The sequence below is a fragment of the Kogia breviceps genome, chromosome 3 (assembly GCF_026419965.1).
Source record: "Kogia breviceps isolate mKogBre1 chromosome 3, mKogBre1 haplotype 1, whole genome shotgun sequence".
In the NCBI taxonomy this organism is placed as follows: Eukaryota; Metazoa; Chordata; class Mammalia; order Artiodactyla; family Physeteridae; genus Kogia; species Kogia breviceps.
In genome coordinates this window covers 98444944-98566839 of record NC_081312.1, presented here as the reverse complement: position 1 = coordinate 98566839, position 121896 = coordinate 98444944, and the positions used below count along the sequence as shown (strand labels likewise).

Sequence of the window (121896 nt, the reverse complement as noted above, 5' to 3'; positions counted from 1 at the left end):
TAATTGTTGTTTAGGTCTGGGGATGGTTCTGAAGTTTATGAAGCATAATAGGTAATGCTTCTCCCTAGTATTACAAAATTAAAATGTAACTCTTTTGTAAGTCCAGAATATGTTGGTATTTTAATTGATTAGTTATTTTATATATTTTGCTTGTAGCAATAGCATTCATAAAATAGCAATAGGGAAAGCATACATCAATCCATTATTATTGAATGTCTTGATGCTTGTACTAAATCGATGTTGATGGTGTGAAGAATATATACATGGCTAATTCATGAGGACATCATAGTGGACAAATCTATTTGAATAGTTGAAGTATGCTTTTAAAACAGCCCTCATGGCTTATATGCAGTGTGGAATAAATGCCACTGTATAAAAGAATTGTACCTTAATTTAAAATTTTCTCTCAAATAAGCATTGTAATTAAGTATTACTCAGAAATTTGATACAAAATTAAATTTTAAGTTTTGATAGTAATTTAAACATTGGTGCAAATAATTTTGAAGAAGGGGCATAGAGGAAAATTTTTTGCAAGCTATTCTCATCCAGGAAGCAAAAGTCTGAGTCTTTTGGTAACCAAATCCAAGCATACATACATACATAAATCCTGTATGACATTGATTTTTAAGATTAATCTGTTGAAATACAAGTTTACCCACACTAATGTGGGTTCAATTTTTTTATATGAAAATTAGGACTTACATAAAGATTTATTAATTTGTGAAGATTAATTAATTTGTGAAGATATTTTATGAAAGAATTCCATAGTACTTATAAGTAATAATATAAGTATAAATAGTACTTATAAATAATAATATAATATAATCTTGTATGATGTAAAATATAATAATATAATATCTAATATACATATAAGCTGTGTTTACATATAACTTTATTAGAACATCTATTTATCCAATATTTTGCCTATGACCATCTTTTCAGCATAACTTAAACCACTATAGTCAATGGTAATTTTAATTTAAGCTACTGTAAGATGACTGTTAAATATGTATCATAAAGTTTGGGGCATTTACGAAGCATATTTGAAGGTGAGATTTACCTTACTTATTCTGTCTGGAATGTCCTTTCATTAGGATGAGTAGAAAAGATCGGTATGGAGTAACTGAAGGTATACCAGTCACATGATTTACTAGTAATTATTCATTCAGGAGTATTAATAATATCTTGCCAGAATTTTAAAAGACCCCTGGAGATTTGGAAGGGAAAAATTATAAGGAGGACACATAAACTATCATTTAAAATCCGTAGAGATAGTCTTTATTTGCCATATTTTCAATTCAAAAGCAAGAAACTTTTCTATTCCACTTCGACAGTGCTGAAGGCTTGAAAGTCTTTTGGCTTATTGTGCATATCCTGGTGTGCTGGCCAAGATAAGAAAAATCCAAGGTCTGGAATCCAGGAAAGTTCATTATGGAAGTCAGATGGTTACTGATTCATGAACCAAATGCTGTGCGTTTATCTGGGTTCCAGGATGAGTAGCCTGTTTTAAAAGGAGCAATCAAGAGCTTCTGCCATGAGCACGGAGGGCCGTCAAGCTCATAAAGTGAGGCCAACGGTATTTCTGGAACTTTGTGTAATCAAGACTTGATAACAAAGGTTAATTTTCACGAAATGAAATGGGTTGGATTCTCTGACATTAGAACTGAATTCAGAGAAATAATTGTGGGTATCTCGGCAGCTTTTAGGTGTGAGCTCAATTATGTCAGGGAAATCTGGTTTTGTTCCTGACCATGCCCCTCCTTGCTTTTCTCCTCCCTCTTTCAGTACTGAAGCTAATGACACACTTGATGTGTCATAGGTGAATGACAGTCTGTAAATGCCAAGGAGGTCAGAGAGTTAGATGGAAAGCAGCCCTCTTCAGGAGGTAACCTGGTAGGCTCAAGATTGCTATAGCAGAGCACAAAACAACCGTCAGCGGGGGAGATTAAAGAAGTTTCTGTAAGAGGGAAGCAGCTATCTCTTCTTCCCACTTTTCTTCCTCCCACCCTAGTTTTCCAGGATGTAGTCATTGGAGAGCTTACTAGAAATGCAGATGGTTTTAAAATTAGTGCCAAAGATCACCTATTTATGTTTTTAAAGCTCTCTTATGCATTGTGTTTTAGTTTTGACTGTGGCAACAGAAGAAGGTGTGAGAACAGCCTCAGGTCTTTCATTCCTGTGGCTGCCATATGAGTTGTAGGTGGAGGTGTCTTTCCTCAGGACCCCGTGGCCACATGTGGTTCTGCCACCTATCTGCTTTGGTATCTGAGCTGGCAGAGATTGACTGATGTTCTGGGATCCTCCATGGAATTATTGACCGACTTTGTTGGCTGGGTTCCCTGGGGCTACCAGGACCGGCAGGAAGCTCTGAAAATGAAGAGGGAAGTCGGTGGATATAAAATTCATAACTGAAGATTGTCTGAAGGAGATATCCCTGCTTGAAAGGGGATCGTTTTAAGTGTAAATTTTTGATTCTGTGTGTCTAATTCATCTTGTCTTTGTCGTCTTGTTGCCATTATCATCACATCATTATCAGGGAGCAGCTCCCAATGGCGCTTTCTTATCTGCTATGGCTGGTCCCCTGGGAATCCTTTGTCATCTGGGTGTCCCTTCTCAGCACTCACTGAAGCTCCTCCCAACCTTGGGTACCCTCCCTTCATGCAGACTAATTTCCTGATCTTTCCTTCCCTGACTACCACCCACATCTGCAATCTACCATACAGCTCAGTAAGTAGTTGCTCTCCAGTTAAGCGGTGTATGTTAGCTTTGTCCCCCAGTCTAGAACACAAGTTCCTTGACAGCCAGGGACAAAGAATAGAGGCGGTGAGGAGACTCACTTTTCCCCTTCTGTATTATTTGAGAATCTTTACATTGTGCATGTGTAACCTATTAAAATAATTTTTTTTTTTTTTCAGTACGCGGGCCTGTCACTGTTGTGGCCTCTCCCGTTGCAGAGCACAGGCTCCGGACGTGCAGGCTCAGTGGCCACGGCTCACGGGCCCAGCCGCTCCGCGGCATGTGGGATCCTCCCGGACCGGGGCACGAACCCACGTCCCCTGCATCGGCAGGCGGACTCTCAACCACTGCCCCACCAGGGAAGCCCTAAAATAATTTTAAAAGATGCATTTCCCTTCCGGGTTTCATATCTTATAAAACACGAGAAGCAAAACTAACAAAAAAATTCATATAGATTCAGCATGGTACCAAATAAATTCCTTCCAGATTTGATAAGTGCCTTTTGCTCTGAAGGGAAGATAAAAATAAATAATAGTGGTAATAGTTAAAAAACAAAACGTGTCTGGCTGAATGCTAATAATAGTGACTTTAGTTCATGTGGGGAGCTTCCAGATCAATATAAAAAAGATGTACTGCACATACAAACCCGTGTTATTTACTTAGCAGCTCTCAAATGGGAATAAGCAGACATCAGCTATCAAGTTTCTAGCCTGGAAAAATCCACAAAGGCCACTGAACGCAAGAAACCATGGGACATTGTGCAGACAGTTCATAAAAATAACTTGCCCAAACATTTTTGGAAACTGATGCAAGCTGTACTGTGGCTCTGTCTGCTTCCTTTGCTTTATCCAGTAACAACTGAAAAGAGGCCAGGACTATGAGAACTTGGATGCTACAGGAGATACTCAGTATTCACCACAGGGAAAGTACCAATCCTGTGTTACGTGAATACACACAACAAACTATAAGTCACTCTAATAACCAAAAAGAATGCATCAATCTATTCAGAAATATTTATTGAGCACCTAGTACATGCTGAGCACTCTAGGGAATTCAAACATATATCAGTTATTCCCTAGTTTTAAGAAGTTTGAAGTCTAGTAGTGAAATAATGCTTGTTCAGAACATATGTATTAGCATCATCTGAGAGGTTCAAGGTAATCATTCTGAGGATGGAGAGATCACTTTCAGTTGAGTGATCAGAGAAGGCTCTATTAGAGAGGTGGGCACTTGGAATGGATGTATGATTTTAAAAAAACTTTTTTATTAAAGTATAACCCACACAAAAGTGTATGTATCATAAAGACTACAGGCTAACTGAATTTTCACAAACTGAATACCTTAGCTATGTAACCAGCCCACTAGTTATATAATCAGATAGAATAGTGCAATACTCTAGAAGCTCCCTTTGTGCTCTCTTCCATCATTCTTGGGGGGGAGTAGGGTTTTGTTAGATGAATGTAGACAGAGAGAAAATTACTGGAGGAGGGATCAACATGCATAAAGGTATGGAAATTAAAAGGCAAGACCCATGTTTGAGGAATGGGCTGAAGAGTTATTTGCTTGGAGTGTCAGCTGGAGGACAGGGTTGGGTTCATGTTGTTGAGCCTTAAATGCCAAGTAAAGGAGTTACATTTTATTCATTAGCTGCTGAATGTTTTTGAGCACGGGAGGAATATTTTGTAAGATTTTTTGATGATGGTTAGTAGTTTATTGGTGACAGGAGAGGTGAGACTAGAGATCGGGTGACCGGTTGGAAAGCTTCTATAATATCCAGGTATGAGATAATTTTGGATCTGCAGTGGCATCTGAGGACAGAGGAACTAGCCATCCACAGATACTATGAAGAGCCAAAAAAACTGAATGGCAGTGGATCTTGAGGAAGGAGGAGGAGTCAAAGAAAATTTCCTTCCATGGAACTAATCAAGAGAAAATTTATTAATTTTCTCAAATAGTTCATTGTTACTTACTGTTTTGTTAAGGGTTAACAAGGTCTTTAAATACTGTCTCTCCAAAAGAGTTCTGAAAACTTTCTTACACTATTTGAATAAAACCTTGAGTTATTCTAAGGAAACTCCAAAGAAGCAACTGATCTTTCAGACAAAAAGAGTACTTTGCTAGTCGGAAATGTGGATTGTTTGCCTTTTCAAATTGGTAAATGCTAGAATAAACATTTTGCTGGGAAAAAACTGACTCCAAGGAAGACTTTTGAAGATGTCACTGTAACAACAAATTATTGGGTTGCTCACTTGCCTGTTTACCCAACCTTCCCTTAAATAATTCTCAATAATGCAGATTTCTGGGTAGGATGAATTAATTTCACTGTATGCTTTTACCAGTAATGTGTTTCTACAGGAAACAAATTTTTTTTTTGAAGAAAAGACTATTTTTTTCTTTTACAGCTTTTTATATCACTTTGGCCATTTTTAAATTAAAGTTCCCCCCCTCCATTTTCCATCTCTTTCCCTCCAAAGCAGTGGTTTATGGACTCCAGAAATAATTATTGAGCACCTGACATGTGCTTTGATTTTTCTGTAACATCTTCAAAGTCTGTTCTTAACTATTTGTATTTCTGTTTGTATTAGAAGCTGTTTTTTTTCTGTAGTTTCTGATGTGCGTGGTTGTTTGCAGAGATACTGGGATCTGTGTAGTAAAACATCAGCAGATGTAAGGGAAGTTGCTCTTGAAAGCCGGTGTGTGTGCAGGTGACCAGGAGTGCTTTCTGGGATCAGACGGAAGGAAGGGAACTCTACTTGGGAAAGAGCACGTGGGTGGGAAGAGGAAGGGAGTCCGGGAAGATGAGAGCTGGTGTAGGATGGACCCCATGCTCTCTCTAGACCTGAGGCTCCATCACCCGGGTAGGCGGGCGCCGATGGCCTGGAGCCTGCCTCTTGCGTCTCTCCAGACCGCTGGCCGCCCACCTCTGCCACTCCCCTATCAGAAGTTCCAAACTTTTTCTCCCGCAGGGAGAGGAAGGGTGTTATTAAGTTTGAAAGGGAAGTCCCTCCCCCTTCCAGGATTCCTATTGGTCTGGATCGGCCCCATCCCAGCCAGGTCGCAGGCGGATTGGCTGTGGGAGGGGAGCCGCGCCGCAGGCCCTGGGCCGACAGCCACCAGGGGCCGACAGCCGCCGGGGGCCCCCAGGTGGCAGGCAGGTGGGGCCGGGATAGCCAGCGCTGCCGCCTCCTCTGCGCGCTTGCAGCCCTCAGACTCTACGGTTCGCGCGCGGATCAGACGCGCCGCGCTCAGCGGGAGAGGGACTGCCAGGACTTGGCCATGAAGAGCCTCAAGTCCCGCCTGAGGAGGCAGGACGCGTCCAGCCCCGCGTCGTCCGGCGCCGCCGCCGCCGCCAGCGCGGTGAGTCCCCCGGCCCGTGGGCGCCCCGGACTCCCGGCGCTGCCCTCCCGCGAGCCGCGGAGTCCTCCTCTGCTCGGCTTTGCCTCAGAGCGTCCCGCTGGGTCGGCCCCGGCAACTCCTCCTCCCTCTTCTGGCCAGGGCTCCGCGTCGGCCCGGAGACCCTGGGGACCCTGCCCATCGCCGCCCCCGGGCCTCGACGGATCCCTTTCCTGCTCCTCATCCCGGGGTGTCCCAGTTCCTGGCCTTCGGGATTGGATCGCGCCCTCCTCCTCAATTCGGTTTTCGGGGTTGTCCCCCACCCCGGCCCTTCCCCGGCAACCCTAGTCCCTCCCTTCTCCCAGGCTGGCCCCCGCATCCCACGCGCGCTCTGACCCGGCGCGATTCCGCGGGGCCCAGGCGGGCACCCCTCTGTCCCCGGAGCTGCGGGCCGGGCGGGGGCTTGGAGCCCCGTAGTCCAGGTGGGCACGGCAGTGGACCTGGCGCCGCCCCGCCCGTACTCCGGACCTTCCGTGGGTGAGCGCTGCCGGGCTGGGCGGACGTCTTGTTCTGGACGCTGTCGCGAGGTCCCTGGGAAAGTTTGATTTCTGAGAGAGGCAGATGGAATCGGGCGTAGTTGTAAAGACAACGCCCCCAATAGGTGGTGACCCTGGAAGTGAAGGTGGTTGTCCTGTGGACCGTGTAAGTCTCACCTGTGGGACAGACCCGTGTAGACCTCCATTCGGCACAGATCTGCAGCCCGGCCTCAGTGTGCACGCTAATAAGTTCTCAGGGCCTCTCTTAAGTTGGCAGGAGAACAGAAATCTTGAGAAACAGCCTGACTGCAGATGTGGGATTTAGATAATTTGGCAAGTTAGAAGAGTTGGCCATATCACCAACATTCTATATTATTAGAATAAACGTTATTTTAAAAGTCTTGGAAGAGTCAGAAACGTAAACGAGATGTAATGCTCAAAATGCCTGGTTGCCCATTTGGAGTAATTAAAACGGACCTTAATAAGTTTACGTAGGTTTTACCCAATGATTATATGCTTTTTATAATACTAATTAATCTGCTTTGGCTTTTGAGTGAATTCAGAATTGTGCCTTTCTCCTCACCTGACTACTTCTAGGATGATTTTACTTGGACTTAAAGGAAATTTTGGCGAAACTTGGCTCTTTAATTCCCAACTGAAAAAAACAAACAAAAAAAAGGGATAGCTTCAGATCGCATGATATTTGATGATTTGATATTGTTTAGTAAAGCATGAAATTGTTTAATTAGCCCATAGAAGGAATGATTACTTTCACATTATTTTTTAAAATAATTGGCAGAAACGTCATTTAGTGATATCAGAGGTCGCTATAGGTAGTTGAGTTAAAGATTCAACTTCTTTGTAGTGCAGGTTGTTTTCAGCTTTAAAGATATACTTTTCTAGGATTATTCACAGTATTATACCCGTTTGGTTTGCACAAGGATTCACACCCCATTTCTAGGTTTGTACACCTTCATTTTAGCCTGTTTTCTCTTCTAGAAATGCAGAGTAGTTGTTATTGGTATTATCAGCATATGCCAGTTTGCACTTTATACATTTGGCACATGAAGTGCATCTCTGAGCTTAAATCTTCAGCATTTGTTACACTGAGCATTCTTAAAATAATGGCATAAAAATAAAAATAAATATATGGTATAAAAAAATAGAATCCACCTGCTTAGAAAAAGTGAACATCTCTCAGTATTAGTTAAATATTCAAATAAATTTTGTAAAATATTCAAATGAAAATAAATGAGTGTGATGACTAATAAAACCAAACCAAGCATTGATAGAGTACAACACGTGTACAAGGGAAATAGATTCCTTCTGCTTTTCAGTCTATAAACCATAATCTCTAATGTCCTGTTTGGTCACATGTGTATGTATCGTTATGACTGAGCATCTTTTTTTTTTTTTTTTTGCGGTACGCGGGCCTCTCACTGTTGCGGCCTCTCCCGTTGCGGAGCACAGGCTCCGGACGCGCAGGCTCAGCGGCCATGGCTCACGGGCCCAGCCGCTCCGCGGCATGTGGGATCTTCCCCGACCGGGGCACGAACCCGGGTCCCCTGCATCGGCAGGTGGACTCTCAACCACTGCGCCACCAGGGAAGCCCTCAGCATCTTTTAAAAAATCTTTTTGCCTTCAAAAATATTTAAATTTTATTTATTTGCGTTTGAATAGATAACATAGCACATGGTTTAATATTTAAAAGAAACAAAATTATTTACAGCAAAAAGCCCCTCTCCCACCTGTGTCCTTCAGTTTTTCTGCCTGCCCCCCACCGTTCCTCAGAGGCCAATGGTGTTATCAATTGCTTGCATATCCCTCCAGAGAGAGTTTAGCATATACAAGCAAATATTAATACAAGTATTCACCCTTTATAGAAATGGTAACACATTGTACCCGCTGTTCCATATATTTTTTTAAACTCCAGTATTTAGGCCCTTTCAGAGCATCCCCATTCGAATCTTTTGCTATAATAAAAAAATGCTATGATGCATAAACCTGTATATATTTCAAGTGTGTGTGTGTGTGTGTATATACTTGTAGGATCAGTTCCTAAAAGTGGGATTGGTGGGTTAAAGGATATGTACATATATAATTTTAAAGAATGTTAAATTTCCTCTGTGCATCATATACCCAATGTGTGAGCAATTATCACTTCCCATGCTTTACTTTAAAGTTCGCTCAGATTTTTAGGTTTTGCCAGCCTGATAGGTAAATACGGTATCTCAGGATAGTTTGAATTTGTATTTCTTTTATTATGGGTGAAGTTGAGTATCTTTTTATGTTTTTTTTTTTTTTTTTTTTTTTTGCGGTACATGGGCCTCTCACTGTTATGGCCTCTCCCGTTGCAGAGCATAGGCTCCCGACGCGCAGGCTCAGCGGCCATGGCTCACGGTCCCAGCCGCTCCGCGGCATGTGGGATCCTCCCAGACCGGGGCACGAACCCGTGTCCCCTGCATCGGCAGGCGGACTCTCAACCACTGCGCCACCAGGGAAGCCCTCTTTTTATGTTTTTAAAAGCTCCTTCCGTGTTCTTTTCTGTGAACAGTTTACCCTTTCTATTTTTCTATTTGGTTGTTGATTTCTTTCCTATTCATTTGTATGTACTTTTTATCAGGGAAATTAACCTTTTATTTTATTTTAAAAAATTAATTAATTTATTTTTGGCTGCATTGGGTCTTTGTTGCTGCACGCAGGCTTTCTCTAGTTGCGGTGAGCGGGGGCTACTCTTTGTTGCAGTGCGTGGGCTTCTCTTGTTGCAGAGTACAGGCTCTAGGCGCGCGGGCTTCAGTAGTTGTGGCGCATGGTCTCCAGAGTGCAGGCTCAGTAGTTGTGGCACAGGCTTAGTTGCTCTGCGGCATGTGGGATCTTCCTGGACCAGGGCTCGAACTCGTGTGCCCTGCATTGACAGGCAGATTCTTAACTACTGCACCACGAGGGAAGCCCTAGCCTTTTTAATATGAATGTTTTTTCTTAATTGGTTGTTTGTTGTATGACTTTGTTTATTGTGGCTTTTGCTATGCAGAGTGTAGTTATTTTTGTACAATTAAATTTATCAACCTTTTATTTTGTGACTTTTTAACTTTATGTTATATCTTGGCTTTCCACTCTGCAATATTAAGCAAAAAAAAAAAAAAAGAAAAGAAAAATCTCCCTGGTTTCGTCTAGTTTTTCGTTGTTTCATTTTTTTTTTTTTTTACATTTAACTGTCTAATCCATATAGAATTTATTCTGGTATAAGGTAAGAGGTATACATCTTGCTTTTTTCTCTTCCACTTTCCCCTCGTGGCTGCCTGTTTTGAATCTTAAAGCATTCATTTAATCATCAGGGAAATGATAACGATTTGTACAACTTTGAGAAAAAATTTTAAAATGTGTATTTCATAAATAGTTTTCTTCATGTATTTATTTAAGCTTATCTGGAGACACATTAGAAATAGACTGAGGTATGTAAATATTTTATGATATTATCATATGTGAAATATAGCATATTAACTAACATGCTAAATTATAATTATATGTTATATAAGGCATTTTAAATATTCTGAGTAGTACTGTGGTTATAAATATGTCAATGAGTTTAGAGTTCACTAAATGGGAGTGTGTTTATACACATATAAATAAATATAGTTCACAATTATAAGTTGTGCATAGAATACATTTGAGAGTCTTTACTAGCTAAATCTGGAGATAGCTGCAGCTTTTGATCATAAAATAAGACAATTTTTGTTGTTAGATTTATTTTTAATTTCTAAATTGGAGCTTCAGGTTTCTGAAAGGGATAATTAAATGACTGTAGGGACTTCCTTGGTGGCACAGTGGTTGAGAATCCTCCTGCCAATACAGGGGTCACCGGTTTGATCTCTGGTCTGGGAAAATCCCACATGCCGCAGAGCAACTAAGCCTGAGCGCCACAACTACTGAGCCTGTGCTCTAGAGCCTGCAAGCTGCAACTACTGAGCCTGCATACTGCACATACTGAAGCCTAGAGCCCGTGCTCTGTAACAAGAAAAGCCACTGCAATGAGAAGCTTGCACACCACAATGAAGAGTAGCCCCTACTCGCTACAACTAGAGAACACCCACATGCAGCAACGGCGACCCAAACGCAGCCAAAAAAAAAGTAAGAGTGGTAATTAAAAAAAAAAATGACTGTAAATGCTATTTCAGATCTAGTCAATTATATATACAGTCAGTTATGTGTACAGTTATATGTACAGTGAGAATAGGCTTGTTTCATTTTCACCTAGTTCAGATTAGGAAATTTGAGTAGTAATTAAACTGCAAAGCAGTATTGCAGGGAGACATTTTGGAAGGGGGTTCCACTTTAAATTGTACCTATACTGGTAATCTCTGACCTGGGAGCTTCTGCAGTGATTATTTTTGCTGCCCTTTCTTTAGGCTTCTGTTAAAATGGGGCAATAAATTTTATAAATCAGCAACCAAATAAGTTCTAAAGCATCTTCGTAATGTCTCAGTACCCTGAAAAAAAAATTTCGGTATTTCTAAAAGAATTTAGAGTTACAAATATAGCAACTGAAAAATCTTTAAAATCTTCTTTTGGTTCCCACAAAGAGTAGAAGTTTGAGATATTTAGAAAGCATAAAGGATTAAATATGACTTTGTTTTAGTTGTGATTTTGAGAATGAAGCATTTGTTTTCCACTCAGGGATATGGGCGTGTTTGAAAGGGTGTTATTGTTATTCTTATATTGATGATTTTGTGGTAATGTGAAAGTTAAGATCACAAATAGTTATGTTTAGTTTAAGCTCATGAAACTTAGTTGAGCAGTGTTTACTCATTTTCATTAAAGATGCCAACCTTTAATTAAAATGTTTACCTTAATTAAAGCTTTATTCAGACAGTTTCCTAGGGTTACCCCTGCGTTGTATTTCTTGTGGTTCTTGAAGGAAGATCACAATAAAGAAGCCCTCTTTTTATACTTCTGGATTTCAGCCCAGCAACAGTTTTGCCCAGGTCATCATGCTGACTTTAATTGCTGAACTTTATTATAATACCAGAGCAGAAGGGTTGAGTTGCTTTCGTATGTCTTTTAGTACATAATGAGTCCAAGAATTTAAATGATGAGTAGTTAAGCATTTTAATTACTTCTTTTAATAAGAATGGAGTAATTGTGCATTTATTTATTGTGCATCATACACATTTTTCAAATTTAAAATCATTAGTTTCATAATAAGGCAGTTGCCTTGTTTAGTTTGGGAAGCATTTATGGCACACATGAGCTAGGCTCAAGACTGAATTAATAATTGGTCATCTTTGAAGAAATGCATAATTCCAAGTTGGGAGCAGAAAATGTGCAAGATGAGCATGGCATCCTTTGTCACATTAGAAGACAAAGACATTATCAAAGATCAGGACTTGAGAGGGAGCCAACTTGAAGAGGCGACCAGTGATGGGGACTGTTTGATCATCAATAAGGATAATACGGCAGTGGTCTGAATTCTTTAATAAATCTTTGAGTTCATAGTAAAGAACTGACGTGTTCTTTTTTTTTTTTCGGTACGCGGGCCTCTCACTGTTGTGGCCTCTCCCGCTGCGGAGCACAGGCTCCGGACGCGCAGGCTCAGCAGCCATGGCTCACGGGCCCAGCTGCTCCACGGCATGTGGGATCTTCCCGGACCGGGGCCTGAACCCGGTCCTGCATCGGCAGGCGGACTCTCAAACACTGCGCCACCAGGGAAGCCTAATGTGTTTTTTTAAGATCCAGAAAATAAAGAGAAAGAATGAAACTTGGGCTTTTTCTCAGGGTAACCAAATACTCAATAAGGGGAAGTTTCTTTTTTATAAAAGGTATTTACCCCAGCTAATAGATGAAGAAGGGACGATAGAATTAGTATATCACAATTTTACAGCTCCCCATGAATTAATGGCTATAGAATCCAGGCAGTCATTTATGAGTAGCTACTAATGTCTCAAAAAAAAAAAGACAGTTGGACATAATTTATCTCCTGATGGAAATATTCATTTCTACTAAGTAATAGTCTTGCCAAAAAAGCCAAACCTGAATATGATAGGCCTCTAGAGTGAACCACCATTTTACAGAAAATACAGAGGACAGAGAAACATGGGGATGCAATGAGCAAAATTCTAATCGTGGGAAACTCTAGAACAAATGGCCTAGTTTTTTCAAAAATACATTATAAGAAGAAGAAAAAAATGGAGGAGAAATCTAGATATTAAGAGAGATTTAGGAGACATATTAACTAATCACAATGGTAGACTTCATTTGACCCTGATTAAATAATTGTAAAAATAAAAGTTTATAAGACAATTGAGGAAATGTAAACCCCAACTGGATTTGTGTTGATATTATGGAATTATTATTTTAAAGATTTAAGTGTGACAATGGTAGTAATGGGGTTATGTTTATTAAGAGGTTTGTCTTTCAGGGAAACATTTAAAAGTATGCTATTTACAGGTGAAATGATGTGAAGTCTGGAATTTGCTTCAAAATAATCTGTGGGTGGGTGGGAGAAGTAAGTGTGGGGTATAGTTGAAATAGGATTAGTTGTGAGTTAATAATTATTATAGCTGGTTGGGTAATGATACTACTGTATTTACTTTTGTGATATTATTTTGTATATGTTCTAAAGTTTCTATAATAGGAAAGATCAAGTCATGGCCTTCATGAATTTTAAGAGAGCTAGACATAAAATAACAATACTACAGTATGTTAAGAGCCATAATATATCAATAGGTGTGTATAAATTGCTGTGAGAGCACAGATGTGTAGGGTAGGGTCAGGGATAAAGGTAGAAAGGAGAAGCTTGAACCTGGGCCAGACAGACAGTTCGAAGGGCACTGCAGGCAAAAGAGAAGTGAGCATAATGGTGTGGAGCTGTGAAATGATATTGCCTATTGTGGGAGCATCTGGTTTGAAAAAAAACTTTGGTGTTCTGGTAAGGGATGGTGCAGATGAGTTATTGACAAGAATTTCAGTGAAAGTAAGGAGTTATAGCGTGACAGCTTTGGGGGATAGTCAAAGGAAGATTTTTCTTTCCTTTTTGTTTTTTACCTTGAATTAAAACTTTGAATTCCTTGACAAGTTTAAACTGTCATTTAGAGAGATCTCTGACTGGAGTTAGTAAAGTTTCATCTTCAGAAATTATCCTGTTAATAACTTAACAGGTTCATTTTCCCTCTTATCCCCTCCCCCCTAGAATTAGCTAAATTAGACAGCAAAATTTTGTTCTCATTAACCCTGTTTAACTTATGGTTGTAGACTTGGTGAAGAAATCTAGATCCCAGAATATTAGATTTAAACATGACTCACGTATTCTCTGTTTCATCTCTTATCATATGGAAACCTTTACTGTCCTGTTACAGATTATGCAAGCATTTGTCTAATCTCACATAAGGGATATAACAGATTGTTGAAAATTTCCACCTGCATGAGCTTATCTATGCAAGAGAAGTCAAATTGATTTCTGTAGGCAATTTGCCTAAAAATAGATCATTGAAATGTACTTCCTGAAATTATAAGCAGAATGATAGGCTAATACATGCATATTGCCTTTTCCTAAATCATAAAGCAATTAAAAGCTTTATATAGCTTTTGTATAGTTAGAAAGAGTAATAGCTCTTCCAGGTTTAAAAATATAGTACAAAAACACAAGAGTAAACTCACTTGTTTATAGTTATAAAAGCAGTTTTGTCTGTTGGACTTTTTTTTTATTCTCAGGAATCCTGAATATTATTGATGTGGACTAATTTTTTTCCACATAATATAGTCTCCAAAATGAAGTGTAAAACATGAACCCATACAGTTGAGTGACTAAAACTCTGACCAAGGATGGGATTTGATGAACTGTATTTATTTAATTGAATCAGACTGGCAAGTGCCCTTGAGAGAGTAGATTCCTGACTGAACCAATGAGGATAAGTGGCTATCTGTTGTTTTTAAAAATCTTTTTTTTCCCCCATAAAATCATACATGCTCATTGTAGAAAACAAAATATAGTTGAAGATAAAGAACAAAACAAGTCAATTGTAATTCTATTCACCAGATTATAGACCACAGGTTAGGCTATTTTTAAAGATTTCATAGTGCCTCTTTGTTATTTAGTCAGCATTTAATTACCTTAATGCCGCAGTAATGATATGTATGTCTTTTTGAATCATATTTGATTCTAAGAAACTTTGTACTTAAAATTACAAGTAATTTGAAATGACTTGAGCAGATACAAATGTCCCATTAGGAGAACTCAGTAAATGCTAGTGAATTTACTTAAAAAGAAATAACTTATAAGAAGTCCAAGTGCCAATAGCCAATATTTTTTGAGCATGTATGTCCCAGGCATTGTTCTAAGTGCTCTACATGAACTCACATAATCCTCACAGCAACTCTAAGAAGTGGGTACTATTGCCATCATTTTATAGATGGCACTTAAATAATTGACTTGCCCAAGGTTCTATCGCTAATAAGTGGAGAGCAAGGTGGCTTGACTCTGGAACCCGTATCCTTAACCACTGTGAACTGATATAATTTAAAATTTAAAGCTATGGGATTTGTACCTTAAGCCAAAGACCAAATAAATTGTGAGGTGGGGTGTTTGGGCAAAAGGAAGGCCTTTTATGGTAAGTCTCAAAACCAATTTGTGTTCCATCCAGCAGTGTATAAAATTGTTGCATTCCACACACCTTTCCAGTAATGGATGCTATTATTTAAAACATATTTATGAACCAAAAAATTTAATGCTTTAATCTGTGTTTTTAATTTCTAGGGAGTGTGATGATATTTTATGCTTATTGGCACTTTCACTTCTTGTTTTAAGAATTGTCTATTCATGTTATTTGACCCTTTTTTTGTTGATGCCTTGTTCATATTGATCTTTAAGAGCTTTATATCTTTATTTTTGCTATTTTTTGGCCTATTGTAGCTTTGAGAGAAGTGTGTCTTTCACTATAGTTGTGTTTTTCTCCTCTCACCTGTATATTTCAAACAGTTTTTGCTTTATGTACTTAATTTTGTGATAATTGATACATTAAGTTTCCTGGCTACTTTATATTCTTTTAAAGTGTAACTAGTGATTATAAAAATCTGTAATTTGTCCCATTATAACTTTTGTCTTGAATTCTACATTGTTTGATATTAATACTGTCATATTGTATCCCTTTTGCCTTTTGTTGTTGTGTATATTTGTATGTTCACCCAGTATATTATCCCATCATCCTTGGTTTTAGCATTAGATGGAGGATATATGGGTAAAGTAAGTCCTGAGAATCCAATAGAACTAAAAATTGTTGGCTTACTCTCTGGAGAGGGGTGTGTGTGTTTGTGTGTGTGTGTGCACGTGTATACATGTGTGTCTAAAAGGGTATATGCTTTTTGGGGTGGGGGGAAATGATATGTTTTTAATATTGACCTTACTGATATGTTGTCAAGGCTTGACATTACCTCTGTAGTAAAGTTTTCCCTTTCAGATGCACAAATATATTTTTAAAAATCTCATTGACTTTTGGTTAATTTTTTTCTTACCAGATTGTGGCATTATTAAAGGTGGGGGGGAAAGGACATAAAACAATCATACTTTCTCAACTAAAAAAGTGAATGGGGCTTCCCTGGTGGCGCAGTGGTTGAGAGTTCGCCTGCGGTGCAGGGGACACGGGTTCGTGCCCAGGTCCGGGAAGATCCCACATGCCGCGGAGCGGCTGGGCCCGTGAGCCATGGCCGCTGAGCCTGCGCGTCCAGAGCCTGTGCTCCGCAACGGGAGAGGCCACAACAGTGAGAGGCCCGCGTACCGCAAAAAAAAAAAAAAAAAAAAAAGAAAAGTGAATGTGTAATTTTTCTTCTAGCTGGTTTTTGTTATTCCATGGTTTTCTTATCCACAAGATACTTACCCTGTGCAGAGGTTGGGGTACCATGAAAATGAGTCTCCGGTGGGGAAGTCTTTGTGTGTGTGGTTCTAGTGAGGCTGGCATACTCTGATCTTTTCTGCTGTGTACATGAGGAATAGCCCATAAACACTTGCTGATTGACATGTGAGAGGTCTTTTTAATGGGACATCTACTTTATGATTTACCTCTTTTTTTTGACTGTTGGATTCTTTTAAAAAATTAACATTTTGTATTTTAAAAACACTATGAAATGTAAACAACATTCATGGCAATGGATAAATAGATAAATGTGGAAAATGGAGTGTTTTCTCAACCTTAGAAAAGGCACACTGTGGCCCAAAGACTGTCCGTTCATAGCTCTTGAAACTATGCCTGAAGCAGTGTGAAGGGGCAGGTTGGTGTGTTAGTGTTAAAGGGTCAAGGTCTGCAGTCTGGACGACTTGGACTTGAATCTTGCTGCTCCCAGTAACCAGCTTTATGACCTTGGGCAAGTTACTTAAATATATTTGTTTCCTTATTTGGGAAATGGGGTTAATAATTGCAGTTAGCTCAGTAAATGTTAGTTCTTACTATTACTCACAGAAAAAATCTCACCAGAGGTCATTCCATTTTTATCCTTTATAACCAGATAAATAGCAGTCTTTCCTGATCTTTTTCTTTCCAATTAACACATGCTCTCATAGGCTTTTAAAAAATTTATTTATTTTTTTCTTGGCTGTGTTGGGTCTTCATTGCTGCGAGTGGGCTTTTCTCTAAATGTGGCAAGCAGGGGCTACTCATCGTTGTGGTGTGTGGGCTTCGCGGGCTTTAGAGTGCAGGCTCAAGAGTTGTGGCACACGGGCTTAGTTGCTCCGCAGCATGTGGGATCTTCCCGGAGCAGGGCTCGAACCCGTGTCCCCTGCATGGGCAGGCGAATACTTAACCACTGCGCCACCAGGGAAGCCCTCTTATAGGCTTTTATATAACCTAGATCTTCAAAAGATCATCTGCCCTAGCCTTTTGCCCCAAGGGAGGTAAATGGTATCTCTATTTTTTTTATTTATTAAAAAAAAATTTCTTGAGGGCCTAGGCAAGCACTGGGGGATGAGAAGATGAGAAAGATAAAGAGGCTCAAAATACTGTATGGGAGCTCTATAAATGGATAATATAAAGTAATAACTGCTGTGATAGAGGAATGTACAAGGTGCTGATCCAATCTGGGGCAGAGGAGTTGGTGAAGGTCTTTTTGCAGGGGGAGCTGCCGCTGCAGCTTTTATTTTTTTTTTCTTTTTTAAATTGAGGTGAGATTCGTATAACATAAGAGTAATCATTTTAAAGTGAACAATTCAGTGGCATATCATATATTAACAGTATTGTGTAAGCACCATCTCTGTCTGGTTCCAAAACTTTTTTATTACTCCAGAAGAAAACCCTGTATGCCTTAAGCAGTTGCTTCCCAACTCCCCTGCCCCCTGGCAACCACCAGTCTGCAGGATGAGGCTCTTAATCTGAAACTTAAAAGAAGTGGGTAGGAGTGATCCAGGAAAGGAGGAAATTCCTTTCAGAGGGAACTGCTAGAGCAGAGGCATGGAGAGGAGAAATGTCAGAGTTGGGGGAAGGGGCAATTGGATTGTCAGCTTACCTTTTTGCCACCAAAATAATAGGCAAGGGGATTGAAGGGGAGGTAGGCAGGAGGGGAGGTTGGGGTTAAATCTTGGAATGGCTTAAAATATGCCACACTGTAAGTGTTGGACTTTGTCCTGTGTATGCCGAAGTGGCGAATTATATGATCAAAAGTGTTTTATTAGATGGATTACTGTGGTAGCTCTGTTCAGGATGGATTTGAGGTGGGCAGATTGTTTATGAGTGTGCTACCCTAGTATAGGCAAGGATTAGTGAGGGCCTGAATCATAACAATGCTTGAAGGGATGGAGAAGAAAGAGGCATACATTAGAGAAACATGGGTCACCTGAGACCCAGAGAAGTCGTGACTTGCCAGCCACACAGTCAACAGACAAAGTGGTCAGAGCCCTTGCCTGCTAGTCTTGAGCAAGTCCCACTAAGTCCCCTGCACCTGATGCAGTGTGGGGAAGGTACAGTCCCAGACTGTTGGTAATAACTCACAAGAAGGGCGAGGAGAACACTGTCTCCATCTTCCTATGGTAGCAACTTAGCCTTGTTTTAAAGTACACTGATTCATAGTCAATTTGGATGAATAGCTCAAAGTTCGATGATGTTGTTTGAAAAATACTTTTGAAAGCTTAACTTGCTATGCTAATGATCATTATAAGCACAGGTGAATAAGAACCCTCGATTTAGAGTGTTTTGCCACCTGAGGAAGACGTTATGTGTGCATTTGATAGAGTTGAAGCTATAGTTAGTGTTTTATATTTACAACTGTATGAGCTTCTCATTCTGTGGTATCATTCATAGCTATCAATATACTCTTTCCACTGGTTAATACAAATAGGCAGAATCTCACTTATTTTGCTGGGAACAAGTCTTTGGAATTCTGCTGAGGGACATTCTATTTACTTGTATATTTGCCATTGTATAAATTACAGTTACTGTGAGACTAAAAATTTCACTTCCACTCATATTTCTCAGACTTTTTTTTGGTCTTAAACTTTTATTGTCTGCCCTCATTTTCTTCTTTCGCTCCCAGGAATTGCTATCCAGTCCCCTTGAAGATCACCCCACCTTGGACCCAGTGTCAGCCTATTGGCAGGCCATTAGTAGTGTTTAGCCCATTAGTAGCTGAGATTTAGAAAGAGTTCTCTTCTTTGTCCAGAGGTGGGCAGTTCCTGAAGGCTAACAAACATTTATGGTCTATTACATTCTACTTTCATTCAACAGATATTGATTTAGCACCTTCTGTATGCCAGATTTGGTTCAGTTTGGTTTGGTTCCTTCCTTCCTTTCCCTCCCCTTTCCTTTTTATTTTTTTTTAGCTCGATTTATGCAGTGGGCATGGGGACTATCTCATACCAAATTCAGTTGTGGCCGAATCACTCTGAAATGCCTTGCCAGCCTGATCCCAGGGTTGTATCCTTAGTCTTAGTTTTCCATAATGAACCTTGGGTAGAATAGCCAGTCTATGAGCTAGGTTTTTCATTTGGCCCATTTACATCCTCTACTCTTTTTTATCTTTTTAATTAATTAATTAATTTTTATTTTTGGCTGCGTTGGGTCTTTGTTGCTGCGCGTGGGTTTTCTCTAGTTGTGGTGAGTGGGGGCTATTCTTTGTGGTGGTACCCAGGCTTCTCATGGCAGTGGCTTCTCTTGTTGAGGAGTACAGGCTCTAGGCATGTGGGCTTCAGTAGTTGTGGCACGTGGGCTCAGTAGTTGTGGTGCACAGGCTTAGTTGCTCCGCAACATGTGGGATCTTCCCAGACTAGGGCTCAAACCCGAGTCCGCTGCCTTGGCACGCAGATTCTTAACCACTGCGCCACCAGGGAAGTCCCGTCCTCTACTCTTTATAGCAAGAATCAACCTAGAGTTTTGTACTATAGAAATTGTCCCTGGTTTCAGAGTTCTTCGCTTCTGTTTCACACAGGCATTATGATTTGGTGCTAACCTTTGTTTCCACATTCATGCTTCGCCTTTTGGTGTAACTAGAAAATTGGCTCCAAAAGGTGACGATTTTGCAAAAAATGTCTTTTTTTTTTTTAAAGTAGGGGAAAGTTCAGCTCCTTTTTCAATTTGACTAATTTTTAAATTCATGTAATTTTATTTTCTTTACTAACATAACCTTACCCTTTATTTCTTTAACATGTTTAAATATTAGATTTTTTAGCATTTAGGATTAAAATGCTTTTAATTAGATTTTTTAGCATTTTAGGATTAAAAGGACGTTAAACTTTTCTAGCCCAGTGGCTAGATGACCTTTAAGCTTTTTGACTATATAATCCATAGTTAGAAATACATTTTCTATTGTGACAGAGATATGGTGGGTTTCCCACCTTAATCTCCAGGACTTTGAATTTGATGAGATACTGTGCCCATGGTTATGTTATATTACATGGTAAATGAGATTTTGCAGATGTAATTTAAGGTTACTAACCACTGGAATTCAAGTTAGACAAAAGGGAAATTATCCAGGTGGACCTATTCTAATCACATGAGAATTAAAAAACAAACTTTTCTCTGTGTTGTAGCAGAATTGGAAGGCAGAGAGATTTGAAGGACAGGAGGGACTTGGTATGTTGTTGCTGGCTTGAGGATGGATGGGGCCATGTGAGAAGGAATGAGAGAGGACTTGAGGAGCTGAGGGAGAGGCTCTGGGCTGACAGCCACGAAGGAAACAGGGACCTCAGACCTATAACTGCAGGGAATGGAATTCTACCAATAATCTGAATGAGCCTGGAAGCAAATTCTTCCCAGGTGAGAACCCAAGCCTGGCTGGCACCTTGATTTTGGCCTTGAGAGACCCTAAGCAAAGAACCCGGTCAACCCCACTTGGACTTCTGACCTGTGAACTCATAAATAAGTGTTTTTAAGCCTCTAAGTTTGTAGTAATTTTTACACGGCAGTAGAAAATGCAGGACTGTTTTTCCATAGTCTATACTGCTATATGAAGAAATTCTATGGAAGAAATGAAAATCTTATAAGTGAAAAAAATCAGAATAAAAAATATAGATACAACCTGATAATAGTCATGTAAAAATTCACATGGGAAAAGACCAGCGGGGGATATACAAAGATGATCATAGTTATCGATTCTGAAATTTTTATTTTCCATTTCTTTGTTATAATTGGGAATTATAACATATAAATTGGGAATTTATTACTGAGAACATGCAAGTTCATAGCCCTGAAAGGCTCTTACTGGCAAGTGTTACACGTGAAAAGCTTATGAGTGTTTTCCCTTGGTTTAATTATTAAATATATGTAATTAAGATAATTGGTAGAAAGAACATGTTGGTAATAAACTAAAACCCCTATGTTCCTTAACATTCACCACATCACTAATTTGCTGAGGAAATAGCTTTTGCTGTCTTGTGTAGAGAGGAACGCACAGGCCTGCACAGTTTTGGAAAAGAGTTTCTGTGTAGATGTCAAGACGTGGCCATTGGAAAGGTAGATTAAAATTGCTTATTATGGCTTTTAAAATAAAGATGTGAAAGGCCTTGTTCCAAATATTACTTGTTTTCAAGCCACTTGAAGTAATTTAGCCTTAATAAGGAGCTTTGTTGCAAAGGGTCGTACAAGTTAAACTCTACTAATCAGAGCTTTTTCTATGCACAATTGAGGAGATGGGACAGCAGTTTTCCTAATTGCTTAGATCTAATTGCGTTCCTGCTGTTGAAGTGTTTCGATAGTGTGGGAAAGGGTGAGTCACAAAAGAGGAAGGAACTCTACTTAGACCCTTGACAAACACTGCTGGGTGTGGTGGTGTGTTTGGGTGTACTTCTAAGACAAATGAAGTGTCTCGTTTTATGCAGTGAGGTCATCATGTAGGGTTTTTGTTGATTCTAACTTATAAGATAAACTTCCTGTGTCTGCTCTTCACTAGCATTGAAGAGGACCATAAGCAGGAAAAGAATAGTATTGCATCCTGAAGATGAAACCCTATCCTATAGTTATTTTTTGTATGAAAGTGCTTTATTAAAACTAACATTGTTAACCACAAGTTATACTATTGCTTTTCAGCATTCCTGGGTGATAACATGGATTCAGTTAAATAGCAGTAATTGGGAAAAGATGTTGAAAATGATAACATTTCCATTGAAAGTGTGAATACGCATGCTTAAAAATTATAAACCACTTTTAAACGCAAGGCCAACTTTATAAAGAACAGAGTTTTGGAGCTCCTGGAATGCCTCATTTTCCCAACCTTCATTATTTCAAAACTTAAGTGTTCCAATTGTATACGTGTGGGTGACTCTTTCTGCTGGGTTCCCCGGTTCCTTGTTTGGTACCATCAGACTAGCAGGTTAGGCAGGCCCTGTGGTTCTTTGACAGGTCACAGAGATGATGAGTAAGGTGTAAGTGCCAAGGTTTAGTACAGGACAGACCTTGGGGATGCGGAAATCAGGGTGCTGTTTCTGCTGTTAAGTGCAATTCCTGATGGACTGGAGGCAAGCAGGTGCTTGCCTCATGTTTTGGCTCATTGCCTGCCCCTTAGAGTGAGTCCTTCCTTAAATTTGGTGCCATAAGCACTTCACTCCTCTTACCCTGGTCCCAGCCCTGGTCATTGGTGCATCACTGGGTTAGCAAGTTATCCCATTTTCTTTTCTTTCCTCTGAAGGAGAGACTATTATTTTTTCACCCAGAGAATCCAGAAAGTGTCTTTAAATTGGTTCTTGTATCTGTGACCTCACTTGGCCAGAGCTATCACAGATTTGTACATGAATGTAAGTTAGAGAATATTTAGTTTATGCATCTGAGGCAGTTTGGTTTGTATATAGCATTTTATGAACATAAGTACTGTGAAAACAGTTTAGATCAATAAATAAATATTTCATGACTATGACTGCTAGGTTTTCAATATGCCCAGGGGATGTTCTGATTTGTTGTTTTCTTCCTTCTTTTATTGAGACTTTCTACTCCTGTCGTTTATTACGGAGGTTTTCTTGGAGTGTTTCACATTGGTAATCGGTGCTAGAGTCAAAGGTGGAATTGGGAGGTATACTGCCATTGCCTTGAAATGGGAAGAGAGGAGGATTGGACATGAACTGTAGTTTTGAGACAGAGTTTTATATTTGGAGGTTGGGAGAGAAACACCACCATTTCTTTTATTTCTATTATTTCTATTTTTATTTGTTATAAAAATAGAAATAATAGACCAATCTGGGGTTTATATATGTACCACACCAAATCCTAGAGCCAGTACTGTTAGTTTAGTTGAACTTCTGACAATTAACGTCTTTCATATTGACTTCAAAAATCTGGTAATATTTTTGGTTAAATTAGCAGGAATCTAAGGATTGTCAATGAAGTTTTAAATTTTTAATATGTAAACTGTTAAGAATTTTTGGTATACATCTTACATGTCCGCGAGTAAAGTTTGCATTTTAGAATCATTTGAACGGCCTTTTCAAGTAAAATTAGGTTATATTGGCAAGAATAAGACCAAGTTGTCTTTACCTTAATTCATTCCTCTGTAGCAGTGGTTCGCAACTACAGGTGATTTTTGTTCCCTGAGAGACATTTGGCAATATCTGGAGACCTTTTTGTTATTACAGCTTGGGGGCGTACTACTGGCATCTAGTAGGTAGATGCCAGGGATGCTGCTAAATGTCCTGCAATGCATAGGACACGCCCTCCACAACAAAGACTTACCGGGTGCAAAATTTGAATAGAGCGCAGGTTGAGAAACCATGCTTTATCGGATTTATAACAAAGTATAGTTTTTATCATCCTTTATATTTTCATTCCCCTCACCCCCACATCTTAGATGTACCAGCATTTTGAAATAGTGCTCTTGTCATGATATGTGGTAGATTGATTACAAAGTGGCCGCATTCTCTACCCTTCCCTCTATCCATAGTCTTTGTAATGTGACTTTGCCTATTTCCCTGCTTCTTGAATATAGGTTGTACATGTGCCCTGCTTTGGACAATAGAATATGTTGGAAATGATGTTGAGCCTAGGTCTCATAAGGCCTTTCATGCTTCTGTTCTCTCTTGTGAACAAGCCCACACTTTCCTGGCTAGACTGCTGGTTACCAGTTGCTCCTATTGTCCCAACAGACATCTAGCCAATCACCAGACACGGGAAAGAGGCCATTTTAGACCAGTCAGCCTCCAACCAGCTGGGCCATTTGACTATAGACACATGCATAGCCGAGATGACTCACTCTCACCCGGCACAGCAGAACTGCCCAGTTGACATGTAGACTCGTGAGCAATAATACATGGTAGCTATTTTAAATCTCTGTGTTTGGTTTTGCAGCAATAGAAAACTGATACATTGTGATATAGTAAGCTTTTTGGAGGAAATGGAGTCTGCTTTTTCCTCTAATTACTAATAATTCTAGGCAGAAGTCTTGTTAAAAAGCCTTGAGATGGGGTTGTATTTGCTGCCTTCATAATTCAAAGACAGGGAGGCCATGAAGATTGGAGTGAAGTGAGTGAAGGGGAGAAAGTGGAAGGAAATTTTATCAGTGATCTCTTGGGGGTCCGGATCATATATTAGTAAGGATTTTGGATTGTGTTTGGATCCCAATCTAAAGAGTCCAGTAGGCCAGTTTTTTGTTTGTTTGCCTTTTACAGAACATCCCACGATTTGGGTTTGCTTGACTTCTTCCTAATTATTACTTTCAGGTTAAATATTTATGGCAAGAATACAAACGACTAGAGGGTTTTAAGCAAAGGAGTGACATGATCTGACTTATGTTTTAAAAAGTATTCTGACTGCTGTGTGAAGAGTAGACTGTAGCTTACAAGTAGACAAGGGGGACAAGGGTAGAAGTGGGGAGGCCAATTAGTAGATTAATTTAATAGTCCAGGATGCAGAAACAAAAACAAAAACAAAACAAACCCCCTCCAAAACAGAACCATAATAGTTCTTCTTATTGCCATTAATTAATATAAATTAATTTTACTGTAGACCATTTAAAAACTTTCTTCTGCATTTTCCGTATACTCTCACTTGAGAAATAATGAAATTTTTAAGAATTGGCCTTTTAAAATAATAAACTCATGGATCTATTTAAACTCATCTTTCCCCCAAAACATTAAGGATAACTCCAGGAGAAAGGTGAACAGAGCATAACAAATTACAAAATGTTTGAGGCTGTGTTATATCTATATTACTGGAAAAGTCTAAGCAAATTATTTATTTGTAGGAGTGAACTTCTGAATGTGGCTTGGTTTCTGTTTAAGTACTGTGGCTGATCTTGTTCTTTTTTAAAAAAATTCTTACATTTTAAGTAAAAGGCTGTGGTTGAAGTACAAAAGATATTCTTTTAAAAATAACTAACCATCTTATATTAAAAAATTATATTGTATGCATACATACAAGTAAGTAGATTTAGCAAGTGTTTTTAAATATAGAAAAAATACTGTGCAAATTTAAAACTGAATAAAACTTATTAGAAAGAATGTAACATAAAGTTTAAGATTTTGACCTCAAGAGAACACAGTTATTTTTCTCTTTAATGTATATACTTTATATAAGACTTTGGATGAAATGTTCTGCTCTTCTTAATTTATTCACAATATGGAAGTGGTTCCCAAATAGGGTCCTGCTACATTCAAAAGGGACAGAAAATCTTCCAAGACACTCTCACATTCTGAGCCCTGATAGCCACCTATTCAAATTCATCTGTCAGCTCAGAGCAGTAATGATTTTAAAGCACCACAACTGTTCTAGAACCCAGATCTGCTCATCATTAAACATCCTTGAAACTCAGAAAAATAAGGTAATGGATATGAGCCATCCTCATACTTCTCACAATGCCTGAGAGTATCACTAGGCAGCATTTGAGAGCCAGTGAACTGAAACTCATATTACACACAGTGCCTAGCCCTGCCTTTAGCAAAGTCATGAGCTCTGTCACTGTCAGCCAAGAGGTTATAAGCATAAGCATTTATTAACTCCAATTAGAATAATCACTGCAATACAAATAACTACAGTCCTCTGTTAAGATGATAATAAAGAAATTGAATTTTAACTAAGCTCCATAATTTCTCAAATACAAAGTATTATTTGAAAGCTGTTGAATATGCCACCATTTTATTAAAATCAATACAAAATATCTTAATTCCAATTGTATAGTGAAATACAATTGTTAGAATAGTTTGCTATAATTTGACTATAAAATAATACTTAAAGCATACTAATTAATTTGAAAACTACTTATTCATGCCAAATTCAAATTATTCTTCATATACAGCTACTTAACTGATGTAAAATATGTGAAAAATTCAAAATTGCTTTTAAGAGTTATTAAATATTTCCAAAACATGAAAACTATAATTAAACTAATTAACCAATTTAGAAATCTTCCAGTTAATTTCCAAACCCCAAACCAAGGGTATATCCCATAAAGTTATCTTCCAGTACAATATTAATATTATAATCCCCAACATTAAATTCTAAAATCAATTCAAAGTACTCAAAATAACAAAAATAGCAAAAGTGAAACATTTGTTATTCATTCCTTTTTAAAATTTTCTCTGATTATAGAAAATTGTAAATCTTTAGAAATTATCATTTAGATTGTGACAAATCTCCATATTTACATATATGTGATATGTCAAGATATCCAGGATACATTATGTGAAAAAAGCAAGTTGGAGGACAGCCTATTAGTATAATCCTAGTTTGGTTAGTGGAGCTTTTTTTTTTTAATTGGAAAAGTATACACCGAATTCTTCATTAAACTCTTAAAAATAGTTTCCTGTGTTTAAGGGGTACAGGAATATGGGGTTCTCAAAGATATTCCTGGAGCACACTTTAAGGGATGGGTTTAGATTTAGAGTGGTGTCATTCTGCATGTTGAATAAACACATGCACCAGGTCATTTTGGTGCAGATCGCTTGCCTGCTACATTCTGGCTGAGCTGCCCTGTGGAGTATTTCAGGTGATAGAGGACAAAGGAAGACTACAGCCAGTAAAGGGACCCTACCTTCAAAGAGAGACTCCTCTTCTTTGTTTATTTCAGGACTTCTTTGAAGAAAGTTTCTGAAATTAAAAAGACTTGAAAACCACCATCTGAGATAGCTGTCCATATCAAGTAGAAGTTCTAGGACAGTTTGAAGGTATTCAGTAAATTAAATGTCACTACCTTAATGTATATTTGGAATTTTTAGTTTCTGAGAACATTTTCTCAATTATATTCATTTTAGCCAGTTTAATCTGAGCAGGACAGATGAAAAGTGTATTAGAAATGAAAATATTTCTACCATGATGGAGTATTTCAAACAATTTATAAATAGGTTGCCAAAATAAGTTTATCTGCTCTGTGGACAATAAAGTTCAGAAAAAATATCTATTTAAAATGGAACCAATCAGGTTTATAGTGCTTCATATTATTTCTATGTGATGCGATGTCCAATAATTTTAAAGTAACCTATTTGTTTTGATTATGTGCATTTTCTAATTGTATTACAATCGTCGTTTATGTACTAAAGTGAGGAAAAAACTTTATGGATATTGCTCTTTGTTAAATAATATTTTTACAATTTTTAGAAACATAAATATTAATTTTCCTTTTATGGGTTACTCCCGCCACCCCAAATGCCAGGAAAGAGGAGGGAGGCTTTTCCTTTTTATATTCCCTTCTCTATACTGTTGGCTCTTTCTAAAAACCATGGGTATGTATTCAATTCATAATCTAAAGAAGTACAATTCAGTCCTTAAGCAAAAGCTGCCTGTTTTCCTAACCCTCTTATACCTTAACCACAGCCTTATGCTTAAAATGAAGGAAATTTGGAGTTTAAGGTGGAAGCATGTCTATGGCTGATAGTGAGAGTGGAAGACATGGATGGACTAGAATTGAACAATGTATGTGGCCAAGCATTGGTGGGCAGCTCCTCTCAGTATTCTTCTTGAGGTTCCTGGAACAGAATTGATGCCAGGGCCACCCCTAGCTCCAGACTTTGTAGGGCTCAGCTCAACTGTGGTTTTCTGTAAGATTTTTCTTGCAGCTCTTTGTATATCTTTATGATAAATCCCATTTTTCTTAAGGCAACTGAATGGGTGTTTTATTTCTTGCAAGTAAAGAAGCTTGAATAGAACAATATTCATTGTAGAAAATTCAGAAAATATAAAGAATTCAAGTCTTCTTTAATCCCACATTCCATAGCTGTTAACTCTTTGGTTATTTCCTTCCATTATTTTTCTGAATGTTTATTCCTTAAAATTGTGACCTTACAACCTAGATTAATGTTTGCATGCCTTTTCAATGTACTGAGCTCTGTGATCTTATTTCTAGCTCAGAAGAAAATTAAAGCCAAGGTAAATGAGAATAATTGGGTATGTACTTTTAAAACCTGAATTTTTGGGGCTTCCCTGGTGGCGCAGTGGTTGAGAGCCTGCCTGCCGATGCAGGGGACGTGGGTTCGCGCCCCGGTCCGGGAAGATCCCACATGCCCCGGAGCGGAAAAAAAAAAAAACAAAAACACCTGAATTTTGGAGAGATTTAGTTTTATTATGAAAAGATCAGCAAAGAGTATGCTTCTAAACTAATGAGAAAATCAGTGCCATTCACAGTTTCTTAACACTTTCCTCTGTGTTGCTCATGTATTGTATGTCTTGTAAAAGTTTGAATTAAAAGTTTTGTTAGGGAAGACCCAATTTCCTGTGGTCAGGAAATACCTTTTGTCACTTTGATAAATTCACCTTACGCTGTTTAAGCAGAAACTCAATCTTGATTGGATTAGAAGAAGCTGAGGAACACTGAAAGTCCACTCAGGTATTAAATGTCATCTTATTATTGTATAATGAGAACTAAGTAGCTGACTATTGGGCTGGATACCTCCATCCAGTCTATCCCTCTAGGGAAGCAAGTTTATCAGAAGCTTGCCTGGTAAAGATAGCATCAGAAGAGTGGGAATGAGTCATACCATTCAAATGTTTAAAGCTATTGTATTTTGATGACTTGGTGTCCCTGTTATCTTCCTTGGATTGTTCCTGCGTGGTCAGTACCTGAATTCCTGAAAACCTTTCCTCTTAATGCACCTCTGCTCTCATTCCAGTATGTTCATAGGTACTTCAGTTGTGCTCCCACTCTTCATTTCTATTTTTTGGTTAAATGATAACATAGGAAATTTTTAGATTTTCTATACATCATAATGCAGCTTGTGGCGATAAAATAACAATTGCTATTTTGCAGTGATAGGATTTGCTAAAATCATCAAATAAAGACAAAAATCTAATACATCTATCAAATGAATTTATCAAATAAGATTTGAGTCTAGGAGATGTGTTGCAAACCTTGTTGCTTTTTTTGGTTGGAGCTTTCCTTATTTTCTGGCTTTGGTATAAATGAATAGAGGAAAAGCCATTTGGGGCCAAAATTTACTGTATACTTGGGAATGCTTACTGTGTAAGGAAGAGTTAAATCTATAAAAAGTTCTCACTCTCTAAGGCAATTGGAGGTAATTGTTGGTTTAAAATAGTACAATATGCATACTTGTAAAAGCAGCCACGAAGCACACCTTTTAGCTGGTTATTGCTAGCTCTACTATTTTGCGACCACAGATTCCCTTGAAAAGTAAAACTCTGTAGTACAGTGTAAAATACTCAATTTCAGACAAATTTTCAGCTGAATATTTGTTACAAAAGCAAGTCACAGACATTATTTTTTAAAAAATGTTTAAATCAAATAGTGTTAAAGGACTATCATGTTTAGGTTTCTGTGCTCTTAAAAATTCTTCTCTTTGAAAGGCACAACATTTTCTTTGAGTGTATGTGTTAAAGATATTTCTGTGTATTATTGTCCATCAGATTTTATGAACAGACTTTACGAGCAGCTTGCCTGAGAAGTAATACAAAGGAAAATATTCATAATGTTGCTTTATATTTATATGGCTACCTTTGTATGTGAAGTAGTCAGGTTTAGAAAGAATTCTTTGATTTCAGTTATCTGTTAATTTAAGTTTATTCAGTCACTCAACAGATACTTAAGTGCCTGCTCTATGCAGTCAAGTGGCTAGGTTGTGAGGATACGGAGTGCTACTCCCTGATCTTGAGGAACTTGTAGACAGACAAGGAGGGGGAGACAGTATTACAGTGCTAACACATTTAAATCTAAAGCTACAGCACTGTGTAATAAGCTCTGTGAAGGAGAGGTATACCATAATATACATAATAGTGAAGATCTGACTTGGTCTGGGAAATCAGAGAAAGTGTCTCTGCAAAAGCTGAGCTGAGATCTAAAAAAACGAGTTATTGTTAAGTAGCATAGAGGAAGGAAATGCTGTAATCAGGTACCCTGTGAGGGAACCTGGTACTTTTGAATAACTTCACTATGAAAAGAGATTAGAGGGCTGGGAGAAGAGTATCCAGCTTCAAGATTACACTTCAGAGGTCAGTAGGGACCAGACCGTGAAGAATCTTAGAGGTCATGTTAAGGATTTGGTTTTGAGAGCAACAGGAAGTTATTAAAAGAGTGTAAGTACAGTAAGTTTACATTTTAAAAGTTAATCTCTTTGCATTTGATTGCTGTGTAGTAATTCTTAAGGAGTTATGCTGTGTAACCACAACTCAGCTTCTTGGTGGTGGTGGTGGCAGCAGTAATACTTAACTGCCACTTATTTTGCACTTGTTCTGTTAACTCTAATCCTTATGACTAATGAGGTGGTTGATATTACCTTCATCTGACAGATGAGGAAACTGAAGCTCCGAAGGAATAAATAATTTGACCAAGGTCGTTAGCAAATAAGTAATCAAGCTGGGAACTCACTGGGAACTTAGTCCCGGATTTTCTGATGCAAAATCCCTGTTGGCTAGTAGGAGCGAGTGCCCTCAACAATAGACCATTGTACTCTTTCTGGCCAAACTGTACGTTCAGACAAGTTCCCAAAGATGTTTTTAATAATGATAAATTAGTGCTTCTCTGAGATTGAGTGTTTAAACGAATTGAATAATAATAATAATAATAAGCTTCTCTTAGTGTCCACCAGGGGGAGCAAGAAAGACTGATATTTGAATACACTTTGGAATTCTCCAAGTTAGGAATATTCATTCGTAAGCAATTCTATTGAACGCATATTAAGAATAACCATTTAAATGAAATGTGTGTATTTTGATTTAAAAGTAAACATATATCTAGGTATTGAAAATGAGGAATATTTTGTGTAACAAAATATAAAGTTGTTATTATCCCTTAATGATGGTTTTGCTAGGTTGCCTTTGCTGCTTTTGTTTTGAATATGTATCAGTCTTGTATAATTTTTCTACCATGAGTTTGTGTTATATAATTTAAAAAACTCTTATTTTTTGTTTATATGGATGAGGTAAGGGCTATTAAATGGTTTGTAAAGTGTTCAAAATATTCCTTTAATCTAAAATGCATCACCGATCATTTTCATGCATTATTGATTTGCTTGAGAAATCCTTTTCATATCAGCAAGGTAAATTTAGGCCATCACTTAATCTGAGTCTTCAAAATTCTGAATTACTGTAGTCTGAATTTAAGAAAATGTATTCAGTAGAAATAAAAGATGTATTATTTTGGAATCTTGGTTGTCACATTAATAAGAACATCTTAGAGTATAAAAGAAGAAATTCATTATGAATAATATATTTATTTAATAGGATTCAGACTTAGAACTGAGTTCATGGTATCGGCTTTCTCTCGCATCCATTTTGTAGAATTGGTAAAAAGTATAAAACCAAGGTAACCCTTCTGTGGAATGATTATTAAATAATCTGTACCCCTTTTTTTGCCAGCATGGTATAGAAAAGAATTTAAGTTTAGAATTAGATAGTCTTGAATTTGAACTTTTACTGTGTCGCGTGGTAGCTATTTAACGTTGGCAAGTCAGTAAACTTCTCTAAGTTTCTTTCTCTTTATACGGAAAATGAAAATGGTAATAACAGTCTTTTTTGCTTATAGTTGAGGACTACATGAAGTGTATATGAAGTGCTTATTATTAATAATAAATGTTAATTTATCAGGTTTGCAACCTTGTTTTTATTTTTGCCACAACCTCACTTTCAACAACTAAACTGAACTTATTTATCCTTTTAGTAATCTATATTTACTCATACCCCTAGCTGCTACAGAAACATAGATCCTTCACTAACTGTACTAGTCTATAACCACAGGCATCTTGCACTATATTCAGCTACCAAAATAATAGCTACATATTGCAGAATCCCTCCCCTTTTTACCTTTTGCTTCATTTGATTTCTGTATTAATCAACTTTGCTACAGCAACAAACAACCCCCAAATTTTGGTGGCTTATAACCACATTACATTACACATAGACTCTGGGCTGCCTGTGCAGAGTGACTCTACTCCACATGTTTTCATTCTAAGACCCAGACTGAAGGAGCAGCCTCTGTCTGGACCTGCCATTTACGTGGTACTGAGAACTCAGAGGGCTGGCTGAAACTTGTGATACCTCTTAAAGCTTTTGTTCAGGTGTGGAGTGCTTCATGACTGCCAAAGCATGTCACGTGGCTAGGCTCAAAGTCAGTGAGGCACAGGGACAAATATTGTTCCCATTGGAGGTATAGGCAAGTTATAAATTAATGGGCAGGGCTGTATATAGCCTCTTCCAAGGATGGGCATGGTAAAGAGTGAACAATAATATAATCTACCACAATCTGTCCTCTTGATTACAAATATTAACTTTCTTCCCTTCTGCATACTAGATTTATTTATCCCTTCCTCCAGAAAAATACCCCAAGAATTTCTTTCAGTCGTTAGAATTTCTACATCATTTCTTTTTTTTTTTTTGCGTTATGCGGGCCTCTCACTGTTATGGCCTCTCCCGTTGCGGAGCACAGGCTCCGGACGCGCAGGCCCAGCGGCCATGGCTCACGGGCTTAGTTGCTCCGCGGCATGTGGGATCTTCCCGGACCAGGGCACGAACCCGTGTCTCCTGCATCGGCAGGCGGATTCTCAACCACTGCGCCACCAGGGAAGCCCCTCTACATCATTTCTGTATGTAGATTTTCTTGACCCAGAGACCAGTTATCTTCCACCCTCCATCTCTCCAACATACAATGTTGGAGCAGGGATAGGCTATCCACAGTAAACCCTCCTGTTAAGAAAGGGGAAGAATGGAGGCACATAGCAATCACACTACAATTGTCCTTGGCAATTGTAAGAATATTCTTGGGTAAATATAGTGAGGCCTCCTTTTCCTGGCAGTAGGGAGTGTTCCTTGATTAGGCCCTGGTTTTGGTCCTGTGTGAGGCGCTCTAGTCCACTGTTTTCCGTGGCCATTGGCTATGCCCTCTGTGAGGTATTTCCTTTAATATACCATGTTCATCCATATTGGAACAGAGTACTGGAGGGTATACCCTTCTTAGCTGGGGAATGAGGTAAGTGTTGAGCAGCTTTCTTGGCCTGCTTCTTGTCTACAGAAATTTGGGGACCCAAAGATGGTCTAGAAGAGTAACAGACCCTTAACTTAGTCTGGATTGTTTTGGAAGTTGTCTTTTGTCTTCTTATCTATTTGATTTTAGTCAGATCCACGTGCCATGTACTAGTTATATCCTCAATTCTTTGAGATATGCATTTTTCTCTAGACATCAATACAATTATCTTGAACTTATCAGGCTTATGTGGGACCACATCCTTAGTCTCTTCCTGTGGGGAGTTCCCCTCCAAGCCATTTTGTTCCATTGAAAGGGTTTACTGGGTGAAAGGAAAACATTTGTTTCCTTTACTCACAACTTACTGAATACTTTTGCACTCCCAAGTATGTGTGGGTTTTTCCACACCAATCAATTCTCCAATTCTCTGTGGGCACTGACTGGGTGCCCTATAAGGTAACTCAATTCTGCCACTACCCAGAATTAGCTCAGACCTTACAGGTTAAGGGCTCAGTCCTGCAAGACTGCCCCTCTCCCACTTTAGATGCCAATCACAAGTCCAATCATTTCACCAAGTTGTCTAATATTTTATACCTAACAGTTTTATTTACCACTACACTATGTGGTTTGCCATTACAGTTTCCTTGCTGTCTGCCACCTGGCCTGAATGCCTACATCACATACTTTTATTATTTTTGGCGGTGGTGGTGATGAAAGTAGCACCCTACTTCTGGTACCAGTTTCTACAGTGTTCAGCTTTGTTGTAGTAATTACCTCCACATTTCAGTGGTTTCTCAAAATAACAAACTTATATTTCCTACTGACTTTATGTTGTAGACTGTGAGTCAGCTCTGTAGAAATAGCCTGTGACTCCCCTCCAGAACCAAGGCTTAAGGAACAACCCTTATATGAAATCTCTTGACAAAGTACTGAAGCAAGAAGGCTGGCCCAAGTTCGTGTTGCTGCTTCGAGTTTTTGCTTAGATGCGATGTACGTCACATCTGTTCACATTCTATTGGCCAAAACATACGACATGGGCAATCCCCAAATTAATAACCGAGGGATGTCTATTCTTTCCCTATGAGATTATGTACAAGTCACACATGTGTGACATATATATATAATCATCTTGCAAGGAAGTAGGGGATTGAATAATCTCAAATAATAATACTGTCTACCACAACTTTCTCACATAGTTTTGGATAATGCACAAAAATCAGAGTATATCCTTTTTAAAATTTAATGTCATATTACCTTAATATATTGTATCAATCAGGGTTCTTCAGAGAAATAGAACTAATAGGAGATATCTATATATTTGTATCTCATAGATATCTATATCTAAGAGAGAGATTTATTTACTTTAAGGAATTGGCTTACATGAGTATGGGGCTGAAAAATCTGAAATGTGTAAGGCAGCCCGGCAGGCTAGGAACTCAGGCAGGATTTCTGTGTTACAGTCATGAGGCAGGATTGCTTCTCTGGGAATTTTTAGATTTTGCTCTTTAGGTCTTCAACTAATTGGATGAGGCCTACCCCAAATTATCAAGGGTTATCTCCTTTACTTCAGGCCTGCTGATTTCAGATGTTAATCACATCTACAAAATACCTTCATAGCAGCATCTAGACTCCTGTTTGACCAAACAACTGGTCATCATAGCAGAGCCAAGTTGTCATATAAAATTTACCCTCATATGTACATAATGCTATTTTGCAGAGAGAAGAGTATGAATACAGAGAGTGCTTTCTAATAGGTCTCGAGGAAAGGCAGCAAACAAATTAGCTTGATCACAACTAATAAATTAGATGTATTTTGGCTGAAGATATTTGAGCATCTAAAACGGGTTGGCAAACTGAGGCCCACTGCCTGTTTTTTTTTTTTTTTTTTTTTTTTTTTTTAATAAATAAAGCTTTGGGGCTTCCCTGGTGGCGCAGTGGTTGAGAGTCTGCCTGCCGATGCAGGGGACACGGGTGCGTGCCCTGGTCCGGGAAGATCCCAGATGCCGCGAAGCGGCTGGGCGCGTGAGCCATGGCCACTGAGCCTGCGCGTCCGGAGCCTGTGCTCCGCAACGGGATAGGCCACAACAGTGAGAGGCCCGCGTACAGCAAAAAAAAAATAAAATAAAATAAAAAAAAATAAATAAAGCTTTATTGTAACACAGCAATGCTGTTTTTTGTTTTTTTGTTTTTTGTATATTATCTGTGACTGTTTTCATTCTACAGTGGCAGAGTTGAATAGTTACAATAGAGAATGCATGGCTTGCATGTCCTAAAATACTTACCATCTAGCCCTTTACAGAAAATGTCTGCCAACCCTTAAAGAATACATAGAAATGGTGCTTGCGGTCCTTGCTTTGTTATAGTCCACTCCTAGTTCGGTATTTCCATTCAAGTAGGAATGTATACTTATTAAGCATTACAGTAGCAATGTTTTATTGTTGAAAGCCGCATATTTTATTAGATTCATAAAATTTAATAATTTCTTAATTGTTTCATTGCACAGCCATTCAGATTTTTTAGATCACATGCTGAGTTCAGTTTTTTATGGATAAAATATATATGAATCCTGTTAGTTTTTAAATGAATACTTGTGTATCTTTGGGAATGAAGAGAAAGTATTTTTTACTATAAAATTTGATCAACTTCATATTATTACAATTGCAGAATTCATTGTATGTATCTATTTTCCTTCTTTTAAGATGGTTAAAACGGTATTTCTGTGCCCAGCTTATCCCCTTTTTTAGATAATGGGTTAAAAAAAAGTAAACTATTATTTTTTAATTTGATTGCTCTTGTATCTGTAAAATTGAGTTAGAGTACAAGATGTATTTTTTTCCCAACCAAATAGTAAATTGCAGCTTTTGTTAGTAGAGAGAGTCTAGGCCCTGGATTCAGACAGTCCTAGGTTTAAATGTAGTGTTTTACAACAACAGCTATTTTACTTGCTGCTGACTTCATAGGTCAGCAATTTGGGCTGGGCTCTGCTGCATGGTTGTTCCACTGGTCTTGTCTGGGGTTACTCATGTGGCTGCCAAGTCATCTGGTAGCTCCTATAGTGCTGGGTGGTCTAAGTTGGCCACGCTGATGTGTCTGGCACTTTATGCTAGCTTGCATGAGTGGGTGGCTGGGCTCTTTCTTTCTTAAGCTCTCTCATGCTCTGGGTCACTAACTTGTTTACGCTGTGTCAGCAGCATCCCAAGAGGGGAAGCTGTAAGGTCTCTTGAGACTTAGATTCAAAGTTCTACAGGGTCACTTCTGCCACATTCTATTTGTCAAAATAAGTTACAAGTCCAGCCCAGATTTACAGGATGAGGAAATAAATGCCATCTTTTGATGGGAATCATGGCAAAATCATATAGCAAAGAGTGGGCTTACAGGAGTGAAAGGAATTAATAGTAGCTGCACAGTCCAACACTGTAAATTGCTTAGTTTCCTTATGCCCCATTTGGAAAGTAGAAATAACAATATGACTTAGAGAGTTCTTATAGTGTAACAAGTATTTCTTAAAGAATTTTGAAACTGAATCTTTATTTTAAATGCTGTGTTTTCTTGTTATATACCTAAATATCATGAGACTATTCATTCTTTCTCATTATTAATTTGGTCATGTATTTTTAACATGGGAGAAATATATTAAGACTCACTGGAAGGAAATCCTGCTTAAAAAGCTGTGCGGGAAGAGTTATGCATATGTGTAGAACTATTATTCATTTCATAATTTTAAAAAAGCAGTTAACTTCTAATATGTTTACAAAAACATATATTTTCTTATAACCCTCTGTTTGTACGTATCTTTATATTTCCCGCTTTTAATTTTAAAAATACTGGCTAGTCGGGTAAGATTTATTATTAGTTCAATTCTTGAAGGGTCTTTTGAGTTCTAGCAAACATGTTTTTGTTTAGCTAATGTTTCTTTGCAAAGCCAAGAAAAAATAGAAAGCCAAAGAAACAAAAATATCTCTTATTTTTCACTGTGGTCAAACCCCATCAGAGGCTCTTTTTTAAGTGTATCTGTTTTGCTTTTTACTTTATCAAGAATAAACATAGAATGCTTCCTAAATCTGTGCTGTTTTGAGATATATATGTATATCAAACATTAGCCAAAATGTTTGTTAAAACTCATCAGAGGTATTACTCTGTTCATTGGTGTATGTAAGGTGGGGTAGGAGGCATAATAGACCCTTCTCTGTTTTTACCTTTATATTGAAAAAATTTCACTCATGACATTTAGGGATTTAAAGAATTCTATTTTGAATACATTTTTTTCTAAAATTTTCTAGGGAAAAAGTTTATATTTATTTCTCCCAAATAACCAATTGCTTAACATTTTAAAGGGAATCTTAAACAAAATCTTATTTATCCAGCCTGAGAGCTCTATTCTTGTATGATATACATTTATAATTTTTTGTGTTTAAGATCTATATATATATTTACTTTAGAATTTAATTCTTCTTCTGGTGAGGAAGGGTGAAATAAGTAATATTATGAAACAAATGATGCTTATTAAAATTGGAGAGGCAATTTCCTGTCTATTTTAAATAACCTCTTTTGGGTCCCTAGACAGTTCTAATAAAGGAGCAAATACCTGCAATAGTTAAGCGTAGACAGTCTGGTATTTATACAACAGACTAGAATAGAATCAAACTGGGTGGTTAGGAAATCTTATCAAAGCAGTGCTGAGTCTTTTTGACTCCAGTTGTTTAAAGTTTTTTTAGATTTCATAGCACCTTCAGTCCTTAAGATGTTAGATTTATTAAGTAATAATAATGTAGTTATTATTATTGTTGTCTTTTTTGTGCTTGACATTTTTATGTAGAGAAATCCAGTAAAGCAGGATTAAACCTGTTAACATCTTAATCAGAAAAATGATTGATGGGGTATAATTTTCCCTTTTCCTCTATTTGTTCCATTGACTCCTGACTATATAGTACTTTCAGGTCACACAGTGGAAGGCTTGAGAGGATAAGATGGGGTCTAATTAAATAATAAATAATTTTATTAAAAAATAAATAATTTTTCTGATAAGGAAAAATCAGAAAGGGAAGAGAGTCCGGGGTCTGGGAAGAAGACAGTGGATGCGCAGCTTTTGTTTTCCTGGTTTATTTTAACATTCTTTTTTTTCCTTTTTCTATTATGTAAGCTCTAATTTGCTGTTATATAAGAAAGAAGAGTAAATAATCTTTGGACTAAATGGAATGGGGGAAATATTTCTGTCATCAATCCAGTGAACTGTAGAACAGCTTTTAATTGGGCAGCCTAATCTTCGAGGAATGTTTATGCTTCATGAGCTTTGCTTTCTGCTGTTTGCTTCATTTTCAGTTGTGGCAGAGCTCGTCTTGGGTTTAGTAACAGGAATGGTGATAATTGTAGGATACTGTGGAAGCCTGTTGTACTTTTGTTTCAATTAGATATTTAGGGGTTTGCCTAAATGTATGTGTTGTTTAGCTTTTATTTAGAATTTTTTTCCCCTCGGGGAAGACTTTATTTAGTTGCCTCTATGTTCTTTTTCTTGAAGAGCCTTATCTTGAGGATGTGATTGTGAAATTCTGTTTTTGGGGGTGCTATTTCTCTTTTATGGTGGTTTTTTTTAGTGTAGTTCATTGCAAAGTTTGTTTAGGTTTCCAGGTCTGAGGTGGGTGAGGTACATTATGATATTTATTATGTTACAATAATTGATTAATCTTATAAACATTTCAAGGCAAGTTAAGACTTAGCTGTATATTGTTCAATATAAATGCTTGGAAGTGAAAAAAAGTAGCACTTTAGGATGAATTATTTTTTTAGACTTGATTCTAAAGTGGCCAAAAGAACCTTACGAAGAAGAGTTGCTTTAGTTCCTGAGTTAAGTCCCTTTTGAAAAATTTTGATGACAAAACTGGGGAATCTCACATTTTAGATCTGGTAGTGCCTGCCCCCCTCCCCCTCCTCATCCCGTGATCCCTCTTACTCATTATTAGTCAGCTAAACTGGCCTTCTTTCAACCATGCCAAACTCACTTCATTGCTTGTTCTCTTCTGAAATGTAAATTCTCTCAGACTGGCTCTTCCTTTTCACTCCAATCCCATCTTCAATATCGCCTTCTCAGAAGTTTCTGGGTTACCCAACCCAATAGTCTATCCCCAGCATTCCATCGCATCTCCTTCCCAGTTCTCATCTGATAGTTTTTTTTTTTTTTCCTTAGTTGTTTAACCCTATTTTGTTCCTTTAGAACATCAAATTCCATTAGAAGAGAGACTTTGATGTTTATGGCCTTGATGGTGGTGGTGGTTTCACTGGAATAGACTTATTCTCAAATTCATTGAGTTGTATACATTAAATATGTACTGCTTTTTACATGTCAATTATACTTTAATAAAGTAGTTTAAAAAAGGAGAGAGACTTTGTCTGTCTTACTTACTTCTATATCCCTAGTGCCATGCATGACATGTAGTAGGTGCTTCATTAAAGTTTGCATATGCAAATGTGGAAATTTTTGTCCTTTTTTTTTTTTTTTTTTGCTGTAAAGGACATCTAAGTTTATGATGTTTAAATTTTTAAAGATACTTGCATTTTTACATCAAAGATTTATTTTCAGATGATTTGAGAAATGGAAATAGCTTAATTAGTGGAAAGGACTGGACAACAAGTCATAACAATAGGATTCTCTAATCATTCTGCAACTAACTGCAATTGTCTTATACGAAATCCGTAATCTCCTAGTGACTCAATTTCTGGATGTATAATATGAGAAACACTGTTAGCATTTCACATGATGGGGCTGAGAGAGGTAGTAGGGGTAACACTATTCAGGGATTTGTAGACATCATAAAGGAATTTGTCTCCTACAGGAACAGAAAACTACTGAAGGATTTTAAGTAAGGTGGGAGAGGGTATTTGGAAGGGAGTGGTGTAGTGGTGGTGGTATGATTAGGTTTTCATTTTGAAAATCACTCTGGCTACAGTGTGGAGAATACAAGGGAAGGGGCTGGAATGAATATAGAATGAATATAGAGTGTTTAGGAGATTAATGCAGTTATCCTGGTAAGGAATGGTGCTAACTTGAAGTAGGGTAATGTCGATGGACCTGGAGATGAGCTGGTGGATTTGAGTAATAAGGGGGAGGTAAAGTCACTGGGATTTGGTGAGTCAGGTGTCAAGACTCATTTCTAGGTTTCTGTCTTGTACATGGTATCATTTACTGTGTTACTGAAAGTTGGAATAGGATCAGATTTCAGGAGGAAGAACATGTTTATAGTTTGGGACATGGAGGCACTTTTAAGACACTGAAGAAGAATTGTCGAGAAGATATTTGAATACATGGGCCTAGAGATAGAGAAGCCTGGGTTGCAATATGGAAGTCATATGTGAATAGATTTTTAAATTGATATATCATGAATATGAAGTGCTTCATAAACCATAAAGGGCTACAGTTGTGTTTAGTTTCCTAATTTGTGGTGCTATTTCAAACCTGGTGATTTCTCTACTCATCTTTTATTTTTATATTATTTTTTATTTTTAGAATAACAAAAAATATTTTACTAAAACATAAGATTTACAGAAGTTTCCAGACAAGCGATACAAAATGGTCATAAGCTTTTTCTTGAAGGGAGGATTCTACACTTGACAGCAAAGTCACAATGTTATTAGTGAGGGTTGTGATGTTTGTTTAATGTTCCCATTTTGGTTCAAACAATCAAGCTTGTCCACTACAGCATCTAAATAAAGTTAGACTTGGCTAGAGAGCATATTCTAAAGAACTGGCTAGCTGCTTTTAACCACTGCAATTAGATCATCAAAAAAGGGGGGAAAGGAGCCCATAAAATTAAAATAAAACTAACTTCCCCCTCACCAAAAAAAATAAAGAAAGAAAATAAAGAAAAACACCTACCCTCACCCCCCTCCTTGCAGCTAACCCTGACAACTACCTTCATTCACAGTGCTTTCTACTTAAACCATGATGGGGGAAAATGAGTAAAAGCAGAAAGGACCCTTTGCTTTTAAATGTTTCGCAAAAATCCAGATTATACTTCTAGCCTCTGCTCATGCTTTACAACAGTGAATCAGGACAAGACATATTTGCTAATGGGCATTTAATCATCAAAGGACTGAAGATGTCTGGGCTTTTATTCTGTAATGTTTCTAAAACTGTGTCCATTAAATGCAAACAAAAAAGGAAGAAGTCTTGGCGGAACTGGAGAAGTGATGCACACTTGACGATCGGATTGATTTAAATATTATTCATGGCATATAGCCTAGTCCATGCTCTAGCTGTTTCTATGGCTTGGGCTTCATTGGTCTTCCACTGCTTCGCTACATCATTTGCTAGTGGATCATCTGGATTGGGAGCACTTAACAAAGCCTGGATCTGTGCAGATCTACAGTGCTGGGGACCACTTATCTTTCAAAATATCTAAACATATTCTTCCCAAATTGTCTACATTAGGATGATAAGTTTTGGTCATGAAACGTACTTTAGAGGCTGCCATTGGGTATTCTTCTGGAAGGAATAGTTCAAGTTTAAAAGTCCCTTCCTCAAAAGGGGAATCCTGAGGCTCATCAATGACCACATGAAAATAACGGGTGTTGCTCTCATCTGGTTCTGCTTTGATGCTGGGAACTGGTTCTGCCAGCAAACGCTGGGTTTCCTTGATAATCCTGAGGGGTAGCCCAGCCATCTTGTCAGATCCAGAGTTCAGCCTCTGGTGTCATCTCCCTACTCATCTTTTAGTAGATAGTTTAGTCATTTTTTTCTACAAACTTTTTTCTGATTTCCCTCTTTTGAACTACTTCTATACCTTACATGTAATTAATGTGGTATTATAGCAGTGTATTATGATTATGTGCACATTTACATATATATCTGTGTCTTTTTCATATTGTGAGATCAGTTAAAGAAAGTGACTGGGTTTTTTTCCTGTGAATTGCCTGAGGCCAGGTCTCATGTATGTTTTGTTCCCTATGGTATATCCAGCACCTAACGTGTGATGTAGCACATATCAAATGATCATGTATATTTGAATGTTGAGTCAAGTATTCATATCCCTTTACACATAGATGCTCAGTAAATTTTTACTGAACAATTATCCCATATTTTGGCAGTTATTCAGTACTTATTTTATAAACATTATATAAAAGACAAAACTCTTTTGCTGCTTCTCCTTATCTATATTAGGGGTTTTTGATCTTGGGGCTCATGGACTCCATATTTGTAGAGAGGAGATCAAGGAACCCCCTGAAAGTAAATGTAAATTTTTCTGATTCTGTGCTTATGTATAATTTTTAAAAGAGGGTCCATTGCTTTCATCAGATCTTAATGGCGTCTGTGACACCAAAATGATGAAGATCTGTGAATTAGATACTGTTCTTTAGCATGACTTTTCTTGGTTTTAAGCAGTTTTCTATGAAAGTTTTGTGGTAATCCTGTATATTTTTCTTTTGGATAATGTATCCAAAATTGCCTTTAGTCTAAAACTGGTCTTGAAATCATATTAGCTGTGGTCTGTTGAGTTCATCCCTTAAATATGTAAGTACTTTATATGAATTTGCATATATTTTAAAGTCTACTTGTTTATTTGCATCTATAAAGTTCTTCTCAGGAGACCTTCTATCCTAAATATTGCATAAATGAAACAACTGTTGGACTTATTTATGTTTAAGAAATTTTGATTAAACCTTTTAACAGAGAAGAAATTTGAGCTTAATATAGAAAATTTTTAGTAATTTTTTTCTGCATGGTGGAATTATAGGTCATTTCTATTTTATATGTAAAATTAAATATATTACAGATTTTCTACATTGAAGATGAATTACTTTAAAAATTTTTTAAATATTTAATTTCTGAAAAAGTTACAAATTTGCAGTTGATACTAATATGAGGGAATCACTGTAAGAACTTTTAAGTGATTTCCTTTATGGTGATCTAGATTTTAAAGTTATCATCCATTTAGGTCTACCTAGTGAAATAACTGCTTTGTGTTAGAATGTTATATTTATTCTCTAGAAATAGCTGTATTTGACTTTTACCATAGATGTGTTGGCTTGCTGCATTCTGAGTTTGATGAATATCTTCTTTTCAAACCAGTGCAGCACTGAGGTATAGAAATATATTTATTATAATATGTGGTAAACATTAATGCTTTTTAAAAAAACACTGCTTCTTTTTAGAATGCTTTCATTTGATGGCACAGGGCTCATCTTGTAAGTATATGGCTGTGAATGACAATAGCTTCATTTTAATCCAGAGAAGACTGAGTGGAGAGGATATATACTGCGTTTCCTGCCATATTAGTGAATCAGTGAAGGGTCTTGGTAATAAGCATGTAATATAGTTTAAAAGTTTATACATCAGATTTATTGGACCATGTATCGAAAGTACATGAAATACAGAAGTTGAGAGAATAGTTTAGTATAATGAACCCCAATGAACCTATAACTCAGCTTTAACCTATGGCCAATCTTGTTTCATGTATATCCTCACCCTCTTAATTTTGTTTTTAAAAAGTTTATTAATTGATATGAATCAAGCTAATGATATTGTGAGAGATTGCATTTCTTTTGTTTTATTATTCTTACTTTTAATTGTGGTGAAAAGACACACACAGTTTACCATCTTAACCATTTTTAAGTGAATCTTTCAGTAGTGTTAAGTATATTCACATTGTTGTGTAAATTATCACCAGAAGGTTTTCATCTTGCAAATCTGAAATGCTATATCCATTAAACAACAACTCCCCATTTTCCTCTTTCCCCAGACCATGGTAATCACCATTCTACATTTTGTTTCTATGAATCTGACTACTTTGTATACCTCATATAAGTGGAATCATACAGTGTTTATCTTTAGGGGGCTGGGATTTATTTCACTTAGCATAATGTCCTAAAGATTCATCTATGGTGTAGCATGTGACAGAATTTCCTTCCTTTTTATGCCTGATTCATATTTCATTGCATGTATATACCGCATTTTGTTTATCCATTCATCTATCAATGGATATTTGGGTTGCTCCACCTCTTGGCTATTGTGAATTATGCTGCAGTGAACATGGGTGTGCAAACACCTCTTTGAGGCCCTACTTTCAATTCATTCAGATATGTACCCAGAAAAGGGATTGCTGGATCATATGGTAGTTCTATTTTTAATTTTTTGAGGAGCCTCCATCTTGTTTTCCATAGTGGTTGCACCATTTTTCATTCCCACCAACAGTGCCCAAAGGGTTCCAGTTTCTCCACATCCTTGTCAACACTTACTATTTCTATTTTTTTGATAGTAGCCATCCTAATGGGTGTGAAGTGATATCTCATTATGATTTTGATTTGTGTTTCTCTAATTTAATGATGTTGAGCATCTTTTTATATGCTTGTTGGTCATTTGTATATCATCTTTGGAGAAATGTCCATTCAAGTCCTTTGCCCATTTTTAACTGGGTTATTTGTTTCTTTATAATTGAGTTACAGTTCTTTACATATTCTGCATATTAAACCTTCATCAGATATATGATTTGGAAATGTTTTCTCCCATTCTTTAGGTTGCCTTTTCACTCTGTTGTTTGTATCCTTTGATGTACAGAAGTTTTTAAGTTTGATGTAGTCCCATTTGTCTATTTTTGCTTTTGTTGCCTGTGCTTTTGGTGTCATATCTAAGAAATCATTGTTAAATCCAAAGTCATGAAGCTTTTCCCCTATATTTTCTTCTAGGAGTTTTATATTTAGATGTTAAATTTAGGTCTTTAAATTTAGCCTTTAATCATTTTGAATTAATTTTTCTATATGGTGTAAGATAAGGGTCCAACTTCATTCTTTTGCATGTGGATATCCAGTTTCCTCAACACCATTTGTTGAAGAGACTGTCCTTTCCCCATTGAGTGGTCTTCTCACCCTTGTCAAAGATCATTTGACCACATATGTGAGGGTTTATTTCTAGGTTCTTTATTCTATTTCATTAATCTAAGTATCTGTCTCTATGCCAGTACTATACTGTTTTGATTACTTTAGCTTTGTAATATGTTTTGAAATCAGGAAGTGTGAGACCTCCAACTTTGTTTTTCTTTTTCAAGATTATTTGGCTATTTGGTTTCCCCTGAAAGTCAGTATGAATTTTAGGCTGGATTTTTCTATTTCTGAAAAAAATGCCTTTGGAATTTTGATAGAGATTGTGTTGAATCTGTGGATTGCTTTGAGTAGTATTGACATTTAACAATAGTAAGTTTTTTAAGCTGAACACGAACTGTCTTTCTATTATTTGTGTCTCCTCTAACTTCTTTCAGTAATGTTTTGTAGTTTTTGGTATACAGGTCTTTCACTTCCTTGGTTAGGTTTATTCCTAGTTATTGTATTATTATTTATTTTTTCAAGTTAGTGTTTTTGTTTTTGTTTTGTTTTTAACATCTTTATCGGAGTATAATTGCTTTACAACGTTGTGTTAGTTTCTGCTGTATAACAAAGTGAATCAGCTATAAGCATACATATATCCCCATTATTGTATTATTTTTGATGCTATTGTAAGTGGAATTGTTTTCTTAATTTTATTTCTGGATTGCTCATTGTTAGTGTATATAGAAGCACAATTGATTATTGTGTTTTGATTTTGTATCCTGTAACTGTGCTGAATTCATTTATTAGTTTTAAAAACCATTTCTTTTTCTTGTGGAATTTTTAGGGTTTTCTATGTATAACGTCATGGCATCTGCAAACAGAGATAATTTTATCTCTTCCTTTCCAATTTGGATACCTTTTTTTTTTTTTTTTTTTTTTTTTTTTTTTTTTTTGCAGTACACGGGCCTCTCACTGTTGTGGCCACTCCTGTTGTGGAGCACAGGCTCCAGACATGCAGGCTCAGCGGCTATGGCTCACGGGCCCAGCCACTCTGCGGCATGTGGGATCTTCCCAGACCGGGGCACGAACCTGTGTGCCCTGCATCAGCAGGCAGACTCTCAACCACTGCACCACCAGGAAAGCCCTGATAGCTTTTATTTCCTTTTCTTGTCTAATTGTTCTGGGTAGGACTTCTAATACTATGTTGAATAAAAATGGTGAGAGTGAGAATCCTCATCTTGTTCCTGGTCTTAGAGGATAAGTGTTTCACCATTGAATGTGATGTTAGCTATGTGCTTTTCATATATTACCATTATTATGTTGAGGTAATTTCCTTCTATTTCCAGTTTTTTGAGTGTTTTTATCATGAAAGATTTAAAATCTTATTTAATGATATTTCTACATTAGTTGAGATGATCATGGACTTTTGTCCTTAAGTCAGTTAACGTGGTGTATTACATTGATCAATTTTTATGTGATGAACTGTCCTTGCATTCCAAGAATAAATCCCACTTAGTCATGGTGTATAATCCTTTTAATGTGCTGTTGAATTCAATCTGTCCCCCTGATTATTCTGATTACTTTTGAAGTAAATACCAGAAACAGGCATTAAGCTGATAAACAGGTAAACATATGATATAAGGGCAGATACTGATAACTATTATGAAGATAAGTGAAACAGGGCAGAAAGATAAAGAGTGGCAAGGGTAGAATGGGGCTGGTACTGTTTAGATACAGAGGTTTGAGAAGCCCTCTAAGCAGTGATATTTAAGAAGAACCAGAATGAAGGTGAGGGAAGAACCTTAAGGCACAGGGGACAGCAGAGGTGGGAATTTGCATAGAGCACTTGGGAAATACCTGGGGAAGTGGAGGGAGCGAGAGTAGGAACAAGAGAGTTAAGTCAGAGGCTGGGGAGGTTCTGGATATCTGCAGAATAGGAGGGCACATAAATCCCATCTCCTGAGCCTTAGTTATTAGCACAGACAGCTCCATATATGGCTTTTATTACTCATTGCAGATTTCCCCCTGTCTTTTTATTTCCTTTGCCTTTGCTGTCCTATATATAGAAAGAATGTGCTTGCTTTGTTAACCAAAGGACAGGGCCTGAGTTCTATCCCACCCAGATTTCCTCTGAAGATGGGTGAAATGGAGTGGTTGGAGTCACTGGGTCCAGCCAAGAATCCATGGTGATGTCTAATGTGATTTGGGAGAAAAAAAAAAATCATTGTTTCAAAAATAAAACATTATGGTATATGATCTTATATATTTTATAATTAGAATATGTACCCAATATTTTAAATTTAAATAGTAGGAAATGGATTTCTTGATGAAATTCGTAACAGAACTTTTAACTGGCAGCATGATCTATAGTATAGGGTTACCTCCTTCCTATAAACAGTTGTGTTGGGATGTTTAGCATTCCCATGAAATGATTTCCCAAATCTGCCTTTTTGGAGGAAGTGTAAATTACTCTTGTGCTACTGTGGGAACTAGACAGTACAGAACACCCTGGAGCTTGTAGACATTTGTCACCATCCTTGATAATGTAAGGAATGTTGTGGTTACAAGCATGTTAAACATCATGGAGAATGTGGAGAGGTTGTTTGCTTTGTCCCCAAATGGAGTTTTATTTACAATCTTGCTTAGTGATTTATGCATTTGTCTCCTCTAGTATTTAATCATTTTATTTGTTTGTTAAAATCCCTGAATCTAGATAATTTGATTCCACTGATAAAATATTTACTTGTTATATTAGGCAGGGTGCTAAACTTAGAAATTTAAGAGTACTGAGTTAAATTTAAAATTTGTTGAAAAGTATTCATCATAATGCAGACTATTTAATGTCTTGGCAGTGCCTCTGGCTCTTCTCATTTAACGTGTTAGGAGACAGACTGGCAGCAGTTGTAAGCTGAAACCTGGTTGTATGCAGAACGAGACTGATAGGGGTACGAGGAAAATGGAGAAAATCTGAAAATGTTTCTGTGTATGTGTGTGTTTCCTTAAATTAAAGTGTGACACATTTGCTTAAAATAGAATTTTATATTCTGTTTATCAAGGTTATTATAACTTCATGATAGAGGATCCTGAGACTGAAACTGGTTTTAAATATTGTTTTGTGGAATAACCAAATTTGTCTCAACAATTTTGTCGTGATGTCACGCGAGTTGCTTTGATATAATAAGCGTGTTTTACAATGTGTTTGAGTCATTTTCCCCTAGTAGACCTCAAGTTTATTACTCAGAGGAGAAGCATGAATTTACAGTATATTCTTAGCTGCTCTTCTCTATCACTCAGCTGTCAAGGCCTATGGAATCTAAAATAGATCCTGACCAATGGGAGACAGCCTACACACTGCTTACGGGATGATTCGGATGTGGACAGCTTTATCGTGCACAGACGCTGGTCTGTGTTGCAGTGTTGAGGCGGCAGGATGCAGAGTTGAAGTTTTACAGTGGAGTCCCTGAAAAGGGACGGCTTTGAAAGACAGCTTCTAAAGAATAACAAATAGGAGGAGTTACGGTACCTGATTTGGGGCTGCTCTTACTCAAGTGCTGCACAGCAAGGAAGATAATTTTCAAGCGTTATGAAGGCGGAGAAGGATTCTGAAGACGAAGAAAATATCGTTAGAGATCCAAGCTAAGTGTAGCCCAGCATGAAGACTGCAGAACAGGAAGAGTTGTAACGAGAAGGACAGAGTCACTTGTTAGGCGTTTCTCTGAGGGCTTGCTTTGTGAGCTACAGAGATTTGTAACTTGATGCGAAGTAGTTTGCTGTTAGCAACAAGAAACTAAATCCTGTCTATGATGAACTGTTGGTTTTCTTGTGCTCCTAAGAACAGAGTAGGTATCCCTGTAGTCCAGTGTAACTTCAAGAGTCTTGGCTAGGCTTTTTGAACTGTATTCTTTTAAAATGTACTATTTTATTAATTTTGGTTTCTTTGTCTTATTATATTCTCTCTGCTTTATTTGATTAGCAGATTGGGGTTAGTGATAGAAAACACAAGTTCTTGTTTCTTTTTCTGTGTTTAAAAAGCATATAATAGAATCTTAATAATTGAGCATTATTTCTGTGGACCAAAATGGAAAACAATGCTTAGTGGAGTAGAATTGAGAATCACAGGGTAATATGAGACTTTAATCTCATTTAATTATCTTTTAAAGAGCCTTACTTTTGGATTTTACAATTGTTTTAGTGTTTTAAATAGCTCCTTTCTCCACCAGGACTTTACCTGGAAATAAAGTTGAGTTGTTCTAACTGCAAGGATAAACTAATCAATTTAGAGCAAGTATTTGTGTGCTAAACATGACTTATTCCCATAGGCATTTGAAAACACAAAGCCTACATCTACTACCACTCCCCAATTTAGAGTCCGTAAACTGATTGTTTTGTTTTAAAGCTAAAGAAAGGGGATGCCTAAAATGTAGATTAGACTTTGAGCCAGTGAGTAGTGCTTAGCCCTACTCAGTTGGTAGTTTGAACTTTTCAAGTTAGAAGGAAGTGGGTTCATCTCCAAATTTGACTAGAGACAACAATTCTGAAGTCTGTGTATGTACTTGAATCAGATTTCAGGGGTGGGTTAAAATTTTAATGTATTTATCTTTTTTCATATTCAGTTTTTATATTTTTCACTTCAAGTATTTAATGAATACATTGCTTATTTAGCTAGAAAATTGGTTGCTTTCTTTTTTTCTGGTTTAGAGGGGATAGTAGATATAATCATACTGATCAAACATTTAGAGGATATGCTTCATTTAAGTGATTCATTCCCCCCGCCCCCAGAAATTTGTTATGGTATTTGTGGATATAGGAATTGCTTTGTAAGTTAAGTGAAAAATATGTACTTTTTTTTGTTCTGGAAATGATGCTGGCCTTAGCAAAGAATTTAGCAATAAGTTTACTGTATAGAATTTTAAAGGCTAAAACCTTACTTGTTTAAATAATGTATATTTTAGTGCTGGGTTCTACATTTCTACTTACTAAGAAAAGGTTGAAGTTATTGGCTTCAGAATGTCTTGAATATATTTTCTCCAATAAAAGCTAAAGATAACCTTGATATAATTAAAATATACATCATGTGATACATTCTCCTATTAAAAAAATTGCCTTTGAGCTTCCTTTTAAATACACATGCACTAAATTTTTGTTGAAATAAAATATCTTTTTTAACAAAAGCAATATATGTTAAATGTAAAGAAGGAAGAAAATGAAAGTCATCTGTGATCCTATAATTTTAGGATTTTTAAGTAGTTAATACTTTAGAGTCTTTCTTTTTCATTTTATTCTATGTAGAATTTTCTTTTTATCCTAATATATAAGCATAATGGATTGCTTTTTCTCTTGAGTGTACGTGTGTATAATTTGTCTCCATAATTATATTTTGAACAGTGCCTTTTAAAAGAGTAGTGGTGGTGGGGTTCTTAAAAGATGTGCAGAATTCCACTGTATCTAAGAGTCTTGGGAGATAATCAGAGCCAAATCTGAAAGCATGAGTTACAGAATAGGAAAGAAAAGAGCACACTGATTTTGGAAGTCATGAGAAATCTTGATTGGGCTTGGCTGCTTGAGTCATTTAATGTCCCTGGAGCCTTGATTTTTCTCATCTGTTAAGTGGGGATGATAATTCTAGTTTACTAGGGTTGTTCTAGTCATTCATGCCTGGAACAGGGTAGGTGTTCAACAGTTACTCATCTCCTTTCTCTGCTCTGAAGGCAAAGAAAACAGGGCAGAAAACATGAGAGACATCCTTTTTCTCAAAAGTAGAATTAAAGTATTTCTTGTACATCAGGTGTTTTGGAAAGGTTCTTTTTGTGATGTTGGAACAGCAGGGACAAGAAAATTTGGGGTGCAGCTGGTAACTGAGTGATGTATTATACATTACTGCTTTCCCTTCTCTTTTTTTCCTCCCCTTCTTTGGAAAGTCTTACTAATATATATAGTATGCCATGTTTACATTCTTTTTTTCTTTTTTGTAGCAAGCAGCAGATTGGAACAAATATGATGACCGATTGATGAAAGCAGCAGAAAGGGGAGATGTAGAAAAAGTGTCCTCAATCCTTTCTAAAAAGGGGGTCAATCCAGGCAAACTAGATGTGGAAGGCAGATCTGCGTGAGTATTACTGACGATAATTCCCTAAAGGGAATTTGGGTAGACCCTTGTGATACAAATGAAATTTGTGAATTATGGTTATCAACATTTAATTTTAAAAAACCTTTATCAAAACCCACACTATAAAATCTTTCAACATCACTTTCAAACAATTTGGATTAATAATTGTCCTCAATATGAAAGATTTTCAAGTGAGAGAAAGAATACTAAAATACTACCCAGTAGTCTAGTTGTTTGGGCGCTGTGGCAAACCATAGCATGGGTTATTTGGTGCATTTTTATTCAGTGCAGTTTTGTTTATAAGCTTTTTTATTCTCCTTATCATATTTGATCCTCACAGTGGCCCTTTGAAAAAAATAGGAAAAGGTTTACAGAGGTTAGATAACTTGGTCTAGTCTCATTAAAAGTCACAGGTCTGGGCTTCCCTCGTGGCGCAGTGGTTAAGAATCCACCTGCCAAGGCAGGGGACACGGGTTCGAGCCCTGGTCCGGGAAGATCCCACATGCCGCGGAGCAACTAAGCCCGTGAGCCACAACTACTGAGCCTGCGTGCTATAACTACTGAAGCCTGCGCACCTAGAGCCCGTGCTCCACAACAAGAGAAGCCACTGCAATGAGAAGCCCGCTTGCCACAACTAGAGAAAGCCCACACACATCAAAGAAGACCCAATGCAGCCAAAAAAAAAAAAAAAAAAAAGTCACAGGTCTGTGATGTAAATGTTTTCTGTCTTGGAAGAGTTCTGTAAATTACATTACCTTTTCCTCTTAACCCCCAATCTGTTTTTATATTTGGGTAATTAATTTAAATGAGAATGTTTAGGGCAGTAGGGAAGCAGAATGGCTAGTGTGACTTAGGGAGATAGAGGTAGTAATTCTACCCTTTTGCTTTTGTGTTACTGAGAACTTTACATGCTTATGAACCAGGTATCTTTTCTCTTACCCTTCCCCAGTCTTTATCATTTCTCTTCCTGTTGAGGATGGGGAGCAGATGGGTTAAAGGGTAGATCTAGCTTTTGTTACTACCCTCTATAAATATAGCAGTTAAAACCTTATCTGGGAAACCTTCCAAAGTCAGAGGTGAAAAGTCTCATTTCCTAAAATTCCTCTCCGCCTTATACTTGCGTAAGTTTTTTTTTAGACTATTATAACGAAACCAGATACTAAATATAGAAATGAATATTAGGAAGTGGATAGTTAATGTTTGATGTAGGTCACTACCTTAGAATGCTTAGATATTTAAGTATAGTGAAAATAGCAAAGTGTGACTTTAAGTTGTTCATAAGAGCAATAAAGTTTGAGAAGTTCCAATTTTTTTATACTGTTTCAGTTTTATCAAGTAGGCAATTTGATAGCTACAAAAACTGGTTATAACTGGTTATTTTGAGTCCTGCTTCTATTTTTGCTAATTTTAAACCATTTATAGGGCTCACAGTATAAATAGTGAAAATTTAATATCTAAAACTGGCTGTTTTTCATATTTTTTTTCCAAAATGCCAAGATGGTAAAAGATAAAAGGATCTTCTTTGGAATGAAAATCTTCAGTGAAACCTAATTTCTTCAGTTCTGTCCATCCATGCTTTGAATGTTTTGAATGAATGATTACTTGAGTTTTTGTACAGATTTTTTTGATCTAAGGTTCAATTTTGAGGGAAATTATTTGTATTAATGGTCAGAATTATGAAAATCTGGTGTAATTTGATTAACTATGAACTTTAGTTTGTGAAATATTTGAGTAGTATTAGTTTCTGAGGTTTTCACTGTAGGAAGTAGAATTCTTTCTGGGATTCATAGGATAAAATATTTTCCTATTGTTATTCACACACAAACTGTATTCTTTCTTAATTAAAGCATTTTATATTTAGTCAAGTATAAGACATTACAAATATATTTCCTGTAATTATAAAAATAATGTTATTTTGAATGATATTTTTGGTTTTTAATTTTTGAAATTTAAGACAAAAGTGACATGTCCTTCTTGACCTCTATCCAATTTCAAAAATGAAATATTTGAGGCCTAGCCATAGTCACTGCAAGGATCTGTTTTCTTCCTGTTCGCCTCTTTCCTAGGGTATAGCCCTTTGCCCAGGCAAAATGGGGCAGGTTCACCAAGAAGCTTCACTGTCACTTGGAGAGCCATGGATTCCAATTCCTGTCTCCCCATCCCCTCAGGCTGTCAAAAGTACTGTTCAGCCTCCCAGCTGTTTTCTCTGGAATCAGCAAATACTCCTAGACAAAAAGTAGCCCCAAATACCAAGCTCACCTCTCTGGGCCTCTGTCCTTCCCTGCATTCTGGCCTAGTAATTTTTCACTATCTTGTTAGCCTACTGATACCTTCAAGCAGATGTATTATTTTTTTATGCAGCTCTTCTAGTTGTCCTCAGAGGTGGGGACTGTCCATGTTACCTGGATCTCCTATTATAGAAGTAAAAGTACTTGTCTTGTTTAAAAAACAAAAAGTTTAAGTTGATTTTTTTAATTGAAAAAGAGTATTTCTATAAAGCAGTTTTCCAAATTTCCTTTGCAACTCTGCATACAATTTAATGATTGATATATCTTCTTTCTGAAGCACATCTACTATTTATAGCACAACAGTATTAATAATGCATTGTAGATTTGCTGTGATTTCTGCCCTTTTAAGTGCATCATCAGTATAATGTTGAGTTATTTTGAAGAAAGAAGTCTTTCAGATTTTGTGAGCTAAGAAATGAAAACAAGCAGACAAAAAATGAGATCCCCAAGATTGTTGGAAGACTAAAAACCTTTGCTTGATGGAAATGACCATTCCTCAAAAGGTTCTCATGGTGCATTGCATAGTATAATTCCCCACTTCAGTGTTGCAAAGAGATTGATACCCTCAGCCTTATGGCAATTTAAGGAGAACTTATCTGACTTTCAAGAACACTATATTTCTTTTATCAGAAACATCTCTTTTTCTCTAATTCAAACTTTACACAAACCTGGTTTACTTTACTTAGCAGTGCTCAGTCTCTAGTTTGCATTTAGATCCCTTAGAATACTAATAGAGGCATAGCTAGTGTTGTAATATCTGGAAATGAATTTGCTAGCTATCTCCAGATTCTGTCTCTAAGCATTCAGTTATTCAGATATTTGAGGGTGCATCATCTGTCTGGTACTTTCATTGGTTCTGGGAATATAATAGGAAGCAGAACAGACAAGAATTCCCACTTTCATCTAGTTAGTTGAGTAGGAAGAGATTAATAAGACCATAAAGAAAATAAATCTTGTATTTATATATAGTATTAGAAAAATGTGTAATTCTATTTAGAATAATGAAGGCCAGGATGGGGGAGCTAGGAGTACTAAGGTTGCAGCGGATGGGGAAATGTAAAATTTTCAAATGGTATGGTTAGGGAAGACCCTGACAGGGAGTGTGCTGCCAATTGTGTCTGTATCCAGGCACCTTGCTGACCCTTTACCTCCTGGCATCTTCACAATGGGTACGGTACTCATTTAGGACCTGAGTTCAATGTCCTTTGCCAACAAGTCCTACAGTATTTACTTACAATGTCAGTTCTTAATGCACACAAAATATTTCTGTAAATGTTTATTGATTAAGAAAGTATTAGATGATCAAAGAAACAATGGGATATTTTATCATGTATTTTGAGTACTTGATGGCTTAAAGTTATTTTGTGTTCAACTCTGTTTGTGTGAAATTTGAACCAGCATACTGGTCTTTGAGTAAAAGGAACAATAATGTTGTACTTCAGGAAGAAGATGATGCCAGATCTTTTGTGGCTTTCAAGTGTAGCTTAGCTTGTTTTGAAGACTTTTCTATGCCAGGTTTAATATGATCATTCTAAAGAGATGGATAAGTGTTTTGATCTGTCTTTGGCCTTAGCATTCCGTAGTAACTTCATTTGTTTTGGCGGTTTCAGTATATTTGAAACTAAGCAAAATAATCTGATAGAAACTTTTCAGTGCATTTATTAAGGTCTAAACACCAGTGCCTTTGTTACTGAAATGATAAACTATAGAGGTAATAATGTAAATTTGGTTTAAAATGAGTTTTTCAGTAGTATGAGATAGGTTTCTTTTTTCTTGTATTAAATATATAGGTGTTCTAATGTAGCCTTTAAAATGCATGTTCACACGTGTGTGTATGTATGTGTGAGTATTGACTATAAGGTGACATTTATGTAACATTTAAGTTGACCTTGAGTAGTTTTCATGGCATAACAAATATTTTCTCTTTGTTTAGCTTTCATGTTGTAGCCTCAAAGGGGAATCTTGAGTGTTTGAATGCCATCCTCATACATGGAGTTGATATTACAACCAGTGACACCGCAGGTACGTTTGCCTCCATAGTCGGTTACAAACAGAGAAGACAAGCATTGTCCACTGCCAGGGCTCTAAATCAGACCTAAATGTGATTTACAAAGAGCAGTCCTTAACTTTCTGTTTCTAATTAGCTGAGGTATTGCTCTGGGGGAGAGGGCAAGTACTGGGGATGTAGCAGAAAGGTCGACTGAATGGATGAGCAGCTGGAGACCTGAGGTCTAGGGCTGGTCTTGGCGGTGCTACAGGATTCTCAAATCTCAGACTTGGAAGAACCTTTAGGGGCCATTTATATACTATTCAGTATATGAATTCTTGCTGTCCTGAGGTCATTTGGTTTTTGGTTGGACATTTCTTGTGTTGAGGAACTAACTGTCTCCTAATAACAACATCACCAGTAGTGATCATAACAAGAAGAGGTGACACTTATTTCACATAGATTTAGCTACTCTGCTAAGCGCTTTACACGTACTAACTCATTTTATCCTCACATCGAGCCAATGAGGCTGCAAGGCACTGCGCTGTTAAGCGACTTGTCCAGGGTCTTTTCAGTGGATGAGTGGCAGTCAGAGTTTGTGTTTTTAACCATTATGCCTCATGAGGAGACCTGGTCTGTGTTTAGCTAGCTATATTTATAAAAAATATTTCTAATAGACAGTTTAAGTCTGTCTCTTACCAGGCCTTCTGCTTAAACTTAGTCATAACTATGTCTGTCTTTTAAAATATTACAGCATAAGTTTGTCTGCACATCACAAGATAGATTTTAAGTATTTGAGTATAGCTATTGCTTTTCTTCAATGTTTTAGTTTTCTGTTCATCTGGACAATCATTCTCAGTTCTCTGAGACCTGTGGCAGCTTATTTCTCTGCACTTCTACTTTGTTATTCAGTTAAATACGGGAGCTGACCTAGAGCAGAGAATGTCCTGAACAACTTTAATGTTTTATCCTATGACTCCATGTATGGACAAATAAATACATTACTGTTAACCAGCATTGTGTTTGGAAATGGAAGGCAATGGGGGAGAGAGAGGGAGATCACAAATGAATTAGTGAGGAAAATCTTTACCTAAAGTTACCTTAAGTGAAGACGAAACTCAATTTATTTGCCACCTTTGAATGAACAAAAAACTGTTATTACTTATATATATGTTTTCTACTGATGCAGAAGAATATTTATTTTTAGAAATTTTGGATTAACCATACCATTTCAGAATTCATAAGACTTCATTTATTGTGCTGATTCCAATTCAAACACGTGTCTTTCTTGTTTTTGTCTGTGTTCTTTGTGCTCTGGACATTTCGGCCTAGTGGCCAATCTAAGTGGCTTTTGTCCTCCCTCCTTCAGTGCAGATGAAGCTCAAATGCTTTCCCAAGCTCAGCAGACGACGTCTTTTCATATACTGCATTCGGGCATACCTTGCTTTACCTATTTTGTCTTTTGTTTTTGCTGTTGTTTAGTCATGTTTTTATTGATGGGTTTAATTATGTTTGTCTTTAGAGTTGTCCTTTCCTGAGAACAAGGACCTTGTCTCATTTGCTGTTATATTGTCTATTATAATCCAGATGTGGATATTTGATAAAAATTTGATTACACAACCTTTATGTATTTTATCTTAACTCCTTTAGTTGCCAGCAATATAAAAGTAGATTGAAAATAACCAGATTTCAAGTTAGTGTGGTTTTGAGGTATTTGTGACCCAGGTCTTGCCAGGTACGCGCCTTTGGTATAATTCAGCGTGATATGCTTTAGATGTGATATTTCCGTGATTTTTTGCTCTACTATCTCAAGTGGCTGGATTTGGTATTTCCTTAGCCCTGACCTGACATTTTAATGTGACCAAGTTTCTGTGGCATTTTGGTAAACACCAGGGACTGTTGCCACTGTGTCTATCCTCATTATCCACTCCATGCTCTCTTACTTCTCATGTAAGTGCCAGTTATTCTAGTCACTTTTCAGGATGTGAAATGTTTCTAGAAAGTTTGTCCGTGAACAGTAGCAAATTGAAATTTGAAATTGTTACATCTGACTTATTTGTAGAGGATGTTTAGGAGTGGTTGAATATGTTATATCTGTTCAAAGGTCTGGACTCAACTGCCTTTTGCTCTAGAACCTGTTAGCTACACAGAAATGATCAGACCCAGCAAAACTTATTCACGTATCTACATGCATATAAAACTGAATGAGAGTTGAAAGTCAGTTTATTCCTTCATCTAGGATGAACAGAACACACATTACTTTTCTAGCAGAAAGGTCTACTTGTGAACTACAATTATGTTTGGAGATGTTTGTGAAGGTAGAGGGAAATTAGGAGCATTAAAGATTGGAAGCTGGAATAGTCTGGTGAAACCCTTGTAGTTTTCACCATCCAAGAAAGATATTTGTGTAAAGAAGTACAATTAGGAGAAATAGTGTTTGGAGGTAGAATGTTCTCTGCAAATTACCTTTTTCAGTGTTCAGAGTTAACCTTCCAGATTGTCTGGTGACCTCTTCCCTGCTCCGCTCATCATTTCCTTTAAATTTGCACATTTTAATCACGTATTTGAACAAATTGTCTGATTTTCAGAGACAGTATCTCTTTGTAAACTTTGAATTTTAGTTGAAGCATAAAAATTAGTTAGAGAATACCTTTTCTTTGACTCACATCTCTTAACCTTTCTCCATTTTAGTATCCGCACTGCCTATTGAGAAATGTTATGTGAAATCTAGCTATCTTTCTCTCCCTCCTATCCCCATTCCTTTTTTATCTCTTTCTCTTTCTCTCCCTTCTCTCCTATGGCAATATTTAATTACTTACTCTGTTTCAGGAACTGCTCCAGGTATTGGAGATGCAGTGGTGAATAAGACAAAATTCTTGCTCTGTAATGAGTCTGTATGTTTATTTTTTCTTCCCACCTTCATTGTTTTGGTGTGTACATTATCTCTAATTAAAATATAAAACTGGGTGAGACATCTTAGAAACTCAAAGCATGACTACAAATGAAGTTGTCTGTCAACTGATTTTAGAAAACTGAAGCACATTTCTAAGGAGAATTCACATGTGAAGAAAATAACCCTTATCATATATTTAAAATTATTTCTTTTCTAGGGAGGAATGCTCTTCACCTGGCTGCAAAGTATGGACATGCATTGTGTCTACAAAAACTTCTACAGGTAGTAAAAGTGGTTAATACTTTGACTTTATTATTTTGACTGCAAATAACAGATGTGTTTTTGGAACTTGAGATCAAAGAAAATAGGCTAGCTTTGACTATTAGCTTACCTAATATTTTTTTGATCATTTGTGAAAGAATGTGAACAATAAAGAGCAAAAACTCTGAGGGAAGTGAATTGCATAACTCAGTGTATTAAAAATAAACAACAAAGACTTGACCTTCCTGTTGACATTAGCTGGAGATTGGAATTTTCTGTCATCTGGTATATGACTTGAGATTAAGTGATACAGCATAGGATCTATATATTTCTGTATAAACATCAATAATTCAGACTACATAATAACATCATTAGTTAAGCTTATAATCAGGCAACCACAAAATTCTGTGAACTAGCGAGCTAAATTACATTTTCAGTTGAAAGGTCTAGTCACACATTTCCTTAAACATGTTTGCCACTAAGTTTCACAGCAGAACTCATTTGTTTTTTCTGATTCAATTGTTCAAGTTTTAATTCTTGCTGTAAAAAACCCCAAACAATAACAGTTTCTATATTTCATGCTATTGTAATGTACCATATGTTTTCCTGTTTACTGGAATACTGTTAAATTTACAGTATAATGTTATTATATTTGTCGCATGTCAAAATATTTATGGCTTGTCTAGTACTCTTTAGAGTTTTTGATAAATGCAATATTTTTAGGATTAAATAACAGCTGTTCATTTGAGTCTCGATATTTAACTTGAAAATAAGACTTTCTTAGATTACTAAATTTCTTTGTTTTAACAGTACAGTTGTCCCACTGAACATGTAGACCTGCAGGGAAGAACCGCACTTCACGATGCAGGTAATAAGCAAAGGTTTCACTTGGACATAAACAAATCTTTGTTAAAATGGCTGGGCATTTAAATTAATTTCAAAGTTTTAACATGAATATATTTGTATAATTCATGGAGAAACAGAATGTTATGAATTTTTTATTTATTCAGATTTGAAATTTATTGGATTGTACAGCTTAAAAAGAATCATTCAGCCAATATTTACAGGCCAGGTTGCTAGATACTGAAAGTCCAAAGATGAATAAACCATAATCCTGCTCTCAAGGAGCTGTAAGTACCATGTGTTTGCGTGGGAACTGGTAGGAGAAATGGGAAAGAGGAAGACTTTTCTCTTTCTTAAAAACTATATTTACCTCATTAACATGTCTGAACCTCATTTTCCTTATCTGCAAAATGAACTTACTAATACTACTGCAGTAGTGGTTATAACTGAATCATGAATAGTGCCTGGCATGTAGTAACTTCTTAATTAGTGGTGATGGTGCTTGTTTTGATTTAGAGGTGTCTGTGCTGAATTACGTATCATTGTAATTTGCTGTATTTTAAAAGAGATTTATGTTAGTAATTTCAAAGATTTTATTAATCATACTGTATATCAGAATTTATTTGCATTATTCTTTAGGTGTCTTAAAGAAAATTATTAGAAAAAAGTTAAATATTTAAGGATTTTTGGAATGTAAGATAGTCTGACCCCTGGGCAGACTCTTCTAAGACTGAAATTCCTAGTTAACTAGGCGTTCAAAGGAAAAAACAAAAAAAACCCTACTGTTTCCTTTCATGTATATGGAATATCCTTGGTAGATTAGAGGATTAGAGTAGTCTGCTAAAAATGTATTATACTTCAAATTTCCTTCAAACTTTTATACTTTTGATTTTCTTCCTTTTAAAAAATATTTTATGTATTTTTATGATAGTTTGATCTCTTACACAATGCATTTTTAAAAATTTTGGTATAGAGTGCTATTATTTGCAGAACATTTTTACATACATTATCATTTAAGCCTCACAATGACTCCTGTGAGTTTCTATAGTTTTATTTAATATTTTTATGATAATTTTATATTACTACTTAAATAAATAAAAATAATTAAATAAGTTAAAAATAGATAAAAACGTAGACCTAGATTCGTATGTGATATACTTATCAAGCTTGTGTAGTTATGGAATCATCAAAACAAATTTATAAATTAAACTTAAAATCATAAAAAAATATAATTCATTTCTGTAGCATTAATTTATTGTTTGATGGAAATTTTTAAATGATTTTTCTGCTTAATGAAGTATGAATACATGTCACATGATATTTCTATTCTCCTACCACCTTCTCATAGTTGTTTTTTAATCCATCCAACCTTATCAATAATCATGTTGTAAAAATTATTTAAAATACTTTATTATGGAAAATTTCAATCATAAAGTTAGACTATCATATTAAAATACCTTATCCCCTTCATCCAGCTTAGACAGTTGTCATCATATGGCTAATCTTGATTCATTTTTACCACCACCCATTATTCTCCTCTACTTGGCATATTTTAAATCAAATCCAAGACATCATATAATTTTATCCATAAACAATTCAGTTTTTATCTCTGGAAGATAATGATTCTATTTTGTAACCTAAGTGTAATATCATTATTACACCTAATGCATTTGAAAATGATTTCAATATCATTTACTCAATGTTCAACTTTTCCTAGTTGGTTTTATTTTTTTTACTGCTTAATTGAGGTATAATTATTATACAAAAATTGTATGTAATTATTATATAATGTAGTATAATAGCATATTGCACATAATTAATAATATGGTATTGTGTACTTTAAAATATATTAAGAGGATAGAGTACTTAGTATTCTCACCAAAAAAAACCCAAAAAAACAAACCCCCCAAAACACACAGACACACAAAAGGACACAAGGAAATTTGTGGAGGTGGTCCATATGTTTAGTACCTTGATTGTGGTGAGGGTATTACAGTGCATGCATTTGTCCAAACTCATCAAAATATGTACAGTAAATATGTGTAATTTTTTGTATATTATAGATTGTATTATCCCTGTTTTTAAAACTGGTACAACTTAACAGATTGAAATCTTAATAGTTGTTCAATAGGTATACAGATGAAGTTAGAATGAAGACCAAGTCAATGTAGTAAAAGAACTCCAATATCAGTTGCTTATAAAAAAAAATGGAGTGGTATAGGTTGGCAGGTGGCTTGAGGTCATTCATGAACTGAATTCTTTCCATCTTGTTGCTCCACTTTCCTCTGGTATCTTCCTCAGCAATGTCATTGCAGCAGGGTTGTAGTCATATCTGCGTTCCAGCTGGCAGGAAAGGGAAGGAGAATAGGAAGAGCGCATGCCCACAGCTTAAGGCCCAGATTTGGAAGTGGTAAATAGCCCTCTACTCATAATCCATCAACAAGAGCAAAGTCAGTTGGTTGTATTTATCTGTAAAGGAGGCCCAGAAATGTAATCTCAGAATAACTAGTAATGGCCGAGCTGCTACACTGTAGAAGAAGGGGAGAACAAATTTTGGTAACAATTGCCACAGTCCAGCCCTCTGGCCTTCCAGATATTCCTGCAGCCCCTACTTCCCACACATAGAACATTACCCCCGCCCCAAGGGAAAGGATACATAACCAATTCAGTCACTGAAGCCACCTCAAAGTCTGGGATTTCTGGGTGATGTGCACTTGTGTATTTTTGGCTCTGAAATGGCTCTTCATGGTCCAACAGTTTGTAAACTTAAAGAAAAGAGATCTGCTCCTCACAATATAGTGATGCAGCAAGAACAGGATAAGTAAAATAAAGACTCTCTTTTGGAAACGGGAGAACTGAGAAATACACAGCAATCACTCATCAACAGCAGGTATCAAATACTGCTGAGCAAAACTTGCAAAGGCTTTCAACTGAGATCTTGGAGTAAATTTCTTGGTTAGCTCCTTCAGGTGCCCCCAGGTTTTGTTTCCTAGGAGAAATCCCTTATTGTCCTCTGTGGGCCCTAGCTCTGCCTTCTGGGAGGTTCTTGTCCATTATCTTCCAAGATCACAGGTAAATTGGATGTTGGAAAGTATGCCCTCTATATAGGCAGCTTAAGCACAGGAAGAGTTATTAGTTTTAGCTGACTGGGCTTTTGGATTTTGGGGTAGTGCATTCCCTCAAAACCTTGGTAGGTTTCTGGGCTATTTGTTGCCAGCCACTTCCATATGTCAGGAACCATTAATTTTCTGGACATAAAGTTCTTAACCCTCCTTTATTTCTTGTTTTTATTTCTGGACTCATGATTCTCTACCTCATTTTATTTTATTTTTTTAACCAAAATTTAGAGAATTTATTTATAAAATGTTCAATACTGTGTAGGACATTAGGTTAATTTACAGAGTTTAAAAAAATTTTTTTGGAATATAGTTGATTTACAATGTTTTATTAGTTTCAGGTGTACAATGAAGTGAATCACTTATACATATACACATACCTACTCCTTTTTTAGATTCTTTTTCCATATAGGCCATTACAGAGTATTGAATAGAGTTCCCTGTGCTATACAGTAGGTCATTATTAGTTATCTAGTTTATATATAGTAGTGTGTGTATGTCAATCCCAATATCCCAATTTATCACCCCCTACCCCATCCCCTGGTAACCATAAGTATGTTTTCTACATCTGTGACTCTACTTCTGTTTTGTAAATAAGTTCATTTGTTCATTTTAATACTGCCACCTCAAAGTCATCTGAAATAATAGTCTTGTATGGGAATATAGTATCCTCAATCTGATCTTTATTCCAGGACTGGATCTGGTTTTTTTGTTTTTGTTTTTGTTTTTTCCTTTTTCCTTATCAGGCTGTCTTTGAGAAAAGTTGTGACCAACATCTTGCTGTTTGGTATAGAGAAACAATTGGCTTCTCTATACCTGTGAGGTCCCAAGTATCTAGAAACTCTATTCCCTTCCATCTGTGTTCATAACTAATTCTTGCTTGACCTCATCTCTTTCTTACTAAAAGCAGTAAGCAGCCGCCAATATGCCCTAAAATTCTGGTTCTTTTCTATTGCTAAACCTAGAAAGGCTCCATAGTCACACAGTGTACCTTGTAAATTAGCGCAGATGATAGATCTATCAAATGTTTTGCCACAGTATGAGAAAAATCACAAGGTTTCTAGCCTGAAATATGCTTACTGACCACCTAGTACCCAACCACTAAACCAGTGCTGTATAATTTAGGTATCTGTTACAACAGCACCTGACTCCTGATAGCAATTTTTGTCTTGGTCAGGGATGAGACTATACTCTGCTGTGACAAAATAACATTTGCTTAAAAAAAAAAACACACACAGAATTTATTTCTTTCATGTCACAGCCCTAATGATAAGATTGGCTTGTACCTCTGCTCCATATAGTCATTCAGGGACCCAGATTTCTTCCATTTTGTAGTTCTACCATTGCCTGGGGTGTTGTCCTCATCTTTAAGGCTGAAGCTGATAATAGGTACCTGTTTTCCTGCTAGCAGGAAGGAGAAAGATTATGGAAGAATGTATAACCACTTTTTAAAGCCCTAGACTCAGAAGGTAGCACATGTCCCTCATGTCAGACTCCATTGGCATGATCTAACTCATGTGGTCATGCCTGCATGCAAAGGAGACTGGGAACTGTGGTCTAGGTGAGCCACCCTGTGCCTAACACAGTTTTATTACCATGGAACAAGCTGGCATTCTCCATCATCGCACCTTTAATACTGACTTGATTTGTTCAGTATAGTATAACTCTGGAATTTTTTATGCTTTATATTTTTTCCTTCTTATTTTTAATTGGGCCTGAATGGTTGTTATTTTATAATTGCTGAATTAATGTATTCAGTTTCAATTTATCTTCTTTTTAAGATTGATTATATATTTTATATAAAAGACTTGCTGGATTAAAGGCATCACAAATGAAAATTTTACTTGATTTTTTAATGTATGTTTGGTTTTACTTTATTGAATTGCACCAAAAAAAAAAACCCACAAATGCTGACTTAGTACTTTTTTGTGCAAATAAACTAGTATCAACTTATAAAACTTTTATAAAAACTCATGGGAAGTATAAACACAATTGTACTTTATGAATTTGACCACTTTTTTCCTGATACAAATTTGAACTCTAGTGTTGATCAGAGAAGAGGCATCATGTAATTTTATAATATAATTTTTAGCAAAATGACCCTGCTTTTGCATCAAGGGCAGACATTGCAGTTTCTGCTTTGAAAAGGAAATATGAATTGTATGAATCATACTTTATTTACTGTGGGTCTTCTATTAAGAAAAAAGTATATGATTCTTTTTAAAAAACTGCACTAACACTTCAAGGATTCAGTAAGTTATAGCCATATTTTAAAATATACTATAGGGCTTCCCTGGTGGTGCAGTGGTTGAGAATCTGCCTGCTAATGCAGGGGACACGGGTTCGAGCCCTGGTCTGGGAGGATCCCACATGCCGCGGAGCAGCTAGGCCCATGAGCCACAACTACTGAGCCTGCGCGTCTGGAGCCTGTGCTCCGCAACAAGAGAGGCCAAGATAGTGAGAGGCCTGTGCACTGCGATGAAGGGTGGCCCCCGCTTGCCACAATTGGAGAAAGCCCTTGTGCAGAAACAAAGACCCAGCACAGCAAAAATAAATAAATAAACTCCTAAAAAATATATATATATGTGTATATATATATATATATATATATATATACTATAAATAGAAAGTTTAAGTGTGATTTTCATTATCAGTGTTTACCCTTAGAACAGCAGTATATTCTTGTCCTCTGCAAGAGTGACATTGTTCCTTGGTCCTAATAAATTATACAAAATTTACAAAATGATCTTGTCTAATCCATTTTCAGATAGAAAAATCAATGCTTATAATGCTAAACTGAGAGTGAAGGATGTGAAGCTTAGTACTTTAGGGATTGAAGAATTTAGGCCTTATACGGGTCTAGCAAAACACCACGTGTTACCAACAGATGTTCACCATTTATCATTTTCCTTTGTTCCTCAAAGCTATGGCAGACTGTCCTTCTAGCATACAGCTGCTCTGTGACCATGGGGCCTCAGTGAATACCAAAGATGTAGTAAGTCACTTTATGTTTATTCTCATTTCAACTTATGTATTCTGACCTTCATGTATTGGGAGACTTGTTGTCTGAATGCTGTCTCATTTTTCTTGTTGCTTAGGATGGGCGGACGCCTCTTGTTCTGGCTACTCAGATGTGTAGGCCAACAATATGTCAACTGCTGATAGATAGAGGGGCAGATATTAATTCCAGAGACAAACAAAACAGGTAATTCTTTTATCACGGCTCCCCAGACACCAGCTCGACGCACAGTAATCCTGAAGCTCTGCTGCTGTGACTTGGCCTTTCTATCCCCTGTGGTTCTCCTTCCTTGGAATTAGCACTCACTTCTTATTACTCTTCAGAGTTGGCTGAAGAAGGAGGGAGAGGGAAATAGGGGATAATGACAGGGTAAACTCGAAATACAGGCAGTGATTATGGCCTGTGTTCAGGTCAAAGAACTGAAGAAAAGAGTAATTATATCCTAGGTATTTTGAACTTATAAAATAATCTTTAATGAAATGGGCTCAAATAAGGAAGAAGAATAAAAAATTACATTTACAGTCTCTACTTCATTAGTGAATCTTTTGAGATTAAAGGAGTTCTTGCATGTCCTGGAGCTTGACATGTTTCAGTGTAGATTTTCTCAAGGTGTTTTTTCTCCTTTCTGCTGGGCACAATACCACCTCCTTCTCTGAAACTGAGTTCATTTCAGTACCCCAATACAGATTTCATTAATTTATTTCTGCACCTGAATTTGATGTTATTTTAGTTGGTGTGCACTAACAATTTCTATCTGTAATTCTCTCTGTCCTCTTTTCTGGGTCTAGTGTATCATGCTGCTTGCTATATTATAATTCTGATGTTTATAGTCATGGAGTTTCTGACAACAAAGTATCTGAAATATATCCCTTCCACCAGTTGAAGCATTACAGTAATTTATGACAAGTTTCTGAGATTGTATAGATGAGTACTGGTAAAATTGTTGGTTTCTTTTCAGTTACTTTTATTCTTCTAAGCTCGTATTCTATTGTTTGTAGTTCACTGGAAGTAGATAAGTATAGTTAGTCTTTGGATGTCAGATTTTATAGCTCGGATTGTTTTCATTGTTCAGGCATCTCAAAGGAGGAAATTCTTATGCAATTAAATCATTAATGTGATTTTTTAAGAAAGTGGCTTTTTTTATATTACTTTGTTTTTGTGATACTATGATCTGGCTCCAAGCACATTTAAGAAAATTTGATTGAAAAATAAATTTTAGGATCAGAAAGGGGTGATCTGGCTGATCCACGTATACAATGCCTTATTACTTTAATAGATCTTATATTTTTCCAAGTATGTTTGTCTGTGTTTTTTCATTGGAACTCCACAAAAAAACCAGTGTGATAGGGCAATGTGTATTATATTTAGACTACATAGCAGATGGTTTTAAAGGTAAATTAAAAGCTGTTTCTGACACTCTGTATTCAAGTTTCTTTTCTTTCTTCCTGTCTTATCTGACATTTTTTCCCTTATAACAAAAAGTTTGTTAATGCCTGTTTTATGTAAAACTGCATTCTAGCAACTACCAGGGAGTATAAAAGAGGAATAGAACGGACATCGAATAAAGGCAAAAATCAATTTCCGTATGAAATTCAATATTCACAATTGAAGACAGAATCATATATAGGATAAGTCACTTCATTTCATTAAGTGTTGGTTGCCTCAGCAGTAAAAATAGAGAATTTCTAGAGTACTTCTAAATTTCCATGCTGATTTAATTGTTGCATTATTATGATCTGCCAATTGGAGAAGAAAGGCTCTTCTAAAGAGAGATCAGGAACAGGAATCTGATTCTTGTTTTGGAATAGAAGGGATTCATTGGGGACATTTGCATGATGTGGTTCAGTTCACGAAGTGATTTATTTATTTTATTTTTTTCAGTAACTGATAGTGTATTTATAAAATGAAAACCTCTCTAACAAAATACACTTTTCATTGGGAAAATAAATAAAACAGACAAATGGATCTACACAAAGTAAAAATTAACTTTGGTGGATTTCAGTGTAGGACAGTCCATAACAAGCTTATTTGCCCTTACTCCCCCAGAGCTGATCATCTTCCAAGTTAAGATTTTTAAAATATTTTTTAATTGAGATTATTATGTTGACATTTGTTTCTCATTCCACATCATCTTCAGTCAAGCTCTGAGCACTTACAGTTCTCTAATTGTTGGGAGTTTAGTCAGAAGCGTCTGGAACACTGGTGGTGGAAGAGTTTGCTGCAACACTTGCAGTAACTGCTCTGGCCGTCCACACACAGCAACTGCATTTGTCAGATGGTCAACACCCTTCTAATATTCACCTTGAGCTAGTAACTCTTGCAAGCAGTATTTCTTCGAGGAAGAATTTCTGAACGGCTTCAGCATCATTAAGGTCAGGTAACTTGGAAAGTCCAGTTCTCTCTTTGGCAAGCTTCTGTTTCTTTCTTCATTCTCGCAGCTTGTTCTTGAAGTTAGGGTCACTCCATCTCTTGGGGTCAAAGTAAATGGCCCCGCACACGCCGGCGGAGATGGCGCTGTTCCGGCCCTCCATCTTCTCTCCAACGAGGAGTGGGGCTGGCGGCAGCAGGGCCCGCGATGGAGCCCTTGGCCGAGAACACTCGGAAAGGACTGTGCCACTATGTCCTGCCACCCGCCGCGAGGGACGCAGAAAGGCCTGCAAAGTGATTTAAATAGCTTGGGTTTATTGTTGTAGGTTTTGCACAGATAAGGTGACAGTATCAGTTGTGGAAGATCTTTGTGGCAATTAACTTGTAGTACATAGAAGGACTGGAATAAAGGAGGTTAACTTGGTAGTAGAAGTAACAAATGTGTGTAGGTAGATGTAAAATGTTAGCTCTGCGAACTAAGACACAAAACACATGTTTTTATAAATGCAGTGGAGGGCTTCCCTGGTGGCGCAGTGGTTGAGAGTCCGCCTGCCGATGCAGGGGACACGATTTCGTGCCCCGGTCCGGAAAGATCCCACATGCTGCGGAGCGGCTGGGCCCGTGAGCCATGGCTGCTGAGCCTGCGCATCCGGAGCCTGTGCTCTGCAACGAGAGAGGCCACAACAGTGAGAGGCCTGCGTACTGAAAAAAAAAAAAAAAAAAGCAGTGGAGTTAAAATGTAAGATAAAAATATGAAGTCAAATCTGTGTCTATAACAATGTGGCTTTTTAAAGTAATATCTGTTCTTTAAGAAGGGGACCTCTGAAAGAGATTTCTGAAATATTTTTTTGGATCCTTCTCAAGGTCTTTTATTCTTCCATCTTGCCTTCTAGGACTGCTCTCATGCTAGGTTGCGAGTATGGTTGCAAAGATGCAGTAGAAGTCTTAATCAGAAATGGTGCTGATGTAACCTTGCTGGATGCCCTTGGCCATGATAGTTCTTACTATGCAAGAATTGGTGACAATCTGGACATTCTAACCTCACTGAAGACTGCATCAGAAAATACCAACAAAGGTACCAGCAGTTTTCTGTCACTAGAAAAGTGCTAGTTAATAAAGAGCAGCTTTTAAAGATTTAGATGGTAGAGCTACAGTTTGTAAGGGGCAAAACACTCCTTACAATAAGCAGTATTGGTTCATCTCCCTCTCTGCCCCAGCTGTGCGGTTTTACATTATAGTCACTTGTTTTGAGGTAGTGTGTGTTACATTTATTGTCCAGTTTATCCAGTCAACCCTACTCTACTGTGGAGTAATTTAAGAGCTGAAAAGAAAGAGCCAAATAAAGTGTTTTACTAATATATATTTTTTGATGAGGAGGGGTGAAGTGCTTAAGCTCTTGTACTTAAAAAGTTTTAAAGAAAGAATCATTGTTTAAATATGTATGTAAAATATTCAACTAAGATTTATTGAATACTTGTGCCAACTATTTTCCTATGCTTATTAAAGAGAAATTGGAAAGCACAGAAAAGCACAGCAAGTAAAATCAACCACTCATTCTACCACTGAGGAGCCTCTACTAACATTTTGAGGAATATCCTTCCAGTCTTCTCTCTATGCATAAAATTGAGGTTGCCTGTAGTGAGCTGTAGATTACTTTTTGTGTAATATAGTTCGAAGACTTTTCCCTCATAAATAAATATTTTTTCTACAGTATGATTTTTATTGATGCATAAAATTCCATCTAAGTTTAATTTAATTAAGCAATTTTCTATAGGTATCATTTAAGTTGTTTATACAGTTTTTACTAATATAAATACCATTTAGTGACTGTCCTTATGCATAAATATTTTAGCATATTTTTATTATACTCTTAGGATCACTTCGTAGAAATTGAATTAAGAGGTTTCAGGTTATGCACATTTTTTTAAGCTTTTAATATATATCGACAAGTTGCCTTCTAATTTAGGATGTTTTAAATTTTGTATTTTTCACCTGCCTCCCCTCCCTGGCATTGAATATCATCTACAGGGATGTTGTCATAGCAAAAAAAAAATACTTTGCCGATTAGATAGGCAAAAGTGATATTTCATTGTTGTTTTAACTGTAAGGTAGTAAACTTCAAAAGAAACTTAAAAATTTATTTCTTTAATATTGACTTAATTATATAATTGGGGAATGCAAATCTACCCAAGCTAACCTGCTGTTTCACTGTTCCTCTTTCTCCTCCCTTTCCCTCTCTTTAAATCTTCAGGGAGAGAACTTTGGAAGAGAGGACCATCTTTACAACAGGTTAAAAAATTATGTATATTGTGCAGTTTAAGTAAAGTGTTGAGTAAACCTGGGTAATGGCTTATATATAACTGTTTTGAGTTTAAATGCATGCTGTTCTCTCTTCCCAGTTAATCATGCCCATGTAGAACCTAGGTCATGAGATCCTGAGGCTTTATCCAGATACTGTCACTCAGCTTGAGACAGTGGTTCTTAATTACAATGAATGTATACACTGGAAAATAAGTAGACTCCTGATTGCTGGTCTTGAACATCCAGCCTTTTCAAGTATGGAATATTGCACCTTGTTGAGTTTCTTTGATGATGAATATTAGCTTGGTAGACCTTAGACAGTTTTCTCCTATTCTTCCTTAGTAACAGAGTCAAATATCTCCTGATGTGGGAAAATTCTTCCAAGCAATAAGAAATGAAGAAAACAGAATTCAAAACTGATTATATATGTGATTTCAATGCCACTGTTAACATTTTGATTTCTTTTTCTTTTTTTGCTGTGTGTATTTAATTTAATGAGGACTTGACTTTAAAAAACACAGTACATTGGGCTTCCCTGGTGGCGCAGTGGTTGAGAATCCTCCTGCGGATGTAGGGGACACGGATTCGGGCCCCAGTCCGGGAAGATCCCACATGCCGCGGAGCAGCTGGGCCCGTGAGCCATGGCCGCTGAGCCTGCGCGTCTGGAGCCTGTGCTCCGCAAAGGGAGAGGCCACAGCAGTGAGAGGCCCGCGTACCACCAAAAAAAAAAAAAAAACCAAAAAAAAAACACAGTACATGAAATAATTCATACCTTGCACTAAGTTTATTATCAAATCACTATTTAACCCTGGTTTTGTGTCTCAGTCTCAGTAGATGTCTAATCATTTCCCCTAATCTCTTCGAGTTAAAGTGAGTGGAGTTGCTTTGCACAGTCTTAAACCGTGTCACCCAAAGCTAGTGTAGGCAGTTCTCCTGCTGACTGTCCCCTTCCAGGCTTTCAGCTTTTCTCTAGTGAGAGGGACCTGAACACCTCCAAACCTTGAAGAGAAGTAATCAGGTACCTTCTGAGCCATCCTGTCATCATTCTATATCATTTCTGTAGCTCGCATCTAAATTTGAAAGCTGTATGAAAGCATGCTTCCCTTTCAGTCCATCACAATTAAGTAATATGTCCCTGCATGGGTCATATCTGCTGTCACTTTTCTTTCCCATCTGGAGCAGCTGTTTCAGCCTTTTCTCCCATTCCTCAGATAACCTAAGTGGGTGTAGAGGGAAATAAAATGTGCCCTCATATCAATACCAGCCATCTCACACATATTAAGAGAAAATCTATTTCTGAAATATACATGTATTTAAAAGAAAGAATTATTGAATATTAATATGGGAATGGTATCTAAATGAATAGGAATTATGTAAATGAATTCATGGAGTTAATATTCTGCTAAGAACAGTAAAACTCATTTGTTTCAGTTGTTAATTAAATACATTTTAAAATATCTGCTGTAAATAGGATTTGTTTGTGTACTAAGGGACATATAATCCTTGTTGTCAAGAAGCCTACAGTACAGTTTAAAAAATAAGATGTATTCAGTTATTTACTATATGCCCATTACTGTTCTAAGTGCTGGGGATATCAGTGTTCAAACTCCCTGCCCTCATGGAGCTCTCAGCCCAGTGAGAGAGATGAACAGTAAGCAAATGGGTATTTAGTACCATGGCAGATGCTTTGAAGACAAGCAGAACAGGATTAGGGAATGAAGAGGGAGAGGGCGGGAAGCTATTTTAGATGGTGTGGTCAGGAAGTGACTGACATTTGAGCAGAGGTCTGAAGGAAGTGAGGGAGGGAGCTGGCGGCTCTGTGGGTGAAGCCTCAAAGGCGGAGGGAAGGGCAAGTACTATGTCCCTGATGAAGGAGCATGTTTAACATGCCGGTTGGGCAGTACAGTAGAGGGGCAGAGTGACAGGAACCGAAGACCAGAAGGGAAGGCGGGGGCTGAAAGTGGTATGATGAGACTTGGTCAGATTCCACGTGAAGAACGGCCCTGTGGTAGAAGGAATGAGGCTAGATATGTAGTCTGGGCTAAATCGTGGATACAGAGCATCGTCTTAATGGGAACCTGTTCTCTAATTCTAAATCCAAGCTCATTAGGATGATAGTTTAAACACATGAGTCAACAGAGAATGTGGAACATAAAATTATCTTGGAAAATTAAAGCACTCACGTTTTGTTTGTTTGTTTGTTTAGCTCTCAAAAAGGAAGAAAGAAATGGCTTTCTAAATTATTGTGTAGACTTAAAGATCAATTTGGGCAAAAAAAGATTATTTTATCTCTTGTTTAATGATTGTATTGTGTTTTTATTAAATCAAATCTCTAAGCTGGAATAAAGTTTCAAAGCAGTAAGTGTACAAAAACAGATAATGTACCCAACCAAGTCATTTAGAAATCTTTTATATAGCTTTAGTCAGTGGATTGTCTATCTCTTTCTTATCACACCCTTTGATATTTTATTTCATCAGTACTCAAAGAAGTAATTTCCATATTTTCTCTCAACATTAACGTAACTCCCCCCGCCTCCTCTTTTTAAACACCAAATTCTTCTTTTGGGAATGGTAGCTGATGCTTTATAGTACAACCTGAGCTTTGCCTCTAGACAAATTCTCCTTTTTAAAATTTGGTGACTTTGGTTAAAATAAATACTTAGCAGTAGGGGGGTTTAAATTCTGTTACTTTTTTAGTATTTAAAAAATAGATTATACTTGATTAATTTAAAACCTATATCCTTAAAGATTCTTTCCATTTGGAGTTTTAAGTGGAAACACTGCCACCTTGTGTTTCGTACAGCAAAATTTAAACTTGGATAAACTGAAAATCACTAATTGGGTGTATTGCCTATTGAGGAAAATGTACTTTTCTGTATTCTCATACTTGCTAACCTGTGTTTTCTTATGTTTTACCAAAGCGAAATTTGACGCAGATGCTAGATGAAGTAAATATGAATTCAGATCAGAGGGAGCATCAAGACATTCAGGTAAAAAGAAAAAAAATTGGTATCTTCCTTTGCAAAGAATTCCAGCGTTGTTTGTAGTGGGGTTGGGGAAAAGAAAGGAAGCAAAGATGCGGGGGAAATGAGTAGGGGATGGAAGGGCAGCTTGTTATGTTTTGTGATTCTACTTTCTTGCCCAATTCCTTCTAAAAGAATTAACTTTTGATATGAATGTTTGGGTCAGTATTATCTTACAGGAAGTATTGTTTTAATATATATTAGGAAGTAAATAATTTAATAACGTTCTGTAAGTTTTTGTTGATTTAAATATATCTGTTTTGGACAATAAATCATAAATTTGTATTCCTTTTAGAAAATTAATTATAATGATAAAAATGATGGTTATCAATGTAAATAAACAAAATCTGAACTTTTTCTAAAGTATTTTTTATTTTGATTAAGAAAAATAATTTCATTAACCACACAGCACTTTTTACCTTTTATGTTCGTCAAAGTGTTCAAAAAATAATTATTATTTGGATTGCGTTGGAAGAAGAGCCATAATTAAATGGTTTATTTTATGACTGAAATACCATTAAAATATAAATTGAATAGCCTTTTCCATATGATAAAACAAAAGCATTTTATTTGGGTTTTCATAGTTTACTATGTAGTGTTAAGAAAGTGAACTGTAGCCTTCAATTGGAGGCTTAAATGTTTTATCAGAGCACTGAAGTATTGATATTCTTATGCTTTGTTAAACTCATAAATTTGAGAGGTGTTTGGCAAAAGTCAAAATGACATATTCTTCTGCTATTTTCTATTTCCAGATGATGCTTTTATTTCTTATTTATTAGAATCATGATGGTTTGCTGTCTTTGTATATAGTTGTATTTATTAGTTATCATAGGACTATAATTTTCTGCGTTATTTCTCATGTATAGATTTTAAATTATTTGAATGTCATTGAAATTATTGTATCTTTATACTTAAAGCTGTTTTATATATGTATATATCTGTTTATGATAGTGAACTGCTTTTAGAAATTTCTTCCGTAATAATTGCTCCTTTAAAGTTGGTCTAGCACCTGTTATCTTTGCTATTTAAGGATCTGGAGATTGAAAATGAAGATCTGAAAGAGAGGTTGAGAAAAATTCAGCAGGAACAGAGAATATTATTGGATAAAGTCAATGGTTTACAACTGCAGCTGAATGAGGTAAATAAACTGCGTCATACCAGAAAAATCCAGAACTGTTTTACTACGAGTCATTATCATCGGTAACAAATTGTTAATGACGGCCCGTCACAGCAAATCATGGTGCCAGGTGCTAAAGGAGGTGAAATCAGGTTATTGCCCTGTGCAAAGTCATATCTTACTAGGACCTTTACATGAAACAAGGTCGGATCTAAGAACAGAGAACACTGTTGGGTCTGTGGTGATGACAAAGGACTGAACTGTGATTGGAGTTGTGGGATTAGAGAGGAAGAAGTAGACAGAAGAAGTGAAGAGGAAGAGCAGGTAAGAGTTGTAAGTAACTGATGGGGTCTCCGAAGAATCGAAAGTGCTTCTGAACCTGGTTAGTGAGAAGCATGAATGAAGACGCAGAGCACAGAAGTAGTAGCACGTAGGCATTTTCTTCTCACAGCCTCGTCCCCAATCTTAATGACATGTGCCAGTCTTTTTAAAAGGTATTTGCCAAGCTCATGCTTTTTAAAATAAACTTTCAAGAGTGAAAATACATTTCTTCTTCTTTTTAAATTTAGGAAGTAATGGTTGCTGATGATCTGGAAAGTGAGGTAGGATGATAAGTTTTACTTTAAAGCTGTAAATTGTTGTGTAAATTGAAGATAACATTGCAGTAGAGGTTTAAGTCCTGAACTGATGTGGAGACGGAATTCTCTTTTTGGTTATTGCTCAAAGGAAAAATCAAAACCTATGTGTGACTGTAAAATTATGTTTTGAGTATAGTGGCGTGGGTTATTGTAGGCATTTTCTTGTTACTGAAATGAGCCTCTGAAAGGCTCATTTTCTATGAAACTTTTGACTTTTTTTTTTTGCGGTACGCGGGCCTCTCACTGCTGTGGCCTCTCCCTTTGCGGAGCACAGGCTCCGGACGCGCAGGCTCAGTGGCCATGGCTCACGGGCCCAGCTGCTCCGCGGCATGTGGGATCTTCCCGGATCGGGGCACGAACCCGCGTCCCCTGCATTGGCAGGCGGACTCTCAACCACTGTGCCACCAGGGAAGCCCTCTATGAAACTTTTCATGAAAAGATATAAAATTCTAAGCATTATAGAGAAAATGTCTGAAAATAATATGATTTAAAACAAACCACAGAAATTTGAATTTTTCATAATATTGTTTGGGTATATTGTATATTATTAGTATAGTTCTACAAATTTTGAACTCTACTAATAGTTAAAAATTGACCAGGTTAGGGCTTCCCTGGTCGCGCAGTGGTTAAGAATCCGCCTGCCAATGCAGGGGAGATGGGTTCAATCCCTGGCCTGGGAAGATCCTACGTGCCACGGAGCAACTAAGCCCGTGCGCCACAACTACAGAGCCTGCGCTCTAGAGCCCGCGAGCCACAACTACTGAAGCCTGTGCACCTAAAGCCTGTGCCCCGCAACAAGAGAAGCCACTACAATGAGAAGGCTGCACACCGCAAGGAGGAGTAGCCCCCGCTCACCGCAACTAGAGAAAGCCCACGCACAGCAACAAAGACCCAACACAGCCAAAAAAAAAAAAAAAAAGTTCCGTTTAAAAAAATTTTTTTTTGACCAGGTTAGAGAATTCATTAACTATAGTCCTCAAAGTAATTCTAATTCACATTTTCTAAAACACATTTTTAACAGAATTTCAAGAACAGGGTGATTTTGCTCTGTATTTATTCCTTTCCGTTTCAGAAAGAAAAGCTGAAGTCCCTTTTGGCAGCTAAAGAAAAGCAACATGAAGAAAGCCTAAGAACTATTGAGGCTCTGAAAAATAGATTCAAGTATTTTGAGGTATAGAAAGCTTAAATAAATTATTTCATGTAACTCATAATGGGCAGTGGTAAAGGGCTTGAAATCAGGCTTGAATTTGAATTATCACTCTCTTCTTTATAGTGTGACCTTGGGCAATTTATTTAAAGTCTCTGAGCTTTGTGCTGCTTTGGCAGAATTGGGGTGATTGTCCTTTTTTCCACAGAGTTGTTTTAAAGGTTAAATGAGATCATTGAAATTGACTAAACTGATATTTAGTTCAGTTCCAGTTTCTCTCCCCAAGCCTTCCTTTTTGTCATCTTTACCTTTTCAGGACTTTATACTTTTACCTGTAAAATTACAATGATTATGATGGTGTTAATAAAAAGCATCATTTAAATGAAAAGTGGTAATTCCAGGATTATCTCAAAGGACCTTGTGCATATATGGATTTGTTTGGTGAGAGTCGTGTGTTAATAAGGCTCAGATCATATACTTATCTTTTGTTGGCTCAGTTAGCTCTTAGTTTTTACAAGACTATGTTTTTTTAAAACTTCGAATCAGAATACAATATATGTTAAAAAGAACATGTTAAAGTGAATAAGTTGAAGAATTTTCACAAATCTAACATCCCAGGTAAGGAAACAGCACATAACTAGTACCCAGAAGCCTCCTCACACTTGCTCCCTGCACCAAGGGTGACTACTCTCCAGACTTTTAACTGCATAGATTTGTTCTGCAAGGCCAAAATATATATTTTATAAATGTAGTTCATCATTGGGGGTCACTGAAGAGAGTGGCTGATTCAATGTCTTTTATCTTTATTGTGGAATATAACTCCAAAGTACATAACGAAAGTAAATTTTTTCTGTGTAAATTTAAAAATATGGGGGTAGCTGTGAAAAAGAACGTAAAGACATGGATGAATCTCAAGACATAATGTTGCATGAAAGAAATCAGACACAAAGAGCACATACTGCCTGACTCCTTTTTTGTGAAGTGCAGAACTAGACAAAGCTAATCTATGCTAATACAGGTCAGAATAGAGGCCACCCTTTGGTGTCCGGTTACTGACCAGGACGGGGCATGAAGAAACTTCTGGGCGTGCTAGACAGGTTCTATATCTTGATCTGAGTTGTAATTACACAAAGTATACATATGCAAAAATTCATTGCACTGTATACTTGTGTACTTTATCGCAGGTGAGTTATGCCTTGATACATTAAAAAAATAAAACCAAGAACCTGTGTTTATATTTATAGACTGAATTCTGAAATTATTTAGAAACAGTTTTGTAAGCTAAAGAACTGTCTAGTATAGGGCCTTCTATCTCTTTTCACATTTGAAGACTTTTTAAGGTTAGTAGTGAAACCTAGTGATAGCTAACAAGTTCATGACCCCAACCAAGTGCCATAAATTGCTTTGTGCACTTTACATGCATTTAATAAACACATCAACTTGGTATGGTATCTTTTCTTTTTATGTCCACTTCATAAGTGAAGAGACTGAGGCAAAGAGCAGTTTACCCATGGAGGGTTTTATAAATAATAGTAAGTGTCAGAGCCAGAACCTGAACTCAGGCAGTTTGTGCTCCTAACTACAATACTAGTTTTACACTCAGCTGGAGAAAATACAGAAGCGGATGTGGGCCTTTGAAGTAGTCATCAAAGTTTGACACCTATAATTAGGTACTATTTTTGTGTTATTTTTCTCCTAAGAGTAGACTCTCATGTCTTAAGAATAGATGGTTTTCTGTAGCTTCAGACAAGTCTGTAACTTTGAATGAGGTTATTATAAACTATAGGAAAATACTTACTGTTTCTTATAAAACAACATATATTTATTTCAGAAAAATTGAAAAATATAGTTAAACTAAAAGTAGAAAATAAACACACCTAAAAGCCCAGCACTCTTAGCACCTGACATCCTTTCAGACCTTTCTTTGTACATAACTTGTGTTATATACATGAATTCAACAGGTAGTCTTATTATTCATCCTGTTTTGTAAGTTTTTGCACTCAATATAATGGGGGCATTTTCCCCAGTCAGATGAATTTTTATACTAGAAGTGATTTATAACCTTCAAAAAGAAAATTACAAGGTCCACTTTATATGTGACCCAGTATTTATGAAAACAGTCCTTAAAAACTAAGGAATAATAATTTATAAATATTGAATATCTACTACTATATCATCTCACATACTTAAATGTCTTCATAAACTGCCAACAGAATTGCTGTGTTATGTGTAATACTTAATATGTAGGCATTTTCCTTATTCTTATAGAGCAGGTTTGGGAAAACATGGATATTTTAGAACAAAGCTAATTTTATGTTGTAACTCATGCATTTGTTTTCATTTGAGCCATCAAGTCAAGGTAATAAATCCAAACTAAGTCTTTTGAACTCCTTATGTGCCTTGGCCTCCCCTTACCCATTCATGTATATGCCCATTTACTACCTATTACAGGCTCTAGCATTAAATATTACTTAGAACAAAGAGCGTACCTAAGTTTACAGATATTTTTCCATACCCTTGGGGCAATAAGTATTAATGGGACATGAATTTAGTTATGGAACTGTGGGCCATTTTTATCATGGTCACCTATCAGAGTCTGACACATAGCTATTAGTACTAATATAGACAGATACACAAAGATGAAGTACATCTGCATATCTTTACTCTCAAAAATATAGTATTTTAATTTATGTTAGGTTCTTTGTATCTGGCTTACTTGGGATAAGGAGCAATCCAAATATATTTTAACTCAGAGTATCTAAAATTTCTCTATTATTCTCCTTTTCCTAACTGATGTATTGATAGATTTATTATGAACTATATGTAACTCTTTGCCTCAGTTTTATTTCCTGCTCTCTGTCTCCTTTTACCTTCAAAGGTAATTGGTGTTCCATAAATTCTGAAAGAGGGGGTTAGGCTAATGTTTCACGGGCGATGAGGTGGGGTTCCTGCTCCCCAACGGTGGTAAAGTAAATTGATTTATTGAGGCGAATGTGGCATTTCCTTCCTTTTGAAGTAAAGAAACAGCAGAGGGTATGCATTCAAGGTTGTTTCATTTCATTTGGAGCTTTTTTTTCTTTTGAGCAGTCAAGTTTTCCTTGAAATACTTCGCTGCTTTCATTAAAATGCTGAGTGAAGTAGTTTATTCCCAACTGATCTTTCTAACTGTGTTCTGCCTTTCTGTGAGTTCGAGTAGAATAATACCCAGGAGAAAAAAGGAATGTTGAAAATGTAGTTTTAGTCACTGGATCATTTAGAGCTAAAATAGATACAGAATTTAACAAAATGAAGCAGTATTCACCTGAAATGTTTTAATGTATCCTTCTGATTTCAGAGCAGTCATTTAGGATCGGGAAGTCATTTCAGTAACAGTAAGTATAAAAATATAGATTATCATTACAGTTCACACAGTTCAAGCAAAAAAAAGAACGTTTATGCCTCTTTATTTTCTCTAACTGTATATGATATTTCTCTGCAAAACTTCATCCAACTACTTGTGTATTATACCTCAACATGGAACTAGGAAGAGATTAAAATGACTCCTGTAGTCTCTAACATAAAATCTGATAATCACTGAGGCTCTGATTTTCCTTAGGACCTAGATTTTTAAATTGTATATTGTACGCATTACCAAATTTGCCTTGTCACATATTTGACATTTATCTTGTGATATTTGGCGCCTGCTTTTTATGGAAAGAGACCTAAACATAGTTTTCTGATTTGGAGAAATCTTTGGATATAGTCCCAATGCAGGTAAGCATTTTAAAATTAGATGTTCCATAAATATTTATTATTTTAAGACTATACATAATTTTCACTTTAGTTTATTCTCAATTTTAAACAATTTCTCTAGAAAAATCTAATTTTTTGCTTCCTGTTGAATATTAAATTATCCGTTAGCTAAGTACAACCATAATATTTATCCTATAAATTGCAAAGAACACCATTTTTATTTTGACTGTAATATACATATTTCATAATAATCATTTAACTTATTTAGTCTAACAATTTTACGTAATTCAAAAAACTAACTTAGTGGGGCTTCCCTGGTGGTCCAGTGGTTAAGAATCTGCCTTCCAATTCAGGGGACGTGGGTTTGATCCCTGGTTGGGGAACTAAGATCCCACATGCCATGGGGCAACTAAGCCCGTGCACCTCAACTACTGAGCCCCGCGCGCCTCAACTAGAGACCTTGCGTGCTGCAAATTACAGAGCCCACGTGCTCTGGAGCCTGTGTTCCGCAACTACTGAGCCCGTGCACTGCAGTGAAGAGCCTATGTGTCCCAACTAAGAGCCGACACAGCCAAAAATAAATAAATAAAATATAAAAACCAACTTAGTATCTATTCAAAAGAATATACATACTTTACTTATGTATATAGGAATAATAAGGAAAAATACGGATATTTTAGAACAAGGATAATTTTATGTTGTAACTCATGCTTCTTTTTTATTTGAACAATAAAGGAGATAATAACACCAAATTAATGCTTAGCCTTCTTTGATATGGATATTTAAGATATCATTTATTTGGACTTATTTAGGAAAAGAAGATATGCTTCTTAAACAAGGTCAAATGTATATGCCAGACTCACAGGTAATATTTTATTTTAAAATATATTTATAAAAATAATTGTGCCTTTTCAAAAAGAGGAAAAGAGCATTGTATATTTATCATCTATATGTACATTGAATAAGGTTTTCATTATCAAAGAAAGGTTGGCCTTGTGGTTTTGAGTTTAATAAAAGCAGATATTGCTGTGTCTGGTGCCCTCTAGAGTATTTTTGGTGACAGTGACTTAAATAAGAGATTTGAATTACAATTTCATTGTCTTTGACAGTAGCCCTCTATTCTTTAACAGCAGTTGGTCACCTCTTCATATTTGCCCATTAAAGGGGGAGACAGGTGTGAATAATTCAAAAGGCATTTGTTTTGACTTTTAAATATATTGTTCCTTGCATTCAAATATATATTCTATATTTTGGAAATTCACCACAAAATAAAGCTTCCAAGAAGGAGTGGTATCTGATTTTCTTACTTGTTTAACTGCTCCTCACTTTTAGTTTCCAGTAAATACAAGGTTTGCATTTTTAGTACCTTCTATGAACTGCAGAACTGATAAATATTTGGGCTTTTAAAAGTTTTTTTACATACTTTCTTCTGTAGAAGAGTGAATTAGCCTATATGATGTTTAAGATCACTCTAAGCTGGAAACTTCTAAGATTCTAAGTTGAGAGACTGGTTGTCAATCAACTGAATAATATTTAAGAACATAAGATAAATATTTGATTGTAATAAAATAAGTATGGAAATTGTGAAGCTGTGTAAGTAGTTTGTTGGTAGATGATAGTAGTCTTAGTCTAAAGATAATTGGTAAGTTGAAAGATAATTAGAAGCAGTCTGAGGCTGAGAAATTATTCCATGTTGTTAATTTTCTTCTTCATCCATGGGAAGGCAGTGTGGATTGAAATGAACAACAGTAAAACCTGCCTATTAAAATAGTGGGTTGTACTCATAGCACATGGCTTTTTTACTCATAGCACATGACTTTAAAAGAGCCCTTATTGTAATAGGGTGGATGGGGAAAAATAGAAATAGTTAATCTTTCATGGTTATATGTTCTGATACTTCTGAAATATTTCAATGAGAACTTAAATTGTACTTTTTGTTAGCATTTAATAGAGGAAACAAGATGTCAGTCCAATTTTGTAGTAAGATCGTATGCTAAGTTCTAATTTATCTTTCTTTTTGAGAGAAGAAAACGTGTTTCTATTTTGTGAGTTGCTTAACATCATTCTCTTGAGAATTCTTATACTAGCTAGGTTTATTTTGGTGGTATTTTTATAATTTAAACTACATTACACTGGAGTTAACATTGAGGGAACTTAGAAGTCAATATATGTTATTAGAAAATAATATTCTATGGAATTATTTGCAGAGTTAAAATTGTGAAAGCCTTGCTTTTACTCAAGGGTTCTGATGACTTTCTGTAGAATTTGAAGTTCTAAGCACATTATGTGCCATAAAACATAGAAATAGTAAATGTATGTTGATAAAGTTGATATTCATGTGTGGGTAGGTATTACCAATGGTAAGTTTGGTAAATAAGTAAGTGTCTTCTTTAGGCTTTTGGAATTGATATTTTATTTTATTATTATTATTTTTGCAGTGTACTTCCACAGGTATGCCAGCCCATATGCAAAGCAGATCTATGTTAAGGCCACTGGAGCTAGGCTTACCTAATCAAACCTCATATTCAGAAAATGAAATTTTAAAGAAAGAATTAGAAGCAATGAGAACTTTCTGTGATTCTGCAAAACAAGACAGACTCAAGCTCCAAAATGAACTGGCTCACAAGGTGGCAGAGTGCAAAGCCTTAGCATTGGAATGTGAAAGGGTCAAAGAGGATTCAGATGAGCAGATAAAGCAACTAGAAGACGCCTTGAAAGATGTTCAGAAGAGAATGTATGAGTCAGAAGGTAAAGTGAAACAAATGCAGACACATTTTCTTGCCCTGAAAGAGCACCTAACAAGCGATGCAGCTACTGGGAACCACAGACTGACAGAGGAACTGAAGGATCAGTTGAAAGACATGAAAGTGAAATATGAAGGTGTGTCTGCAGAAGTGGGGAAATTAAGAAACCAAATCAAACAAAATGAGATGTTAGTCGAAGAGTTTAAGAGGGATGAAGGCAAGCTAATGGAAGAGAATAAGCGACTGCAGAAGGAATTGAGCATGTGTGAACTGGAGCGAGAGAAGAGAGGGAGAAAGGTCACCGAGATGGAAGGCCAGTTAAAGGACTTGTCATCCAAGCTGGCCCTTTCCATCCCGGCAGAGAAATTTGAAAACATGAAGAGCTTGTTGTCAAATGAAGTAAACGAGAAGGCAAAAAAATTAATAGAGATGGAAAGAGAATATGAAAGATCACTTAGCGAAATTAGACCTTTAAAGAGAGAACTTGAGAATTTGAAGGCCAAACTGGCTCAGCACGTCAAACCAGAAGAACATGAGCAGCTCAAGAGCAGATTAGAGCAAAAGTCAGGAGAACTTGGGAGGAGAATCAGTGAGTTAACATCGAAAAATCAGACATTACAAAAGGAAATCGAAAAGGTCTATCTGGATAATAAGCTCCTCAACCAACAAGTACATAACTTAACAACTGAAATGAAAAATCATTACGTCCCTTTAAAAGTAAGTGAAGAAATGAAAAAGTCACGTGATGTAATTGTTGATGATTTGAATAAAAAGCTTTCAGATGTGACACACAAATATACAGAAAAGAAGTTGGAAATGGAGAAATTGCTGATGGAAAATGCCAGTTTAAGTAAGAATGTTAGCCATCTGGAAACTGTGTTCATACCTCCAGAGAAACACGAAAAAGAGATAATGGCTCTGAAATCCAATATCGTTGAACTTAAGAAGCAGCTATCTGAACTTAATAAAAAATGTGGTGACGACCAAGAGAAAATATATTCACTCACGTCTGAAAACACTGACTTGAAAAAGATCATGAGTAATCAGTATGTGCCAGTGAAAACCCACGAAGAGATTAAAACTGCTTTGAGTAGCACATTGGATAAAACCAGCAGAGAATTAGTAGACATGAAGAAGAAGTGTGAAGATATAAATCAAGAATTTGTGAAAATAAAAGATGAGAATGAAATATTAAAAAGAAACCTGGAGAATACTCAGAACCAAATAAAAGCTGAGTACCTAAGCCTAAGAGAGCACGAGGAAAAGATGAGCGCTGTAAGGAAGAGCATGAAGAAGGTCCAGGACAACAGTGCTGAAATATTGGCTAACTACAAAAAAGGCCAGGAGGAGATAGTAACACTGCATGCCGAGATCGAGGCCCAGAAAAGGGAACTTGACACAATACAAGAATGCATCAAGCTAAAATATGCTCCAATTATCAGCTTTGAAGAGTGTGAGAGAAAATTTAAAGCTACCGAGAAAGAACTAAAAGAACAGTTATCCGAGCAGACACAAAAGTATCACATCAACGAAGAAGAGGCCAAGAAGTGCAAGCAAGAAAATGACAAGTTAAAGAAGGAGATCCTCACTCTTCAGAAGGATCTAAAGGATAAAAATGTTCTTGTTGAAAATTCTCATGAAATGGAAAGAGCATTAAGCAGAAAAACAGAAGAGCTGAGCAGACAGTTAAAAGACCTGTTGCAGAAATACACAGAGGTAAAGAATGAGAAAGACAAGCTGGTGGATGAAAATGCCAAGCAGACTTCTGAGATCCTTGCAGCACAAACTATTTTGCAGAAACAGCATGTTCCACTGGAACAGGTTGAGGCCCTGAAAAAGTCTTTTAATGGTGCAATTGAGACGCTTAAGGAAGAACTGAAGAGTAAGCAAAGGTGTTATGAGAAAGAGCAGCAGACAGTGACCCAACTGCGGCAGATGCTGGAGAATCAAAAGAACTCCTCTGTGCCCCTGGCAGAGCATTTGCAGATTAAGGAAGCATTTGAGAAAGAAGCTGGAATCATAAAAGCTAGCTTGAGAGAAAAGGAAGAAGAAAGCCAAAACAAGACCAAAGAGGTCTCCAAACTCCAGTCTGAGATTCAGAATACTAAACAAGCATTAAAAAAATTAGAGACTAGGGAGGTGGTTGATTTGTCTAAATATAAAGCAATGAAAAGTGATTTGGAGACACAGATTTCCAACTTAAATGAAAAATTGGCCAATCTGAATAGGAAGTATGAGGAAGTGTGTGAGGAAGTTTTGCATGCCAAAAAGAAGGAACTGTCTGCAAAAGATGAGAAGGAATTGCTCCATGTCAGCATTGAGCAAGAAATCAAGGATCAGCAGGAACGATGCGATAAGTCCTTAACCACAATCACAGAGTTACAGAGAAGAATACAGGAATCTGCCAAACAAATCGAAGCTAAAGATAATAAGGTAATAATAATACTTTAGGTAAGCATGGCTTGGTATTGGAAACCCCAGAGCAGAACTGCCAGAGTAGAATAGGACTCTTTACCGTGGCACTCCACAAGACAAGTTTACAAAAGCGTTAACAAAGTGACCATTAAATGCCACCTTTTTAGTTTGACTACGAGTATGCAAAAAGATTGGAGTTGAGAAAAAGGTAAAGTCACACAAACAAAAATCAAAAGCAGTTTTCCTTTTGTTTCCTCAGCTCAATTGGTACAGCCAAGAATTGAGGTAAGATGGGGAAACTCAAGATTCACTTGCCTCAAAAATGAATGGTCAAAACCCAGTGGGTTTTAAGTTACCTAAAGAATGGTGAGGGAGAGGAGGAAAAAATACTGTGTTTCTGGGCTATGAGAAACTAAGGATGCTGCAGAGCTCCCCAGACTTGATCTTGGCATTCACCCATACCAGTAAATTGAGCCCTCCAACTCATTGTACATCCTTTCCCCCTATCTTCCTACAGACAGAATATCTTGCCCCTCCTTTCTACCTACTTAAATCCTCTACATTCCTTAATGCCCACTTCATCACTGAACCCTCCTTCCTAAAGCCTTCATTGGCCAGTCTAGCCTACAGTAAACTGTTCCTCTTCCAAAATGCATGTTGTATTTTGGTTTTGCCATCCATTTACAACATATATATTACCGTGTCAGAATCATGTGGTTGGGACTTCCCTGGTGGTCCAGTGGTTAAGACTCCATGCTCCCAATGCAGGCGGCCGGGTTTGATCCCTGGTCGGGGAACTAGATCCCACATGCCACAACTAAAGATCCCACCCGTGTGCCGCAACTAAGACCCGGCACTGCCAGATAAATAAATATTTAAAAAAAAAAAAAAAAAAAAAAAAAAGAATGATGTGGTTAGTCTTTCCAACTAGTTTTTAAGAGCAGGTTCATAACTTATGTTTCCATCTTATCATTCATTCTCATGGTACAATTTACAGAATAGGTGCTCAATAATATTTTCGAAACTGGTAGTTGAATAGAGTATGTACTATGAAGATGAGAAATCAGGGAGATTGAGTTCAGTTTTACCCATTCAACAAATAATTATTAAATGCCTTCTACCTGCAAGTTACTATGCTTAATGCTGGGGATATAGTGACAAGTGAAAGCAGACACAGCCTCAGCCCTCCTCGGTGGACAGGTAAAAGTACGGACTTTCTGACATGTCTGCTCATATGACCCAGAATTTTAGTGCTCTCAGCTTGTTTGGAAGTCAGTTATGAATATAATGTATAATTATAATAGCAAGTTATTAATATCTACTTACAATTGTCACTATTTATTAAGCATATACTACATACCAAACATGTATTTATGATTTCATTTAATTTTCTTAACTATGAAAGTTTTCCCCCTTACTGAGAGGAAATTATATATTGCACATACTGTTGATAACAATCTTGACAGCGTTCATTCCTCAACTTTCTGGTATATAAAGATAAATTTTGTGTCTCAAGGAATGAGTTCTGTGTAAAGATGTTCATTGTAAGTGAATAAGTGACTAATACATGTTTCTCCCACAACTCTTTTGTTTTTTTTATAAGATAACTGAACTGCTCAGCGATGTGGAAAGACTAAAACAAGCACTCAGTGGCCTTTCCCAGCTCACCTGCACAAGCGGGAGTCCCAGTAAGAGGCAGAGTCAGCTGATTGGCAGTCTGCAGCACCAGGTCAAGTCCCTGCAGCAGCAGCTGGCGGTGAGTAACCGGGACCTGCGGGACTTCGTGCTGATCTGCACAGGGTCTCGTTTGTTTGTTTGTAAAATCTCATTTAGAAACCAGATTGATCTTTGGCTATGTCCAGATCCAAGAATGTAATCATTTTTGCTAAAAGTTACTTATACTAATGATATAATATCATTTTTGGTGTGCTTACTGTATACCAGGCACTACACTAAACATTTTACATACTTGATCTTTAAACTTGATCTTCTTCACAATCCTACAAGGTTTTATTCCCCCTATTTAATTCTTAAGGAAACAAAAACGAAAATATGCCTGGGGTCATACAGCTAGGATTTAATCCTGGGACTTGCTGACTCCAAATCTGATAGCTTTCCAACTGTAGCACACTCTCTAAAATATTGGTCCACTAAACTGAAGGAAGTTTTTTTAACAGTTTTTTATCCTTATGAATGAAGGTAGGCATTCCTATGGTTTTATATGTTATATCCTTATATATTAAAATAAAACATCTGTGTATATATATTCAATATAGATACCTATATGGGTATGTATCTCCTTTATATATTAAAAGAAAGCATCTGGATTAAGAAGCTGAAGTTGGGATCTCAGTTCTAAGCCCTGCCACTTAAAAGAGAGTGACATGGAACATTCCCCTTAACCCTTGGCTTCCTCATCTGTAAAAATAGGATAATATGAACTGATTGTTTGTTTGTTTGCTTTTTTAATTGGATGAGCTATGGGGCTAAGTAAAACATAGCCCAATCAAATGTAAATTGTTGGGTAATATTTTCCTATTCTATAGGAATTTGTCATGAGTTGTTTTTGAATAGAATAAAGTTATTTTTTAAAGTGTTCATTTTATGACACTGTTGGCCTACAGATTAATGATGACATATTACTGATTTGGATATTATCAAAAGGATATGGTAGTCTCTTCAGTATTCAGAAATATGTTTATTATGTTCATGGCACTATGCTAAGTACTGTCAGGGATAAAGAGAGTGTACAGTTCCTGTCCCCAAGGAGTTCTGGGTAGTTAGGCAAAATATAGATCCATGAAAAGTAAAATAATGAGACAAAAAATATCAAATATAGAACTAAGGATATGGTCCCAGATTCTAAGTGATATGAATTCCCAGGAAGGAAAGATTACTGAAGTGGTGGGAGCTGGTTTCAAAGAGGAAGGGAGTACCTGGCCAGAACTTGTAGATAGATGGTGTTCGGCTAGGTGGAAGGGAAATAGAGACTCTCCCTGGCAAAGGAAACAGTGTGAAGGAAGGCATGGAGGTGGAATCAAGTGGCATGCATGCCCCAGGGGTAGTAAAAGGCTGCTCAGCTTGGCTAGGCATGGGAGCTGTATTTGAGGTCAAGTTGTGGAGACTGTTGGAATCAAGCTGATGAGTTTGATTTCTCTTTATATCTAATGAGGTGTCACCCAAGGTTTTTGAGTCAAATGTGATGTGAGGAAAGAGCTACCTCAGTCTTGGAAGCATGAAAAGGAATAAAGTCTAGAGACAGGGGATGAGATAGGAAGTCTTTGCAATAATCCAAAGCACAAGTTGATAAGTGTCTGGGTAATTTCATGGCATTAGATATGAACTCAGGCAGTAATTTCATGTTACCTAGGGTAAGTGCATTGCTTTCACTGTGAATGTTCCCACACATTCTTTAGAAAAGTTTATACTATTGTTATGCAATGGAATTTTGCATCTGGTGGGTCCAAGGTGGTTTGTTATAAGAAGTAGCAGGAGCACTTTAATAATACTACCGTGTAGAAGCATCAAGCCTGAGGACAGCATTGTCACAAGCCTCCATGTGTTTGAAAACGTAAATGCTGATATTCTGATCTGTCCATCTTTCCACACTTGTAGGATGCTGACAGACAGCACCAAGAAGTAATTGCAATTTATCGGACACACCTTCTTAGTGCTGCACAGGTAAAGTAGAACTACTCCTTTGGCTAGGATATTGTTTCAGAGAAACTAATTTTTTTATTTTCCAGTAAATGTATGTGCTATGTGAAAGTCATTGATGTTTAAAGTAGTTGAACCCCCCATATGCTTATTTTAATTTTTTTTTTTTTTTTTTTTGCGGTACGCGGGCCTCTCACTGTTGTGGCCTCTCCCGTTGCGGAGCACAGGCTCCAGATGCGCAGGCTCAGTGGCCATGGCTCATGGGCCTAGCCGCTCCACGGCATGTGGGATCTTCCCAGACCGGGTCACGGACCTGTGTCCCCCGCACTGGCAGGCGGACCTGCAACCACTGCGCCACCAGGGAAGCCCCAAAATTGTTTCTTTTAATCATGCCTTGCATTATCTCCCAGAGACATTTACAAGGCTGTATGGCAACACAGCATCTTAAATTTAGTGTTGTCTCCATCTGCTTGTCATTCATTGTACAGACAGTTTGGCAACATGTGATGGCAGCACACGTTAATGGTATTGCTGGCTGGAGATAATGCCTTGACATCCACACATGTCTGTTAGCTAAAAGAGGAGAGTGGGAAGGACTTCATAGATTCTTGGTAGCTCAGGAGAGTTTCTTTGAAAGGTAGAGAATACCAAAAAAGTGTAAAAATGACAATAAAATGTGCACAGAATTTTAATAATTTAAGAAAAAAGTGATTCTGCTAGAATAAAAATAATATTTATTTGTTGAGCCTTCATCTTAGTGAAGCAGAAGACTACTAATTGCCTTCTTTGGGGGGTGTAATGAGAAAGCTATTAAAAAAAAATCACACTAAGAAACATGTTTAACACATGAAGGATTTTATACTTAATGCTCTGTAGAAGCCCTGTGATCAGCATCTCCAAAATTCTCAGATTCTGGGGGGAAGACAATCGAGACAATGTTGGAATGGCAGGTGAGATGTAGTAGAAATTGTTTAGGATTTGAAGTGTCCACACTGAAAAAGAAAAGGTGTTGAGAGAAAGCTTCACAGAAGATCATTAAAAAAAAAAAAAAGAAAGAAAAAACTAGGTTAAATAATAAAATGGAAAAGATTTTGCGATATCAAATTCTTGAAATAAAAAAGCCTGCCTTTTCTATAGGAGATGAGTGGGAAACCAATGTAAAAGAATGAATGATATGATAAAGCATCTTTGACTACTTTCTTTTTAGTAGATAGACGATAAGCTGGCTGGGGTTTGAAAGTATATTATTATTGAAATTATTCGAGACTATTGACGGGCTGCAGAATGGGGAGTTCTTTGGAGGGAAAACAGTAGAAAAGTGTAGAAGATCTGTGTTAGTGAGGGTGAGGAACTCACTTGGCTCTGATACTGGCCAAGGGGGGAACAGCATACTCTTGCTGAAAGACCGCAAACTGACAAGCCTTTCAACTTTTCTTCACGTATGCTTCTGAAATTCAAAATTATTTTCCACTGACTTCTAATGAAACATAACAAAAGCAATTGGCATCTGAAATAGTCTTGCCTTCTGGCATCATAAAGTTAACTAAGAAATTCAGTTTAGTCAACTATGGCTAATGTTTGGCATTTAAACATCCTGCTGTTATAGAAACAGATTTTGGAAGCAAAACTTTTTATATTAATAGGAAGTGTTATGCTGAAACTCATTCAAGTGCTCAAGCAAAGAAAAAGGGAAGGGGGTGTGTTTTAAGCCCACCATACTGACTTGCATTTAATCAACCTCTTGCCATCTTTTTAACTTTAAAGTGTCTCTTTCTAAATTTAAGCAGATAACATTCACGTAAAAAGGTCTCAACCTAACCAGTAAAGGGGGAAATGCAAATAAACAAGGAGGTACAATTTTTCAATTCTGGGATGGGCAAATTTTAAACAAGACGATAGTCTGTAGCATTGGCCAGGGCATTGTGGGAAATGGGCATTTATACCCTGCTGGTGGGAGTGTAAATTGTTATTATCTCTATAGAGGGATATTTGTAGTACTTAGCAAAATTTAAAAATTGAGCCTGCTTTTTTGACCTAGCAATTTCTTCCCTAGGAATCTGCCCATAAAGATTGGAAACGCCATAAGTGCCCATCATTGGGAGAATGAATAAAGAAATTATGATACATCCATACAGTGGAATATTATACAATAATTTAAAATAATTAAGGCAGGGAATTCCCTGGCGGTCCAGTGGTCAAGACTCGGACTTTCACTGCCGTGAACCTGGGTTCGATCCCTGGTTGGGGAACTAGGATCCCACAAGCCACGCAGTGTGGCCAATCAATCAATAAAATAATTAAGGCAGCAACTAGGTGAAAAGGCAAGTAGCAAAATAATATATATGATCCTATTTATGTAAAAAAGATAAATATGGGGATTTTTCATTACTTTTCTAATTAAAAAAAAAATTCAGCAGAAGCAAAAAAAAATTTCCTTGTAGTTCACTTTGCTCATCTGTAACTTACGCTACCCCTATCATCTGAGCCATTATGTAAAAAAAAGAAAGACGTTTGTCCATCTCTTCTCTGATAATAGATGTTAAGAGCAACTGGTGTGCACTACTTTTAAATTGATTTTCTTTATTTCCATGATAGAGCTCTACCCTGTTTTCCAATAAAACCTTTAGAATATCACCACGATGGTGAGGATTTAGCATTTGGTGAATCACAACCAACGAGGTTCTGTTATAAAGCCCTTGTCTTTAGAATTTGTGTGTAAATGAAGATGACATAAAATATTTCTCCCCTTTCTTCTTTCTCCCAAGGGTCACATGGATGAAGATGTGCAGGCGGCCTTACTCCAGATCATACAGATGCGGCAAGGGCTTGTGTGCTAGCATGAGCACCCACCAGCCGATGGTGGCTTTCCCTGCTGGCGCGGAGCATTGTGTGTGCCACTCCGTGGCCTTTCTGGGCCTCACTGTGCTAGTATAATTAAAATAAAGTATATTTTGATCCATCAGTAGGTTTTTAAATTAGACAAATATGTTACTGGGTTTTTCAATATCAGTTCAAATCTTATATTCTTTATATGTTAATTTTACAATTAGACAAACAACATAACACTTTGCCTTCGATTGGCTACTTATTTTTAATTGATTGAGTACTCTATAAAACATGAGTCACCTGAGTGGGTCCATTTGAAGAGAGATTAGGCTGAAACAATTATTAAAGTTTTCTTCCAGAGAAATTAATTGGGTTGGTAGCCACTTTTAAGTGGATCAAGAGATCTTTCAGATGTTCAGTCAAGCCATGAGACCTAATGCAGTTTCAAAGGATGCATGGTAACTTGGCTGGCCAAGTTCCACTTTTATTGGAGTAACTTAATGAGTGCTTTTGACTTCTTTTGGAGGTACAGATTTTTTTTCTTTTTACACTAGTAAGTTTTATGCCTTTTAAAATAAATTTTTCACAAATGATTTGCAGTGCTGAATTACATTAAGGCTAAGAACAGGCAAGGGTGGAATATATCAGGAATTTATAATAAAATTTCCTCATAATCTCCACAACGGTATCTTAATTTTCACTTGTAGTGACTTTTCTTTTTACAGTATGAAGAGAACTATGATAAATGGTATACTAGATTTTTCAAAGTGTCAAAAATGTTAGACTTTTTTTAGTAATTACTCTGACATTTGCTACTGTAGTAACAAAGCACTCATTATATATGCATCCTCCAAATGTTTCGTACTTATTTATAGGAAAATTGCACTAATGAGATTAATACTGTGAAATGCAGTTTTTTTGCAAAATTAGCATTAGAAAATTGATTTTAGAAGACAGATCTTTAAGGTTTTAGACAAAAGTGCAATAACTGTAAACTGTAAGAATATAGATAGCAAGAAAATAATGAAATTGGACATGTTTATAGTAAATATTATAACCAACCACTTTTATTAACTACATCTCATTAAGGAAAGTTTATATGTTTTGTTATTTTATTAATATTTTATTTACAATTCAGATTGAAAATGACTAATTTGACTGTTAGCAAATAAACTAAACAAATGAATCATTGCAGCCAAGCTTTTTAAATCGCAAAATGTGCCTTAGCAATAATCTTTGAGCATCCTGAACCAGGTTTTTGATCCCATTTTTGTATAATAACAAGGACAAAGGACCATCAAAATATCGATAACTTATTCCACCAAAGAATAAGCCATTGTGTTTCTTCAGTATAGAACCAAAAGTGAAAAGTCAGAAACGGATTTATTTTGAATTCTTTAGGTAGGTGTATACAATAAGCAATATTTGGATTCTTTAATTTTTATATTTAATGTTGTCCTTCAGCGTGAGTTCTGTGTCATGAGTTTTAGGTCACCTATCGAAGCTCTAGAGTAGAGAAGTTCTTAACTGAATACTTACATTTCAGTGTTATATTTTCCTTATTAGGGGTGGGAAGGGAACCCCTATATGGGTTTATATATGTTTTATTTTGTCTTCAACCATCAATAAAATGTCTTCTGTGAAATATTGTTTTGAACATCTTGTAAGAGATTTACATGGTAAACCAGTCCATTTGCTATTTTTGGAGAATTTGGGGGAGAGAATGATGGAATGCAAAATATAGATGATGACACCCATTTTCAGTTAGCTATGTAGAATGCGATATCAAGTAACCTTGAGTTAATCCCATTTTCTCATTCACTCACCTTTAGGTCAAAGGCAGAGCTTGCATGTACAACACTGAAGGCGAAAGCTTCTTAGATAGTTAACAAATGGAACATGCACAATGGGTGATGCTGGTCTCTTTGCTATTCTGTATTCAGGAAGACTATGAAGTCTGAACGTAGGCCAAGAGGAAAATCAGTTGTCTAAGATGTGAGTGCTGTCTGAAAGAATCACTGAATTCCTTTTGGAGCGCAGTCCTTTGTTGAAAGCTTTATTACTATTCGTTGCTTGTTTTTTTTTTTTTTCTTATCCCACTTCATCAGAAAATCTCATTCCTTTTGATAGAGGGTCAGTGTTATAAAGAACTATTAAAATAAAATCAAATATTAATGCAATGAACATCTTAAAATTTAATAATACAGTGACTAATCACTAGCTACACCTGTGCTATTCTAAAATTCCAGATGAATTTAGCTTAATCTTTCTTATAGCTTGTTTTTTATTTAAACCTTTCCTCTTGACCCTAACCAATATTAAACAGTTTAAATTTTTCTATTATTCTAAATGCATTAGATAATTGCTGCTTTAAAAATCGTGTAGCTTTAGAACATGAGCACTTTTTTCCCCCAGTGTTAACCAGTTTTCTTCTAATAAGGACCTAAATATTGTTCTCATACACGAGTTTCTTATCTACTGAGAACGTGGTTCATGTTTTCAGTCCACTTGTTTCAAAGAAGAAAAGGGAAGAGTTTCAAATTAATTTTTGGTGTCCATGATGACTAGATACATCAGTGCCTGCTTACACTAATGCCAAGTGGGAAATAGTAGTAGTTACAAGCTTCTTTTGACGTCTGCTTCACCACGGTGGAAGAAAACTACTTCTTGATGCCTCTTTATTTTCCTCATCACTGGATTCTGCAATCTTGTGGTGATCCTCTTTCATCTTACAAGTTCTATGCATCAAAATAATGGCAGTACCTCTGGCGCCAAAATAAGGATTGAAAGAGAATTGCCTGTGATAATCCTGTGGTTGCACATGTCTGGCAGGGGAAGAAGAACCTGGACCTTATTCCTGGCTGCTAAATGTTGTGAATAAATTTCAGAGAGGAAAGAAACAATTATTATGAGTACTTTTCAGAAAGAGAAAAAAAGCAAGTGGTACCATAAAATATATCGTGCACAAAATGTAAAATGGAAAATACATATTTCAGCTCCCATTTCATTCAGTGATGCCTCCAACTAAACTGGATTTAAGACTTTGTTGTTGGAAATTAAATTCTTCCCTGTGTTTTGGTCTTGGCTGTTTGAAACAAGACTGTCTATACTAGAGCCTCTCCAGGTAAATACTAACCTGCTTCTTAACGTGGCTTCTGTTTCTTACAGTATATATGGACCTTTGGCTCAACGAGAGTCATGAATGTAGAGATTTAAAGAAAAAAATAAAGAAGAAACTGCAGCAAAGATGGCATTCCAATAAGACTCCCTGGGCAGTGAGAGTGCTTGTGTTTAGCATAATAGAGCATGTGGCATCACTTATGGATTAGAGGGCATTTTCATTATCTGTGCCTGCATGAGCAAATATTGATGATGAATGAATTCAACCAAAAAGAGAAGGTTACAAAAATGTCATATGTAAATTTTAAAAAGCCAAGATTTGTGAGGGTTGCTTCTCCAGTTATAAGTGTGTGTGTATATACACGTACATACATACACATGCATATATATATAGTGAAATAATAGAAAAGACATCGATAAAAACAATGCCCCTTATAATTGATATTTGGCATCAAATTGTACTTAATGAGCCCAATTTTTATTTTATATTTTAAACAGGTTTACAATTTTTTTTTCAAGATAACAATATTCTGAATTCAGGAAAGAGTTTAGAGAGGTTATTGCCTTCTTAATAATTTAGAGCTTCTATTGCTCTGCCAAGTCAGAAGATTAACATTTAATAGAAAAAAATTATATATCTGTAATTCAGTCATGGCTATTAGATCAGATGGATTTTACATTAAGTGAAAAAGATGTCGAGCATTTAAGGACCATTAAACTACAGGACTCTTTTATTGGGTTTTAAGGCCTCCGAGCCTAGGTCCTGCTGTGAAGAGTATTTATTTTTACTTGTACAGAACACAGTAAGGATGGGAAAAGGGCATACATTTTAAAAGAAAATAGGCCATGAAAAAGTGTGATTTTCCACATTGTGAACAGCTACCATTCAGATTCAATCTTTTTTTATAATAATTAGTTTTATGCATCATTAAGTAGCTTTCTTACAGGCTGGAAGAATACGGTGAAGGCCACTTTAAAAGTGGTACCTGCAGGGAATCCAAGTAGCTGGGTACCCTCTGTTGACATTTCACTTTGAGGAACCACATTTCTAATAGTTTCCAGGTAGCTCAACATTGTTAAGAATTTAAGTTTGAAAATACCTTCTCCAGTGGTCCTTAAGGACTATGAAAACAAAAGACCTAGAGAGAAGTGACTTCTAATAAGCGTCTACCTTTTTCTAGTGATGCCCACATTGTCAAGGAAGGACTGGAATTTGACGCTTGAGAAGAACCACTCACCTACGGGGAGAAATTCTGCACCATCCAAATGTCTGCACCATCCCTTTTATTAAGTGCGTGTAACACTTGACATTGTTGCAGTTAAATCATGACGAGCGATATCTTAAATAATATAAACTTTTCTTACTATTTGCATCGTACCTCCTGTCCCATTCCCACCCCCAAAAACTGGGGAAGAATTTTATGTAGGAGTTTAAGAACAAATAGACTCAGGGAGGATGGAGGAAAGGAGTTAATGTAATTTGTAACTTTTTTCCCTACAATGTCCAAACAAATTTTGTGATTTTCTTTCTTGCTATTCTAGGATTTTTTTAATTGCCTTCAACTAAAGTGGCACCTTATGGGCTGTTTCAGAAATTCTCTTTAGGATTTAAAAATGAAGCCGATTCATATTCAGAGTCTTCCTGCTAAAATCTGTTACGCCAAAATAAAAATGACTGCTACTTAAAATTTTTCCCCTCTTTGTTGTTGCTACAAAGATTGTCTCACAGGAGTTGCAAGTTCCCACTTAGGCACAATTAAAAACTCCTCTTTGTACAAATGGAGATGAACAATCACAGGGTTGCCAGCACAAGTCCTAAGGATTGAAGTGTATATGCCTCAATCAAATAAAGAGGGGCTGCTCTCTTGAGCTTGGAGGCTTGTTTTGTGAAAGTGAATTTTTCCAGTTGGCCTTAATCCCTAAGCAGTATAGCTCCTTTAAAGCCATCTTTATTCATTCACACCAATTGACACTTTAAGAAATTCCCCCAGCTACTGTTCATCTAAGTCTAAATATATCTCTTAGAGTCGAATGCATTTAAGAGGATTTGCAATCTGTGATTATCCAAAATACTATTCATTGTCAATATTTTTGGTGTGCCATAGCCAATCTTGTTATTATAATGTACATAGCCACTTAACTGCAGCAAAGCCTGAATTCATCACAGCAACTGGAGTAACCTGAGGAGGGCTTGTCTCCAGCTCTGTGCTCCCATTCTGGCACAGCTTGTTGTGTGGTTATGAACATCAGAAAGAATTCCTTAATATGCTCTTGCTCTCCTTCCAGACCCTTTTGGGCAATCTCACCCTCTGTGTTCTCTAAGTGGAGAGCAGTTACCAGGACAACAGAGAATTTGAGAAAGATTTAATTGTGATCTGGTGTCTAACCAGAATAAGGAGCTAGTGCCTTGAATTTACATTTTAGGTTCCCAAGGAAATGTCAATATGCATATTTATTATTTTTGCCCTACCTCATTACAAAAAAAGATTTTAAGGTGGCTCGCAATTTTTTTCTTAATATGGGTGAGGGAAAGGAGAATGGTAAATACTAAAAGGATAGGAAAAGCAAGCAGCAGCTTGGGATCCAGAAAACATGCCATGAATACCGTAATATTCTGCTTACTTTTCTGGAACTGGCCTCAATTTGACTCAACTTTCTACCAGCCAATGCAAAGAAGTGAACATCACATATGTGAGGCACAGCATCCATTAGGAAGAGCACAGTTATTCATGGTTCTGAAGCCAGCCAGCCTTTCCCCCATGGGTCCAGCACATCATTTCAAACTGGAGTAAAAACTCCCTTTGGGGCACATGCCATGAGATAAACAGGGTGCATCTTCCTAAGTGCTTCCATCGGACTTGATGGTAAGAAACATAAGCTATTTTTAAAATAACTTTTAAATTTTGGAATAATGCAGTGACTAATGCAGTGACTAAGAGTAAGAATAGTCCACATTTTGGGTCTGTTTGGGTCCACAAGGAAGAATTCACTTTTTTCTTTCACATTTTTTTTTATTGTAGTACAATTGATTTACAATCTTGTGTTAGTTTCAGGTGAATAACATAGTGATTCAGTATTTTTGCAGATTATATTCCTTTATAGATTATTACATGATATTGGGTATAATTCCTTGTGCTATACAGTAAATCCTTGTTTATCTATTTAATACATAGTAGTTTGTATCTGTTAATCTCACACCCCTAATTTTTTCCCCCCGTTTGGTAACCACAAGTTTGTTTTCTGTGTCTGTAAGTCTGTTTCTCTTTTGTAAATAGATTCATTTGTATTATTTTCTAGATTCCACGTACTAGTGATATCGAATAGTATTTGTCTTTCTCTGTTTGACCTATTTCACTAAGCATAATATTCTCACTAAGCATACTGTATACACACACACACACACACACACACACACGTGTATATATATATATACCACATCTTAAAGTAATCCAATCATCTGTTGGGCACTTGGGTTCCTTCCATGTCTTGACTATTGTAAATAGTGCTATTATGAACATTGGGGTGCATGTATCTTTTTGAATTAGAGTTTTCATCTTTTCTGGATATATGCCCAGGAGTGGGATTGCTGGATCATATGGTAGTTCTATTTTTAGTTTTTGAAGGGATCTCCATAAAGTTTTCCATAGGCGCTGTACCAATTTACATTCCCACCAACAATGTAGGAAGGTTCCCTTTTCTCCACACCCTCTCTAACATTTGTTATTTGTAAACTCTTTGATGATGGCCATTCTGATAGGTGCCTCTCACCTTATTCTTGGTTAACAGATATTTCAAACAAATTTCTAAAGTAGATGTCTGTCTCTGGTATTTTTTGCCTTCCTTTCTGCTCTCTTTGTGTATTCATTACCTGTGTCCCTTCAGGCCTCCTATGCACTCACCCTAAATCCTCCATTTTGCACCCCCTTATACAGGCCTACCATAGACTCCTATTTTCCTTAATCTCCCTCACCTCTATCCCAAGATAGGAAATGGCAGAGCTTTCTGAGGCAGGGATTAAAAAAGCGATATGACCAAATGAATTCATTTGTAAATTATTGATAACATGTTAACTACTGTAAGTGAATTTTTACTGTAAAAAGTTATGTTTAACGCCCCAATAATGTATTAATTAGCAGAGAATCTTAGAGATAATAATAAAATTAAGGGAAAAAGTCCTATTTTAAGGAAGAGGAAGATAATTTGCCACATGTGGAGGTATCATGGCTGCCTGAGTTATGCTCACCCCATCACAATTCACTTTAAACTACTTCTGCTTTTCAGATTCCTACCTCCCTCTATATTTTTGATGAAAATCTCTAAAAGGTATTATGTAGTAGCCAATTACTGTTCTCTTGACCACCAGCATATGAACCACTTTTCTATGTCTAGGGGATTCTCTGCCTTATGAGTCTTCATGAGATGAAGAGACACCTGCCCACTACAGGGGCTGAAAATGCCAAGTGTTTGCTTTTCCCTGGTGTCCTGGGATGCAGGCACATGACCCAGGCCAGGTCATTTTGCCAACTGTGCCCTTGACTTTGACTAGGGGACTAAGTGACAGTGAGAGACAGAGGTGGCACTGGTCTCTCCTGGTTGCAGGGACAGTTGGGTTTGCTCCAAGATCAAGTTCCTGGTGCAGAGATAGAAGTGGCCCAAAGGTTAGCATCTAATGCTTGATGGGACAACTGCTGTTTTCTCCTGAGACAGACTTTGGAGTGTGATTTGGAAGATTTTTCTGTCCGCTCAGGCCTGAGCCTGGTTTTCCACCTTCTCTATAATTCATTGAGCTACCCAGTGCATTGTTTTATTATTATTAAAAAAATTTTAATCCAGTGCATTCTTAATAAATCCCTTATTTACTTAAAACAGCCAGAATTGGGTTTTATTGCTTGCGATTAAGAACCAGGGCTGATTTTTTAAAAAATTTCCCCTTATTTCCAAAGCAAAGTATATTCAATTTGAAAACTTTCAGAAAATACAGACAGAAAAAAGAAAAAATAATTCACCCCTCCAACCCCCTCCAAACCTAGATATAACCATAGTTAATGCTTTGTTGTGTCTTTTTCAGTACTCTTGTATGTGTCCATTCCAAGGAAGACTATCCTGTAAAGCAATAACAGTACAGAATTTGGGGGCTACTTCCTTCTCTGTCCAGGGAATCCAATAAATAGGCTTCCTACCCTTGTTTTAAGAGCCTGAGGTTAAGAGTGGTTGATTGAATTGGACTTTGTGGGGAAGAATTTCTTTTAATCCTTTAATTTAAGATTACATTTAAATTACAGTTAAATTTAAGAATCACCTACAAAAGGATGTTAATTCTTTGCCAAATAGGTTGCAGTTTTTTTCCTTCTCATTTTATTTTTCCCTTTAACTTTGTTTTTTTCTCTCATTCACCAGTTTAAATTTTGTATCCAAATTTGTCAATCTTTTGTGGTTTCTGGCATCGATATCATACCTTAAACATTCTTTCTGAACATATGGATCTATATTTTATCTAGTTCTTTAATTGTATTGTTTATATTACATAATCCATTTGGAACTTTTTTAATGCTATCACATGAGGTACAGATTCACTTTAAGTATTATCCACATTTCTATCCAGTTTGTCTAATTAATTCAATTATCATTTTTTCTGCAATGCAATAATATTTTTTTCCACTCAAAAATGTATTAAATTACTATTTGGGTCTATTTTTTTAATCTTCATTATGTTCCATTGGCCTACCTATCTCTTACCTCCACTTCAAAAATCTGTATATTCTCTCAAGTTCCAAATCTTCCTGCAATTACTCTTGAAAAAATAAAAGATAATATTGGATAGATAGGCAGGGATTTAGGGGAACCTGTTAATTAGGAATTGCCATATGGAAAACTCTGTTCTTTAATGTGGGCAGGGAATGGAATGCTCTGGTTAATATAGAATTTTGGTAAAGAAGCAAGTGTATTATTTTTTTTTTTTTGCAGTAAGCAGGCCTCTCACTGTTGTGGCCTCTCCCATTGTGGAGCACAGGCTCCGGACGCGCAGGCTCAGCGGCCATGGCTCACGGGCCCAGCCGCTCCGCGGCATGTGGGATCTTCCCAGACCGGGGCACGAAACCGTGTCCCCTGCATCGGCAGGTGGACTCTCAACCACTGCGCCACCAGGGAAGGCCCAGAAGCAAGTGTATTGAAGTAATTTGGCTGGCCTTTGAGAATTCATAGGGCCTGTTAACACCTGATTGTATCTCAGGATCATCAGCAACACCACAAATACTAATTATCATTATGCTCCAGATGCGCTGATGCGCTCATTAACAGCCCGAGCAGAATCCTGGATACAGCAGAGCTGACTGTATTTGCTTTTGGAATGCTGGGAGTGAAGTGAGTGTTGGCGTCCTTGGAGACAAATGGCAAGCCCATCAGTTTGCTATGTGAGTTACCACATCTATACTAAGCTGATGAATGGACTTTGTGAGCTAGAACTATTACAAAATGGTAACTAAGACAATGGTAAACAGTTGGTCAGTAATCCGTGGAGCCATTTCCCAGGAGAGGGAAAATGTTCTTTCTATCCTAGTAGGCTCCAAATAGCTTTCTGGCAGGGGATCCAAGAGAACCCACTTGGATTTTGACAGCACACCACAGAATACCACTTCTTATGCTCAGGTCTTAGAAGAATAATCTGTAAAAGTTCCCCACATTGGTAAGATTGGTTGTATTGGAGGAAAGCCAATGAAAACCTACGCATAGACTGATAAATGAGGGAACCAGGGCATTTGTACTGCAGTGCTTCCCCACCTTTCCCCCTAAGGGCCTTCTTCTATCCCAGCCATACTGGGCCAATGTCATTGCCCTCATGGTCCTAGGCTTGCCTGCCTCCTTGCTTTGCCCATCTTATTTCCACCTCTTAAAATGGTCTCTCTTGGGCTTCCCTGGTGGCGCAGTGGTTGAGAGTCCGCCTGCTGATGTAGGGGACACGGGTTCGTGTCCCGGTCCGGGAGGATCCCACATGCCGCGGAGCGGCTGGGCCCGTGAGCCGTGGCCGCTGGGCCTGCGCGCCGTGGCCGCTGGGCCTGCGCGTCCGGAGCCTGTGCTCCGCAATGGGAGAGGCCACAACGGTGAGAGGCCCGCGTACCGCAAAAAAAAAAAAAAGAAGATCTCTCACTCCATTTCTTCCCATTATAATTCACCCAGTTCTTCAAGGAAAAACTCAAATCCTACTTCCATGAAGCCTTCCAGGAATTACCTTTTGGAAGAGTTTTTCCTTTTATTCTGAACTCAGAGAAGTTCATCAAACATTTCTTGAGTACTTGCCAGAGAGGCACTTTCCTAGTGTCAGGGAGTATATTAGTTTCCTAGGGCTGCTGTAACAAGTTACCATAAGCAGTGGCTTAAAACAACAGGAATTTATCCTCTCACAGTCTGGAAGCCAGAAGTTCAAAATCAGTTTTATTGGTTTTTATCTCCTAAACCATTTATAAGCTACTGGACAGTAGAGGTGCTCAAAAAACTCTCCAGCGGTGGCTGCCCCAGCACAGAGTCTTCTACTTGAATAAGTGAATGTATGAATAAAATAGAAAATTAAAATAACCTAGAGAAAAAGAGATAAGTGAACAAATAACTGTAGTTCAAAAATATATTCGCCTTTGCTTCCTATATAACCCATTTATATAACATTTCCAAAATGACAAAATTATAGCAATGGGAACAAATCAGTGGTTGCCAGGTGTTGGGCATAGTGGATTATATAACATTTTCAAAATGACAAAATTATAGCGATGGAGAACACAGCAGTCGCCAGGGGTTAGGGCTAGTGGAGGGAGGGGAGTGAGTGTGGCTATAAAGGGATAGACAAAGGAGATCTTTGGTGATGGAATGCTTCTGTATCTTGACTGCAGTGAAGGTTACAGAGTTACACGAATGTGATGAACATGTGAACATGACCTAGAATTTTACACACATATTGCACTGATATCAAATTCCTGGTTTTGATGCTTTACTATATTTATGTGAAGTGTAACCATTGGAGGAAACTAGGTAAATGAAAAGCAAGAGCTCTCTAATATCTTTAAAATTTTCAGTGACTCTATAATTATTTAAAATTTTAAAATGGTAAAAAATAAATTCACCTTGTTCCTCAGAAAAATAAGAAATATATATGGCAAAGTAAAGGTAGTTACATTAGGAAATTGAGGGTTAAGCAAAAGGTGGGGGTAATGTCCTCATATCATAACTAAACTTCTTGGGCTGCAGGGTCGGCTCATGAGCCTCCTAAAGTCCAAAGAAAAACGTTGATCTGTTAGGGTTTTCTGCGTTTTCCCTTGAGCTACACCTTCTCTAATCTAGAGGACAGCACCTTTAAAACCTGAGTGAGGGCTTCCCTGGTGGCGCAGTGGTTGAGAGTCCGCCTGCCGATGCGGGGGACGCGGGTTCGTGCCCCGGTCCGGGAAGATCCCACATGCCGCGGAGCGGCTGGGCCCATGGGCCGTGGCCGCTGAGCCTGCGCGTCCGGAGCCTGTACTCCGCAACGGGAAAGGCCGCAACGGTGAAAGGCCCGCGTACTGCAAAAATAATAATAATAAATAAAATAAAATAAAATTAAAACCTGAGTGAATCAAAGGGTTTTTCTGTTGTTTTGTGTTACAATGAAAACATTGAGCAGCGGCCCATATCTTTTCTCTTCTGCATTTGGATGGGGGTGTATTCTAGAGCTTGGTCTGCCCAATTTACACCTTGGCTGTGATGGTCATCAGGAAAAGCCAGGGTGCATGATGGAAAAACGAGCACAGTAGAATTTCCAAAGTGCAAAGTCTGCTGAGATCCTTCTAAAATGGCACTGTGTAGGAGAAGAGGTTAAAGTCTTGAGGGGAGAAATTAGCTTTAATTCAAGTGAGGGGTGTCTTTTAGAAATTAGTGGGCTCAGCTGGAAGTTGGGACTTGCCTTTCTGTAGAAAGTCTTTTCGTCTTACTGGATACTCTGTATGTGTATGTATATAATCACATTAGATATTATATGTGGGCCCTCCCGGGATGTATTTAATGATGAGAATTTATGAAGTTTTGTGAAATGTACAGATGTAAGCAAAATTTCGTTCTGGCTCCTGAGTATGCCCTTGATTATTTGGCTGTGACTGCAGGTAAGTAACTTAACCTTAGTACCTAGACCTGAATTGAAAGAGAGATGCTTTGATTATTACAAAAGTACTTCTTGGCACAAAAGTTTTATGAAATTTTACTTCTAGGATGATTGCTGGTTTGCCTTGGCACTTGGATCAATTATGTTCTTACTGCTTTCTCTGAAGTATGAACTTCAGAGTTGTTTTTTCTGACAATAAGTTTGGTTGTGATGTATGTGTACTTGCATGCATGTCTACAAACCCCTCACCACTGGTGTTAAGGAGTCAGTCCTTGCTTATGTATATTAACATAGAGGAAAAAATACAGGGGAGAATCAAACCACTTTGGTTATAAGAGCTCCCCTCCAGCTCTACAATGGTGGCTAGAAGACAAGCCGTACGAAAGGAGAGATTAAACGCAGAGAGTTCAAAGAGCTCACCAAAGAAGTAGCAAGTTGATGCTGGAAGCAGACTCATTCAAAAAGGCTTCCGGAATTGCTCAAAGTGGCTCATCATTTCATTTCAACCCACCACGTGCACAGAGCTCTGTTAACGAGTGGCTCTACTTCCTATGTCATTAGTCCGAAAGTTAGAATGAGACTCTGCTACTTCCCCTTAGAAATTATTTATGTCAACCAAGGGTTTTAGTTACAAGAACAGTTGTCTGGTTTAAGAAGAAAGGTAATTTATTGAAAAAAGTATTAGGAAGCTCATGGAATCACTAGAAAGATGGAAAGACAAAATTTGAAGGCTATGCAGCCAAACCATGTTGCAGAATTGGTTCAGTGGAGAAGCCACTGTTACTATTCCTCAGAGCCAGATCCCAGGCAGGTCTGCATCCTAGCTGCCTCTAATTGTGCTAATTGTGAGGGAGGCTGGGTAAGTGAGTTTGGGGCATCATCAGCACCAGGTCATACTAAGATGCTTGCAGGAGGAGTTTCCCAATAATAGAAATGGTTTCAAATTCTGGGAAGCCAAAAATCAAACCAACAAAATACAAATATCCACTACTTCCCTCTGGTATCCAATACTGTAAAACACTGCTGCAAAGTTATGAGTAAATTCCCCCCAAATTCAACTCTTGTAAAATGTGGTATGTATTAATGTGAAATAAATTAAATAACTGGGTGAGACAGCAGAACTAGCTGGATGGCAGTTCTGAGAGTCCCACTGCTTGATTCAATTAGGGCCAAGTCTCAGCTGCATATGGTGCCGTTTGGGGCAGCTATCGGCTCCAGCTTAAGTATCAAGAGAATGATTCTGGATTCTGCAGCAGGCAGAGATTCCAGAACAGTTACAGTGATTCTGAAACTTAGTTGAAACTTAGTTGGTTCTCATCTAATTGTCCTGACCTGGGGAGAAAACCAGTGATGTAGGAGTACACTGTCCATCTCTACTTTACTGTACAGGGTTGCCTGCTGTTTTCCTGCTCAGCTTCCTCCTCCTTCCATATCCCTCACTCCTGCTGCAGAAGTAGAAGATAACAAATTAAGCCTGCCTCTTTTTGAGAACAGATCTGGGCAGAGGACTGAGGCAATCACCAATTGTGCTATATCCAGGTTTTCATTAAGAGGTGGTGTGTTATGGGATTTTACCGTGTCAATAATATTCCTTCTTTCCACATTTTTACTTCAAAAACAAAATACAACAAAATAAAACTTCCTCCATCCTAACCCTCATATAATAAAAAAATGCATTCATCCATGTCTCAAGGGGAGTCAACCCAGTGTCTCAGAACTGTAACCAGTTCCAAGCCCAAGTCCAGGGTCTCTTAGGATGTCTTCTTCTTCTAGTTTTGTCACAATTTTGTGATCTGACCAGGAAACTAAACTGTACAGTTAACTATTCCCAAGAGTCAGGGGTAATGATAGGAAAGACAAGAAAAATGATTGAAAACTCAAAAATGTGTAAATGGAATGGAAGAAAGTACGGATAGATGCTCAAGTCTTAGTTTTTGCAAGTAGGCCCAAGGCCAGAATTGGTGTTTGTGACTTTACCTTTTCTGCAACATTTAAGATTCCCTTTGCCTTCAGCCAGAACCTCAACTGGATTATTTAACCAGGAAAGTTGACCCAAACCTTCATTTCTGAGGGATCTGAGCCCTTGATGATACTTTTTCTAGGGAGTTACTTCTCAGTGGTGTGCTAGATCTATCTTGTACTGGTTCCTGAGAGTAGGTTAATAAACTTTCAGCAACGTTTTGGGCCACTTGTTAAACATAAGCCATTATGAAAAATTAAATTATATAAACTCACGATTAAATAAATTATATTAAAAACAATGGGATAAATACCCCAAACTCATCACTTCCTAATTATTTTGCTATTATCCATCCTTTTGCGATTATTTCTGTCTTTTGTATGTATGGTAGAAAAACCATATAATGGTGTGCTACTGTTCATTTTATCCTAACTGCATGTTCATAATGTAGTAATGTCATATTGATAGCTTAAAATTGGCCACAGTAGGAGTTTTTAAGGAAATTGGCAAACACTACAATTCAGTGTCACCGATTATAGTTTTCACTCATTTTTACCACTGATAACTGCAGTGTCAAGAGAAGTCCCAGGGGATCTTCTAGGTTGCATCTATTCTTTTCTCTTCCTGAATTATGTAGTAGCTATGTTACAACACCACAGTAGTATGAGGAGGTAAAACAGCCAAGTCTTTGAAACCTTTGTTTTTGTCTCCTGACTGAAACATTCTTCTCTCAAGACTAGAATCTGTAAACCAACAGAGCACAGAATTGTAGGGATGGGAAGCAGAAATTTTGTGAGTCATTAATTCTGAAAGTGACAAGCACCTCCACATCCACTGCTCGGTTCCTGGCCCTGTGTACTGGTTGCTGGTTCAAGGAATATATCATGTACTGTAGATTAATGCACTAACCTCAAAGGTGTTGTCTCTCTAGTGGTGCTATAACTTGAGTTTTCCATGGGTGATTACACCCTTCTATAAAGCCAGTTGCCCCTGAGTGATTTGGTACATGGTAAAAACTTTGAATAAGGTCTATCAACCAACTTCCTAATTTTGCAGAAAAATGGGTTCCTTAGGAGCAAGGTGGTCTTTGATACCAAGTCTGTGTAGAAGGTCATTCCACAGACGGTTGTGCTGGCAGAAGTGTGACGGGCATGCTAAACAAATCCAAATGTGTTTCAGTGAGGACAAAACACCACCCTCTCCATAGAGTGCTGTATGAAGCCTAGGTCAGTCACTGCTGGCCAGCTGAGCCCATGAGATCAAGAACTTAGGCATCAGAGCTTTTCAGTCGTTCTTTCGGCTGGTCATTGTTCTTGGAAGGAACCGCCCACTGCATAGTCCTTGAATTCTCAGGCTTTTCGTACTGTTCTCTGATGATGGCTCCCCATGGCCTTCAGTTTGAAATCCAAGTTCCTTAGTACGGTTGTTCTTATTTGGAGCCCCGCCTACCTCTCTAGCTTCACATCTCACCCACCCTTTTTTGCAGCACCTCAGCCCCAGCCAGACTAAGCTCCTTGCCGTGTTGAATGCTTTTGTCTCCAACCCCCAACCCAAGCCGCTCTGTCTCCCCTGCTTTTGCACTTGCTCTTGTCCACCAGCCACATCCTTTCACGTGTCCTCTGCCTTGGCCCTTTAAGACTTTCCTCCCTTGCTCCCTCTCCCCAGGGGAAATGGATCCTTAAGCACTCGTGACCCACCCCTGCAGACCCATCTACCCAACAGGCCTAGAGGATGGAAACGTGAGTTGAATGAGTAACAGGCAAGTGTCTGCTGGAGCTGCCCTGGCTTATCTGAGTGCAGACAGTGCAGTGACAGCAGCAGAGCATGCCAAGGCCGATGGGAAGGCGGGGTGGGGCCTGTGGTCAGGGAGAGTGGAGGACACTTCCTCCCCCCACTTCATGAGACTGGATGCTGCGTCGCTGTGCCATGGCCCAGCAGCAGTGAAAAGCTGGCCACGGGGCCTGGCCAGGACCCACCTCAGGGAGCTACCACACACCTCACGTAGCCTTTGAAGGCCTCTCAGTAACTCCACGGAGCAAGCTGCACAAGGAAGGTTCACGTGTAAACCCAGAGCTCACACCTCCTCTACTGCTGGTGTGGGTGTTCAGTCTCTCCACAGTCACTTAAGAAGAGTGCGTCATGAGTTTGTGTGGGTAGCAATAAAGTCTTGGAGGCATAAGGGATCCCATCTTTTCTTGAACATGAACAGTCACTGCCAGTTCATTTCACTGGAGGACAGCTCCTGTTACAAAACCTTTTCCTTATTTTAACGAAATCTGCCTTCCCAAGACATCCCCCTGGTGATCCTGAGCCTAAAAACAGTCTATAAAGGTGACTAGAAAATGGCATTACCTTTCTTTTTTTTTTGACAGCCACATTCCATTACTGATTCTTATGGGGCTTATTACCAAGTAAAGCCTCTAGGACTGTTTTCAGATGCAATTAAATCAGGCCTCATAGTGTTATTATGCAGATAACTGAGAACAAATAAGTAAGGAACTTTACAAGTACACCTATTAAATGTTGTCATGTTGGCTGAGGCCTGGCCTTTCCCAATTGGCCCAGCATGGTAGGACTTAAGCTAGAGTACCAGAGATGTTGCAAGTGGGCAGGAGATGGCAGGAGAGAGCCAGGAACGACCACCACTGCGGCCTCTAGGACTGAGGCTGTGGAGGCCTAGACGCTAGCTGGTGGGGGGAAAACAGGGAACTGGGGCAGAACTGGCCCCTGGGGTGAGCAGTGGGGGAGGGGTGAGGAGGCACATAAACCCAGAGCAAGGTAACCAGAAGAGGAGAGTTTGCAGGTACTGAGAGAGGTGGGCTAAAGGGGGGAAGCAGAATCACGTGCCTGCGGAAGGACTCCTGAGCCCCACGTGGGACATGCAGACTTAGGGATCACCAAAGCCAGTCCCCAGACACAACAACAACCGAAAGGGGCAGAGAGAGGGAAATGGGCAAATAAATCACGTAACCCACATATGATGGAATATTCTGCCCTGATTCAAAAGGGTGTTTCCAAAGAGTTTTAATGGCAGAAAGATGTTTTTCAGTTGAAGTTTAAATCCTCCTGTTGATACCAATTATGTAGTAAAGATCTGTGGCGTGTATGTATGTATCCTATATATATGTATGAATGAATAAATATTCTGAACATTCCTTCTGTATCAAGAGAGAGAAATCAGTCAAAAAGTTAACATTGCTTATAGTTTCCAAATCTGCCTCAGAGAGCATATGCTACTTTTAAAATTAGAAATTACAGTAAATGTTATCAGAATCTCCAGTTTCCAAGAATTGGAGCATAATGAATAGAGTACAGTGATAGGATCCTTGCTTAACACCTGGAATTCTGAACCTATTGCTCTTAAGGCAGGTATCCATTAGCTATTTACCAAACACTTAGCATGGGCCAGCCACTCTGTTGGCAGGCATGGATACAAAGGTGAAGAAACCCCTATTGTGTTGTTAGTTGCAACTATGATAAATAGTATCATAAATTCTTGCACGATACACAGTAAGGGTTAAGGAGCAGACTTTATTGGGAGAAACACACAAAGTAAAGATCAGCAAGAAGAGACATGAGGTCCCCATCTTTTCAACATCCCATGGAGAGGCATGCTGGGCTTGTTAGTCCGATCGAAGGACACTAGAGGAGTGGTCCAGGAAAGCAGTCACCTTTCACGTGGGGACCTGGGGACCTGTGGGAGTTTCAGGCAAGACAGACCCTCTTGCTGGAGCAAAGGAGCTTCTGGTCCCATAGGAAGCTGAGAAGAGGAGGCCCCCAAAACCATAGCCCCATAGCCAGGCTACTGGGGTCATTTCCACGTGATCCTCCTTGGACCCCCAGGCACTGTCCTTGTTCTTACAAAGCTCACAGCATGCCAGGAAGACAGATATGTATCCAGAAAACCATAGTCCACTGGTAGTTTTAGGTCTTAACCACCATAGAGCTGCCCAGATTCTGCCATGGCCCATCATTTGAGCCCGCCAAGATTTTTTTGAATTGAGTCATCCCAAATTTGCTCTTCCTCACAGCTCTGTGTCATCAGCACAGTGACAGACGTGTTCTCAATGTCTTCCTCCCAATGGCCCAAGGAGGCAGCCTCTCAGCAGGCCACCAGGAGGGTCCTCGGGGCTGACCCGGTCTGTGAAATCTCCGCCCCATCAGCCAGGTAGGAATCTGTCCAGATTCTGCTGTCAGCTCCCTTGCCCCTTCTTTAGCCCTCTGGGAATCCAGACCTCCCCTAGGCTGCTCACGTTCCCCATCCAGCCCCATGTGAGCAGGCTGTCTTCAGGCGCTGTAACCTCCATCCCTTCCTCTCTCCATGCCCACTACCACTCCACCACCTCAGGCCTCCTTTGTCTCCAGCCTGAACAACCACCATGGTCTCCTAGCTGGTCCCCTGGCTTCGATTTCTTCCTCCTCCTACCCACCTTACATTCTAGAACCATCGTCTTTGAAACAGGAGTCCAGCTGGAGTATCATTCAGCAATAAAAAAGAACACACTGCTGATTCATGCTGCCATGTGATGAACCTGGAAACATGATGCTGAGCGAATGGAACCAGAGGCAAAAGACCACACATTGTGTTATTCCATTTATCTGAAGTATCTAGAAATAGCAAACGTATAGAGACATAAAGCAGATTAGTGGTTGCCTGGGGCCAGGGGTAGGAATGGGTATTGACTACAAATGCCCACGTGGGACTCTTTGAGGTAACAGAAGTGTCCTAAAACTGGATTACGGTAATGGTTACACAACTCTGTAAATTTACTGAGAATTATTGAATTGTACACTTAAAAAAATCTGGCACATATGCAGGGCAAAGGGAGGGATTGATGAGGGTGGATGAGACAGAGGGTTCTGGTGTCCTCTAGAAGGATGCAAAATATTCCACTGTGTTTTTTGTGAGATCATCCAAGTGGCTTTATGAATGAGATTAATGTTATACTAATTCTTTACATGAGAGAAGATTTTTTTAACCATAGAGATAATGAATATATTCTTATTTTAATGAGATCGTTCTGACCATGTTACCATCTGCCTAAAAACTTTCTTAACCCTGTGCCTGCAGCACAGAGTCAAGGGACCTCCCCAAGGCGTTGGCGCCCTCCCATGGCACCGGTCTCCAGGGTTCCTCCTTAAGAACCCTGCACTCCAGTCACACTGGATTACTTGTGGTGTCCCCAACACACCAGGCACGTGTAATGCCTCTGTTCACCCTTTATCTCCACCTTGTGTCCTGACCAAGCTTCATCTTTCAAAGCCCAGCTCACATGGCACCTTTGCTTAGTGAGACTGGTGATTCTTTTATCTCTATTCTTCCATCCCCTCCATTAAAGCACATTGCATTGTGTTATACAGCCACCTGCCTCTGTCTCTTGTACTGGAGTATAAACTCTTGAGGGGAGAGACTGTGTCTTAGTCATCTGTACATCCACAGGGCATGAAGTGGGTGCCCACTAGCTCCTCATTCATTCAACAGTCATCCGTCTGGAGCTGGGTTTCCCAACCTTGGCACCATTGCCATGTTGGAACAGATAATTCTTTGTGGTGAGGGCTGCCCTGCACATTGTAGGATGTTAAACCTCTGACCCTGCCTTACCCTCATCCCTGGCCTCTGACCGCTGCATGTCAGTAGCACCACACACACCCAATTGTGACAACCTAATGGGGTCTCTAGACCTTGCAAATGTCCTGGGGAGAGAACCGCTGGTTTAGAGCCTTCTCTGTGACAATCTCTGTGTTTAGGAGCATCATTAAGTTTGTGGAAAACATGCTGGGACTAAGGAGAGAGCCCTGCAGCCCACCCGCAGTTACTACTTGCCAGCTGCCCTCAGAATGGAGATTGGTCCGCTGGGGAGTCCAAGCTCAGCCTCACCAGGTCTACCAGCCCCGTAACCCTGTCAAGCCCCAGCGCCTGCCTGGACTTTAGTTGTGTGTTGATTTCTCTTAACTCAGTCTGTCTTCACCTTTTAAGTTCCAAAACCTTTGCCTTGGTAGGAAAGACAGGAGTAAAATGGGAGTTTTGCAGTTCTGCTTTCTCACTGTCACCTGTGAACCGCCCACTCTGCCACAAGCACCAGCTTGTCCCTTCTGTCCCTTCCTCTTCCTATTCATGTGGAACTACTTTACCAAAGTATTGTCCTGGGGATATTCGCAAGCCTAAGCGCATTCTCCCAACACCCAGCTTACAGGCTGGGGGTGGAGCCTCTGTTGCTGCCTGCCACAATGCTTCTTTTGCCCTTTGCCCTTTTTGCCTCAGAGGAATGCATTATTTGTGTATTCTCAGAATTTGTAAAAGCCTCCCATCTTTCTTGAGTCATCTTCCTGTTTCTAGAGTTTCCAGCTCTGCTTGTCCTGAAATCTTCCTAAAGTCTATAAACACTCATTTTAATATTAAATATTTATATACTAGTAAGAGACAGATTAAACACAGAACATATGACTCCAAACCCAGAGTAGGATTATCCACTCCAATACTACTACAACTCCAGGTTTCCATATTTACTTTCCCGGTTATCACATTATCTTAGTTTGAGTCCCTCCAGATACAGACCTGCGAGAAGGATTTGAGTGTAGGTCATTTTTTGAAAAGGGATCCCAGGAGACATGGGCAAGGGAGTGGAGAAGTGAGGCAAGAAAGGAAGGGAGCTCATGGAATGTGTGTTATCATGCCCACGTTTCCACTGTGGGCAAGGAAAGCTTAATCCCGGTGGAAGCCCTGGGAGGCCCAGGAGAGCCGCCTCAGAGCTTCCCCACAGAAGGGAAAGGAGGCTGGAGGTTGATTCGCCAAATCCCCATCCTCGGTGTTTGTGGGCACTTTCTGAGGCATTAGTTCTGCCTCTGTGGCTTGCCCTGCCTGGGCTTCATGCGAAGACTCAGGTTCTCCCAGGACACAGGAAAGAGTGTGGGATGTGGGCACAGACCTAGTCTTCAACCATGTTCTGGGTTGACCATATGTCCTCAATTTCCTTTCTTGTCCATTTCAACAGCCAGTCTTTGGGGGACCAGAATTAAGGAGTCACTCTCCTCCCTCTGTGTTCTAAGAGATTACATCATCAACAGGGCCTCAACTCCACATTTAGTAGAATGGATCTCCGTTATGGGTCTGGAGATCCACTTTACCCCGAGCCTGCTGCTGTGCAACTTCGGTGAGGGTGTCAGCCAAGGCTCGCCATCTCCATGCTCTGGCTGGGACCAAGGTGGGGAGAAGGGTGTGCGGTAAACAGGGGGCTGCTTCTCCCTGCTCAGCACCTCAGAGGGACCTCAGGGGCATTGGATCGGGCTTCTTTGCCTTGTGTGGCAGCACACCACAGGAGATGCACCCCTCTCAGTGAGCAGCCTAGGGCCACGCACTCACCCCTGCATCTTAGGAGAAGTGCACCGTGCCCCACCCTCACAGAGGACCCTGCCCCTCTGACCAGCACTGGTGTCCCAGCCTGGCAGGGACCATGAGGCCCTACGTGGACGCTTGCTGTTTTTCTCTGCCAAGACGGCTCTTCTCTTTGAAGAATTAAGTGTCCCTTCCCCATCATATTTGTCCCCTGTTGGGAGGTAAGGAATGGCTCCACCCACCCCAAACCAGGATGGTCTCAAGACCAGGCTCAGCCTATCAGAATGCCCCAGCCCCAGGATTCTCATGTGTATGAACATGCAAGCCAGGTGACTCAGAGCCCTTTCCAGAATGCACAAATTAGGAGAGAAAAATGCCTTTCCCCTGGGGGTTGCCAGGGAGCTAACTGGACATGGCTATGACAGGCGAATATGTCTGCCAGCTGCTCCCCATTCCGTGGCCCTGGTTTTCTCTCCTTTAAGACAGAGCCATGACTGTGGGTGAGGGTGGCGGAATCTGCGGAGTGAGCTGTAATCTGGCCGTCCATCCCCGCAGCGGTGGGCAGTAAACCAGGGTTGATGCAGCATTGGAAGCACTTAAAAGCAATGGGCCAGATGTTCACTTAGAAACATGGATGGATCTTAAAACTGTAGCCCTGAGGGCTCACAAAATAACATTAAATACAAATGGAGTAGTCAGACAAGATAGTCTTCAAGGTCCCTTCCAGTCCTGTGTTTGTGAATGGTAGTGTGGATCACAGAGGTTAGAACTATAAACTTTGTGATCTGTTTGCCAAGGCCCCATCCCTCTTTGGTGTGGGTACCTTCTGAGGTGTTAGCTCTGTTTCTTCCAGGTTGTGGGCCTCATGCAAAATCTCAGGTGTTCAGAGGACACAGGATTTGGTTTCAAATCCCAGATTTGCCATGTACTAATTGCAGGGACCTTGGGTGAGTCATTTAAGTCCCCTGAGCCTCCGTTACCTAACCTGAAAAACAAGGATAATAATCCCTATAGAGTGTACTGAACAGTGTAAGAGCTCAAGAAATGATGGGCAGTTCTCTTGCACTGGGTTGGCAGCATTTCTCTGGGGCGGCAGGAAGATAGACTCTGAGGAAATGTTGAGGGCTTTGCCAATGTGGAAAAGCCCAGTAGGGAGTAGAGATGTGGATATTGTCTTAAAAGGAAGTGGTGCGCTCCACAGCTTGCCTGGTGTCGCCAGGCGTCCTTCAGGCTCCCATGGCCCTGGGTCAACCTCGCATCTGAGATAGGGCTCTCACCACGCCAGGCTGAGGCTGGCCAGGCACAGGATGTAGGTCAGGCCCGTTTTCCAGAACAGCTCTCCCTCCTCCCCCGAGGGCATTCATCTCCTGAGGTTGGTCTAATTCAGGACCTCAGGTGCAGCCCTCTTTTTCCTTCCTCTTGTCACCCCTCCAGCTATCAGATCACAAGTAACCCAGAGAACACGTGGCTGAGCCCCTGTGATGTGCTGAGCATATAGCTCTGCATGAGGCCGTGCTCTCCTCATTGGGGTGCAGTGAACACGGGGCTGGCCCTGGTAGGCTCACCATCTAGGGGGAGACAGGCAGACTTCACGGGCACCTACACCTGCACCCGTGTGCAGAGGGCTGAAATGGGGAAGCGGAAGTGCCAGAGGAATGTGAGGAAGGCTGCCTGAGACATTTGGGGTGGGCTTGGGACCTTGGGAAGGCTGCCAGCCGAAATGGCTAGCTGAAGAGTGAGCCAAGGATGGGCTGAGGGGGAATGAGGGAGGCAGGAGAGGGGGATACACAGGACTACTCAGTCCAGGCAGATGGAACAGAGACAAGAGAGTGCTCAGTGCTCCTGAGGGTCCAGGGGAATGTGAAGGGAGAAGTGGCTGGAGCCGTGGCCAGGCCACGTGCTGGGCTTGGGAAGCCATGTCGAGAAGCCAGGGTTTGGTCTTGAGGTTGTGTGGATCACGGAAGAGCTTTAAGCAAGAGAGTCTCAGGGATCAATTTCTGTCTTAGAAAGACAACTCTGGCTGCTGCAGAAACATTGGTTTTGAAGGGGAGAGGGCAGAAGGGAGGAAACCTGGTAGGAGGTTGTCTCAGTCATCCAGGTAAGAGTGGCACCATGTAGGGCAGGGAGGGAGATGCTGGATAATGGGGAGGGGAATGCTGAGGTGGTAGATTGGGAGAGGGAGGTCCAGGGGAGTCCAAGGTGTCTTGCCTTGTCCTTTGGGTGGTGGGAAGCTGGGAGGAAAATAGATTCTTGGGGAAGGCAAGCCTGGTATAACGTCTGTGGGCACCACGAAGGCTGTCCTGAGGTCCCTTCCGTGCAGGGCCTGTTCCCAGATGCAGGCAGTGCTGTGGGAAGGCAGCCTCCAGGGGTCAGCTCCTTTAGGGACTGCCTTGCCCAAGGTCATGCCCCTTTCCAAGGCACCGACATCCTTTGATATTGGTGTATGAACTCCTGGCCACCGTTCCCACCTCAGGACAGCTCTGAAGGGCCAATTTACCTTCAGTGCTTCTGTGGCATAGGCTGGGGCTCTCTTTGGACCTGATTGCTGGTCAGCATCTTCCTCTGCCCCCTCCAGGTCCTTTCCTCTCCCTTCCACAGGTCACCATCCCAAGGGCTATCCTTGGAGAAGAGGCCCTAAATATCCTTCTCACTCACTAAACTCCAACTCAGAGTCTGGTTCCCAATGACCCCCAAGGAATCATACCTCTTGTGTCCACACCCCTTTGCAGTGACATGCAGAGATGAAGTCTATTTCTCCACCTCTTGAATCTGAGCTTACCTCATGCCTTGTCTTGTTTTGACAAGGAGAATGTGCAGAAGTGACTTTCTGGGACTCCAAAGTCCAGGCTCAAGTGGACTTTCAAGTTTCACTTTTGCTCTTGGAACCCAGCTGCCACATAAAAAGTCCAGGCTGTCCTGTTGGAGGAAGGCTGTGCGGAGGAGAACTGAGGCCCCCAGCCGACAGCAGATAGCATGACCCCAGACATGTGAGTGGGCTCACCTTGGATCCTCTAGCCCCAGGTGGGTCACTCCAGCCAACACAACAGGGAGCAGAGATAAGCGTTCCCCCTGAGCCACCCAAATTCTGACTCACAGAATTGTGAGTAATAAAATGATTGATACGTGAAGCCCCTAAGTTTTGGGGTGGTTTGTGATCAGCAACAGATAAGTAAAGCTGCATGGCTGCACTGGCAGGAAAGGCCCATGGCTCATGATTAGTAGGGCAGGCACTCATGCATTAGAAAACCTCGGAGGGACTGGCCTTCCTGCCAGCTACCACAGGGTTAAATGTAGCTTTTATCCCCCAAGGATGAGGCTCAGGCTGTTTTGTCATCCTGGAGCCCATCACTGCTCATCTCATCTCCACTCCTGGAACAGGGAAATGCCAGTGCTATTACCTCTTAAGCCTCTCTGTGTCTGTAGAGAGCAGTGCCTCACTGCCAAAGGAGCAAATGAGGCCCAGCTTTGTGCAGAAACATTCATCGTCCTGAGCTGCTCCAGGCAGGACCCCAGCATATATTTCCCTTCTGTGGGAGCTGGCTCAGACTGCATCCATCTTCACGAGCTCATTATTCCTCTGATTATTTTCATGCTCTCCCAGTGGGAAATGAAAGCCATCAATAAATCACATCATTGCTGCAGATTATATTAAATGACCTGGGCAGAATGCTGGCTGTGCCAGTCTCTATGACCATGAGGGCCAGGGCCACTTGTGCAAGGTCCTCCTCCCGGGCTGAAGAACACTTGCTCTGATTTCACCCCAGACATGAATCTATCTTTCCGTTGCCCTTGATATCCTTCGTGTGATTAAAATCCATGAGCACAGAAGCCCTGGCCATGTCAGAAGGCCTGAGTTCAGCCTCTGTGTTAGCTGTGTGACTTGGGGCTGGTTTCTTGGCCTCTCTGAAGCTTGGGGCTCCTCATCTGTGAAACATCCAGAAATCCTTGTTGTGAGGACAAAATGAGAAAATGAATGTGAGATTTGTACTCTGAGAAGTGCATATGTGCACACGGGTGGCATCATATGGTCATTATTTCAGAGTAACTGTGACACATAGAGGGTACCATGGGAGAAACATGCTAGATTGGACGTTGAAGAGCCTTGAGCAATCACGTACGATTTCTTAACTTTAGATCCTCATGTTTTAAATGGACCCAGTAGTATTTGCCCCATCAATTTCATAGAGCTATTGCGAGGCTCAAATCAAATAACAATTAGGGGAGCCCTTCAGCAAAGCATTAAGTTGTACAAATGTAAGCTGCCTTACTGAATCTTTTCTTCTCTGAACTCTGTTGTTTTGTTTTGTCTGTTTTGCTTTTTCCCATCTTCCTATTTCTCTGGTTTCCAGTATTATTGTGAATCTTCCCCAAGACATTCTAAGATAATCAAGAAAATTTGATCCAGTTGGTTTTTTTGGAAGGAAAAAGCAACTGCCATTATTGAGTACTCATTACATTTCAAGCTTTCCAATATGTTACCTCATTTAACAGCCCTCTAAATGGACATTATTTGTCTGTTTTCCTAAGGGAGGGGACTGGGACTCAGAGAGGCCAAGTATCTGCTCAAAGTCACAGAACTGGAATTTGAGCTTAGCTCTGTTCCATCACATCACACTGGAGACTCAAGAGCACTGTTTTTCTTTCATTAGAGAAACTTACCCATATTTTCACCGTCCCCCACCCCCACTTTTGACCTTTCTTATCTGTCACAATTAAGACTCCTTTAGTTAAAACTCTTTGATGGATTCAAGGGCCATGTGAAGTTTCTGATAGTCCAGACAATCCGTGGTGATGAAAAAAAACAATATGATGAGCTGATTCACGAGGTGGAAAAACTTTCCCATGGATGAGTTACATCCAAGTGCCTGTGCACCAAGGAACCATTTCAGGAGAGCCACAGTCTCTCTGTGGAAGGTCTGAGAACATGAGAATGTTGTCTTTTTTAAACAAAGGATGGACTGATCGCTTTAGGAAGAGAATTGGTTAGCATATCTACTGGGTTCAAGAGAGCCTCGGAAGTAGCACCTTCCTACCCTACCCTAGTTTCCGAATGTCCTGAGAAATATGCCAAAAGAATAAGGCATATAAACACCAAAATAGCTCCTTTATGATTGAACTTGATATTTGGGCTTTCTAACCTCATGTTTGGATAGATGTACCCACCTGAAATATTGGCTTGGGAATTTTCGCTCTTGGAGGGGTATAACAGAAGATGTGCTTCCTTAGGGCAACCTGTGCCCAAGAGAAAGTGCAGAAGGCGCTGGACTGCACATGCCCACTTTCTCTTTTCTAATGCTCCAATTTGAGTGAGGCCAAAAGTGTTACAAAGGATGGTGCCCCTCCATGCAGAATGAGACATGAAGGGGGAATAAGCTCCCACCGGAACCTCCCACCCTTGCCGCCAAACAATGACATTGGAGTTTGAGGAAAACGGAAGACTAGCTAGAGCATTGTAGAATTTTCTAGAAAATATTGTTTTAAATTGTCGAGGTGGAGAGCAGTCCAGAATGAGACTTTTAGGTTGATTAAACAGGGATCAAGGCATAGAAGAAGAAGAGGGGAAATGAAGTTTCTTCCTCCTTAGAAATTACCACCTAATAAATGTCAGAGACATTCTTGTAAACTGAATAGGCAGTGAAAAATGGTTGAGACAGAGGACCCCAATTCGGGGCACCTGTTGGAAGTCTTAAAAAAAAGATCACCCAAGTTTGATTCTGAAGGCTGTACTAGGAGAGGGAGAAGATACCTTTGGCCCAAACTTTATTTGACTCATGTTTCAAGAGCTAGTCTATTCCATGCAGAAAAATTCCACCAAAAAGCCTTTATGGCATAGCTTTGATGCTAAATGATTGATTTAGTCTGAATGACACATGTTTGTAAAAGCAGCTATAGTGATGCCTGGTAATGAAGGACTAGGTAATTTGGACTAGCTCTCCCACTTAGCACAGTAAGAAAAGCCAGACACAATATTATTTTAAAAAATCTGCTCGAAGACTTCAGTCAGCTAACATAATGGTGAAGAGTATTAAGGAAGAACAGAATTTATGAGAGCTAAACTCAGAATTTGGGGCTCTCAGAGTATGTTCTCTGACCAACGTTGAATTAAATGAGAAATCAATAATAATAAGATATCTAGAAAAGCACCTACGTATTCAAAATTAAACAAAGTAATTCTATATAATCCCTGGGTCAAAGAAGAAATCCCAAGGAAATTAAAAAGTGTTTCCAACTGCATGAAAATGAAAATACAATAACTAAATTGTGGATTTAGTTAAACCAGTGTTTAGAGGGAAATGTATAGCTTTAAATGCTTATATTAGAAAACATGAAAGGTTCAAAACAAATGCCCAAGTTAATCCTTTAAAAGCTAAGGGAAAGCAAAAAAAGAGAGGCAAAGTAAACCCAAAGTAAGTAGAATTAAAAAAAGATAATGCACAAATTAATATAGAAAATATCAAATAACACAAAAAATTAACAAGGTCAAAAGTTGTTTCCTGGAAAAGATTAACAAAATTGGTAAATCAATCCCCAGTTACGGTGATCATGAAAATACAGAGAGAAGACGAATGACTAATATCAAGAATAAATAAAGCATTATTACCACAGACATTAAAAAGTTAGTAAGGGGGTGTTATAAATAACTTTATACCAAAAAATTCAATGCCAAAGATGAAATGGACACATAACTTGAAAAATGTAGTTGACAGGAAATGTCACAAAATGAAACAGAAACTCAGATTATCCTTATATCTATTAGATAAAATAAATTTGTTGTTAAACCAACAACAACAAAACTTCCCGGAAATAAAACTCTGGGTTCTAATGTCTTTACTGGTAAATTCTATAAAAAAATTAAGGATGAAATAAAATAATACCAATCTTATAGGAAATCTCTTAGAAAATAAAGAATGTGGGACCACTGTCTGACTGAATTTTTGAAGTAAGCATAACCCTAATACCAAAAATCTATGCAAGATATTGCAAAATTAAAGTAAAATAAAATTAGATAAATACCTCTTATGAACGTAGATACAAAAGTTCTTAACAAAATCTCAGTAAATTGAATCCAGAAGGCTAGTGCCCCTGTGTGGCTGCCAGGTCTAAGAGTTTGCAGCTGGGGTCGCTCTTGGTTCAGCAGGCAGGGAAAAGTGGGGACAAGCTGGGGTCCATAGGGACCCCTGCATATGTCTGCCACCACATCTAACCATGATGACCTTCAGAAAGTAACAGCTGCTGTTTCACTTCTACCTTCCAAATCTATACAAGAAAAAATTGGGGGTTAGGAGAGGCGGACAACTGTAACAGACTTATTCTACAGGTAACTCAGGGATTCTGGGAAGCCTAATTTCGGTTTAGCCGAGCTGGCACATTCCAAACCCTGAAATCAGCAGAGCAATGACCTGCAGGGCAGGTTGATGCTAGTGTCCTCAAGGGAGCACATGGGGACTTCTGGGGGGCTTGCGACATTTCTTGCCCTGGGTTATGGCTACATCGATGCTCACTCTGTAGCTGTACCTTTTTGTTTTGTGAACTGAACGTATGTAATATTATAAAATCATATTTCAAAAAAAAAAGCAACTGTGACACATCTCTTTCCCACTCTACCACCTACTTTGAAGCAACTAGGCCATTCTGTGCTGATTCTTTCTGGAGAGGAGATGATAGCGAAAATGCAAAGAAAAAAATAGACTTTTCCCCCTGACATTTTGCATTTCAAAACTTAAGCTCTTCAGGTAATGGAAAATTGCACAACCACTATACTGTATAGACAAATGTCAATAGTGGACTTGGATTAAAGGAAAACCCAGACACAGGCATTATGTGGGTAAATCAAACAGTGTTTATTTATCTAAAGTAAACAGATGGAGGCCATGAAGTCAGGACACAGAGTGGAGAGACGAGCAACATTATTTGGGACAGGCAGAGGTGGCCATGCAATAGGCTCACACTTGTGTATGATAACGTCTGAGCGAGGGTCACAGCAGACCTTTTTGAAGCTTGACTGCCCCCATTTGTGCCAGCTTTGTGTACTGAAGAGAAGAGCAGTTCTATCTACTAAGACTGGTGCTGTTGTCTTTCTCTACTTCATCGAGGAAGGTAATGCCAGGTTAAAAACTGGTGCAGGGCTTCCCTGGTGGCGCAGTGGTTGAGAATCTGCCTGCCGATGCAGGAGACACGGGTTCGTGGCCCGGTACGGGAGGATCCCACATGCCGCGGAGTGGCTGGGCCCGTGAGTCATGGCCGCTGAGCCTGCGCGTCGAGAGCCTGTGCTCCGCGGCGGGAGAGGCCGCAGCGGTGAGAGGCCCGCGTACCGCAAAAAAAAAACACCCCAAAAAACACTAGTGCAGTTCTGCATACGGGTGAGTGTGATTATAGGCCAGGACCACATCACCTGAGCCAGAAGATCTCATCAGTCTCAGGTGGCGCTATGTGGCTCAAAGGACATATGGTATAATCCAGTCCACTTGGGCACAAATGCAATCTCCTTTGTCATCCTTCACCTCCCCACATCACAACAGCCCAATCTCTATGCCCAGGTGTCTCTGGGAATCATGCTAACAGGCCCTAGGATCAGGGAGAGGATGTAGTGCCAAAGTCATTGCAACAGGAAGAAAATATCATGGGCAAGAACAAGACTTTTGCTATCCCTGTCCTCCAAACTCCAGATAAGTCTTCTTTCCCCTCCCTAGGCTGGGGTTATGCAGA

General features: G+C 38.3%; 2 protein-coding genes and 1 pseudogene across 3 annotated transcripts; 1 reads left to right on the top strand and 2 right to left on the bottom strand.

Moving 5' to 3' along the window:
• The first annotated feature begins 5598 nt into the window (after positions 1–5598).
• UACA (uveal autoantigen with coiled-coil domains and ankyrin repeats) lies at positions 5599–93307 on the top strand. 2 transcript variants are annotated; one of them, XM_059056416.2, is made up of 19 exons: positions 5599–6093; positions 51155–51288; positions 55510–55598; positions 58674–58738; positions 59528–59585; positions 65601–65671; positions 65775–65881; positions 68956–69137; positions 70314–70351; positions 73285–73353; positions 74417–74524; positions 75073–75105; positions 76214–76312; positions 79623–79659; positions 80833–80885; positions 82459–85197; positions 86783–86935; positions 88795–88860; positions 91602–93307. In XM_059056416.2, the coding sequence occupies exons 1-19, from the start codon at positions 6013–6015 to the stop codon at positions 91671–91673; spliced, it is 4254 nt and encodes a 1417-aa protein (XP_058912399.1). In that variant the 5' UTR covers positions 5599–6012; the 3' UTR covers positions 91674–93307. The 2 variants fall into 2 exon arrangements, with proteins under 2 accessions (XP_058912399.1, XP_058912400.1); XM_059056417.2 differs by lacking the exon at positions 5599–6093 and adding an exon at positions 48384–49021.
• LOC131752240 (ubiquitin-conjugating enzyme E2 N-like) lies at positions 41593–42046 on the bottom strand. Its single transcript, XM_059056418.2, is given in 2 exon segments — positions 41593–41737; positions 41739–42046. Coding segments are annotated over 2 exon segments (447 nt in total). The 3' UTR covers positions 41593–41598.
• LOC131752241 (mitochondrial import receptor subunit TOM20 homolog) lies at positions 67813–68226 on the bottom strand (annotated as a pseudogene).
• Positions 93308–121896: the final 28589 nt, after the last annotated feature.

Excerpts from the sequence above, each read along its gene's own strand:
- UACA (XM_059056416.2), top strand. The coding sequence starts at position 6,013 with ATGAAGAGCCTCAAGTCCCGCCTGAGGAGGCAGGACGCGTCCAGCCCC. Across the intron at positions 6,094-51,154 it reads CCGCCGCCGCCGCCAGCGCG|CAAGCAGCAGATTGGAACAA; the intron begins GTGAGTCCCCCG and ends TCTTTTTTGTAG. Across the intron at positions 79,660-80,832 it reads GGGAAGTCATTTCAGTAACA|GAAAAGAAGATATGCTTCTT; the intron begins GTAAGTATAAAA and ends GGACTTATTTAG.